Here is a 107,721-nt window from a genome sequence, read left to right on the forward strand (position 1 = left end):
GTTGTAGACCGACCTTCGACGAAGCCGTCTTGATAAGTTCCCACAAATCTATTCGCAATTGGTGATAGACGGCGGAAAATGATTTGGGACAGCACTTTATAGGCGGCATTGAGAACGGTGATCGCTCGATAGTTCTCACAGTCCAACTTGTCGCCCTTTTTATAGATCGGGCAGATAACCCCATCTTTCCACTCCTCCGGTAGCTGTTCCGTATCTCAAATTCTAACAATTAGTCGGTGTAGACAAACGGCCAGCTTTTCTGGTCCCATTTTAATAAACTCCGCTCCGATGCCATCTTTTCCAGCTGACTTGTTGTTCTTTAGCTGCATGATGGCCTCCTTAACTTCGCCTATCGTTGGGGCAGGCACCTCTTCCCCGTTTGTTGCACCGTCGAAATCGCTTTCCCCGCCGCCATGGCTCTCCGCCTGGGCGCCATTCAGGTGATCGTCGAAGTGCTGCTTCCACCTATCGGTCACCTCACGATCGTCCGTCAGAATACTGCCAGTCTTATCCCGACACATTTCGGCTCGCGGCACAAAGCCTTTGCGGGATCCGTTCAGTTTCTGGTAGAACTTTCGCGTTTCCTGAAAACGATGCGGCTGCTCCAACTCTGCATATTCCTGCTCTTCCAGGTAGCGCTTTTTCTCCCGAAAGATGTGGTTTCGCTGCATCTTCTTCTGTTTGTGTCCTTCCACGTTCTGTCGTGTGGCACTGCGCATTGTGGCCGCCCGCGCAGCGTTCTCCTCATCCATCACCCTCCTACATTCATCGTCAAACCAATCGTTCCGCTGATTTTACACCATCACGAACACCTTCATTTTTATAAAATTTAGTAACTTTTCAGAAGCAAACAGCTTTGAAATAGGTAAGTGTTTCTCAAGGTGTTTATATCAAATTTCTCCTAAAAAGTTTAATAAAGTTGATTGCTTTTATCTATCAATTTGAAGCTCTGGTACTGTTTTGCAATTCTTTCTTTGGCGTGAAACTCTTATCTCTTATAGTTACGTTGCAATTTAATATTGAACATAACATGTTAGGTGTTAAATTAGAATATGAAAACTGCTTGAATTCATACATAGCGCATAGCACACTAGATCACCGCGTGCGACGGACTCGGTTTGACACGTATGGAAAACAACAACTGCAACAACAATGTTTTCCTTAAATTGAGGGTTCGTCTTTACTAGTATGATCCTGTAAAACTCAAGCCGCTTAGGGAGCAGCTTTTGAATTTGCACTTTGGAAAGGATGCCTTTTTACCCGTTTCAGCACGTTCTGCATACAGTGTGACATGCAGTGTGACACGGAATTGTGCCGCAACTTGCTTGATGCGTGTTTTGGGATCATTTCCCGCGATCTGTAAAATTCCATGGTGAACCGGTGATGAAACTTGCTGTTGCTGCTCTCCTTGAAGCCTCGTTGAAAACAACGCTCCTTCTCGGAAGCGACGGTGCCTTCTGGTAAATGTTCCAGAATGATTTAATAACGGTTTTATTATGTAACAAAACGAACACTTCTGTACGTGTGTTTACTTCCTTGCATTGAGTAACCGAAGGTCAAAAAGTTTACAATCAAACTTCTGCTGGGCTGTCGTTGCTACACGATTAGTGAAGCAATAGCAAAGGTGACTGTCCGCAAGTTCCCGAGACCCGAGAAGTCTGTTTCGTTGTTGTTTTCCATACGCGTCAGATCGTGTCCGTCGCATGCGGTGATCTAGTATACCATGCGTGATGCATAATTTCGCGCTGTTTTCAGATACTAATTTAACACCCAACACGTTGCGTTTAAAATTGAATTGCAACGAAACTAAAAGAGATAGGCGTTTCACGTAAAAGAACGAGTTGTTCAACTGTACTAGAGCTTCAAATTGATAGATTGAAGCAATCAACTTTACCACGCCTTTTTAGGGGAAATTTGAAGAAAACGCATTGGGAAATATTTATTTTAAAGCTTTTTGCTCTGAAAAGTATATAAATTTCATGAAATAGGAGTTTAAAGGGCAATTTTCAGTGTAAAATTTTCTCAGCTTTAAATGAAATCAACAGAATTTAGGTCCCTAGCGTACTTTTTGTACTAGAGTTAATTTAATGGAAACGGAACCGAAAGCTAAAAATGTTTGATAACGTTGTAACAATTGAGATTTGACTATTTGAGAGGGATTTTTCCGTCAAATGCGGTCTTCTATCACCCGCTAAAATATTTGCACTAAGCTACCTAACACCCTGTATATTTCGCTGTGCTTTGTTCCGCGGGCGAAATTGTGAGATATAAGGATGGAGGTGTTTTGGCGGATGACCGATTATCGAAACGTGAAAACAGCACTACGATGTATAGCTAAGGCGGAAGGCCTTGATAACTAGGCGGCTCCATTGGTGCAACAAGCGACGGAGATGTTCCAATCCCACCGATAAGCGAAATTGAAAAAGCTCAAGAACAATAAAACAGCGGGAAAGAACTATAATGGTATGGAACATATCAAATTAAACCCAAACAAGTTGGTTAGGTGTTGACATCAATTGCAAAAAAACAACAACAAACTAGATTCTGAGAAATACCGACCGGACACTATCCTGCCTGAATGCCGCCCACAAAATACTGTTCCAAATTATCACCTATCGACGGATAACAGTAATCAATTGGTTCGTTGCAATTTACCACGCTGGTTTCATAGCCGGACAATCTACAATGAACCAAATCTTTGGTTTTGGCTTTGGCTGCAAAAGTGTCGCGAATTCAAAGCCGCATGTGATAGCATAAACCGATAAAAGCTACGCAAATTTTGGACGAAAACGGTTTTCCGGAGAAGCTGACTAGACTTGCCATGACTAGACTATGATGGATGGGATTCCGTACTGTGCGAGAAGTTCGGTTGATTTGTCAGCCCCAGTCAAATCCTGCTGGAGTCTTCGGCAAGGTGAGGATCTTTCCTCAAAAATTAAAGCACATAACACTCTCTTGACTTTGAACTAGTTACCAAAAAGACAGAAGTTTAATACGATTGTAAGGAATAGCGATCTTAGTTTTGTCGCCTTGGATCGCAGCATACTTGTATGAAAATATAACATGACTTCAGCTTAAAACTCAATCGACTTTATTTCACAAAAAATATACAATAGACTGTATATAAATATACAACAGTTGAATAGAATTTCAAAAAGGTATGGATTAGAACTGATAGCTAATAACAATTAAATTTCGCTTTGTATAATATAAAAATCGATTGTAGTCATCGTGAATACTGTTTCGTTGTTAGCAATACCTGACAAGAAGAAAACTATTTAACTTATGTATAGCTAGGTGAATTAATTCAATTACAACAGATTTGAAATTATAACAACTCACTTTTACTACTGGTAACGAAACACTACACACTTCTCCTGCCGGTCAGTGATAACTCTATCATTCCTACTAATTTGTGTCTCGCTCAGTGGTTAAAGTACAGCAATCAGTTTCTCGTTCCAAGCATTCAATTGTGTAGCGACTATTTCTATAACTTTGCATGTTGGCAAAACGGGGAACACTGTGCTAAGTCTAAGCTCTATATTTATTTATCTATATCAAAAACAATCTGCATTTATTTCCTATATATTATTTCATAAAAAAGGGGAACACTTTCTTTAGTTGTCTTCGATCGTTGTCCGGTTTCAACTTTCTGTTGAAACATAATAATGATGCTGTGATGCTGATGGTAAATATGTGAAAACATATTATTATAAAACCAAAAACGAGAAAAAAATAGGTAAACCATATTGCAACACAAAAAAATCGGCTGATAATAATTACACACATACATCAAAGAAGAACTGTTAAAAATCCTCTCTATGGCTGCATGAGAAAATTTTTAAAGCTGCTTTGAGTTTGTTTTAATACAAAAATTGTTCTGTAAAAATCACTTGTGGAATTGCACAGATGAGCTGAAATGCTTTCTTATGGCTGTACAGATAGAATTTCAGATCATTGGAAACCACATGCGTTAAAACAGATTTTACAGTAATACCTAATTAAAATGATTTAGTTTTGTTTTATTTTTTTATAAAATTTCATTTCAACTTTTGCTCACGGAAATTAAACACAATTTAAACCAGCAACGAAAATACTAAAGTACGATGTGAGCACTCTTGTTAAACCGATATGTTTGAAACATTTCAACGAGGTGTAGTTTATAGTTTTATATCTCCGAAACGCTCATACAGATTTTTTCCCAATAACTGCTTTACACAATAAAGTTGTTGGTGTTATGTGTTTTAGTTTATCCTGACGCTTGATGAAACATAGTTCTCACAACAATTATCCTACGCCGAACAGATTCGGAAAGATTACACAGTTAGCATTTGTTGCTTGGTTGTGGCTACGGTTAGATATTAGCTTTAACTACACGTTACGTTATGATGTTTTATATGCTCTATGTTGTATATCCTAACTTAATCACACTTCTATTACTTTCTATTATTTCTTGCCATTCTGCTGCGAATTCAATGTTCAAAATATCATCCTATTCATTATGCAGTATATTATGTTCAACATGCTTTGATAGTTACTAAATAGATTCGATTCTAGAAAGCAATTCTAATTCGGTTAACTTTAAACTGTTTACTGCAAGAGTAGCTCGTAGAAAAAGTCCAACCAAAAACATTTTCGAAAGATAACAGATTTCGAACTGTCTCACGGCGAAAGCTTCTCTATCCGGGCAAAGCTTTGTGGCTGTCAAGTTTTGTCCGGATGTAAAGCTCGCTTTCCCAGTCGACTAGTCACTATTACGCCATAAAAACTCGTGAAGAAATGCTAAAGAGCATAAAGCTAACAGTGTTGTATAGTGGTACTATTTTTGGCGCATGCGCTCCATAAGTTTAGTTGAGACACATAACGTATTATCTATGCCAATGAAGTTACACCGTATCATTTCCTACTATTTATAACTACGAATGTATCCTTCTGGCTAATCTATCATCAACGGCCATATAAAAATAGTAATCACCTCGCAGATTGCAACCTGCCAACAAAAAAGGCTTGTGATTTCTTTTTTAATTTAACGCTTCCGACAGCCATGGTATGATTTATGTACAATCCATTCACCGGTCGGGAAAGCTGCATAAATCTACATTGTTTGTCAGTATCGCTAATAAACGATTTAATTCGCTTGTTGCTGTCCCCACCTTCAAATTCTGTTCATGAAATCATTATGATCTATTATCTACACAGCATCTGAGCTTAATTCTATAAGCTATAACGAGTATCTAGCGCTTTTCCGATAGCGAATGTCCACTCCAGGAGTGGTGTTTAGACACTGATCCGTATACTCTAGTGCAAAATTCGTATATAATCTTTATAACGGTTTACAGCTATCTCTTGTCTCAACCCACACGACTCTCGAGATTTATTTATCAAAAGCAAAACCCTGCAAGTTGAAACGAACAACAATGTATAGCTTGACCTAAATCTAGACGCATTCAAACAAAGTAGATATCAAACTTTAGCGAAAATGTTTGCACTCAAACCTCCTCGCCTTCGTCTGAGTTGGTAAGCCGAACTTGCGCGGGTTCCGTCGTAACTCCATTAACGGCCAGTTGCTGGTCACGCCAGGGCGTAGTCAGTGTCTTCAGTCGCTGAGGAATAGTAGAACAGACGAATTAAGATTAACTCACCTTAGGCCCGAAAAAACGATGCATTACAAACCTGTCGGAAGGATCCCGGAGTCACAACCAACTTGTAGAACGCCATCAGCGGTATCATGATCATGGATGAACCGGCGATACACCAACCCAGCACGTTTGCCCACGGTGGATAAACGTAATCTTCGTAACTTAACGGTTCGTATCCGATCAGACCGTAGATGATGATGAACAGCAGAAATAGAGGTGCGACAAACTTCCAACAAACCCGCCAGTAGACGCCGGGAGCAAAACCAATCATGTCCCGAATGTCGTCGCAGAATCGCTGTGTCCCTGAAATGGTTAGAATGATGATAAAGCGTATCAATTTCGAATCTTAAAATGGTTTTAATAGATTTCTTGATCAATTGATGCAAAAATATTAAAATTCGATTAGGAAATCGCCAAGTTATTAGCTTAATGACTTTCCGAAACGCTTACAATTTTTAGATTTTTTGGAATATCATTCTACTTTCCCGCAAGACGTAGTCTTGCATCAAAATTAATGCCACGTTCTGCTCATCTTTACGCATTCGGCATTCCGATTATTTCTGGATGAAGTTCGGCCTCTCCCAATAGTGATATGTGACGAAATTGTTTTGAGTTTTGTTTATTATTTTCACGAATAAATCGTCCGAATAGGAGACAACACAATGTGAACAAATCGCACTGAAATCAAATATTGAAAACCGGGCTGGTACCGAATGGCCGAAACACAAATGGCCGAATCACGAATGGCCGAAATCCAAATGGCCGAATTCCAACAGCAGTCACAGAAGGCCGAATCACGAAAGGCCGAATCACGGAGGCAGCCGCCCTGCAGAAACCACTTCTATTTAGGTGCATGCATTTTCCTAGGTTTACTGACTAGTAGGGATTATCCCTTAGCTAAGTCAGAACGAGCGACTGCGAGTAAGGACAGCGTGTACCCCACGTTTTTGCAGGTTGAAAGCTGTGAATATTTTCGGCCGAATATGACGTTCGGCTTTTGGTGATTCGGGCATTAGACATATTATGCCATTTGTAATTTCGACCGTTTGTGTTTCGGCCATTCGTAGGTAATCCCGAAAACCATAGACCGTATTGACCGTATTGTGCACAAATATTAAATTATTGTAAAATTATCCAATCTACATACTTTAATGAGAAGTGTTTAGAAATACCTGCGCTAGTGCTAGAATTGTGTATTGCTTATAATTTCAAGTTTTCAATTTAACTGCAATTTTTGACATAACGGTTATAATTTGCCACTCTGCAGCGAAGATAATAGGCCGTATGAATAAAACAGTTTGCTTTGCTTTTCCCGTGTAAATCTTATGGGAGAGTTTGCTCTAACTGTTTTATTCATACGGCCTCATATCATAACAGGAAACCATAAGTAGTTGGAATATGACTAAATAAACGACTACCTTTTCTCGTAACGCAACGCCATACTCCTCCTTATAATTTGCTACTAAGAATTGACCGCATTTTTTTTCCTTCAACGTCCACGCTGCGCTGCATGGCCGTAGAGTACCAGGAGAACTAGCGTCTTATAGAGCACGAATTTCGTACGGAGTTGTAGGCTACTGGACCTTAGTTGGTATTTTACTTCACAGATCACTTCAAATGTATCTGGAAAAACTATCTAAACATTGTTATGAGGGAGAATTGTGCAAGTATCGACAAGCGCGAAATGATTTGCCTACGATCCAGAGGAAGAAAAACCACCAGTAGGAGGACAAAGACCGTGAAGACCTAGAGCAACTATTCCAGGCTAATGAGACGCTCTAGTTCTAAGAGTGGAACAGGTGGACAGGTGGAAGCAGTTCTTCGATGAGCATCTTAACGACGAAATAACAGAAGATAACAGCGTGTTTGCTCCCGATCTCGAAGAGATCCAGCGAGAAATTGGTCAGTTGAAGAATAATAGAACCCCGGAAAGGGCCGACTCGAGGCAGAACTCTACAAAAATGACCACGAATCGTTAGCAACGGCACTTCACTGGATAATTTCAAGGATTTGAGAGTAGGAGAAACTACCTGAGGAGTGGGTAGAAAGTGTAGTTTGTCCCAGCTGCAAAAAGGGCGATCGACCAGATTACTGTTATTGCCGCGTCATTACGCTGGTTAACGGCGCCTACGAGATGGTCTCCCAAATTTCGTTACATCGTCCCCACTAGCAAGGAAATCCGTAGGACAGTACAAGACGGGCTTTATAGAGGCCCGTGCTACTGTGGATTAAATTTTTACTCTCCGTCAAATCGTCCAGAAATGTCGGAAGTACAACATGTCCACGCATCATATTTTCGTGGATTTCAGGGCAGCATACGATATAGTCGAGCGGGAATAGCTATGGCAGATAATGCAGGGGTACTGGTTGCCGGACAAACTGACGCGACTACCCTGGAGCAAGTGATGTGTTACGTTCGTATTTCGGAAACATGCTCGAGTCCTATCGAATCGCACAGAGGGTTACGGCAAGAGGCTGGACTGTCCTGTATATTATTCAACATCACTATTGATGGTGTGATCCGGCAATCGGGCGTCGAAACAAGAAGGACGATCTTCAGCAAAATTAGCCAACTCATAGCCTTAGCAGACGACCTCGACATCGTTACTAGAAACCTTGGGACAGCAGAGGCAATCTACGTCAGACTAAAAACGGAGCCTAAGAGGATTGGTACAAATCGATGCATTGCAATGCGTCGAAAACCAAATTAATGGTAGGAAGAGGCTCCAGAAAAAAAACGTTTGGTTCACACGGACAGCGGCTATTAACGGTGATGAACTAGTAGTGATTGATGGGTTCGTATATTTGGGATCTCTGGTTACCGCCGCCAATGATGCGACTAAGGAGATTCAACGACGCATTCAAGCTGGAAGTCGAGCCTACTTTTCCTTCCGCAAGACGCTTCGATCAAGCAGCATACGCCGCCGCACATAGCAGACGATGTACAAAACGTACTAAGAACGATAGTTCTCTACGGACTTGAGACTGTAACTTTGCTTACGGAAGACATACGTGTAACTTGCCGCATTTGAAGGAACTATTTTTGATGGAGTACAAACAGAAACCGGAGAGTGGCGTAGTTGTATGAACCACGAGTTGCAAGCACTACTTGGAGAGATTTCCAGCGTACAACTGGCGAAAGTTGGAAGTCTACGGTGCGTCGGTTCAGTCGCAGAGATGCCGGACGACTGTGCAATGAAATCCGTTGAATCAGGTTGAAGCCGACTTGCATGTGTCGAGCCGCTCGACGAATTGGCGGTGAGTGGCCCAGGACCGACTACAGTTGAGAGGAATTCTTGATACGGCAAGAGCCACCCCGACTCTTTGCTGGTAGAAGTATAAGTGTTCAAAGGTATCGCCCAGGCCCGAAGGGTTACCACGCCTTCTACCAGCAGCAACCATATAATTCGTTTGCAGAGTTTAAAATTTCTATCCTCGCAGCTTCGTTCATAAGATCTTACACGATTATTTCACATCCTTATGGTTAACCCCGACGATATCAACGTTATCCGCAAACCCTAGAGGTATTTCAGGGCCTGAGAGGAGAGTTGGGAATGAATTCGCTTATAATTGCCGCGCATTACAGCTTGATACAATCCGCGTATCTTCCAGTATGATAAAAAGGAACGAACTACGAACCTATAAGTTTTGCTTCAGTGACCGCTTCACGGCTCCTAACATACTATAAAATACTTATATTATGTTGAAAGTACATATGTGACATGCAACAACGATGTGATCCGTGAAGTATGGCAGATTACGGTTACAAACAGAGCCTTCTATGGATTGCGTAGCCAGCTGAGGTCCCGTTGTGTGCAACTCCATTGGAAACTCGTGTGCTAGAAGACGCTAATCCTCCTGGTACTCGGTAACTCGGTACTGGTACCCGTGTAATAAGGATGCCAGAGGAGCGACCAGCAAAACTCATGTTCAGCAGAGAACACCACAAAGACCAACAATTTCGAGACAGGGCCCGTTTCCATTGGATAGGGGCTATAGGCGAGGATGCTAGAACAACACGAGTATTAGAATGGCAGCCCTAGACAGATAAACGTGGAGACGCATCCGGCACTGATTCAATAATCGGATTGTTACCGAAAAATCACAAAAAAGATAAGTAAAGGAACTAACATATCAAAAATTCAGAAAGGTATATTATTCTGATTTGAAATGTTTTTTTAAAGATACGTTTCGTGAAAATTATGTAGATGCCGCTGTAGTTCGATGCTATCTGCTGTCGAACGTATAACAAGGTAAAGTTTCAGACCGCCAACGCAGATAAGGAAAAGGCCTGATGGTATTACATAGCATTGTTAAGGAACAATGAAAATAATGATGGGCCCAGGTTACTCCCTTGTGGTACGCCCGAGCAGTTGGCAAAATTTCATGATTCATGATTTTACAGATTAGGTGTGACCAATAAGGTACGACCTGGACCATTTTACTATGGCGGGTGAAGCACAAGGAGTACGATTTTTATCGATAAAGTAGAGTAGTTCATACTATCAAATGCCGCTTTTATCCGGTATCTACGTGGGCTCTTATGTTTATGAACCTAATGCAATGCAAAGTGTACTAGGCTAGATTCGTTGTTGTAGATCTATCTGGGAAAAAATCATGTTGGTTCTTTGAGATGTTTGCTTTTTCTCCATTAATAGTACGTGGACGTATATTTCGAAAAGCTTGAAACCCGCATAAAGGGAAAGTCAAATCTAAATAAATTTAAATTCAACGGGCTTTTGAAATACTTATTACAAATGAACTGGAATATACCAATGAATATTAGTGGAATTCTTCGTCGCAGAAGAATCCAATGAATTCAATTTAGTCAAGAGAATATCGAAAATCGACCAACTACCTATATAGACCTGTATCATTATGAATCTGGGCAATCATGACGATTACGAACAGTGCTGAAATATAACTTACCATATATCCATGAAACGGCAATGGACTCAAAAAGAACCGCAATCAATATCGAGTAGCCTGCTGCATATCGATCCAGAAGTTGGAAGAAATAGAATCCTCCTTGAGTACAGCTAGCCAACCCAACAAAGAAGTATAAGGTAAACAAGCAAGCGACAAAAATCTCTCGATTTCGTCCAATTTTTGGGAACTCATCACTCAAAGCCGTGATGATCGCTTCCGATCCACCAAACTAAAATGAAAAACAGCTGTGTAGTATTTTTGTATTTTTTTATCAACTAAACTTTTTTGCCATTTTACCGAACTGTCCAATCCCAACGTTAGCAGCATCATGAAAAAGATCAACGCCCAAAAGGTACTGCCAGGCATGGTGGCAATCGCTGCTGGGTACACCACGAATACCAGTCCCGGTCCTTCAGTAGCAACAGCTTCGATGTTTTGTCCACTTGCATGTGCCATATATCCAAGCACCGAGAAAATCACGAATCCAGCAATAAAACTGGTTGCTGAATTTATGCAACTGGTTAATAGTGCATCCCTGAAACATCATGACATAGACTTAGATTACCAATCTAACGAAGAAAATCGCACTAACATACTTATAGACATTGTTGTGATATTTATTGTAGGAAGCATACGCTAGCAGCACTCCGAAACCCGGTCCCAGCGAAAAGAAAACCTGTGTTGCAGCATCAACCCACACCTCCGGTTTGTATATCACGTCGAAGTTTGGGCTCAGATAGTACTGAATACCAGTTGCCGATCCGGGCAGGGTAATGCCTCTTATCAACAGAATTAGTAGTACGGCGTATGGGAATAAGGCTGTGAACCAGACGACCTTCCCGGAAGTACTGATTCCCTTCCATAGTGAAAAGTAACAAATCAGATAGACGGCCAGCAGGCAAAGTGCCATGTCCCATTTTATGGTGCCAAGATCGTGAATTCCATCACTCTTGTCCAGCTCCAGGATGTAGCGACTGTTGAAAAAATACGAGTCAATTTAATGATTTAGATTTGAAATTCTGTTAAATAACTTACTTGAAATACTCCGAAGCAGCCGATGCAAATCTTGTTTCGTTGATAACCACGGTGGTGACGTTGGTCAGCGTACCGTTAAAGGCATCAGTTGCAGCTGCTATGGTCCGATTCGGACCACCAAATTCGAATGTTTTGCAAAATATTGTATTCCATGTGTTATCGCACAGCTTCCAGGGCAGGTGACTCGTAAAGGATGCGAAAAAGAATCGCAAGGACCAGGCAATGATGACATTATAGTAAAAGTCAACGTAGAAGGCAATAAGTACGACCGCATAGCCAATACCTGAAATGGAACGGGTAATGAAGTACGTTTAAACGTCATCGGAAAATGGTTTTTTTTCTTTGACAGCATACCTTTGAAGAGAGGAACCAGTCGACCCCAGCAAGTAATGGCACCTTTTCTGTTGAACTGACCTAATGCTAGCTCCATGTAGAATAGAGGAATTCCACCAACCAGGAGCATCACTATGTAGGGAACTAGGAAAGCGCCTGTCAAAAGAAATAAAATATAATTTTATATTTGAATCAATTGTTTCTAACGATATGGGACTTTTGAAAGCTTTCTTGTAGAAAGTTGAACTTTTGAACGGAACGGGTTGGGGTCACTAACAGGATTAGTTAAGATTTTCCATCTATGTGCCACACAGCACGCTTCGTGAGAAGCGCGGTAAAGTGGTTTCATTATTTCCTTCATCAAATGGACGCTTTTTACGCGTGTGTAATAGTGTGTGAAAAATAGAAAGCAATCACCGAAGAAGGTTACACTAATGGCAGTGCCATGAAAGTCAAAAGCAGCAAAGCAGACAGCAAAATCTCAAGGAAATGGGCTTGGTTCTGTCGCGGTAGGTACTGTCCCCTGTCTGAGAGTCACTACATGGCCCCAGCCGATGAAGCGGGAAAAGCGGATGGTTAACAATGATGGTATAAATTTTCAAAACAGCAACTTGTGAAAAGCTGAAAGTGCCGGGAATAAGAGAGCTTTGAAAATGAAATAAAAGGGTGTTGAACGAATAACGGTGGGGGGATGATAGGAACCGGGACGAATTGAATCGGTTTGCACAAGCTGAGTTGTTCTCGCTTGTTCATTTCATTTTCAACTAAGAAAATGATGATCATTGTCAATGTTGTATGAGAATCGATTTAAGATAGACTCACTGTGAAGGTGAAACACGGATAAAAATGTTGAATAGAATTTTCTCACTTATTTTCATATTGTATAGTTCAATATGTACTCCGTTGGAGTCCTTTTATGTATTTCAAGTATTTCCGTTGAAGTATTTTTTTACCACCATTTTGTTTTTATCATGGCTTTGCTCATTGGCTATTGGCTTTTGGCAAACCTTTTCTGCTCCAAAAATACCCATTTTTGATTTTACTTATATGTGAACGAATATTTTTATTAATAAGAAATCAAGATTATCTGTTTCTTACCTAAAATATTTGTTACTTTATAGATAAAAATAAAACACCATGCGTCTCCACTGCATTATCGGAACATGAAGTCGTTCACTGGTTAAGAAAATTTTAAAATTAGTGTTTGAATTGGCATTCCATCGGATATTCTCCATCTTCGTAGGTCGAGTTTTGCATAGTGGAGTCGAGTAGGAGAAATGTTTGCACTTAAACAGTGATTTCTTAAACAGTGATAATGCCCAGCTTTGTTGCAAATCAAAATAAAACTAGTTTTTGCGCAATTTTTTAAAATCAATTTGTCTACTAAAAAACAAATCCAGGTGCCTGTTCAAAATAACGAAGCATTTTTGTTCAAATAACGACATGAACCATAAATGTTCCACGTTCTTTCCTTGAGGAACACTCGAGAAGCAAGTGAAATTAGAAGAAAAGCAGGAAACAACTTGTATGCATAGGCTGTTGTTACCTAAGTATAAACTGAACTTGATGTATGCAAATCCCTGTGTATAGACCACTAGAGTTTTAGTAACAAAGTTATTTGCAAAAATATTCAATAGAGTACAGACTATGGTCGATCAAACGCTGCTTTCTAATTATTGTGAATTAAATCAATTTGCACTTGCTAAGCCTTGTGTGATATACATAGCGACGTTATATTCAAAAAACCCGAATTAATCCACCTAGCGGCGTGACCTAGCCTTTCTACTGCCACATTAATCATTATTTAATTTCTCAGGAACATCTATGTATAATTAACTTGACTATATTTTTAAATATCCGTTCCGTATTCCTCAAAATCCTTATTTGCCAGTAAAATTCCTAACGTATTGCGTAGAATAATTAAATTTTCTTTCCTTGGGTGCGTAAATACTTGTAACACCTTATTTAGTTTTATAATCGGTCGGCCTTAACTTTCGGGCTTCAGAGCCACATACGAAACTTGTTTTGAATTGACAATATGAAATATGTGTTCATAGCAGATTTTTTGATATTAATACCATACGTTCAAAAGTTAGCATCTTTGAAAAACAAGAGTTCAGACAAATTATTATTATACTTCGCATTTGAAGAAAAAGGATATCGACAACAAAATGATTAATCTCAAAATTTTACTATTAGTTTGCTTGGCTTCAATTTTGCAATATATCTGAATTAGAAAAAATAACTGAGCATTAGTATGAAAAAAAGAAATTGAACTTTTTCTTAGCTGGCGCTCCTTCAGATAATTATTTTTGCATGAAAATCAAAACTTGAGCTTCTTTTGAATGTACTTTCATGAAAAGATAGCTTGATTAGCTTGATCGCATCGTTTTTACAATGTCAGAGGGTTAGGAAAACAAGATGAGATCGAAAAATAGTACAAAAACTGCGCCATAAACATGCTTGAGAATGAGAAATATTATCGATATGATTTCCAGTGCTTGTCATTTTTGATTTATTTATTAAAACATGATATATGACATAAGACATCTGTCCTTTAAAATGTCACTAACGAAAACAAATCTTACAAAGTTACTACCGTGCAACGTTTACTTCCTATTTTTCATATAACATTTCTAAGCTCTAGTATCTATGGATTGAAAAGAGCATCTAATAATGCGCAAAATTTGTATGAAATTTGTATAAATTTATTTGGAAAAATCAACTCACTAGTATTTTGATCCTATACACCACTATACTTATATACTTAAATTAACTGCTTTTCTCCGCTTTTTGCTTTTCTTGTACAATTGTTAGTAACAGCAAGTGAAGAAAATGACAATTGAAATCTGAAATCACAGAAAAGAAAAAAATTTTCGATTGAATCCCACTATTTAACATTTATTTGCGACAGATACGTAGTTCGCCTACGACGTGCAGGCTTCATCACTGTCTTATTTCAAAGCGTATACGTATCTGTCGCGAATAAATAATAAATAGTGGAATTTAGTCGGTAAAAGTTTTTTCTTTTCTTTAATTTCAGAGTTCGTATTCCACTAAGAGGCTTCAAAAACTTCAGACAATTGACCTGTTTCTCACTTTTCTTGAATTTCAATGCAAATTTAAAAATTGCAAATAGTAATCACTTGCACACATACATACACACATACATACATACGTACATACATACATACATACATACATACATACATACATACATACATACATACATACATACATACATACATACATACATACATACACACATACATACATCACACACATTGAATACAACCAACATTTGATTGATATGATTTGATTTCACACGTTTTAACGGTTCAATATACGGTGCTTAAGTGTTAAAGTTTGAATAACTTTTGAATGAACCGTCCGATTTTAAATAACTCGGTTTCGTTTGATAGATCTCAGCAGTAATTTTCAAATAATAATAAAATGTGTGATGTTTTTCATTGAATTAATTCTTAAATGTTACAAAAATATGTTTTAAATACTATTTTTTCACATTTCTTTATGTAACTTTCAAACTACAAGTCCAATCATCATGAAATTTGGAAGTTAAGGGTTTGTAAGACTCCTCTTTCATATGCAATCAATTTTGTTCAAATCGGCTAAGGGATCTATGAGATAATGAAGTCCCATATTTTTCGTATTTTTATACATAACTTTTGAACTAAAAGTTCGATCAAAATGAAATTCAATAGCGACCAATGGGACACCTAGACCTTTCATTTGACACTAAGAACATTAAAATCGGTCCAGCCATCTCCGAGAAAAGTGAGTGAGATTAAAAGCGTTACATACACACACACACACACACACACACACACACACACACACACACACACACACACACACACACACACACACACACACACACACACACACACACACACACACACACACACACACACACACACACACACACACACACACACACACACACACACACACACACACACACACACACACACACACACACACACACACACACACACACACACACACACACACACACACACACACACACACACACACACACACACACACACACACACACACACACACACACACACACACACACACACACACACACACACACACACACACACACACACACACACACACACACACACACACACACACACACACACACACACACACACACACACACACACACACACACACACACACACACACACACACACACACACACACACACACACACACACACACACACACACACACACACACACACACACACACACACACACACACACACACACACACACACACACACACACACACACACACACACACACACACACACACACACACACACACACACACACACACACATACATACACACACACAGAAAATGCTCAGTTTTCGAAACTGAGTCGAATGGTATATAACATTCGGCCCGCAGGACCTTCTTTCCATTTCCGGTTTTCCAAGTGATTTCTATACCTTTATACTATATATTTATATAGTAGAAAGGCAAAACTTAGGTTCACAGATCGACTACCCACAAATATCCTGGCAATTCGAATTTTTTTTGTCTCTTATTGCTGGTTACCAAATTAAGCAATAATCACTAGCAGATTTTAATCACAAGCCATTTCTTACGTTACTTACTTATCTTAGTGCGGTGACTTTTAGGATTTCATCTGAATAACAATGTCCCGCCAACAAACTCGGTCCATGGCTGTTCATCTCTAATTTCTCGAATACTCCATACTTTTCAGGTCTTGCTCCACTTGGTTTAACCATCTTGCATGCTGCGCACCTCTCCTTCTAATACCAACCGAATACGAGACGAATGTCATTTTTGCGGGCTCCCACCCATTGTACCCTTCCAGCTTTAGTGACTTTCTGGATATTGGATTCACCGAACAGCTGCACCAGCTCGTGGTTCATCCTTCTTTTCTATACACAGTCCTAAGCACACGACGTTAAAAACAGCCAGTGCTTACGAGTCTCCGTCCACCATTGGTTACCTATCGTGCCCGTAAAGGACTACCGGTCTTATTAGCGTTTTATACATGATTCATTTGGTATGGGTCTGAAGCTTACCAGACCTGAGGCCCTAAGGTTGAGGGTCTTATGGAGTCCGGAAGCACGACTTCCGGCAAGAATGTGTCTACATATTACGATATACAAATTTGTCCGCCATCTCGTACTCGTCCTCGTCTACTACTACTGTTGCCTACGCGAGCTCGATAGCGTTCAGTGCCTCCTGCTAACAGGTATTTGGTATTAGATGTATTCACCACTAATTCAACCCTTGAGTGCTTCTTGTTTCAGCTTAGTATACTACTCAGCAACCGCCTAGAACGTCTTTCCGACAATATCCATGTCGTCAACGTGCAATTGTGGAACACTAATAGGACGCAGACTACAGCATGTCAAATCTGGTCAGATCTGGTTTGCATCGCCGATCAGGGTAACAAGGTTCATAATCCAAGTCATCCCTGATAAACACCTGTCTCGCTCCAGTTACTAGCCTATCACTTCCTTAATAAGTGATAGGTAAGTTTGAAGCGTACAGTAAAAAAATTGGGCATACCACAATAGTTTAAAATAATGGACGTAGTGGGTAAGAGTACCCAACTGAAGAGATGATATCGTCAACGGAACAGATAAATTGGCTAGATTTATTAAAGATCCTGCCCGTATGTCATAGGCAGCACGTTTCTTAAAATTTTCTAGCGCGCTGTTGAACAGGAGGCAGGAAATACCATCGCCTTGTCGAAGTCCTCTGCGTGCTTGATAACGCGCCCGAAATCCTCGCTGAGGCCTTCAGCACTGTACACCATCCATCGTCAATTTCCCGGGAAGGCCGTTTTCATCCATAATTTTCCATAACTCTTCACGCTCGATAGTATCGTAGGCGGCCTTGAAATCTATGAATAGGTGGTGCGTAAGGACTTGGTACTCGCGACGCTTTTGGAGAATCTGTCGCAGTATTTATTTGGACCGTTGTCGATCACTCATCCACACAACCAGCTTAATAACTTCCCACAAATCTAACCTCTAGCAGCGATAGACGGCGAAATCTGATCTGAGAAAGCACTTTATAGGCGGCGTTGAGAATGGTGATCGCTCGATAGTTCTCACATTCAAACTTGTCGCCCTTCTTGTATATTAGATATATTAGATATGTCATTCTTTAAGTTCGGGTTCAATTATGGCTAGACTCGAGCATGTAGATTTACCATTGAATCCCAGGGGGCTGCCCAATTTAACGATCTTAATCAGGTTACACTTTCCCCGGACGCTCTTCGGTTCCTAGGCCTGGATCGACGCTTGACTGGAGGGTGAGGCACGCTGACCTTAACAATTGTTCGCGCACTAGCTGTATCGTGGACGTGCGGGTTCCACTTGAGCCCGTGTACGTAAGGCACTAACACGTGGTGTATAAAACGCACTGTTCCGAATTTATGCACGGATATGCTATGATACGGACGGCAATGAAACTGACGGGGCGGGGATCCACTCGCGATACACCGATTTTTATGCTGGACTCAATCCGATCACACCGGCCTCGGCCGGAAATTCACTTTGAGACCTCCTCGATTTCGATATGCACGTCCGATAGCCCGGACACGTGCACAATTCTTAGCTAGCATTGGTTTGGGTGGAGTTTTACGGTCGCGCACTCGTTTCACGGCAAACTGATGCCCGGGTTATTACAAGACAGCCGACGGCCATGCGGATTACACACGGAAAACGGTATGGCAGATCGACCTTTAATTTGGTTCTCACTTCCAATTGGATGACCACGTGGGAGCACGGAATGGCACCGAACAGCGGAGACACGTCCGATCGCTTCGGCTCTCACACCAAAAAGCCCCCGATTTCTTTTCAATTCGCTAGTTACGCCCTCTAGCAGGCTTATCTGGAACTTTCAAGCTTTACATGACTCTTTTGCTCCCGGGCGATCTGTGCGTTCGAGCCATTGGTAACCGCGGCGTCTCGCTAGGGAATTTTATCTTAAAAACTAACAATTATTTTTCCTAACTCTTAACATTGAAAAAATACAAAATATAATTTTTTTAACGATAAGTTAATTACATTTACTGTGGGACATGGTCACATCACACATGTTACAATTCCCGCTACTGTCTTGGTATTCCGTCTCCGCGCCATTCAGGTGCTCATTGTAGTGCTGCTTCCACCTTTCGATCATCTTACGTTCATCTGACAAGCTACCTCCGTCTTTATCATGACATGTTTCGGTTCAGGGTACACAGCCTTTACGGGATACGTTGAATTTCTTGTAAAATTAACGCCTTTTCTGAGAACGATACAGCTCTTACATGTCCTCGCACTCCATTTCTTCCAGATGGCGCTTCTTGTCTCGGAAAAACTTAGTTTGTCGTCTTCGTATCCTCTAGCATTCCTCGTCGAACCAGTCGTTACGTCGACTCCTTTCAGCGAACCCAATGGCAATGGCCCTTCCGTCATTGTTGATAGCTGCTTAAATGCTATCTCAGCAGTCCTCGAGCTCGAGAGGGGCTTCGTTTAGCTCTCCCTCATCCGGTAGCACTACCACAAGACATTGCGCATTCTCAGTAGCGACTTCAGCTAGCCGAGTCGTTCCCGATTGTACCATGACGGACGAATGTTGGTAACAGCGGAAAGTATTTGGCGCGCTTTAACCATCAAAAGGTAGTGGTCAGAATCGATGTTTGCGCCACGATAGGTTCTAACGCCGATGTTACTTCTGAAGTGCCTTCCATCAATTAAAACGCAGTCAACTTGCGAATCGGTCTGTTATGGTGATCTCCAGGTGCACCGATATGGGAGGCTATCTCGGAAGTAGAAGGAAGGAAAATCCCTAGAGATTTGCGACCTTTTGCAAAAACGTGTATTTGGAGTGCTTTTATAACTGCATAGAACAATATATTCTTGTAAAATGCAGCAAAAGTTATGTATTAAAAACTAATTTTAAACGAAGACAATACTTCTGATAGAGATAGAAATGCCATTTTGTCAAATCAGAGTGCTTGCTTTTACATTTTCTACAACTTCGCTGAAGAAATCAGGTCTCTATCTCTTATCTAAAAAAAGTTGCCATTTTTATTAAGCCATGACTAACTTTTGACACTTTCAGCTTATGGGGGCGGGGACATTCATGAGAACAAAAGTTCCGAAATTCAGCAATGTCTGAAATAAATGCAAAAGACGTCACGAAAAAGGACCGCTTTCCGTCCTTTTTGCCCACAGTGCCATGATTTGAATTGCAAATGTTTTCGAATTAAGAAATAATTTTTTTAACGAATTAGAGCGCTACAGAATTTCATTGAGATGGATTTAAATTGTATTGTTGTAATGTATAGCACAAGGCAAACATACTATTTTAAAATAAAACACCTCGAAACTGCAATCATTACGGAAAGACGCATGGATAAAATCTAGAATACAGCTCCAAAAGGGGGATTGAGAGTGACGGTAAAAGAGCAGATCCATTATCACTCGTTGAAAGCCATAATAATTTATAATACCCACGAAGCTCAGGGATCAACAGAAAAAAATCCTGCTTTGATTGTCGCCTGTTGCACACCCAAGTGGAGAAACGGTTAAAGTGACTTCACACATAATCTAACACAGTATCCTTCAGAATCGGAATGATTTCTTTAAGAACCTATGGCAGAGAACTACGCAAAGCAATGGTGCCGGTGGTGGTGGTGGAGGAATCTCTGAAGACGGATTCGCGGCTGAATGAACACAGAGAATAAAGACATCAACCGGTACAGACGATGACGACGACGATGGCGGTCGGTGGCGGTGCAGCAAGTGGGAGACAATGTGTTGGGAAAACAAGCCCTCCAGCAGTCGTGTATAGCACCGGACCAGAGCCTGGAAAGGACGCTATTAGAGAGGAAAAGAGGAAATTTCCGCTTTCTTTTAGTGGCACCACTCAACTTTGGCTTTGTGCCACACCTCCGTTAGCCGATTCGAACGTACTCGCCGTACCGCAAACCGCAGCCATAGCGTTCTTGTCATACCCTTCTCCGGCAGAACTTAGCACCAAGAAATAACTGGAGGGTGCGCGACCGGGAAATGAATCTCACAAAATCTGTCACGTACAATCTCAACTCTCTTAGAGGGGGTCCTGATGCGGATATGAACTGAACTGCCGCTACAAATCATGCCGGATTGTGCAGCCGTGGTGAGAAAGCTAATGATTGTGTGGGAATGTTCCCATCAAAAGGGCAGCTAAATAAGCCACTGGCTCGGAAAGGACATAGCAACAAGTGGCAGAATGGAAGGATAGTCGTAATTTGAAGCTACCGCTGAAAAAGTAAAATATGGAGGGACGCGAATTTAAATCGAAAAACTGAGGTTCATTTTTCATTTGTACAGTGCAAGAGGTTTTGTGTGTTATTAAATGTAAGCATAGGTTATTGCCGAACAGTTACATACCGCCTCCATTTTTGTAGCAGAGATACGGAAACCTCCAGACGTTGGCCAAATCGACAGCAAACCCGATCACCGACAGTAGGAAATCCACCTTGCCGGACCATGTTTCACGTTGATCCGCATCCGCTCGGTCGATGCAACTTTTCTTGGACGCGATTTTCAGCTGACCGAGGGTGGTCATCGCCAGAGCGACGTTTTCTCCGCTGCCGGCGTCGACGCCGTTTTCACCGCCCTCTCCCGAACCGCCAGAATCTTTGGATAGCTTAAGGCCTGACCCGATGTTGCCTGGAAAAAAGAAAGAATAGTAGAGATTTAGATAAAACTGTGATACAAGTTCATTCACTTGTATATTTATGACGACTTGTACGGTTTTAAAATTCCGTAAGTTTATCAGATCAAAATGAAATCTTGTGATTTATGAACTTATCGATTAGATATTATTCTAAGATTAATTTTACGGTAAACCTACATGATAGAAATGTATAAACAAGTTTAAGATAAACTAATTCCAATCATGTACGATAGAAATACAGGGGTACTTCGATATAACGTACCCTCGTTATTACGTACCCTCGATACAACGTCAATCTATATAACGTACAAATTTTCTCGATATAACATACATATTGTCAAGTGTTGCAAATCTCTTCAGAAATTGTTTTAAAGGTTTCATTCACAATAATTTAAATATCCTGTCAATATTACAGATTCACAATGGTCATCTAGTGCCGCGGTAAAGATTCCTGTGTTGCAATCAGGGCAATTCACAGCACAGTGGTGCCTAGTTGCAAAAACGCGACCATTAGCTATTACGTAAAAAATGCGTAATTTTTCAAGAGTGATGTTTTTGGAGAAGTTTATTATTAAAATACAGCGCATCTTATTGCCCAGACTATTAGTGTGACCGTGAATCTACCTATTAGGGTGATACAAAGTTTTGTTTTTTTAAATGCATTTCATTTCTTCAGCTCTTCATCCGACCAAGGCACTGCAATGTCAGTGATGGCTACTCACTTCATCTTAAGCTTCCGGTTTATTGTGTAAAGATGATTCTAGCAGGGTCTCTGAATACCGAGCTTTAGCGCCAGACGATCAGTCGCTACCAGATCGCTGTGATGCTATCAGAATTCCAGATAATCGGTCTAGTCCACCGATCCGAATCTAATTCGTCCACCGATGAATAACGCGTGCAAAATGGTGGTTTCGAAATCTAAAAGATCGCCAACGTGGTCGTTGCAAACTTTTTTCTGGCTTTTTTTCATTCTTTCACGCTTCATAGCATCGCTGAATATACGAATATCGTGTGCATCGCAAAAGTGCGAAACAACACGTTCTGCTGCTTATAAAGCAGCTAACATTAGTTTAAACTGTTCTCATTCCATGGCGATACTATTTTGGACTCTTTCAGGTGTCGTCCGATCATCCTATACCCCCTATATCGATCACGTTCAATGTTCAATATTCAATTTTTGAACAAACTCCGATGATGCTTCACAATGATGCTATATTCGTGATGATTCGTGAACATTGCCGATGTATGCATTATTGCTGAAAAGGCCGAATAGTGTGAGTTCATAAGGGATGTTCATCGGTTCAAATAATCATTTTTTCACGAATTCTCCAACCACTGTGGGAGCGCCATCACACAGAGTTCTCCGTGGTTCTCGTAAATAAATGTTGGACTAATATTCCCAACCGCAGGTAAATTGAATCAGAAACCATGGTTAATGCGAATCCTCATGATCAAAGCTTCGGGACGATCAGTTGAAGGGCCTTGGCGCGAATGTGCGGAGTATCCGCCGCTCTCGCACGGACGACATGATGCTTGAGCTCAAAAAGAATGCCAAGAAGAATAAGAAGGGTTCTGCCTACAAAGTGCTGCTAGAAAAGGTCCTCGGCGATAGCGTACAGATCCGCGCACTAACGCCCGAGATGACTCTCCAGCTTAAAAACCTGAGATCACTGAAGCGAGCGAACTAGCACGAGCTCTCAAGGAGCAATGTAACGTAGTGGTGACTACCGAGGCAGTTCGTCTGCGTAAGGGACCGGCGGGAACCCAGGTAGCAACTATAAGACTTCCACTGGTAGGCGGAAATGCAGCCCTGAAAGTGGCTAAGTTGAAGGGTTCAGTAGCCGGAGGCCTGCTTCCGGCGTTTTGAGCGGGGGCACAACTCCTGGAGCTGTAAGGGGCAGACCGAAGCCACCTGTGTAGGAGATGTGGCGGTGCGGGCCATATAGCGAGGGACTGTACTGCGCCGCCCAAGTGCCTGATATGTACCGGCCAACGGGACGCTAAGCACACAGCAGGAGGCCCAAAGTGCCCGGCAGGCGCGCCGGCGACTAAAACACGGGCGTAGTGCAGGTAACGCAACGAAACTTGAATCACTGCTACGCGGCTCAGCAGCTATTGTATCATGCAGTTACTGAATCGTTGACGGACATTGCCATCATCTCGGACCCATACCGTATCCCTGCCGGAAACGATAACTGGGTTTCGGATAGGTCCGGGACGGCGGCTATATGGACGACGAGCAGGTTTCCGGTTCAAGAGGTTGTGTCAATTGCAGACGAGGGATTTGCGGTTGCCAAAGTGGGTGGAATGTTCTACTGCAGCTGTTATGCTCCGCCGAGTTGGTCGATCGAGCAGTTTACGCGGATGGTAGACCGAGTATCAGTTGCGCTGACTGGTCTAAGGCCGGTGGTTGTGGCGGGCGACTTTAACGCTTGGGCGGTTGAGTGGGGAAGTCGTCACACGAACCATAGGGGTCGGATTCTGCTTGAAGCTCTGGCAAAGCTCAACGTAGATCTGGCCAACGTCGGCACCACAAGTACCTTCAGTGGGAATGGTGCTGAGTCTATCATCGACGTGACATTCGGTAGTCCTGGTCTGATCGGAGACTGGAGAGTAGACAATGGCTACACTCACAGTGACCATCAGGGGGTCCGCTATGGTATCGGTCAGATAATGAGGCGGCGAGTAGAGCCGACACTCTAACCACCCGTGGATGGAAGACATCACACTTCCATCCCGAAGTATTGGTGGAAGCGATCCGAAGAGAGTGCGGCTGATCATTTGGTTGAGATACTGTCACGAGCATATGATGCTACAATGCCTAGGAAAGGTCGACCTAGGTATGGGAGGTCACCGGCTTACTGGTGGACAGGTTAAATTGCGGAACTTCGCAGAGCGTGCTTTCGTGCGAGGAGAATTATGCAAAGAGCTCGTTCGGACGAAGGCAGGGCTGAATGTCGAGTAGCACTTGTTGCTGCATATGCAGCGCTTCAGAGTGGGATAAAAGCTAGTAAACGAGCCTGCTTTGAAAGGTTATGTACTAGTGCCAATGCGAACACGTGGAGTGATGTCTACAGGGTCATAATGGCAAAGACCAAGGGCGTGATGGCGTCCGCAGAGCAATCGCCAGAGATGCTGGAGCGGATCATCGAGGACCTCTTTCCGCGCCACGAGCCGAGGCCCTGGCCCCAGGCCGCTGAGTCGTCCCACGGCCGACGTTCCAGTTTAGCAGACCATACCCATACCAAGTAGCACATTTTTGTTATTTCTGGTTGCAGCAACCTATTTATGACTGCAATTAGTTATTAATCGGTTACCACAACTAGTTTATAACAATTGTGCTAGTAGGGTAGCGTAGGATGGTCGGCCTCCATTCAAACCAAACATCCAAAGTAACGTGGGCGACGGCGGTTACGAGGTCGGGGAGGAAGTGACGGTTACAAACGAGGAACTCATTGAGATCGCTAAATCCCTGAAGGCGAGCAAGGCACCGGGGCCAGACGGAATCCCGAATATGGCCATTAAAGCGGCTATTCTAGAGGCTCCCGAATTATTCGGGACAGTAATGAGTAAATGCCTGGAAGATAGCCACTTCTCGGACAGATGGAAGCGACAGAACCTGGTCCTATTGCCGAAGCCGGAAAAACCTCCGGATGTCCTCTCGTCATATAGGCCGATCTGTCTGCTCGATACTACCGGCAAGGTGCTGAAGTGGGTTATCCTTAACAGACTCGTACAGTACACGGAGGGTAGAAACGGTCTGTCAAGGAACCAATTCAGCTTCCGAAAAGGCAAATCTACGGTGGATGCCATCTTGTTTATCACTAAGACAGCCGAGGTGGCAATCCAGCGCAAGAGGACAGGTATCCGCTATTGCGCAGTTGTCACGCTCGACGTAAGAAATGCGTTTCATAACGCTAGCTGGGACTCCATAGCCAACCCGCTTCGGAACGTCCGGTTTCGCTGTGCAGAATTCATGAAAATTATTTCCAGAATCGTGTGCTATACTACAACACAGAGGAGGGTCAGAAGTGCGTTCCAATCATCGCAGGGGTTCCGCAAGGTTCCTAACTGGGCCCGGTGTTGTGGAACGTCACATATAACGAGATGTTGAAGCTATAGTTCCCGGTAGGGGTGGTGATGGTCGGCTTTGCGGACGACATCACCTTGGAAGTCTATCAGAGAATCTATCAGAGAGGTTGAGTTGGCGGCTGCCCGCTCTGTAAGCATTGTTGAAGATTGGATGCGATCTAGGAAACTGGAGCAAGCGCATCATAAAACGGAGGTTATCGTGGGGAACAACCGCAAGTCGGTGCAGCAAGCAAATATCAGCGTCGGGGACTGCACTGTTTCGTCAACGCGGTCCTTAAAATTCCTGGGAGTCATGGTCGACGACAAGCTCAAGTTCGGGAGCCACGTCGACTATGCCTGCAAGAAGGCTTTCACAGCTATTTCGGCATTGTCTCGTAGGATGTCTAATAGCTCTGCGGTATATGGCAGCAAGTGAAGGCTATTAGCCAACATGGTCCAGTCCATACTCAGGTATGGCGGGCCGGTGTGGTCATCGGCGTTAGGTACCAAAAGTTATCTAGCCAAGCTGGAAGCACCTATCGTCTCATGTGCTTGAGAGTGGCGAGTGCGTATCGTACAGTTTCACATGATGCAATCTGTGTCTTAGCGGGTATGATGCCTATTGGCATCATCATCAGCGAGGACGCAGAGTGCTTCAACCAACGTGGAACTAGAGGCATGCGAAGTACCATAAGATCGGCCTCGATTACCACATGGCAGCGGGCATAGTATAATTCCACAAACGGCCAGTGGACACGTCGACTTATCCCGGAACTATCCGGGTGGGTTAACAGGCGCCACGACGAAGTCAACTTCCACCTGACATAGATTCTATCAGGGCATGGTTGTTTTAGACAGTATCTACACAAGTTCGGGCATGCGGAGTCCCCCGCGTGTCCCGAATGCGTGGATGTTGAGGAGACTGCAGAACATGCTTTCTTCGCCAAACTCGTGTTTTAGTCTTTGACCTTGAAATGCGGTCAGGCATTAATATTAATATTTTTTTGAAACGATGGTTCTACAATTGATGGAGGGACGGTAGGGGCAAGTAATGAAATTTTTTGGGAAAGGAGGGGAAAGGGTAATAGGTAGCTACGATTAACAAGCTGTCGTTGTGACTCCTACTTTTTGTCCAATGCTGGAAGGCGCATGGGTCGAACCAAGCTATAATCAGAGATTATAGCAAAAGGTAGGAGTCACAACGACAACTTGTTAAGCGTAGCTACCTATAACCCCCTCCCTTTCTTTCCACTTTTTTCCCTGCTTTCCCAAAAAAATGTCATTACTTTCCCCTACCGTCTCTCCATCAATCGTAGAACCATCGTTTCAAAAAAAATATTAATGCTTTCTTTATATGCCCTCGTTTCGCGGGTGCGAGAAGCAACATGATGGCAGTGAGCGGGCAGGACACTACTCCGGATAACTTAGTCCAAAGGATGTGTTCCAGCTCGGACGGCTGGGGAGCGGTCAATGCGGCTGTTACCCAGATTGTACTTGAGCTACAAAACCGCTGGAGAGCCGATCAACAGCGAGTAAACAGCCTAACTACCATAGTCCAGTAGATATCTAAGAGGGTGCGTTAAGCACAATAGCCCCTCCCTGAAGTAATACCGATAAGGTGGTGCCAAGGGCGATTGAGGCTGGAGACTCGAGTAGGGTTTTAGTGGGTCTGGATCCTCACGCCTCATTGGGGGGGTCGGGATACCTAACCCCACTCCCTGAGCTGTCTTCTCAGGTGTCTGATAGTACCGTATCTTCTAAGGTGCTGAGCAGATTTCCCTACTCGTTAAAAAAGCTTGCCCTTGAAAAAACTTTGAATTTTAACTCAATCTTTTAAAAATCGCCTGCTTTGGTTGAGTGTTCGGAATTACTTGCGTTCATGGTATATTAATTTTTGAAAAGCAATATCTGTGAATGCTTTTTTCTCGTATAGCTCTTAGTCAATTTAAAAAATGGTGGTTTTCCTTCAGTTTCAAGCGACTGTTGGAAGTCATTATAAACAGATATCAACAAAAAATAGTTTAAACGTTTTAAACGGACCTTTGGAAATACTCTTGAGAACCTTCTATACTGTGGGCCTCTCTAGTTTTATAAGATTTTTATGTCTGTTTTATCACAGTTTAGTAGAACTACAAGTTTTATGGTCGATTTTAAGGAGTAAATATTGGAAACCTTTTCAAGTGTACCTTAAAATTGAATTTGTTACTTGGGCAAGGATGTTGTAATTGTTTTTTAAAAAGCTGCTTTCCAATAAAAACAAAATCAGCCATTATTTGTGTGAGGCAAGATACTAAGTAGATTAATTGAGTAGGTAGGTATAATTGCCTCCAACTGCTTTTGGAAATTTGTTTTGCAAAGAAGCAAGCTTCCTCGGCACTTTGCTGTATTCTGATAGAAACTAGGCTATTTGTGCGGCTCCAGTAAATAATAATAAGTTATAAAATAGGACAAAACCAAAACAAACCATTCTCTATAATCTTTTGATGCTCTGAAATTTTGTTAAAAGGAAGAAAAATGGTAAATATTTAAAGAAAAAAATAGCATTAATTATGTTGATGACAGATTATTATTAACAAGATTATGAGAAAAGTTGAAGTTTCAAAAGCGAAAATTATTTTAAAACCCACGAGTGAGAATTTTAATTGCTATTACAAAAGATTTAACTTACAAATCTTATACACTGACACAAAAAACAAATTTCAAAATTTCACCAAAAGCTCATAATTAGTCCAACTACGCAAAGTTAATCAACCTTGTCAGTTCAAATTTTACATCATTAGGCAATTGTGATAAATTTATCATTATTATTAATCACATATTACGTTTCAAAGTAAGCCAATTTTTAACTAAAACCCAGATGCGTTAAATTCTACGAAAGCGATAAATATAAATCTCCCCTTAATCATTGCGCCATTTACGGCGGCGTAGGTATCAACAATTTTGGAAGCCAAAGCAGCATCGAACAAAAGCGACATTCTGCTACAAATTTGCCATGATTGAAACCAATCATTTGACCTCATAATCCTCTCGACGGATTCCCTGAGCGATTTGAAATTTCAATCGCTCTTTATAAGCTCTTCCTCCTATTCTGTCTGAACGGTTCCCCGCTTTCATTTCATCCAACTTCTTTACTGCACTGCACACAACACAGTGAGGTGCGGCAAAGGCAAATGTAGGTGCCTATAGACAACCCCGATGATATCGCCGACTGCTTGCGAGGCAGCACAGCAAATGATCATCCCTCGATTTTGTTTCCCCCACCAGCTTCGAGGAATAAATGCAACCATTCACAACAGCAGCCCACAACAGCCCTCATGAATGAATTGGCTTTTGGGAGGGGGCGGAGGACAGCTCAAAGTGGCACTGATTACGTCACCAAAAATCCTATTTAGAAAAAATTGAATCGCTGACTGGGGTAGTAAGTGCTTGTCAATTTGTTGAAATATCCTGTCTCTGCATAGGCTCAGCAGACCCATATTCGGGAAATCTGTTCGACAAACATGAATGCTAAATGTCAATTGTCTTCACCATGCTGCTGTATTGGGTGAGTGGTAGGTGAGTGAGGTTCCATAAATACTAAATCAAATTATTGAGAATATTCAGGCGTTCTTCAGAGAGTGGCACCGTTGAAGCACTTTTCCACCGGATGGATAGATGGATGGATGGATGGATGGTTGGTTGACTGGAGGGAAAATCTTTTCTTTTGTTCTGATACAAATTGTCAATGGTAGGGGTATGATGAAGCACCGCTCTTCGGTGTTTGCAATTGAATGGTTATTTTCACTACTGCTTAATGAGAGGATATTTTTACGCCATCATAAAGATAAGGTCGATGAGTATAAATATTCCGCTATTTATTACTTGCGTTATTTGTGAAACACATTCTATTTCCACAATATATCTAAGGTCGACCGTTTATGACTTTGTGTCCCTGAAGATAGATGTTTCCGAAAAATCAAGCGATTGTATCGCCGCGTGTCATCATCGATGAGCTGCCTGCCGCAGGCCGATATCATTGGCCAGGATGTTTGACACAATTTGCATTGTGCGAAAAGGCGAGTGTTACAGCAAGGACTTTCGAGCTCGTATCCATTCACCCAACCGTCCAACCGTTCGTCCGCCGTCAGTCAACCATGAATGATATCGGTGTTCATCGCGTACAACAACGGAGCAATAATAATCAAATTTCCGCTTAAAATCAATTTTCGTCGCAATTTTCTCTCACACCCCGCAGCTTTTTTTCCTCCTAGTTCTGGGTGTTTCTCCTTCTCCAGAAAATGCCGACATTTACGGTCGTTGGGGTTGCCGCTCGAGAATGACTCCCTGCTGAAGCATCACTATTGCCCGCCTCGGCAGCGATCCGCTTGTTCTCACCTTCAGGTCCTTACATGAAACCGCTTCATCGGGTATATTTCGTTCAATGTGACGGTCGCACTCTAAACTACACAGAGGATAAAACATCAAAAACATTACCAAACACTTTATCAATTTGAGGATACTGACGCTTCGATGGCACGCTCTTGGCTTCCGAACAAGGTCGGCCTACGTCGGGATGGTGCTGCAGACGGACGATACTCTATTATTAGCATCCTGTTGTACATACAACACCGACTATGTCTATGTTGTATGATAAGCGCACATATCTATAACCGGTGTTTTTACTCGCTCCGGTAAAGGCGGAGGTAAAACATGCCGGCTCTCGATATATTCGAGTCTGTCCGGTGAACAATATTCCGATGATGTATTCACACCGTGATTCGTGACGATACTGACTAGGGTAATTATTCCGGAAATTAGGGAACAGTTTGAATGAGGAAAATATTGGCTGTGCTGCAGCTTGGCTTTTGGAAGGCAAAAACAAAGAACCTGTCGAGGTGAATCGTGATTTAAAAATTAAAAGTTAAGGAGACTTGGCTTGTTTTTGAAGATTTATAGAATAAGTATTTTATTATTTCAGAGTTTTATTTAACTGATTTGACCAGGAATATGGATGAAAAATGAAAGACGAACTAAGACGAACCGAACAAGCTCGATGCGAAAAGACATCTTTCCTCTAAAATCATCTATGTATACCTTGTTTTCGGAAGTTGTATAGAAACAAATATTTTTAAGTTTATTGGTAGATGTTTGGAGAAAAATTTTAAAACTTTAAAACACCGGTTTACTTTTAATTAGACGCAAGGCGACGCAAACAGGTTACAGCTAGTTCCATATAAAAAAGTATTCCGAGCAATTCGGAGAACAGCACTGACAACCTTAACTTTTACTACAATGAAAATATTCGAAAATTTGCAAAACGATAACGAGCTACGAAAACTAATTGTTGTATTTTTTCTAAAAGGCGTGAAAGGAGTGTATTACAGGCAACCATTTTCAGGTATTTGAATTCGTTGGGGGTCAAAAAGCGATTTTGCATGTCAATGTTTTTTAATCAAAATTATCGTACAGTTTAGGCCAAAGGATATGACATTTCAGACCTGGTCAGACCTGTACAATGATTTTAAAAAACCACTAATCCAGACATTAACAACAAACCGAATGTGAAGTTCTACCAAATACGACAGTAAATAGCCTAGGTGCTACATTCCGTTATCGAAACTTAACCTTCTGTTTTTATACGAAAGACTTCGCAGCCAGCTGCAGGACAATTGCAGGGCCAGTTGCTACGATCCTATTGACTCTAACAGCCTCTCCCAGTCGTGATTCGAGCATACGACGACTGGCTCATTAGGCCAGCGTCATACCTTGAAGCCAACTGGGACGACAGCAAATATCGACAGTATATCCGACTATGCATCTAAAACTATGTTGTGCCGATCAAAAATACCTCTAAAATATTGACTAGAAAGATTTAAATCATCCATCATATTCATCAGATATCTGACTGCCATTCATTTCAAAATATTCTCACTGGAACACACTTCACTTTTGACTAACGTATAAGTTCATTCATGGCTTTGAACAGCTAAAGGGTAAAGGCTAAAGGCTTTTTTCGCGTTTGAAATCCATTTGCTTCCATCCCATTTTATTCGGTAAGTTGCTTTGGATATACTTAAACTACAGTTATTAGATAGAAATAATATTTTTTTTTAATTCTATATTAGAGAGGTTTTCAGCCTGCGGCTGGTTCGCCTCTTAGAAATAATATTTTAATATAGTCAACATCATTACACTAGGCTATGAAATGGGGAAGGCAACTAGGAAAAAGCGCCCAACATAGCTCTAGCCATCCCAAGCCCTACCTACCCAAGTAACAATTCCAAGTTTTATTACGTACGTATAGTGGTTTTCATGACCAATTTCATAAAACCGCTAATAAAACTATGAGCTCCATCAGAGCTTTCTGATGATCGCTATAAAACTGCCTCCTGACTAAGTGGCCCACTCTTCAGAAGGTTTTCTTAACTGCTATAAGAATCAGGTCACAAGCTCAAGTAGTCGTATCACGCTCTGTTGAAAGCAGCAATAAAACCGATTAAGCTTTCGCTGCTTGACAGTTATCGCCATAATTTAATAAAGCTTTTCGCCTCTGGTGAAAGCTAAATAAGTTCGCCAGCATTATCAACTTGAAAATACATGCGTGAGCAGCAAAGTTATAGTTTTGCTGTCAGATTATTCTTATCGATTTGGTGGAGGTATAGCGACCATAATAAAATCTCCCGCAGAATATTTCATAAATTTTAAGCAATTGCATTGTTTTGCAGCATGTGCGCATTAAATTTCATCGTGCATATTGATATGATCGGTGGATAAAATTAACGCGCCACTAAAATTTTCGAAAACTGATTGTTTTAACAAAATAAATATATTCAGTTATTCAATTTCAATTTCTAGCGAAATCACTTTAGTTGCTTCCTGTGGCTGGACCGATTGAAAATAACTTTCTTTCTGCAAAACACTTTGCTTTGATGAATTTTTGTTTGAAAGCTAAAACAAAATACTAGAATATGGCAATGATTTTGGTGTTGAACTGTGGTATTCTTTATAATAGCAGCAAAAAACTTGGTTTGGTCAGGGTGCTACCGGTTTAATAACTATAAAACTAACAGATTTATAGCGGTTTGACAAGCAACCGCTATAAGATCAATTTTGATTGGTGCGCCATTTTGTATTGCTACGCCAGATTTATGGTAGTTTATAAGAGACGTGGTGCAGACAACAAGTTTTAATGTGGTAATATAAGCAACCACAATTAATTTGCTTTATTAACAGTTTTATTATGGTTTTCTAGCCAGCTATAAGTGTATTTGGACTCGTATCCTCTTGGTATTGCGCAATACCACAATAAAACCAGAGGTAATAATGAATACCGCAATAAAACCTTTATAAAATTCAAGTAAAACCAAGTGGACTGAAGGATAGTTAGTCGAAACGTCCGCTGAAAGCATCATAGTTTTTATTTTCACTGAAAAAATCAACTAAAGTGATATATAAAATTCACGGTGACTAACTCTAACAAACGATAAAAACCGAGTGGCTTTAGAATTGTTACTTGGGTAGCGCCTCCACGTGGCCATACCTAGAAATACTTCAATTTGTATAATTAAGTAGCCAAGTTAGGAGGTGCGGAGTCATGCGGTTTTCAGTTCCTTACACCTTACAAATGTAGTTTTAGGCAACAATTAAACCATACGACTTTATTTTCAAGTATTATATGATTTAAACTCATTTTTTGGCCATCTAATCTATTTTCAGAGAGCGAAATAAGGCGCTATATCCTTGGCCAATTGCAGCCTGGCTTCTGGTTTAAATGCCATTAGTTCATCCCTGAGGGTCCGGAGTATCACTTAACCTTTATTAGCAAAGATACTCCCAACGACTGTAAATAAAACATTATCTATGTATATAGGGAGCGTTTGGTACGGGAGGTCCACGCTTTCTTCCTCCCCCTTGATTTCAAGGAGTTTAATGGAGTTAGGTATTTTTCTGGTTCCACTTGATTCCTTGGAATTCTCTCTGCGGTACATGCTGCGCAGTTGGCCTGGCCGTTGACAAGAAAAATGATTGATTCAAGTAATCGTCATTTTCCAGCTTAGAGCACATTATTTTTCTTGGTTGAGCTCCCGTTATCAAACCGACCATACCAAAGGGGAATTCAACCAAAAAAAACCAATGTGCTCTAAAATAAATGAGATAAGCCCTATTCGATTCTGCGGACTTTTTTACACAAAATAATTAGGTTTTTAACTTTTGTTTGCTCAAAACCTTGCTTGGACTAAGGGTGAAAAATATTAAAAATAAGGGAAAATGTGCAAAATGGGGCACTTCCCGATGATAAACAGGAAAGGGGTCGGCACCACGCGATTCTCCGCGACCAATTGAGAAATACTAGGCTATTATGAAGCAGAATCTTCTGAAACATCCTAAAGTAGCCAAAACAGTTGAAAAAATGAAGAAAGTGTGGGTAAATATGCAAACCGTGTCGATTTTGAGGTTGTGCAAGATCTCATGGATGGGTCTGAGGCCAAAATGCGGGCATTCGGATACGGAGGCGAAATTTAATAAAATAAAAACACTAAAACTAAGCTTAATTGTTTCAATTGACCCTGGCCCTGAAAGTTTGATGGCAATCGGATAAAAACTCGAGTTTTGCGAATTAATTTTGTATGTTGCAATTTTACCGTGGACACCCTTTATATACGCATTATTGCATTGTTGTCAAAGTTTTTGCATCAAACGAGGCACGAAAGCAAGAAATGTTAAATTCCCGTACAAAAAATTACTTCGTAAATTCGTCCCTATGTCCCTATTTCAACCAAAGTTGGCATAATTGTTCATTCCGACCCCACAAACAATTTCCCAAGATATTATGCCGATTGATCAATCCCCCTAGCAGTGGCGCTATTTCCTTTTTTTACAGATTTTCAAAATAAGTAATTTTTCGGGTTCAAATATCTCTGAAACAGTTTGATGTGAAGACATGCCAATATACTTTTTCTATGGATTTTTGGCCGCGCAATCTAATTATGTTATCAGTTTTTATCTAATTTATCAACATCATACATCTTTTGCAATTTAAAACGAAAAATGCGAATATCTCAATATACGCCCAATTTTATTTTCAAATAAATATGCTCAAACTGTTCGCCAGAAAATTCTACATAAGAATCACTTAACTAAAAAAAACAATATTGGTAGTTTGGGAGATATGGCGTTTTGAATATCTGGGGCATGCGTAATTTTAATTGAATTGTTAACGAAAGTATATTTAAACACGTCTACCTGAAACTTCCCGACATTTTCAAGGCTTAATAATGTATTTTAATGAAAAATGTGCATTTTCAACATAGAATCAGCATAATAAATTTTGATGTTCTGGATTCTTTTGTATATATTTAATTAAAAGTAACAGATTCGTAAAATTTTTTATAGTTTTATTATTTAAGTGTCCTTATTATTTGAGCGACATAATGCATTGTTATGTCGACTAATATGGAATTTCACTCCTGAGATTATTTGAAAGTTCGAAGTAATTTCGAAACTTGAAAATGGCTTTATTAACACTTTATTGCACTATGGGAAAAACTAGTCTAAAAACGAACGACATTCAGAAATGGTCTGCCAACTGATGAAATATAAGTGATCTTATGTAAAATTTTCCGGCGAACCTCATGGTGCTTCCTTAATTTTCATCGGAAAGTACCAATTTTTGCTGATTTTTCCCTATTCTTAACAATATTTTAACATAATGGACTTTATCAGGCAAGACTTTAAAAAAGCAGAGCCTAAGAACCCAATTATATTATACAAAGAAGTTTGTAGAATCGAGGAGGATTATTCCAAGTTTTATTTTCTCAAAATCTTGTCTGGTGTAATCCAATCAGTATAAATATTGCTATAAATAGACGAAAATTAGCAAAACTTGATACTTTCCGATGGCAATTAGGAATGAGGTAGGCATCATGGGATTCGCCGGAAAATTTTACATAAGATCACTAATATTTCAGGAGTTGGGAGACCAATTCTGAATTTCGTTCGTTTTTAAGCCAGTTTTCCCCATAGTGCAATGAAGCCATTTTCAAGTTTCGAAATTACTTCGAACTTTCGAATAATCTCAGGAGTGAAATATCATATTAATCGACATAATAATGTATTTTATATCGCTCAAATAACTAGGACACTTAAACGCCATATCTCCCAAACTACCAATATTGTTTTTTCTAGTTAAGTGATTCTTATGTAGAATTTTCTGGCGAACATTTTGAGCATATTCATTTCAAAATAAAATTGGGAGTGGTTTGAGATATTCAAAATGTAACAATTATGCCAACTTTGGTTGAAATCGCTGATGGTCGGATCCAAACCTTGTGTACGTTTGAGATGGAATGACCCATATACAACAATCACATGATGCTCATTTATCTCATTAACGTCAACATTTATTTCATCATACCTGAAAGTGAAAATCAGGCTTAGTGAAACTAATGAAACACCTCTTGTCTCTAAGTTGATAAGTATTTCCTCTTACCAACATATATATTTGGAGATATAATAGCGCATACATTAGTTTTCGCTGACAATATAGGGTATGTTGCTGCTTCGTCGTAATTGCCTATTTCCGTCCTATCGAACACAAATTATTAAAAATATCAGCATTTACATCAGCATTAGCATACAATGCAAACCTAGTTATTCCCTAATATTTTAGTTTGATGTCTATCATACGCGATCAATCAAAGTGAGCAGAGATCTATTTAAATGCTTTTTATCATTAAAGAAGTCCTACCAGCCAAATTTCCTACGTTTTTTCGTGCGACGAAGAAGAAAATGTCGACTAATCGTTTTAATTTCCGTCATTCATAAATGAAAATAACTCACGCAAGGCATTGTCGTTATTCAACAGCCAGGAAAACTTGCCTGACTTGCAGAAATTTTGCAGAATACATGCGCGTTAGCTTCGTAAACATTGTTGTGATTTTTAGCTCGGACGATGAAAAATTTTGATGGACGGATTTTAAAACGGTACGACGAATTTAAGAAATAAAGTCAGTGGCGTAAGTTCAACAATATGCTTTAATAATCGTTTTTCAGTGATTTCTAAGTTCACAGAACGGAAGGTAAGTGTGGTTTAGTCAAATCAGCCCAAGAACTTTTGGAGTCTTCATTAAATCTATCCATCAAATGATGAAAATTAGAATGGCTTTACTTACTACGACGGGAATTAGAAATAAACCCTATCTCTGTCTGATTCACGATTTTGCACTGTTTTCTGTTTATCTATTGAAACGAGAAAGTCTAAATCTATCTATTATGCGGCTACATGTGACTGGGCTTCATTTACTAATCTAAAGAGCACCTTGAGAATCATCGGAAAGTACAGTAAAAAAAAATTAACGACGCTAGCAAACACTACTCGAGCACAAGCAATTGCTAATAGGCCCCCAACCTTGTAGTTAACTTTAACTGAAGATCTCGAGCCTGTCACTTGTTCTCGATTCGTTACGGTCAACTGATGATCCACACGTGCTTGCCATTTTTAGAAGCGCGAGTCATACCGGCTATTACACCAAAGGTGAAAGAAATACTAAAACGATGTTTCCGATACATCATCATTGCATTAGAAGCAGAAAAACATACCTTTGTCCTTTGGCTTTCCCATCACGAGTTGCCGTTCCGGTCCGGGAACGCTCGTGGTGCGGTATTCGGTGCGGTTAACGTTCGGGGAATTCCACTCTGTTCTGGAACCACGCGTCTTTTGCTGCGAGAAAACCACTCACTAATCCGATTGATCAAAATTACTCACTGAACCGCATCATTACAATCAAAACCTGTTTTTGGGCACTTTCATCGCACGGGCGGCGGCGTCGCGAAAGGGAATGGGCAAACTCAAATAAAGATCATTCTTATTCAAGCTCACTTTCACATACTTCTAATTAAGATCGTTTATGTTTAAGAGAGCAGTGACGCGACTGAGACAACTGGGGAGTGAGAAAGTATGGTGGTTTAATCTTATTAACCAGCTAAGCCGAGCTGTAGCAATCAAGACCGATCTGCTCGGACTTCTAAGCTGTATAATAACAGAACAGAGCGAGTAATCACGATACAACTGTAATCAAATATTTCCTCTGACTTGATGGTGCACACAAGAATGTTTGATCCAGGCAACTGGTCAAAAATCATAAGTCGCTTTATTTGATTCAGGTCGAATGAAACATAGAAATATTTTGGAAACATGTTTAACTAAAAATAAAAAATAAGAAAACTTATCCAATTTAATTCTACTATGTGTATTTTATTCAATGACAGATACGTATTTCGCCTACGACTTGCAGGCTTCCTCAGTGTCTGTTTTCGAACTCTTCGAAAACAGACACTGAGGAAGCCTGTAAGTCGTAGGCGAAATACGTATCTGTCATTGAATAAAATACACATAGTAGAATTAAATTGGATAAGTTTTCTTATTTTTTATTTTTAGGTTTCGTATTCTACTAAGACGCTCCAAAAACTTCAGTCAATGTTTAACTACTTATGAAATCGAACTTCGACAAATCCCGTGTTAACTATAATAGTGATTTTCCTAAAATTCATAAAGAATCATAAAGTTCAAGAAATGTCTAAGTCTTCAACATTTCATACGTTACTTTCCTTATTCGATATTTTATTAATTATATTAGTGGAATTTCCCAATCAAACAATTTACTTTATTTAATCAGGTTAGTGCCCGTAAAAATATCTTTTCGGTAGCTGAATGTCATTAAAATTGCATATTTTGAAGTTTTGCCCAAGTTGCTGAGCCGAAGAGCCCCATGTGATGGCGGTACGAATCAAGCCTCTCAACTCCGGAACGAAAACTATGAATCTTCCTGAAAGTGCAGGTGGTTGGTACGATTATATTTTCCCCTTTGACTGGTTCAGAGGTAACGTAGTGAAATACCGCAACGTTTGCGGTTAAACAATTGATTCCATCAGTACCGGCGCGCGTTGACGATACTGATTGTACGCTACCATAAGTCACGCGTCAATAAACAAGCCAATATCAATAAGTACGGAATGAGATTTTTTTGCTGTTTTTATTGCCACAGATGAGTGTTCCGACGAGACCCGAGACGGTGAGATCAAATGTTCTCGAGCCACGATGGATCGTAGAAAAGTTGTTTTCGAGATGGATTAGTTGTCGGTTCTCGGAGATGAATATCTGTTTGAATAAAAATGAAGTGCCTCGTATGTTCGTATGTTACGATATAACACAGGAACGGATTGACGGAAAAATTTAATTTGATTTTTTAATATTGGATTCCGACAGGCTGATAATGTAAGGGAAATTCACTAGACAAATTTACAAAATAGCGGAGCCATAAAACAAAATATTGTTTCCATAGGATGTACAATATCACCGCATCTTAATTTTGCATCATAAAACATGCAGAATGCGGATTGTGCAATATTCAAGTAAATACTCCGTAGATAAGGTGCCGCATAATTGTTTATGATAAAACCAACAGATGCTGAGTACTCCTTTCTGGTGCAAGATTGTTATCACTCTTGCACGAGCTATTTTGAAAGGGCACCTCTATGCAGCTGCAGTAGCATATATTTTCCGCCCTTTGACATAATATAACAAACAAATCATGCTTCGAAATCAAAATTTCTAGGCTCACGAGCTAGGATTGGCATGTATCGATTTCCGATGCTGGTTCGCTGGTATTCTGGTAGACTGCTAAATGCTAAAAACAAAAAAACAATGCGTCATACATAACATGGATATTCCCAGACCGGCGATGTTGGTATTGTTGGTATACATTGTATGTTCTCGAATACCTGTTGCATTCTATGTTCTCAGCTGGAGTTAAAGATTAAAAAACTCAATGATTGAAATTTTGGTAGTAGCACCAAGAAGAGAGATATAACAGGATAAAAACACCTTCGTCATAACTATAACGTCATAACTAGTGATGTCCGAAATTTTCAATTATTCGATTACCGATTAATCGGTGAGCGTTGTCTGCAGTAATCGATTAATTCAACTATTCGTGCTAGTGATGTTCGATTAAAAATATTCGAATATTTCTTTGATTAATTCGATTAATCGAACGATTATGAACGATTAACGAGCTTTATTCTAGCGAGTATTCTTCGTGCTCACTGAACTATTCGGTTAATTCAACTACTCGTGCTGGCAGTATTCGATTAAAAATTATTCGAATATTCTTTGTGTTATTCGATTAGTTGAATAAATCGAACGATTAACGGACATCACTAGTCATAACTAGTTATCACTAGTTATTCCATACCCTGCGCGAATTCTAAACGGGTTTAATCTTGACGTTATCTATCGGTTTTCTGTTTTGATCATCATTTGTTGAAAGTCGTATTAATATTTTCTCTTGTGCTTAAGATGTAGATTGACTAACCGATCTTTGTTTAAAAACGATATATGTACCTGCATTTATGCATCTGCTGCAGAAGCTGCAAGTTGCAAGTTGCAGCCAAAGAAGCGCTTTCATTACGTTAGTCAAATTGCAGTAGAACTAAAAGGAACTCATTTCCAATTAACCTGCTCTACCCGAAAATCGAAAGAATAATCATGGTCAGATTTCGGACACGGGTTAGAAACCTTGCTGCAATCCAGCACTATATGCGTCAGCAGATGCTACCGAGCTGCAGGAAAACGAGAATTTCTACATTCAGCTGAACAGTGCGGTTGAGAAAATCTCGAAGAGGAACATTCAAATCCACTTAGGCGACTTCAACAGGCGAAGATTGGTTCAAACAACGCGGATGAACGCGTCATGGGACGCCATGGTTCAGGACAGATGAGTGGAAACGAGAACATCTTTACAAAACTTTGTGGTAATAACAACATGATCATTGGTAGATCTCTCTCTCTCTCTAACTCTCCGTATAGAGCATAGAGCATTCCCAGGTTTTCACCAGCCGAAATTGGAGAAGGAGCCTTTTTTATGTACGTAAAAAGCCCAGCGCCTATATTGCATCCGACTGTTACCTTGCTACCGCTGAGTTACACTTGTGCGTTGCACCTATCCAACGAAAGGAGAAGGAAATGTCAATACAACATCCGTCGATTGGAGAATCTTGAGGTAAAAAGGGACCTTGTCGAGCAACTAGAATCCCGAGCTTCGAAGTTGCCTGGCAGAACTGTCGAAAAACAATGGGCCAGTATTAAGGTCGCCTACATCACAAAAGCGACGAAATCCTCGGTAAAATGGGCAGCGGTTGGGGGAAGTGGATTTCGGATGAATCTTGGAGGATCATCGACGAGCGGATAGAGGGGAAAGTCTGCATTAAGCGATTGCGAACCAAAGCAGCTAAGACAGTTGTCCGTCAGCGGTACGCCGAACTGGAGGTTTGTTTTTTTTTCCTTGTTGGGGACATTGAACCACTGCGACCAGTTCTTTGATCTATTGTGGTGTACTACAGGTCTGTGAAACGAGCTTGTAAGTGGGACAAGAGAGTTTGGACTACCTCCCTAGCTGACGAAGAAGAAACTGCGACCGCCAATGTTGGTATCCGTATGTTGTAAGATATTTCTTGCTGCCTTAGTGGTGCCAGGATGAATACTAAGTTGCCGCTAAAGGACCGAGCTGATCAGTTACTGACTGATCGTACAGAACAGCTTAAGTGATAGGCTGAACATTTTGAATGACTTTTTCGAGTATTAATCGTGTCAACTCTGAGGTGCCATGATAAACCATAAAATGCAAAAAGCAATCAAAAGTATGAAATCCTACAGAGACTTTGAAAGCAGACCCATCTTTATCAGCCAAGAAGATGCATCAGCCATTATATGCATTATATGCATTATCAGCAATATATGGAAAAAGGCAACTTTTCGGTGTAAGGCGTTTTGGTCACAGTCCCTAAGGCCCCCTTTACGTACGCATATGTTGGGTTGGAAATGAACAAAATGTTGGAGGTTCATTCCGACCGAGCGCCGAGCCGAACATTTTCTTCTGCCAGTTTGGTTCGTGGCACTCACACACAAGCGAGCGTGTTGGACGAACATGAATTCACCAAATTTTTGGTCAACATTTACGTACGTGTATGGGGGCCTTAAGAAGGGAGACCCAACTGACAGCGGCAACTGGCGTGGCACCACGTTACTCTATATTAAGGGCCAAACAGAATGCTGTGTCAACGCATCCGTCAACCGCCAGCGTCAATTTGACAGTAAACCTATGGGAAAACTGTCGGAATAACGCTGTCGGACGCGCTGACGTGGCATTCTGTTTAGCCCGTTACTCTCAAAGTACTCTGTAAGTTAATCCTCAACCGGATCCAGGAGAAGGTCGACGTTACTCTCCGACGGCAGCAAGCTGGATTCTGTGCTGGCATTATATTGGAGCAGATCAACGAGTTGCAGGTGTCTTTTCTGCCGGTATTCGTTGACTATGAAAAACCGTTTGACCGACCTAACCATGAAAACATCTCGGGCGCACTTAGTCGTAGAGGAATTCCAGATATGCTAGTCCATCTCATCGAGGCTCAGTACGAAGTATCGTGCAAAGTGCACAATGGCGTCTTGTTCGACCCTATAAGGGTTACTTTAATGCGCCGCTGGATCTTCTTACTAGTGTTGTTGTCCGCGGACACCAGCGAACTCAAATACACGAACTTACTTGCCACCGTTACCGTCACCGTCAACGGTTACCGCCCGTGGAAGGCACGCGTTTGTATCCTTTGAGTCTCTTCCTTTCATGTACTTGGTTTTCGACGCATTTATTTTCCTGCCAATCCTCCTAGACTCCGCTTTCAGGCGTAGTTTGCCTCCGCCTCGGTGAAGTTGCTGGCTATGATAATAAAGTTATCTGCAAAGCCTAGGAGTTGGTTACCCTTGGTGAAAATCGTGCCACTCGTTTTGATGCCCCTTCAAGAGCGAGCATCTCGAAGGGACTTGCGAGTGTTCCCGAGATGCGCACGAAACACACCACTCGATCCAATGTAACTCTGTTCAGTTTTTCCGGAAAACCGTATTCGTGCATTATGTGCCATAACTGGCTTCGTTCGACTGTGTCGGATGCTGCTTTGAAATCAATAAAAATGTGTTGTGTGAGTTCTGTCGAATGGTATTAATCTGATCCGCAGTCGTGTGACCCCCATGAAAGTTGCCTACAAAACCCTCTGCTATCGGTGCCAGTCGGCGTAACGGAATCTGGGAGAGTACCTTGTGCACGGCGTTTACCAGCGTTATGCCACGATAGTTTCAGCAGTCGAGCCAATCACTCTTTTTGTGAATGGCACAAACCACTCCTTCCATTCATGCTTCCGATAGCTTCTGCTCCTTCCAAATATTGGAAATAACCCAGCCGTTGCCAGCGTTTCTCAGTCATGTTTATAGATTTCTGCCGGGAGACGGTTCTTACCAGCGTTTTTGTTGCTCTTCGGCAACCCGATTTTTCGTTTGACTTCTTAGATATCACGTGCTGGGACATTAGTATCTTGCATTGCTAGATTAACGTCGCACAGTGGGACGGATTAAAAAGAAGACGGACATGGATGTTTGTGACGAAACTATTAAAGGTATCACCTTAATGTCTTCTGCAAAGTTTTTTCACTTTATAAGAACTTTTTTATAGTATTGGAAGATTAGGGATTAAAGGGATAACACAACAGATAGAAAAAATAACTTTTTAGTTTCAAGCTTAACGTCTTCAATTGGTAAGAAACATTTGTAGATAATACTATTTTGAGCAACATCACTGAAGAAAGAAAGTGGTTATCTCTTAAGGGAAAAAAGTTACGGAGCGAAACTTGCGGGTACCCCCTTAATATGGGTTTTTTTCACATAGCTCTTTTATTTCAACTCCTATAAATATGAAATGTTCTGCAAAGTTGTAGACAATGATAATTTACAAATTTTTATAGAACATGTGGAAACTCTACAATAGCCGGTTTTCAAGTTGTTTAAATTTTATGCTTTTTTTATTGCAAACTTGAAGGGGATATTTTTTGAGTAGTAGCAGAATGTAGTAGCAGACTTATAATGTTTTTGGAACATCCACTCTTTATGTATAAGAATTTGTATAAATGACAGCGGGATCTCATGGGCCATATGAGTAAACTGCATTTAAGTTCATCAATTTTACAGCACAAGAGAACGTTTAAAGTCGTACAAATCTCATTTTACGTTAAATTAGTTGATTTCTTTTACTAAACATGTATTATATACACTTAAACATAAAAACAAATTTAGGCACAAATTGCCATAACCAGCGTGAAAAGTAAAATAAAGCCTTTTCGAAACTAGGCCCTTTGTTTTTTATTACGACAGACTTCACGCCCAGTTGTAAGAATTCAGGATAATTGTAGGGATAGGTTAGGTAGATATTATTTACTTTGACTCTCTAGCAGGTAACATCGAAAAAAGGTACGTTCGAGTTAATAACTTTTTTCCACGATTCCCATGTGTCCAACGCTATATCCAAATATTTTTTACATCAAATGCACTACAAAATTCAAATAAAGCGTATAAACAACTTACAAAAATGTTGAGGTCGATTAATGTATTCTAAATGATCTTTTCTCTAGAAGTAAAAATGACGAAATAATCTTTTTACAATACTCATGAATTCTTGGTTTTGAAAGATCATAACTCTCAAAGGCATGGTCAGAATGTTGTTATCTTGTTTCCAAAATGCCAAGAATTCTGTTGTAAACAAACTTTTCATATTGTTCATTCAAAACAAATTTCATATGTTGCTCTAGGGATCTATGGTTTTTCTCGTTAGAGGATTAAATTTTCAAAATTGGAAAACTTAAATGCAGTTTACTCATATGGCCCATGAGATCCCATTGTCATTTAGACAAATTCTTATACATAAAGAGTGGATGTTGCAAAAACATTATAAGTCAGCTGCTACATTGTGCTACTGCACAAGAAACACCCGCTAAAAGTTTGCACTAAAAATAGCATAAAATTTAAACAACTTGAAAACCGGCAATTGTAGAGTTTCCACATATTCTACAAAAATTTGCAAATTAGTACTGTCTATAACTTTGCAGAACATTTCATGTTTATAAAAGTTGAAATAAAAAAGCTATGTGAAAAGAACCCATATTAAGGCGGTACCCGCAAGTTTCGCTCCGTAACTTTTTTCCCTGAAGAGATAGCTACTTTCTTTGTTCAGTGATGTTGCTCAAAATAATATTACTTATAATTGTTTTTTACCAATCGAAGACGTTAAGCTTGAAACTAAAAAGTTATTTTTTCTATTTGTTCTGTTATCCCCTTAATCCCAAATTTTCCAATACTGTTAGAAATTTCTCACAAATCGAAGAAACATCGCAGAAGACAGTAAGTTGATATCTTTAGTAGTTTCGTCACAAATATCGATGTCCGTCTTCTTTTGAATCCGTCCCACTGTGCGTCGGTTCCGCCTCCTTCTGCAACTTCGCCATTGAGGTTGAACACATCAATAAGAACAGCTACTGCTCAAAATAGAACTACTATTGTATGGCTCAAATAACGAATTGATAAGCAAACAAACCCATAGTGTTTATTATAGGTATTAGATGTCTGAAGCTTTGAACAAAATTTTACAGTGCTGGTTAATTTATGTCCTTTTAGTTTTTAACAACAGTCGTAGTCCTCTTACTCTAGCTCTTCAGAACCTTGGTGGCAAGTGCTGTACGAAGAACTGGTCTTCATTGTACTCAGTCCTGGGCTACTCGTCACCACCAATTCGTTGAGCGTCTCGACACTTGCAAGTCAGCCCTTTATTCCTAGTACCGGTGGTGGAGTCAGCCCAGTTAGCTACGAGGTACGTTGCTGGTCTAACAAGCTAGTCGTTGTATGTTCGAATCTTGGCTAGGCGGTGTTGCTAGAAAGAGTCAGTAGGATCGTTGCACTGGCCCCGTAATTCTCCTGTACTCTAACAGCCGGCTGCGAATTCTGTCGATAAAGAAGGGTAATGTCTAAAGACGGTATAAACCCAAGGCTTTGCTTTCAGTGGTGGAGTCTTTGAAGAGAACAGATTTCACAAGCACATGAAATTTCAGCCTTGATCACAAGCGCGAAACTCACATATGAATTTCTCTCGTTTTTATACGCGATGTCTCTCTTTTGCTTTACGATGTGAACCAAATTCAGCTGTGAGCATTTTGCTTCATTCTTCCAAAGCTGGCATTCCATACAACGAACCAGAGAGCAAAAGAGAATCTACCGTCAAAGAAAACATCAGCAGAAAAAATGTAGCACACAATCATGAATTAAGATGGCCAAACATATTGGAGAAATTTGCATTTCTCCTTCGCGGGAATCGACATTTTCTTAACTAGAAAATAACAAACCTAATAAGAATTAGATAAACATGTAATTTAAATGTGCGTTTTAGTTTAACCTTGCGATTTATTTAGAGATTCTTTCCCTCGCGCTCACTCTCAGCAGTTGAAGCAAAGCAGAATGCATTCAAGCGGGAAGCAATATGTGTGAGTTTTGTGCTTCTTGATATGAAAACAGAAAAACTCATGCGTAATTTTTTTCTGCATAGGATCAAGCTGACGTGATTCTCAGTTGATTTTGATTTTTGATGAGTTTTGAGATTTTGAGTTTTTACCATCACTGCCTATGTGTTTGGGCGACTTTTGCCAGGCATACGATGGGAATCTCTCCAAGTAACTCCTAGTGGTGGCTCACGCCGTTCCCGTTTATACTCCTCCGAAAATATTGCGGAGCATTTTCAATTACGACAATCGCATATGGGTCATTCCACGTCAAGTGACCGAGAAAAAGTACAAGCTTGTAATCGACCGTCTCGGATTTTTCTCAAATTAAACAATGTACACAGTATGCGTATCGTAGCAACGTTTCCACTGTAGACGCATTACACATGCTTACTACAAAAATCGAAAAATCTTTAGAAGCGAAAGAAATTGCACTTACTGCATTTCTAGATATAGAGGGAGCTTTTGATAATGTATCCCACCAGTCAATGCTGAAAGCAATGAAAAAACACGGGTTCGATAAATACACATCAAATTGGATCCAAACAATGCTGAGTAGCCGTGAAATAACTGCAGTACTTGGAAATACAACACTTACCAGGAAAACAACAAAAGGATGCCCGCAAGGTGGAGTCTTATCGCCTCTGCTGTGGTCATTAGTCGTAGACGAACTGCTCAAAAACCTGACCGAACAGGGATTTGAAGTAGTCGGATTTGCCGATGATGTTGTGATTCTCTTGAGGGGAAAATTCGATAGTACAGTAGGCGAAAGAATGCAGTTTGCTCTAAACTACACAATAAAATGGTGTACACAAGAAGGATTGAACATCAACCCTTCTAAAACTACCATAATTCCCTTCACCCGCAGAAAAAGGTATTCTATTACTAGCCTAAAACTGGGTGAAACAGTTTTACAATTTTCAACTGAGACAAAACACTTAGGTGTAGTTTTGGACCACAAATTAAACTGGAACGCACACATTGAGTATGTAATTGGTAAAGCCAAAAGTGCTTTTTGAGTGTGTAGCAAAACTATCGGTAGAAAATGGGGTCTGAGGCCAAGTATGATTCACTGGTTATACCTAGCCATTATCAGACCAAGACTAACATATGCCTCACTCGTATGGTGGCCAAAGGTAAAAGAAAGGACCACTCAATTAAAATTAGGCAAACTACAAAGGCTAGCGTGTAATTTAATTACCGGTGCAGTCAAAAGCTCACCATCAAAAGCCTTAGACGCAATCTTGCACCTCTTACCCCTCCATCAGGTAATACAGTTGGAGGCGGAGAAACATGCACTAAAAATAACACGTCACAAACTAGTTAGTGATGGAGATATAAGTGGCCAGCTGTCAATCCTCAAAAACTTTCAGCTAAGCAAGCTTATAATCAACAACGAAGATTGGATGGAAACAAAGACAAACTTCGTAAAGCCTTTCAAAATAATAGAAACCGGACGGGATACTTGGGAACAAGGAGGCCCGAGTATCCGCCAGGGCTCTGTCGTTTTCTATACAGATGGGTCAAAAATGAATAGCTCTACTGGAGCTGGCATCACAGGCCCAGGTATAAATATTTCAATACCAATGGGACACTGGCCCACAGTATTCCAGGCTGAAATATATGCAATCTACGAATGTACACGTGTCTGCCTGGTTAGAAACTATAGATATGCTAACATATGTATTTTTTCTGACAGCCAAGCAGCGCTTAAAGCACTTAAAGCTTGTACTTGTAATTCAAAGCTAGTATGGGAGTGTATCCTCTCACTGATGCAACTGACGGAAAAGAATCAAGTAAACCTTTACTGGGTTCCTGGCCATTGCGGAGTGGAAGGAAATGAAAAAGCCGATACTTTAGCGAGGCAGGGTTCATCTACGGACTTTATCGGTCCAGAACCGTTCTGTGGTGTGTCTCCAAGCGCGCTTAAATCCGAACTTCGGGCATGGGAACACAAAACAATAGAGGAAAATTGGAAATCCTCTACAGGACTAAGACAGTCTAAGCGCTTTATACAGCCAGACCGTAAAAAAAGCCTATCATTGCTTAATTTGAAGAAAACCGAACTAAGCATAATAATAGGACTATTTACCGGTCACTGTCCGAGCAAACGCCATCTCAAAACGATTGGTAGGCTGGACAATGATACTTGCCAACTCTGCGAATGCGAAAGCGAAACCGCAGAACATCTGCTCTGCCAGTGCAGTGCACTAACTCTTCGCAGACTAAGAATCTTCGATAAAGGAACAATGGAGCCTTTCGAAGTCTGGTCTGCAAATCCCAATCAGGTAATAAACTTCATAAGAAGTTCAATGCCGGACTGGGAGAAGAGGTATGAATTGACAATGACAAACACTTCCATCAATAGTGTTATGTCGGCAACTAATACCTAGACAAAAGAAGAAGTATACCACAATAGATCAAAATAATGGTCGCAGTGGTCAAATCTTCCGACAAAAAAAAAATGTACACAGTATATAGTAAAATTGTTTTCAATAGTGTTGCCAAATTCCAAAATTTGAACTAAAAAGCTTTCATAAAGAGAGGGGGAGTCCAATCGGCACCAAACTTGGGATTTTTGCTTTTTGACCCAAACCGAACAATCTGTTCGAACTTGGTAAAAATCCGAGAAGGTCGATTACACAGATCTCGGACACTTGGCGTAGAATGACCTATATATCTTCTGTGAGAAAAGTCCGTAAAGGACTTCCGATCTGATTTGCGTTTCGTGCATAATCAGCTTTGTATGGCAGCGTATACTTCATAATCGCAACGTCTTGAATCTCCTTACTCATGTTATTGGTGACGAATGAAGATCCCAAGTATATGACAACACTAGCAATATTTTTTTTATAAATGCCTATATCGTTTTCAAACAATCTTTGATGTTTTGATTAAGAAATGACGCAATGTCTTTTAAATAAATTCTTAACTTCAAACGGAAAAACTTATTTTTGATCACCGCACAGGTGAATCTAAAATTAGCATAAGAAACAAGTTACAAGAATTCATTTCTGTTCCACTTGGCATCTCAATAAGGCCAACTCAACAAATGTTGTTCTACGTTAACCGGTGTAAACGCTTGCAACCATGTTGCTGTCATATATTTCCGGTCTAGACATCTCACACACAGATAAACAGCCATTGGAGATTATTTTATTAGCTAAATCGATACCTGCCTTCACAAACGATAAATCATTAAGGCTCGAAACGGCAACAAAACAAACTTAAAAGTGTTAAGTCAGCATTCTCCGTCAACGACGTGCACTGCCCCCGCAGAACCAAGGTCACTTAAAAAAGCCCCCATCCAGTTTTGAAAGTTTTCTGCTGCAAGTTCTTCAATCTCCTATATATTCTGTTTCATTGTGTTGTAAGATGCCAACCAGAATCTTGATCGAAGCTTAACAGTAGCATAATGTAAAGCCATCACAGCTTGTAGTTGAGACAGGAATCGCCCACCATACATGGATTCGGCATGTCACGCTCTGTGACTAGTCGCGATTTCGCCGATCAGTGACGCGCCGCGCCGGTGGCTGAATCACTTGACACGAAGGCTGCAATTATTCCGTCGTTTGAAGCTAATCAGTGCGCGTTGGCCGTCCGAATGAGGTTATGCGGTTGTTTCTACTGCTTGAGTGCAGAATCTTGCTTTGCTTTGAAGTAGAGCTGAGGTCCGACGACATGACCGGAGGAGGTCCGATTGGACAGGTAAATTCAGCAAATGTTAGGTGCACTTTGTTTCATTTCCTTTCATCTGCCTCTAGCGATGCTGACTGGATAGCCGTGGTTGGTACTAATCTCAATGTATTTATGCAAAACAGGCGGTAGAATGTATAAAATATGTAATAAACACATTTTTACGAAGCTGTCTTGACTAAAATATTAATGAAATTAGATTGTACATGTGCGAATCGTACAAGTGCATAATATCAATATCCCCAATTTGTCACTGACGTTTATATTATGCAAGATATTTCACATAAGGTTGTAGGACTATCTAATAAATAGTATCTATAGATTGTTGAAATGTCACTAAAAAAAGTTATCGAATTTCGATCAGCTTGGAAATCTTTCACTAAAGTGAGCCGAAGAGCAATTTAATAGAACGAGATATTATTAATATTTTTAAGTTTAAAACTTTAAACGGTCAACAAAATCGTAAATAATAGAGGCTGTATGTTATCGCCTTCCGGTAGTTCTGTTAGCAACCTAAAACTTTTTCAATTAGGTAGAGTTATAACACTAAGCGAGTGCGAGTCAACAACTAGTTTTTACACTATCCTTAACAGTGATTTTTTGCGAATTATTATGACTCTACAGAATGTGAAGAAAGAGTTTTGTTGTTGCTTATAAACTTTTTAACTGTAGTGTCATGTTCGTAACAATATCGATATTGTAAGTAATATCAAGAAAAGTTGGAAATACTTTTCGCTACAAGTGCTCAACGTACGACTTCTTTAGATTTTGTTTTTTTGGGAAAATTCATGTCAATGATCTCGAACTCCCAGTTGGCCCCAAGGCATGTGCTGGTCTAACAAGCCAGTCGCCATATGTTTGAATCTCGGCTGGAAGAAGCTATTAGAATCAATAGAATCGCAGCAATAGCTCCGCAATTAGGTTGTACTCTGGCAACTGATTGCGAAGTCTGTTGAATAAAAACAGAAAGTCAAGTTTCGAAAACGGAATTGCTTTGCTTTACGTCTCAATGAGCATTTAAAGAGCCTAAATAAACAACAAAAGCCCATTTCATACAGGTTGTTATACTGTTATATTTTCCATTTATATATTTTATGGAATCAACTCTGCCAACATATGTATGATGCAGAATAAAAAGGGTGATCAACACGAACGTTGCAACGTCCTACATACGCGGTAGTTCTCGATCCATAGGCTATTCCTTTTCTTTTCCTCGTGGCCTGAGCTTTCTGTTTTTATCAGAAAAAGGAATGATGCTTAAAAACTAAGCACACAACAGGCAAAGCACCTGGTTGAAAAACAGCTACAGAAAACACTTTTACGTATTACAATTGAGCTCTTAGTTCATGCTATCGACCTTGTAGATCAGCTGTACAATCAAATCACTTTGATAGCATTATATCGATTTAAGAACAAACATTTTTGCCCATGTGTGATGATATTAGATTGAAATTTTTGGGCAGCTTTCGAAAAATAGCCTTTCCATGAGAAAATATATAGTTTTTCATATTAATAATTATAATAACTCAAAATTTAAAAGCTAACACCACTCCAAACTCTCCACCGTCTCATCCCCAATCGTCGTTCAGTCTAACACACCTGTTTAAAATTCTTGCCACTATTTATTATCCAAAGTAATGTTGTCAATTTATAACCACACTCAACAATTTTGCGAAACTATGATCGATATGTTTTGCCACCTCTAATCACTAATCACAAATTGGCGCGAAAGAACGCAACACGCTGCATTCAGTATCGGAGACCGCGGGCGGACGGCGTGCGCTTCACAGGAACTCCGTTCAACTAAACGACCGCAATGAACGAGAATCAGAATTCGACTAGCCAGCCAGCCAGCCAGTACAGTTCGTACTCACTGATGGACGCCGCGACGTGACAGTGAGCCAGCACAACATAGCATAGCCTTGCTGGCTGAAAAAGTTTCACCGCGTAAATATAGCTGCACCTTCCGAGTAGCAGTAAGCCAGCCAGCTCTCTTCGCTGCTAAGTCAAGTTCAGATTGAAAAACTGCTCGATACGAGTGCCACTCAAGTGGCTGATTTCCGTTTAGTGAGCTATAGTTTTATTTCATGTAGGTATAATTGTCAGTCGGCTAGTAAACTGAATTATCAACTCCGTGACCAGGATTGACTGCTGTTAGCGCAAATGTGGTGTAGCGAGAGCGCTATATTATGAAATAGATTAATTAAATAATTAATTGAAATAATTTATTGCATTGAATTCAGCGGAAGCTTGTACGTTGGAACAACAGTAGGTAGCAAACTTTACAGTTGAAAGTGAATACATCTATAAAATATTTTATTTTAAAAATAGTTGAACGGAAACGTTTCATTGAGTTGGCAACACCTATTTAATCAGTAACAACAATCAGTACGACTTAGAATAATGTCGAAAAAAATTCCATAAGTTGTTTGTCTATATATTTTATAACTACTAACACTTTTCCTCATTATGCCATTTTATCGATTTTTTTATGTGTTGATGCCAATAACTAGCAAAAATATTTTTGAATCACTTCGCAGAATGATTAAGGGGGCATAGTACTTTTAACACTATATTTTTTGCCTTATTTCAAATATTTTTTTCTCGATAACGCGAAAAGCAAATCGATTCGGGTTTTTTGCATATTAAACATTGAACTTTATACTAATATTTACAATTTTGTTTGCATATGTGAACCACTTCCCCTCTCCCCTTTGGCTCCTTGAACATGATCATTCGAAAAAAACATGATTTGCGGTACCATGGATTGGCGCTAAGGGGCTTATCCGAATTAAAAAATTCCAAAACGGCATGAAAGTATATTAAATTATCTCGTGTTTGACCCATCCTTTTTTTAAAATTCGAACTCATAACAAAATGGCGGACATTCAAATATAAAAGTAAGGTTTTTAGTCGAAAAAATTGACTTTAAACATTTCTAAAAAATACAAAAATTGTAATATCGAAAAAAGGATGGGTCAAACACTAGATAATTTTATTGGCTTTGAAACAAAAAAAGAATCATGAGAATTGCTTGAGCCGTTCTTGAGATATTTATGGTACCGACTTTCAAAACCTGGTTTCGAGAAAAACGACGTTGAAGTTTTTATTCGCTGTGTAATCGCTCCAGACATGCGCGGTACAAATAGCTGTAACTTTGTCAATTTTTGGAATTCATCGAAATGACTTGAAACACATATGGTCAAAACGTTAATCTTTCGAAATAATCAATAAAAAAAATTTCGATTTTTTTAAATTGAAAAAGTACTATGCCCCCTTAAGATAACAAAGATTATGGCTAATAAAACATAAAATGTTCACGGGTAAGTCCATAAAAGCACTGAAAACGATTAAAAACAGATCTCTTTGAATTTAAATTTTAAAGGTGTAGCCATTTTTCTTTGCACCTAGTTGTTCGGTTACCGTTCCCATTCTTCTCGGTCTGTAGTGAACATAGGCTGTGAGCCATTTCATAAAAATTTTAAATTTTAGTTGAAATTTGACAGATCGGTAATTATTTCCACGAATTCTTACAATAAGTATATTTCTGGACAAAGCAAAATGTAACATCAAAGTTACAAACATTACTTAAGGAAAATGAACACATATTAAAACAATTATCAGCGCCGTAGTTAGTTCTGTGAAATTGGATATTAATAACTGTGAATTCCGAAGCCGGTTGCCTAAAATCGAACCTACTTTTCCCTCCGCAAGACGCCTCAATACAGGGGCATACGCCGCCGCACAAAGCTGACGATGTACAAAACGCTAATCAGACCGGCATTCCTCTACGGACTTGAGACAGTAACTTTACTTTCGGAATACGGACATACATGCACTTGGCGTATTTGAACGAAAAGTGCTGCGGACTATTTTTGGCGGAGTACAAACGGAAAACATAGAGTGGCGGAAGTGTATGATTCACGAGCTACAGGCACTGCTTGGAGAGATTCCCATCGTACACCTGGCGAAAGTTTGGTGACTACGGTGGGCCGGCCACGTCGCAGGATGGAGGACGATTGTGCAATGAATTCTGTTCTAACCAAGAACCTGAACCTGGAAAAGACGGGCCCAACGTGCTAAATGGCTCGACCAGGCTTAAGCCGACTTACGTGTGTCGAGACGTGCAACGAATTGGTGAATTCTTGATACGGCAAGAGCCACCCCGGCTCTCGGCGGGTAAAGTAAGTATAGATCAAGCAACGCTGCATCTTAATTCGGACTGTAATTTGTTTGAGTTCGTCACAGTTTGGAATAGTTATCAATTTACATTCCAGAGAATTATTAATTGCAATCAGCACTCTAGCACCCCGTGAATGATTGCAGGTCTATTCGTTACGGTCACAACAGAATGTAGCGTAGTCAGGTTAAATTTCATGGCTGCCGATATCAGCCCGCGTTTCCGTTAAGACCATTACATCATACTTACAACTAGATAACATTTAGCGCAGCCGAGCATTTTTAGTCCGCAAACCTCTGACGTTCTGATAATACACATCTTCATCATTAAATTTACTGTTATTTGACCTTATTTGCTGTCATTTAGGGATGTGCGATATTTTATCGATACCGGAGGTATCGATATTTTCATTCGATATATCGAGTATCCGGCATCGATATTTTACAATGCGATATTATTGGATATCGATACCTTTTCATCAGATATTATAGGTATCGAAAGCTGCAAAAAGGCCAGCTCTTCACGCATAACTTTTTGCCAAATTATCCAACTCGCGTTTTTCAGTTCTCAAGCTTCCAAACAGGCATGTCTAAAAGCTGAACCATACTGCAGGCCGCATTTGAAAAATGCTGCAAAGTTTATTTGAGGCGGTACGCTGCTGCCGTGCCTGATGAAATGAACTGCACGCTCAAAAATGCAACCGCAACCCGTTTCGGTGTTGTCTTTCAGACGCCGGTTTTTAACATTTCGGTAACACTCGGGATTGCGTGTGCTAGCTTCATAAATATGCTAGATGTGCGTCTTTTTGCAAGCGCTAGGTTTTCGTATTCCCTTATCTATTTCATTGACTCACACGGCCAACTGAAATAAATATGAAGCACCTCCATGTGTGCAAACTTGAAAATATTCTTCTATGGTGGATGCCGATATCAACGGACTGTTAGGTTAATTGTTTCCTGATGCCACTACCGAACATTGAATCGCTGCAAGCGCAGATTGATTTGCAAGAACCATTTATATTGTGAACTGTGAATCGAGCTAGGTATGATAATTTGCGTAAAACCGATCCTGCTCCTGATCAATTATTTATATTCTCAGCCTAAAAATGTGAATCTCATAATGCAGCCATGTCTTGTGTCACTCAAAATATTTCAGAAAATCGAAAAACTTTTTTATTATTTACCACCGTTTTATTAGATGTTTCTGGATATATAGGGTTTTACAGAAATTAGCTGAAAGGAGAGTTGTCAACTTGGACGACAGGACCAAACATTTCGGCTTCACTCAAATTGTATGCAGATGACAGCCTTGCCAGCGCGTTGGCCGATATCAGTTAACTCGGAAATGTGTTAACCGGATGCTGGTGCTGGAAACTATTACAAAGTATTCCAAATTCAACACCACTGATAAATTCCTAGCCACACTTCGTGTTTGTTTGCATGTATGAAAAAGAGACTCACTTGGTTGCGTCATTTTAGGAAACGGTAACGACTGTATAAGCTACGTTCGGTGTTTTGCCAATGTCTGATTCTAATTTTGAACTTTATTTCTTGAGATGTGGATTATCCTTAATATTTCCCCCCTAGAATAACACAATGTGAATAAATAATGTGAGAAGGTAAACTTATGCGAATCTAAATTACGTGTTAGATGTAATTTAGATTCGCATAAGTTTACTGATTATAGGAGGACCAATCTATTGAAAAATTGTTTGAAACTGATCATTTCTAGTCCTGGTGCTTCTAGTTTAAAAGCGCCCGCCTAACCAATAAATCTGCTGCGAACATTGTCGAGTGGAACGTATACGGTATCTTGGAGGTGCGGAGATGCCGGCGTCATAAATGAGACAGCTGGCCGCTTCGCAAGCCCATCGCCCATTGCATCGAAATTGTTCAGCAAGAGTTTGTAATTATAAGCGGTATAATTTTTTTCATTCATTTCCCCTAGTCAGATCTGTGTATAAGTGAAATAAATCGTAAAGTATAAAAGTTTTGTAGACTTGAGATTAGAAATAATAAAAAAAATTGGTTTGGAAATAATCGACGACTATGTTCTCTTAAGCAGAATGTCAATGAATTAAACGATTGACTGAAGTTTTTAGAGCGTCTTAGTGGAATACGAAACCTGAAATTGAATATTTAATTTCAGAATTAATCGATTGTATTATCCTTCAGATGGGAAATACCGATGGTTATTTCAGTCTCCAGTTATTTCCGTATAAACTAAATATTACTGCAACAAAATCTTAATAATAAAATTTATTTAAAGTGCAAATCCGTTAGCCGTATAGTGAACACGATAAGTATAAATATAACACACAACTCTCGAATAGATTGTTCGGGTATGAAATGGGGAAGCCAAATGAGGAGCGTCCAATAGAGCTCTTGCCATACCAAGCCCCTACCTAGAGCCTCCAGGTGGCCATTCCTGGTAATGCTCTATTGAGTAGCCTAGGAGGTGCGATGCTGGGTGGTCCCCGGCTGCCTGATCTCAAAACCGCGGTTTTAGGCAGACGGCGGAGCCACACGGCCTTTCTAATAGGTAAGTCTAATATAAGTTATTTTAATTATTTTTTTCGTTTTAGCTTCTGAAGCATCTCCTGCTATATAGTAAAAATTTTGGCCAAAACGAGTTTTAATACTGCACATGGATACCAGAATGACAAAATTAAATTAATTATTAGAAGCACTTATGGAACCTTCCAGGACACAACTCTATTTCATTCGAAGGACTGCTGATGAGATTGTTCTATTTTTGCCCATATATACCACATTTCACCTTAATATCATATTATTAATAGTATTATTATTGATATCATATATGTGAAAGGTTGGATGATGGAGTGGATTGCCAACCTGAATCCTTGAGGTCTGAAGCAAACATGGCAGTTCTCAATTCTCACAAACAAATCACCACGTGGGTTAAAGTTGGTACAGCGAAATTGATTATTACATGGAAGGATCCTAATGCTGAAAGACGACTCTTTTACCCCGGAATGCGCACAAGTTCCTCTGCTTGTGTGTCCGCCCAATCCCTTTTGGCCCTTCTGTAACAGCATTAGTGTGAAATTCATTTGATAATCAAATTTGGATCTACTGTAATTCTACCTATCATACATTGACAAGTCCTTGAAGTGATGGTGGCTTTCCTGTACTACTACCTACTACTACTACTACTACACAACTCTAGGATAGATTGTTCGATACTTGCAAGTTGCAAATACCACTCAATCCATCTGTATGTAACATGTGTATTTCACAACTAATTTGTGCGACTGAGACTACCTGGCTTTTGCTGTCGCGTGCTCGAGTTAACCCTCTAACGGTCAACATCGTAAAAACGATGCGATCAAGCTTATGACTATTTTATCAAGAAAGTACACTCAAAATAACCTTAAGTTCTGATTTTCATGCAAAAATAATCATCTGGATCAGCGCCAGGTTAGAAAAAGTCCAATTTCTCTTTTTCGTTTTTCATGTCTAACGCTCTACCCAGATATTTTTTCAATTCAGATATTTTACTAAATTGAAATAGAGCATGAAATTTACTTATAGAAAATTTTTAAGGTCAATCATTTTGTTCTAGATGTCTTTTTGTTCAAAAGTAAAAAAGGGAATATTCGCGCAATAAATTATTTTCGAAATTTTTCGGAATTTTTGTTTTTGAAAGAGGATAACTCTTAAATGCATAGTCAGAATGTTGTGATATTGATATCAAAATGTCAAGAAATTTGTTCTGAACACATTTTGCATATTGTCAATTCAAAACAAATTTCGTATGCAGCTCTGGAGCTCCAAAAGCGAAGGCCGTCTACAGACGGTCTTACCCGTTAGAGGGTTAAATTCAACAGTAGCCGAGAGTTTACTAATATATTTCCTATGTTCAATTCTAACAAGCGAAAACAAGAACAACAGGTTAGTGCCGATCTTTTTACCTTTGTTATACAATATAACAAAGGTTTAGGAATTGGTCGAAAAACACGAAGTCGATCTGAGGCCCGGAGGGCCGTGTCACATATACCAATCGATCAGGTTCGACGAATGAGCAATGTCTGTGTGTGTGTGTGTGTGTGTGTGTGTGTGTGTGTGTGTGTGTGTGTGTGTATGTGTGTATGTGTGTGCGCTTCAATTTTCAATCGCCTATTTCTCGGAGATGGCTGAACCGATTCGTCTGCTATAACTTGTATTTGAAAGGTATTTTTACCTAGTATATCACTATTAAATGGTTTCGAGGTCTGACTTTTAGTTTAAAAGTTATAAGCAAAAATGTGAAAATTACGTGACACGATTTTCTCCGGAACCACATAACCGATTTCATCGATCTTAGTACCAAATGAAAGCTCTTACTATTGCTAAACTTCACGCCGATTTTTATTGAAAACAAACAAGTGGTTTAAAAGTTATGCTTAAAAAACCAGTTTTGACAAGGTTCAAATGATCGCCTGTTTCTCAGAGATGGCCAAACTGATTTACGTGCTATTAGTTTCATTTGGCAGGTAATATAGCCGGATAGATCACTATTGAATGGTTTTTTGATTGGATGTTTAATTTGAAAGTTATGAGTAATTCAATACACTACACCAAAATTAACAATAATTTATAATGATTTTAACCAAGAAAAATAACCTAATTTCAATTATTTTAATATCAAACGAGAGGTTTTCACACTACGAATATATATGCAAAATTTCATAAGAATTGGTTTTACCGGTCAAAAGATATTAACCCTCGAACACTCGCGCCAGCTTTTATAACACAGTTACTCGCGCGCACAATAGCCCAAAACCAAAGAAAACGTGCGCACTAGAGTTTTTACTAGGAAAACTTGGTTTTAAGTTTATCGAACCTTTGGAAGAGTTACTTGAAATTGAAAGCTCTATCGTCTGGTGGAATTTGAATTTTGATTAATCCCCCTAAAAGTGAAATAAAAAAATTATTTTCCTTCAGTTCCATATAACCATATAACACATTGATGTGTTCTGCAAATTTTAGAGCATATTAGTACAAGAAATTTTGCTGAAGACAGTAACCTTCTATCTCTTCAACGAAGAGATCTTATTTATTGTATATGAATTTGAAAAATCAGTTTTTCTATTTTAACTCTTTTTGTACTTGTTGTATGACTTTTTCATGTATTACAAAGTTGTATAAATAATAAAAATACACAACTTTGCTGAACATAGTATACCTCTATGTTTTCTTGTTTACGAACTGTAGAACTTTGATTATAAAAAATACCCTGATTTTGACCCCGAATTACTCGACTACCAACAGACGGATACATTTTAAACATTTTACATTTGCTGGTAGTTTTGCTGCATACAGACACCATTTATCCATATGAAGAAACGAGAGAAAATTCCAGTTGGGGTCAATTGCGGTACACCTCACATGCTACTTGCTTCGTTTTTGTGATGTCGGTTTATGCTAATTTATTTTCCTAACAATTTAAAGTAATAATGCATTGAATAATTCTGACATTTTGCTCATAACAAGTTTATTGAAGAATATACGTTAGTATATACGTAATATACGATTTGTAACTATATAACAATATGGCATTCAAAAACCTACATACGGTGTACAAAATACAACAACGTGAGTAACCGAAGGTTCATAAAAATTGATGAAATTTATTCAAGAGAATTTTATTGTTGTGAATCAAATAGAATGGCGTTACAGGAAATTATGCATAGTTCAAAAACCTTTTAACTAGACCTTTACTACGCAATGTATATGTTAAAAAATAATATTTCATCTTACAACTTACTTTTACTTGCACTTACCCTCATTAGTAACAACTTACTCAGCAATTTCATGAGAAAAGAAACTATCAAAATTTATAAGTGCTTCTATTTGTTTCAAATTTTGTAAACTTATTCAATTTCCGAAAATTTCATGTAAACCAAACGTGTCGATTTCTATCTCAAATTGCAAGTAAGACGGTATAACAAAGGTTCCTTTCACCACTAGGTGGATTAAATCAGGTTTTTGTTACGAAAAACACATTCCTATTCGGTAATGTATAATAGCAGAACCATTGAAACTACCGTTGCACTTCAGTGACCGTAAGCAATTCTGCTTATTCTTACCCCAATCATTGTGCCCTTTTCTAACAAACCACAAAAGCATTGCGACCAAATCACCCATGAAGAAGAAGAAAATTAATGGCAACTTTGTTGCAGAGCCTCATATTACCCCTCCCGAAATGAAACCTGAAAGTGAAAACATAAACAACTTTTAGCCTCCTGATGTGCCCTGCCCTCTGCGGCAGTTTTAATCTGTCGAACGATGGTTGAGGAAAATAATACCTCCACATTCGGATTCTGCGGCCGCAGTTCTTGGACAAATCCGATACTCGCCTTGTGTGATGCAGTTAAACGTAGGAGGAAGCTGGTTGGTGGGGTTTCCCGGGAAACAAACTTATGAGATTATAATTCTCTCGATGTAAGGATTCGGTGCCGGGGTTTAGAATGCTGCTAAAGTTACCTGTTTTTTTGTTGTTGCTATTTTCAATCATACGTCTATGTTATGCCGCAACTAAAGCGTTTAAGCTGTCATTAACTAATGACAGTGTATTAATATATTGTTAAATGCAATAATAATTACAAAACTCGTCAAAGAATACGTGTAGATCTTCCGACCTTCAGCCCGGAACAGTTGTTGCTGAGTGTCTCACACCCAACACCAGCGGAATGCTAATATAGGCGTAGTATCTAAATAAGTAAGTAAAGCAAAAATGCCTATGCTTTGTCAAAGCATGACCGTGGCAGCACATCAATAATGCAGCCTAGTAAGGCGTCGATTGAAACCGATTGAGTCATAAGTAAATAGTGCAAGAAATAGTGATCAGTGAACCGACGAGCGAAAAGTATATTAACCCAGAGAAGTGCACCAAAGCCAAGGTAATGCCGAACTTGCCACAATTGCAAACTGTTAATAGTATATTTGTGCACTATTCTCTTATGTTTCCTCTAAATGAACACGTTAACTCATTAAGGCCAACACTTTTTTCAGCGGAGATAAAAAGCTCAAACTTTCAGGAAAGTTTTGTTTCAGGCCAACTAAGAAAAACCGCAGAAAAGTATTTTTAATTTTGTCACTATGTCCCACAACGGTACGCTGAAAAAATACAAACGTAAGGGCTTACAGGACCGGGGGGTATGGTATGCAGTTTTTACATAGCTTTGCCATTGCGGAGTGGTTAGGACATTAGATTCGAATCCAAAAATACTGTCATTGACGTTCCAGCTTTCACCGGCTTCGCCTTTTCCATCCGAAGACAAAGCTACTAGTTTGAGCCGACTGAAAATTATCAAGACCTGTTATATTTCCACGGCTGTAATTTTGTTATTTGTATCATGTAAGTTTTGAGCAAAACAGAACGATTAGATTTTTTACCAATCTTTCTTTGTTTCTTAAGGTCCAAGTTGATATCTCAAACCTAGCCTTCTCTAGAACCGAGAAATGGTGCGTTGCGTTTTCGCAATGCTGGGAGGAAATGGGTTAAACGAAATGAGAAATCACCCACATGATGCCAATGAAACCACAAATATTTTCCGTTGACTTACCAGAAAATAGGAAGGAGAACATAATGCACACGAATCATAAAATCATATAATTCTAAGAAAAGTACAGGGTGCGGCAAGAGAAAATGCGGAAACTTTAATATTGGGTTAATTTGTTGTAACTAATTATTACTTATTCCTGTTCACGACGTATTTGTTTACGTTTACTTTCAAGTGCTGCATCAGTACATCGGGATTGTTTTATTACAAATTTGTCAAAATATATGCCAAGGAAGGGATTACGAGTTAGCTGCGCGCCCGGCGTTTGGCCACAGCTCATCGCATCAAAAAGTCGCTACAGGATAATCCTAAGCAGCGGAAGCCGGGAAGTGGAGTTTTTTATAGTTTGCACGTACGCCAAACGTGATCAAATCGGTTCGTGCAAAGATTGCTCGCAACCCTTGCGTTCTTAAGGAAGCCAAAATTTCAGCCAAATCCAGCGAAAAATCAATACAGAAAACTTGCAAGCATCTTCCAGAGCAGAGCTAGAGTGAAACACCACTTGATTATGGGGAAAGTAAAGGAACCACGAGTGACTCATTGGAAAAGATTGCTTTCTTTGTTGAAAAAGGAAAAAATGATAATCTTATTCTTCGACGAAAAGTTATTTAGCATCGATGCTGTGTCCAACAGCCGCACAGACCAATTCATTCTACCGAAGAAATTTGAGAATGTTCTGTAGAAAGTAAAGTTTTAGTTCCAAAACGAACATCCGGCCCAACCAAAGCGATACTTTGCTCACTTCTGGTTGTAGCAACTTATTTACGACTGAAATTAGTCATAAGTCGATTGGAGAAACTGGTTTGTAACAACTGTATTCGAAGAGGGCTGGTGTCATGATGTTTGGCTTGGTGGTGTCCAACTCGAATCGAGCTCGAATCGGACCCAACGATGGCTGATGGCCGATGAAGTTTTGGTCGCAAAATTTGTGACCCCTAGCAATCCGGACCTTAACCCGTTGGATGGTTCGATTTGGGCGTATATTAAAATATCTCACCCCAGTGAGTGTGAAGACCCTGAAATCTGTCATATCATAATGCGCACATGGCAGTCGATGTCTGAGTACTATGTTCGAGAGGCGTATTCAAGCTTCCGATGGACAATGGACAATGGTCAAAAATGAGCTCGGGATCCCAACCAATTAGAAATTGCTAGCTTGGCATCTTACAAGATACCTTTTCCTATATAAGAAAAGGCAAGAAATCGATTGGTGATAGTCCCATTTTATGCAGACTTTGGGAAGATGTCCATTTCGCCCTTTTATCCCCAAAAATTGTGGCAAAAGCTAATTAAACAGTATAAAAATTTATTTGCCGCCCGTGAAGTGAACTCAAATAGGGTATGTTGCTGCTTCGTCGTAATTGCCTATTCCCGTCCTATCCAACACAAATTATTAAAAATATCAGCGATTTTTATGGCACACAATGCAAAATTAGTTATTTCCTAATATTTTAGTTTGTTGCCTCTAATGCGCGATCAATCAAAGTGAGTTGAGATCTATTTAAATGTTTTTTTTTTCATTAAAGAATTCCTAGCAGCCAAATTTCCAACGTTTTTTCGTACGACGAAGAAGAAAATGTCGACTAATCGTTTCAATTTCCGTCATTCATAAAATATAATAAAATTTAAAACATAAAATAAACATTTGTCATGCCGTCCTAACCAATTAAATGCGCGTTAGCTTCGTAAACATTGTTGTGATTTTTAAATCAGACGATAAAAAATTTTGATGGACGGATTTAAAACGGTACGACGCATTTAAGATCTAAAGTCGGTTGCGTAATTTCAATCAAATGCTTTATTAATCGCTTTTTAGTGGATTCAAAGGGCACAGATCGAAAGGTAAGTGTGTTTGAGTCAAATCAGCAGCAGAACTTTTGGAGTATTCATTAAATCCATCTAAGAAATGATGAAAATTAGAGTGGCTTTCCTTACTACGACGGGAATTAGAAATAAACCCTATCTCCCAAATATTGTCAAAACATCAGACGAATCAAACACCATCCATTCCAGACTGTGCGAAAAGCAAGAATAGTCTATTTTGCCCAATTCTCCCTTCAATACATTCCAAAAACCTAATGAAAGCGATTAAAACTAATTCAAAGACCGGGGAATGAACTCGAATAACACCATAATTTTTTCGAAAAATATCAGGAGAGATGGATATCATCGATTTTGTACCGTGAAGAATTCACAAACGGTCCATTTTGTCTGATTCTCTCCTAGATCCGCAAACACACGCTCAACTGCTATTGTGTAAAAATGCTTAATTTTTCAACAATGGAGTCTTTAGAGAAGTTTATCAATAAAATATAGCGCATCTTTCTATACTATTAGGCTGACCATAAATTCACCTATTAGGGTGATACAAACTTTTGTTTTTTTTTTTAATGCCCGCAATAAAATTTTTCTTCAGGAAAACTATAGAACAATAGAACTATAGAACAATATAGAATAGAAAACTAAAATAGGCAACTTTTCTAAAATTTATTTCTTACTAGTTGCGAGATATATTGATTTGTTTAAAAAGAACACTGAAAAATCAATAACAATCAATCAATCAATCTGCACAATAACTTAGCATCAAATTCATTAATTGCTTTGAACTGTTCCTCAAAGTTATTCAGTATGTTAAAATGCACATTTTTTTTGAAGGCTGGTTTTTAATAAGTAAATAGGATAAATAATTCGGAAAGGAGTTAATTATAATTTTACACAACTATTTAGGATTACAACTATTCCGCTCAACTCCATCAATGGGTATGAGTGATCCGTAAACTGTGTACAGCAAACGGGGCCTGTCACAAAAGACGATCATTAAGACTGTCGCAGTGGCCTTTTAACCCAATGGCCTTCTGGCATACAAAAAAAAAATAATTATAATTTTTCTGCACTCTAATAACCGGCTGCGAAGTCAGTCGATAAAGAAGGGTCAAGTCTTAAAGACGTTTATACCCATGGTTTTGCTTATTACCGGGTTTAGTAACGTGAGGCCGAGCGATGTCAAGCTGTAGAATCACTTTTTCGTGCCTCTGCCCATATTGTAGTCGTTTTTCAAGCGATGCTAGGTTTAATCGCGTCAATCGAATTGGATGCAGTTTTCCAGTAATGATTTTGTTCGGTTTGTACAGCTCATAATAAATACTATCAATCTGGTCCCATCAATTACACTCCATCATCACACTCCGCCGCGTGAAAGCAGATTCCATGACTTTCATCTATCCATTTTTCATTACACGTCACGATGCGATAAAGAAACTACTGCTGTGATTCAAATTTCGGACACTTCAGCTATGCTGCAACTTTATCCCAAGCAAAATGTTCGAAGGTATTAAAATTTCATCTTATTAATCAGTTCAGCACCATGAAAATTCATTTATTTCCACTGAAAAATGTTGAAAATGGGGATGAAATTGTGACTTTTATGAAATAATATTAATAAAGAGTAGGGGTATGAAATAGGGAACGTATCTAGGAAAAAGCGTCCAACATAGCTCTAGCCATCTTGAACTCCTACCTAGCGCCTCCACGTGGCCATACCTGGTAATACTTCAATTTGTATAATTAAGTAGCCAAGTTAGGAGGTGCGAGTTGTATGGTTTTCAGTTCCTAACCTCACAACTGTAGTTTTAGGCAATCATTAAACCACACGACTTTATTTTCAAGAGTTACATTATTTAAACTAATATTTTTGGTAAACTAATCTATTTTCAGAGAGCGAAATAAGGCGCCCTTGGGAGCCTGGCTTCTGATCTAAAAGTCATTATTCATCCCCAAGCGTCCGAAGTATCACCTAACCTTTTTTGTCAAAGATGCTCCCAACGACTGTAAATAAATCATTATCTATATGGCAAGCGCTTGGTACGGGAGGTCCACGCTTTCTTCCTTCCCCTTGATTTCAAGGAGTTTAATGGAATTAGGTAGGTATTATTTCCGGTTCCACTTGATTCCTTGGAATTCTCTCTGCGGTACTTGCTGCGCAGTTGACCTGGCCGTTGGCAAGAGAAATGATTGATTCAAGTAATCATCATTTGCCAGGAAGCTTTTAAGAATTAACTGCGTTAGTGTGAGATTATATTAGATTAGAATAATAATAATAAAGTGCAGTTCGGTTGTGACTCAAACTTTGGACACTTTTATGGTCTTCATTCAAACTACGAACGTTTCTGTCTCAAACTTACAACACGCGTAATATATTGATGAAACTTAACGTTTATCGTGCAACTTAACTTAATTAAGTAAGTTTATATATTTTTTACTATATTTTTTATTCTTTTCTCCTAGCAGTATGATTTGGCTTTTCGCACGTGGAAACATCTTAAATCGATACTTACATAGTTAGTTGTTAAATATTTTCAAACTACGTGACCCAGTAAGCAATTTGGTTTATATATCTTTTTATTTTGTTATATTATAGTCACTTTAATAGCTTTCATTCATGACTTCTGCGGGGTTGGTGGTTTATATATCTCGATTGCAACTGAGAAACACAAAATCATATCTGAACGAAAAAGTTATATTTCATACAACATAAGAACATATAAGTACCAAAGTGGAGGCAATATACGTGCGAAAACTTTTACAACCATTTGTAATACTATCTTACATTTTATACAGCGGATTTTAGAACACACAACTTAATACTCCTGAATATGTGCTTAAGACATAACTTAATATTACAATCATCTATACTGCTTCATAATTCACAGTCATGAGTTGTATATGAAGACACATACGACTGCAAAACAACTTATTGTTCACTTTGTTTTGAAATACTCTAATTATTATACAATTCCAAAGTAAAATTGACATGCATACGATTTAATGTGAACTTTCTATTACGATCTTGTGTTTTCTGGGGAACGGCATTTAAAGCAATGAAAAAACTTTTGCGCAAAACGCTAAGAGTAAGCTAATCAAGTGAAAATCTACACGGATAGAGATCATCCTAACGAACACGATGGTGTGTAATAAGCACTTGATTTTGTCGTATTAGCAATGTACATTATTTCATGCTAAAATGTCCGAAGTTGGAAGTAGTCCGAAATTTGAATCAATTTGAAACAAAATCAGGGCACCTTTAAATACCAATGGCCTTTTTCTTGGAATCAATAGATATGTATAAGAAGAGCTGTCTGTTGTTTTAAGACGCCGCGAGTCTGTTGTTTTAATAAAAATAAAAAAAAATATTAAGATTTTTGGAAAGCTAGCGTATCATAAGGCTGTGTGTAGGCTTGGCCTGCTCTGTTCGCTTCGATTTTGCTCATTTTGCTGTTGAAAAAAGTAATGTTTTCTGTTTTGTATTTACGACGCTATAGGGCTACAATGTCATTGGTAGCAAAATGAGCGTTTTTTTGCTACAAACGGGGTAGCAGCCATAAATAAAAAAGATATAGCAATACTTACTTCAATAATATTGCATATAATAAGTAATTTTACAAGTATTACAAGTACCCCATACATTACTTTTTCAAATTCTGCTAGGCTGTGGGGCAATAATCAAAAGAGCAAAATCGTCGCGAAAAGAGTGTCAAGAGTGACTGGTTGTGTGACAAAAACACTTAAATAATACCAGGAAAGTATATACGGTTCAGCTTCTTTTTAAAATTTTAAAATTATCAACAAATGCACGATTACCGTACTGAAAAAGGAGCCTCCATTAGTTCCTATGAAAAAGGAGACGCATAGTTGTTCTTTAATTTAAAGTGCGAGAATTGGCAAAAACTGTTTTAAAATCTTTTCAAGCGCATGGTGCCTCCACTTTATCACAACATTTCGGTCTGAAACAGTTATATGGATACCACAGCCAAGCTCAGCATGTACCAGTATCTGTGTCTCGAGCTGCACGTTCCTCACAATCGTGTTAAAGCGATTGTAATTGATTGATTGTAATGTGACTACACTTATGACACATTCCAGCGTTACGGGACACAATTAGCACTCTTTGTTACAGTGTGAATCGCCTCCTGTTTCACCAATTTTTTGGCAAATACCTTATAAAACAGTTGTTTAAAGAGTACTTCATTTTCCACTAGAATGCCAGGAATTTGATGAAACAGGAACCGATCTGGATAGTAGGGATAGTGTCCCGTAACGCTGGAATGTGTCTTATGAAAATAATTACATTTTGCGTAGATGAGAAGAACGATATATGAAAAACTGACTATAATATAAAAAGCTTTGAATTATTTCAAAACGTTATAATTCGCACTTTGGGTATAGATAACCGTGTATATCATAAATGTTTGTAGTTAAAGTATGATAAGAACTACTTCTATATCCATTTCGAAAATATTTAAACTAAAACTTGCTTAATTTCATGAACTCACTGTCGAGCTGTTGAGCTGTCGAGAGTCCGTATAAAAATTAAATTTCAGAGAGATTGGTATTGCATTCTCTCTAAAAGTTACTATAAATCGGTAACCAGATCTAGATACGATAGAACAAAATATTAGCTACTAATAAAATCAATGCAAAACAATTTCTGCATGTTGCAGTTAATACAACCTAGCCAGTTTTCCTAGCCAGCTTCATCAGAACACTATCAACTGGTTGTTTCTTAACCGATAAACCGACAGGCAATCATCGGATAACGAACAATACCGACCACAATCCTGGTGCCATTTACAACCAAGCCCAGGATTTATGTAGCCATCCACTGTTTAATACTACATTATCCAGTTATCATAATTCGCGCACAAAACCGCACCGCACCAATTGAAATAGTTTCAACGATTATTGCTGCTTCTACGATGAAAATTAATTACCGCACAATCTTATTCTATACCGGAAACTCGGCGAGGCCACCGCTAATAGGCAACGGAATTTTCCCCGAAGAGCAGTTTACCACTCACCTGGATTCTCGACCAGCTTCACTGGTGTTTCCAGTAGTCTTAGCTTTTCCCGTGGGTCATCCAGCTCGAACATAGAGCTGGTGGACGGGCTCCTGTACCAACAACAAAGATCGGCCGCGCCAACCGCCGCTGCTCACTCGCTGCGCCCGTCGTCCACCAGATAGCTACCACCTGTTGCTTGCCGGAAGTGGAGTTTGCTCTCCACTGATACAGGACAAAAACTAAAAAAATCTACCACTATATCATGAACGTGGACATTTCCTACAATCGATAAATTGATAGCTAGTGTACACCGCAACTACTAGAATAACATTTTGTTCCCTTTGATGTCGTTTCAAATTCAGTTCAGTAGTCGGTGAAACTTTGGATTTCTATTCTACACAAGAAACCATCACATAATTAGTTCGAAAGTGCCAGCAACTAAACACCACAGCCGACGGAAGTACAATTATCCACTTCACCGATGGGATGCAGTCGCTGCGACGGGCTTCAATTCTGTATCATGCCTTTTATTTGTACGTCTGAGTTACCGAGCAGAATAAACCTTGGGAAAAATAAGGGGCCGACTACCAGTAGCACTTTATTTCCGACTTCCGGAACCGAAACTGTCACACTACCCCACCGCAATTAACTACTGGGAATCAGCTCAGTCAGAAAGGAAACTACTCCCGAAACGACTACTAGTTACTTCCCGATGGTCCTGGTCCTAGATCTACACTTTACTACGTTCCAAGGAAAACTGGCAACGAATTTCCATCCAGTGTGTCCTTATATACGGTGCAAGGCTGCAGCGAGAAACAGAACAGCCCATCGGAGGTGATCCTTTGGCAGTTGTTTTACTACGCGCCTGTGTAACGCTTTTCGTGAGCCTGCTTTTGCTCCTCGCTTTCCCGCTACGAGCGAACGGACGCGCGAACGAACGAACGAACAAACCACCAGCAGCAGCAGCAGCCAGCAACCGTGTTGTTGTACGGACCACGTGCTCCATACTTTTAGGCGTAATGAGCGTAGAGCAGGAAACGGCAAGATGCTGTTGTGCGGCAGTGTGTGAGTGTTACGCTAATATTCAGTTGTTTCTGCTGTTGAATGGTAGGTACATATATTATCTAGTGCAGCGTTCTCTCAATTGGCGATATTTTTTCACAATGTACTTTCTATACTGTGAATTGATAATTGATTGTGATTAGTTGTTTAATCTAATCTGTTGTATTGTTACTTGGGCATGCCTTTGGTGTCAATTATGCGTTGTTTAATGAAGTGCGATAGTGAAGATAGTAAAGTGTAGGTATTCAAAAAACAGGTTTTAAAGGTTTTTCAATTGAAATTGAGAAGTCAGTGCTCTGTGTTGTTTACTTTTTTATATAATGTATTGTATTTTGTTATAATAATGTATTAATAGTCAGGTATTGAACGGACAATCTTTCGAATCTTTTTTAACAGCCCTCTATCGTAACGTATCTCTATCGAACGTAAGGCTTTCATTAAAAATTGCCGTCAATCGCATCAGTATAACAGCTGCCCAGGTGGAACCTTTCGCATAAGCTTCAGATGATAGCGGCTCGGAAATTGTCATGTTATAGGACCAGAATGAATACCAAAATCCCTAGCCCTAGCCCTAGCCCTAGCCCTAGCCCTCTGTATGTAAGTACTGGTTCACTTACGGCTAGACTCGAGCATGTAGACTTACCATTGAATCCCAGGGTGTTGCCTAAGTCAACGATCTTAATCGGGCTACACTTTCCCCGGACGCTCTTCGGTTTCTAGGCCTGGATCGTCGCTTGACTGGAGGGTGAGGCACGGTGACCTTAACAATTGTTTGCGCACTTGCTGTATCGTGGACGTACGGGTTCCACTTGAGCCCGTGTACGGAAGGCATTACCACGTGGTGCTCCGGATTTACGCACGGATTCATGCCTCGGCAGGAAATTCACTTCGAGACGGTATGGTGCGTTATTTACACTACTACCAATATATGTGCTGACATATCTGGTATTTGAGTGACAACTGGCGCTAGTGTATATGAACGATTCAGTGATACTCTAGTGCCAGCAGCAAGCTGTTGTCGCTGCAAAACTAATTATCTTCAATGAGCCCGGAATGTAGGCAATAGCGAGAAATTATCCATCGGTTTCCCTTTTTTTGTCTCTTTTGATATGTTTTTGAAAATCATTTAATCGCTGTGCTAGCTATTTCGGCCTGTCGGATTCATTTCATCATTTCTCGCGACTATAACTCAAATTCAGTAGCGTTGTATTAAGACCAAAATACATGCTGATATTCAGTAAATATTATTTTTTCAACCGGTATAAAAATTTTGTCTTGAATAAATATAGTTTCAACGTAGTTCCTGAATATTGTTCAGGCTACCGCTTAATGGGCTGGAAATACCCACCCGTACCCTACAAATCCAATGCATGCTATGGTTTTTTTGAGCTATGATTCGAGAAACATCAACGGAAGACTGTTTTATAGCTACTCCTTCTCCGATGGGTTTTCGATGAAACGTTTATTTTTTGCTTTGTTGAAAGGCAGAAGAAGTTAGTTCGTTTATGTGCTCTAAATAAACAAAAATTTCTTCAAAGTTTTATGGTCACAACCAGGGATGGATAGTCCCCAGCAAACGTTGGTAAATTCGTTCATAAATAAACATTGTTCTAACTTATATTTATTTTATTTTTTACATATTTATATTTTGCCCTTCAATTTCAATTCAATTCATTGAACATAAGATACTAGTGATTTTCTAGCTGCACTCTACTTACAACAACAAATCATACATAAATTTTACCAAACACTCCGATTATCTGATAAATCAAATGAAGCGATTGCATTGGCCAAAAAGAGCTACTGATAAGAATGCTCAATTTTTACTAATTTGATCTTTGATAAATTGTATATTCACATTATATTGTCGAATAAAGCTTTCTTATAATATTTCCTTCCCTACTAAATAACACGATATCGTACCTCAACTGACATCTTTGCTATGTTTGTTACTGGCACTGCCTCTGACAAATAAATATTTATTCGTACATATGGAGTACTTCGAAGTTTGTTTCTGCTCATTTCAGTATCTTCAGTCATAAATTACATTTGTTGGTATTTTTCATGTTAGATGAATACTCACAAGTTAGCTTTATTTTTGAGACTTTGAACTTCCTGCACTATTCGACCCAAATCGGCGAAACTGTCTGTATGGTAATCAGGCTTAGCGTCATCGTTTTCCAGAGTGTGTATTTCAGCCATCGATGCACCACCAGTAAAAACTAACAGCGTTTGAAAATCAGCTACCTTTCCAAAGCCCACATCTTGAGCAATCATATCGCCAACAAACAAACCCCGCTTGGGGTCACCTATCTTATATTGTTCCTTCAGTAAAGTTCCCAGTAAATAACCAGGTTTCCCTAACACCTTAGCTTTTTTACCACTAATATTTTCTAGAATATCGACATAATATCCGGGTCCAAGCATTTGGAACTCAGGCGTGACAGCCACTCTGTGGTCGGTAGCACCCGCAATCAGCATGCAGTCTGGATCGGTTTGCAAATAGATTTGCGCCCTCATAAGTTTCGTATTGTTGCAGTTGTAATCATAGTCCACTATCACCGCTTTCACGGGTTTCTTATCGTATACAACTGATATGATATGTCGTATCACCTCAGGTTGCTGTTCATCCGGCTAAAATGAGACGGTCGTTTTATTAATTTGCTTCTTTTTTTGCTCCATTATGTCAACCAACCCCTGATATTACATCGTAGCCCGCGTCACGAATTACTGTAAGAAATTCTTTTGTTCCTATAGCATAAATTAACCCACTGAAGTTTATGGACTTAAGGTATTTGACAATACTGAACACCGGAATTATAATATCCTCTTTAGCTACCTCATGGCCCAGCTTCCGAAACTGCTGATTGTAATTATCCAATGATCGAACACTGTTATTTGACACATAGACTATCTGCTTGCCGTAGTTTTTAAGCTGAGTTATTGCCTGGGCTATCCCCTCGATTGGCCCGTAAATGTTCCATATGACGCCTATAATGCCAATTAAAGTTAATTTCGATGGATAATCGACTGGAAATGGGTACCTACCATCGCAATCGGTCAGAACGTAGTCAAATGAGTCTAAAAAACGTTGCTTCTCTTCTAGACTTAAATCAACCAGACGTTTGCCGCTGGGTAAGTCACTCATGACTGAACGGCAGTTGAATATGAACTGAGTAAAATGCAAACAGGGAATATATTTTTTCTTCTTATCGCAAGCTCACTACCAGCGAACGCTATTTTATATATTGCACTAGGAAGAATGATCGACATGTATTGATGAAATGAGTTCTCTCTTAGAATAAAATAATTCATATACCAGAGCCGTCATATTGGTTGGACCCTCGTACATAAAATATTTACTGACCAAAAACATTTCGTAATGTAGTTCATTATTTTTCCAAGAAACCCAGCCAATCGCTTGGTTCGCCAAACAAGCATGTTTACTGTAAACATTCTTTATTCTTGCTTATTTTCCATCGATATCTATCCACCACAAATTGTGCCAGTCATCGACACCCGAATTGGCGACCCTTGTAACTTGTACCTTAGTCATGGTGACCACACGTCCCGATTTACCAGGATATGTCCTATTTTCACGAGCGTTATCCTGGTGTCCTGGTTTACAGCGGAGAATCCTGATTTTTAAAATGAAATCCTGCTTTACTAAATAAATTTAAGTACAAATGTTTTTAAAGTCCTGCTTTGTCAGTTCCTCTAGAAACATAGGTTATCTTATCTTCGATGCCTGATTTTACATTCTCAGTTTCGTAAATGTAGCATACTTGCAACTGTTTAAATTGCTGTAGGCCCGACGACGAGACGTGCGAGAGTTGATCTGCATGGAGCATCAAGATCGTCATCGGGGTTATGAACGCGTCTATTGTCTACACACCGACACGAACGAGAACTTTGCAGCTTTTCGAGGCATGATGATCGAAAGCACTTTTTTCCAAGCAAAGCTAACCACAAGCCCCCCTTGGGATCACCTGACCAACGGGTATTGAGCCTAATCTGTTTAATTCTCAACGATGGCCGATTTTTCTCAAATATCATCAATATGCGTTCCCTACGGGATGCGGATACACCCTGAATAGTACCAGTAACTGTGCGCTCAAACCTACCGACGGAATACAAAGTGCTCCCAGATTTTGTTGCGGCGTCTTTCTACAATAGCAAGAAATTTCGTGGGCAGTACCAGCCGAGCTTTACGAGAGACCGTGCTACTACGGGTCAAATTTTCTCACTCTGACAATTTCTCCAGAGTCAAGTCAGGAGTACAACATGCCCACGGTTAATATTGACGTGGATTCCAAGGCAGCATACGATACAGTTAAACGTGAAGAGCTATGGCAGTTAGTGCACAAGAACGGTGATCCAGACCAACTAACGCGGTTGTCTCCTTTCGAATTGTCCTTTGGACTGTTTGTTTAGCATCGTTATTGGAAGTGTGATTGATCTGACGAGCGAGCATAGGAACGAATGAGACGAACTTCAGCAAAAGTAGCCAACTCCTTGTCTTTGTAGACGAATTTGATATCATTACTACTTCATTACAATCCACGCTAGTCCAAAAACGGAGGTTAAGAGGATTGGGTAAAAAATCAATGCGCCGCAAACCAAATATTTAGGGAGTCCTAACTGGAACAAAAGTGCGACATAGTGGAGCAGGGAGCAGCTAAGCATTATTAGCGGTCTCCCTAAATATTCCCAAGCAACCAAAAGTTCGAATATTACTTGACAAGTAAACTCAAAAGTTCACAATTAGTTCAATTTCAGTTCCGTAGACCTTGCTTGCTGATTAGTAGTGTATATAAAGTGTACGTAGAACTAAATGCTTTAAAAAGTGCTGTGAGTACTTTATAGATACTTCAAAGCTATTAGCATGCTACTTGAAGTTCTGAAGTAACCTTAGTTGCTAACAAGTTCTGCTTGTATGCTTCTGGCCACGAAATGATTGTTATTATTTTTATGTTTACATTTCTGGTGATCAAACCAGCAAATATTTGTATTTCACTCCATCACTCAAAAAAATGTAATCATCGCACATTTCTAATCAGTACAAAAGAATAAATTAGAATGCAATGCTTTTCATTATTTTTCAACTATTGCGCATATCAATAACATATGCTGTAGGCTCAGGTGTAGGTAAATATCTCACTATTACTTGATTGCCTGACTCCGAACTTTACTATTCTATAATTAACTCACGCTGCATTAAGCTGCCTGAAGTTCTAAAACATACTTATACTCAAGAACAACTCATTGGCAAAATTCACATCACATGTATACGACAAATATGCCGCAATGGATCGGGATAGGATTACAACGCGGAACGCCCGGGTTCAAATCCAACAACAGGCGAATGCAACGAATATAGAAGTTAGGTAGAAGTATAAAAATAGAACATAGAAGTGCTGCTAAATATTAGCTTTTACTTAATTTTCGACAGTTTATTTCGAAGCTGCTTAGCGTTCTGTACAGCCAACTCAAGACAACTTGAAAGTTCGGTTAATTACTTAAAAGTGAAGCTGCTTAACAAGTTGTAGACCAATATACATAAAGCTGCTTAACCCTCGTTAGACACCATTGTCCGAACTTTTGGTTACTTGGGTTTGGTTTGCGATGCATTTAAGGTGCATTTAAGGTGGAATTCTGACTTTCTTTTCACTCCGCAAGATTTGTGCAGCCTTGCTTATGGAAGATAGACGTGTATTTGTTCGAAAGGTGTTGCGGATTGTTTTTGGCGGAGTACAAGTAGAAAGCAGAGAATGGCGCAGGCATATGATTCCCATCGTACACGTGGTGAAAATCGGGATGCTTCGGTGGACCAGCCATGTCGCAAAAATGCACCAGCGACTCTAGAAAACGAGGGGTCTTACGTGCTGCGTAGCTCGACCAGATGGCAGCTGACTTGCGAGTGTCGAGATGCTCAGCGTATTGGCGATGAATAGCCCAGGACGAGTACAATGGAGAAAAGCTCTTGATATAGCATGAGCAACCCCGGGTCCGTATGGTATGCCTTATTCGTTTTTGGTCTCCTATTTGATGTTTTTCTGGAGCTTGCCAGGATATCTGGGAGCCTTTCATTTGATTTTCGGTACCATTTCGACGGTAGTTAGGTTTAGCTGGCTCACTGAAACTCACCATAGCATTTATACAAGAAAGCATTTGGCTCTACAATAGAGTTTAATTTGGTTATCTGTATGGTTGGAGTGGTACATCATAACGATCATATTTGTCTAGCATTGTTGTGAGAATTGTACATCGAATCTAAATCTTCATAGGCCGACAGCGATGAGTTTGGGTAGTCGACTAATTGGTTTACCTTGGGTCATTGGTAACGGCAGACAGTGATACTTGTCGTGAGATTCGGAGGCGTATTAACAGCGGAAGTCGTGCTTACTATGGGCTTCATAAGCAATTGCAGTCTGCAACTAAGTCCCCGTACATAGACAAGACGCTTATTAGACCGGTTCTTTTAAGGGCATGAAACTTGGACAATTCTCGAGGATGACCTGCGAGTACTCTGTAACCGTCAGCTTAGTCTCTGCCCAAGGTTTAGGAGACTGTCACGCGTGCAAAATATTTTATGAATGTCCCGCAATAAATTGTCAAGAGAATAGTTGGAACTCTCTATTGCGAACAGCTTTCCCCGTTGACGTGTACGCAGCCATACGTCAACGGCTTCCACCCACCCACTACCAGGTGGCGGAAAAAGGAGCAAAGCTAACATGGATTGCGGGTGGCGACAAAGAGTCAAGAAAACGATAAGCGATAGACAGTGGAGGTTTTAGCGCGAAAAGGTCATAGATCGTTGGACAAAAGATAGCTTCAGCCATTACCCTGTCCGAAGTTAAACAGTACGGTACCGAAAAACGAAATATAGCCGCACAACTGGGACAGTGAAGACAAAACTCAGATAACACAAAATCGTAATAGAAAGTTCACATTAAATCGTTTTCATGTCAATTTCACATTGGAATTGTATAATGATTAGAGTATGTCAAATCGAAGTGAATATTAAGTTTTGCAGTCGTGCGTGTCCTCATATACAATTCATGACTGTGAATTATAAAGCAGTATAGATATATATATATATATATATATATATATATATATATATATATATATATAATTGCAATATTTGATTATATCTTAATCATATATTCAGGACTATTTAGTTGCGTGTTATAAAACCTGCGCAAAATAGAATTACAAATAGTTATCAAAATTTTCGCACGTATATCGCCTCCACTTTGGTACATATATGTTCTTATATGGCGTGAAACATAACTTTTTCGTTCAGATATGATTTCGTATATCTCAGTTGCAATCGAGATATACAAACCAAATGGTTTACTGGGAACTAAAATGAAAGTCTGCAAAGCAAACAACAGATATAGCTATCAGAAAATTCTTACGGCATATTCCCGACCATGACCGCTCCAAAACTCGACGCTAAACAAACCATCTCGCTCTTAGGACCCCTGAGTTTCCTGCGTTTATCTGACGTTTACCAACCGAATTTGGTCCTCACATCCGCCGTTACCACCACATCGGTCAATCTTGAAGCTGAAGGAGCGTCCCTGCCAACGACGCCATCACAGTTACGCCGCGTCGTCGCCATAGCGCTTATTCAGAGCCACAAGTGCGCCCGCAGCCGGAAAGCCGGGAGTAGACCATCAAGCTCCGTGCCAAAAGTTATCGACCTGACCGCAAACGGATCCCGGTCAGTAACTCCGCCGGAAGTGAAACCCCTAAATGTCAAACGGTAGGAGTTACCGAGGGAAAGCCGTTAATAAAGGGAACAGTTTAAGCAGAAGGTTTTCAGGTGTTTTCTTGACAATAAGTCGCGAACTTTTGCAGCTCCTGAGGTGTCAAAAAATGTCCTGATTTTTAGTTGGATCGATATGGTCACCCTATACCTTAGTCATGGTGACCACACGTCCCGATTTACCAGGATATGTCCTGTTTTCGCATGCGTTGTCCTGTTGTCCTGATTTACAGTGAAAAGTTCTGATTTTCTAAATGAAATTTTGTTTTGCAATGAAATTTTGCACACCGACACGACCGATAACTTAGAGCTTCGCAAGGCCTGGTGATCAGATTCACTTTCGTTTCTTGCAAAGTTATCCACAAGGCCACCTGCTGATCACCTGACCAACGAACATTGAACCAAATCTATCAAATACACATCGCCGGGTTTTCTATCAAAAAACGATTCCTACGGATACGGATATCGGCCTGTATCAGGTGAGCAGAGTCACCTAGGTGACGCTCAGAATCGTAAATTGTGCTCTCATCCAAAAAATTTTGGTGGGTAACTGTGAGAATAGGGCCCGCGTTAAAGAGGAGAAAAATAACTTAGAAAAGCTAGGGAGAATTTGGCCAAGTATCGAAGAGCGCGAAGTGAGTTCCATGACCATGAAAAAAGCGTAAATAACTAGAACACCTATTCGAAGTTCGAACTAACGAGACCCGCAAGTTCTATGAGAAAGTGAACCAATCTTGTAAAGGATACATGCCGAAATCTGACATGAGTGGAGACGAGGAGGGAAGCCTGATCACAAACAAGTGCTGGGTGGTCGCAGTCAATCTGCAGGAGGAGTAGATGGAAAGTACGGTTTGTCCAGTCCACAAAAAGAACGATCGGCTCGATTGCCGTAATTACCACGAAATTACGGCGCCTACATGGTCTGCCGTCATATGCAAAATTGACGTAAACGCCAATTGATTAAAAATGGTTTTATTTCACCAAATGTTGCTTCACACAGTGCTTTAGCTTGTGCTATTGAGAACTCATTGCATTTTAATCGAAAACAATATAAAAAATTTAAAAAACAAAGTGAAGTAACCGCCATTTCGCTGCAAAAGTGACGTTACAGTGTTAATCGTGATCTAAGTCATTTTGCTACACATTATTTCAATATTATAAGTGTGATATCTGATGTTTTCATTTAAGTAATGACTTAATTCACCTAAAAGTGTAATCTTGCTTTTCTCATATTTAGAAAATATGTTCAATGTTTACCCTGGTTTACCCAAATCCGAAACACATCCAAATTGTTCAAATAAAGCCAGTAAATCATGCGATGAATGCCAGTAAGTAAGCTAAAACAGTAAATTTGATACCCCGCATAATAGGGTTTAGTTAGGCCGACCAGACGTCCCGGATTTGGATGGCGTGTCCTGGATTACTAAGCGTCCCGGAAAGTGGCCCGCATTGATTAATTTTTTAATCAAAACAGTTTCTAAGGATGAAACATGGCAAATTATCCCAACAAACATTTTTGTTGAATAACAGCTTATCAAGCGCTTGTTTACTGGATAATAGCTGTATAATGGTTGAATAAACTGCTCTACAAGTAAAATGTTTGTTGGGATGTTACATTGCATGGCAAAACCTACTGCAGACTCCGCTCGCCAGTCGGCAGTCATGGCCCCGGCCAGCCGGCATCTCCAACTCCTCATCTGACCAATATCGCTGGTGTTCTCTTCATCTTCAGCTCTCGCTTCATTATCGCCCAGTATTTCAATAGTGGGTAAACCTGGGAACAATTTGGTGCACTCAGCTCTTTTGAGATGAATTGAAGCCCATGGTCCATTGTAGCATGCATGCTGAAACTGTGGCAGGCTATGATGGGACTTAATGAAGGGCAAAATCAGCCTGGTGAGGCACCTACCCCTGTGTACCTCCGAAGTCTTATCCGTCACAAAATAGAGGTTTTCAAACGAATACCACTGAAACCGATCCCTTGCCAAGTCATGACCTTTTATCACGAACCCAAAACCCAAAACCAATCTCGAATCTGCTACGAACCCTACCGCGAGTCTGATCACCCCTGGGTTTGGCTGAAATCGGCCTTCTTTGAAGCTTATACATCATCGAGCCAGACGCCAGACACATGCAACAGTAGAATCAATATATATAGAATGCCAGTGTCGCTGTTTTTCTACAGGACTCATTGTGGTAAACATGATGCTAACAATCTGTATCAATCTTGTAGAACCATCGTTTAAAAAAAAAATCTGTATCAAGTCTGTAAATCGGGAACTTCATTGTCAAAGTTGCTTATTGTTATTTATCTGATCTTTATCTGTGCGCTGGTTGGTGCTGTCATCAGTGCGCTCATCGCTGTGTTTTCATGCCAGTGAAATGATTTTAAACGCTCATTTTCTTTTCGTCCGGATGAATTGTTAGTTGAAAAGTTTGAAAAGTTACCATTTTTCAAAAACAAAAATTCCGAAAAATTCCGAAAATAATTAATGCGCGAATATTCCCTTTTTTACTTTTGAAGGAAAAGGACATCTAGAACAAAATGATTGACCTAAACAATTTTTCCATGAGTAAATCTCATGCATTATTTTAATTTTGTAATATATCTGAATTGAAAAAATATCTGGACAGAGTGTTAGACATGAAAAAAGAAAAGGAGAAATTGGACTTTTTCTTACCTGGCGCTCCTCCAGATAATTATTTTTGCATGAAAATCAGAACGTAAGGTTTTTTTGTGTGTACTTTCATGATAAAATATTCATTAGCTTGATCGCATCGTTTTTACGGTGTTGCCCGTTAGAGGGTTAAGCCTAATCTGTTTGCGGGTTTCCAGGCGGCGTTCGACCCAATGCCTGAGATATGCTGTTCCCCTGTGATGTGATCATTTTCAATCTGAACACTTGAAATTTGAATGAGATCAGCAAGAATTTGAATGAGTAATCAAATATTATGCACAGTTTAAAAATTTAAAATAAATGTGCAGCTCTCCAGAGACAGTCCTGCATTATTTTGAATATATGGTACTGGTACGGTAATGATGTACGAATAGTTTAATAAATCGACAAAAATCAAAAATTTCACGGAATGAAACAAAATTCGCGCATAAGCAAAACACCAGCGTAGGAAATATTAAAAATAATCAAGAGCAAATTCATAAATTAACCTGGCTCAGGTCGATTAGCACTCAGTTTTAATCAAAGTGCTGTCAAAGCGTTCATAAATTCTGGCATTAGTTTTCAAAAGATCGCATAATGCACGCAAGAGTTGATTATGCAACCTTCTGAAAACTAAAGCCAGAATTAACTGATAGCGAATTCATAAATTAACCTAGCTCAGATCGATTAGCACTAGGGCTGTCTAACCGGTAGTACCGGTAGTACCGAAACCGGTAATACCGGCCAATTTTTGGATACCGAAATACCGGTTTTGGAAAGGCAAAAAACCGGTATTTCCGGTATTTTCTAATCTGAACTAAATGTGATAGAAGATTATAAAAATCTTTGAAAAACAGCTTGGTGTTAATGCAGACGAGATTCTTCGACCACTAACAATGAAGAGAATGAAATGGTGGGTCAAATAATTATAGCTCTTGAACCCGTTTAAGGCACAAGAGAGCATCTTTGCTGTAAAAATGTTTCATTGTATGACCCAGACGTCGCGTTTCAATTCATTTTTGAACAACTTGATATTTAAAAGCCACAAAATTATTCGAAGTTCTCAAATAACGAATTTAGGAAACAAGATCAGGGCCCAGAAACGTCACTTACAATAGTAAATTGTTATTCAACTATGAAGTAATGAAGCTTCAGTTGCAACTGAAGCAGCGCCGCTTCGTTTCAAAATTGGCTTCAATTAGCGTCATTGAAACGATTTTTACTACATCATGACGACCGGTTTTAAAGTTACATTTGTATTTCTCTGTCAAATATTCAGAAGAAGGCCAGCAACTTTGAATGCAGTTGAATTGATTTTGAGTAACATTTCCTACCATTTAAAGCATATCATGATTAACCTACTCAACATCGACAAATCGCACTTGACTGTCAATTGTCGGTATTTGACACAGTCACTAGCTTCAGCTGAAGTTTGCTTGAAACGTTCTGTTCAACAAATGAAACAAGTCGCTTCATGTGTGAAGCGAAGGTGAGAGAAAATCAGTTTCATTTATTTGTTTCGACAATGCCGAGCCCTGACGGGGATCTTTGCACTTTTTGAGCATTCTTGCCATCAAAGAATCTGCCAGGAAAGAATTTGGAATATTTTTCAAGTCTTTCGAGTGATACATTGATTAAACAAGGAGATGAAATTTGCATCCCACTATCTTTGAGTAGTGGAAATGATAACAGAGAAGAGAAGATATCTGTGAAGGATTATGAAGAGGATGACGCTATGCAAGAGTTCCGGTTTGGGGATGGAGGAAAAATTCGTGAAGAGGACCTGGACCTGGAAGAGGACTGTAGGAGACCGGGCCATTAATTATGCTGTAAACTACAATAAAAGATATTTGTAAATAATTAAAACCGGGTTTCCCTACTTTAAATTTGAAGAAATGAAAGGAAAATTTTTGATGTGCTTAGAGCCGTTCGTCAGACATCGATGAAAGCAAAAGTTTTTTCAATCGTTCGAAGCGATGGTAATAAAATTCGTTCTAGTAAGACAAATAAATCTATTACAGTATTATATCTGCTTAAATTCTACTTTGATAAGCAACAATACTGAAGCTAAAGTTTGAAAATAAAAAGATTTACTGAAAAACATCAACAATTCTATTGATTTCGAATAATCTGCCAATACCGGTATTTTACCGGTACTACCGGTATTTTCTACGCCAATACCGAAATACCGGTTTTCACCAAAAGCGCCCAATACCGACAGCCCTAATTAGCACTCAGTTTTAATCGAAGTGCTGTCAAAGCGTTCATAAATTAACCGAGATTGCATCTCGGTTAAACTGACAGCATTCAGTTTGAAGCTCAGGTTAAAACTGTCTAGCATTACGGTTTACGGGTCGATCTGTCAAACTGCCCGTATCGTTCATAAATTTCAGGTTCGAATTAGCACGAACCCAGGTTAATTTATGAATTCACTAATAGTTATAGCGAATTCATAAATTAACCTGGTTCAGGTCGATTAGCACTCAGTTTTAATCGAAGTGCTGTCAAAGCGTTCATAAATTAACCGAGATTGCATCTCGGTTAAACTGACAGCATTCAGTTTGAAGCGCAGGTTAAAACTGTCTAGCATTACGGTTTACGGGTCGATCTGTCAAATTGCCCATATCGTTCATAAATTTCTGGTTCGAGTTAGCACGAACCCAGGTTAATTTATGAATTCGCTATTAATAATCAAGTCTCTCACAGAGCTGCAACATTTTGCTCTGAAGCGCAGCATAAATACTGGCGGTTTTTGTGCACTGCTGCCAAATCATTGGTTTTGGAGGTAGCGTCTCTCTTTTACTCTGAGGATTTCTAGTGTTCCCCTTCTCCGTTGATGAGTTTACGTCATTTTTTTCTTGCTGTGTGTCAGTTCGATTGGTGCAAATGCGAGTGGTGAGGTGATTGTTGGCAAAAATTCTTGTGATCCGCGACCACAAAATCAGTATTATTCATAGGAAAATAATCTTTGTTTCGTCTTGCCAACCTCGAGAAGTGCCGAACGCGCAAACGGAAGCTCCGACGACATCGGTGAGGTATGTAAACAAGAACCTAGTTGACGTGCGACTAATATGGGTGTAGTAAATTTTACTATATAACGCAGTATTTTCAATATATTCGGTCACGGATGCCTTTGTTGTCCATGGACCAGTTTGGTTTTGATCTCTATCCATATCGTACACGTTTTAATCTTACTTTCACTATAAGCAACAAAACAGTTCGTATGGCCCTAAATCGTCTGTTGCTCCATAAGTTATTTCAGTAGAATGAAAATATTTTGATTAGAGCGCGACCTGCTTGAAGGCTGGCTAACTGGCCCAACTTGTGAGCTTATGGCTTTCAGTAGTGTAGTGGCATTACGGTACATTCGCTTTCTCTGCTTTCTACGCTAAAGACCAAAGTGACATAACAAAGAGTTAGCAGAGTGCTTATCGTTTAATATTCTACGGAATTAATCGAAATATTGCTTGTCGCTTATCAGTAGTGCTTTCAAGGAGAATTGTTCACAACTGTATACTTGTGTAGAATTGTATGGGAATTAAAAAACCCTATACTCACAACAGCTGTAGAGAGGTAGAAATTTACTTTGCGAATACTAGAGAAACACGTAAGTGTTTACACTGCTGTTTCTAGGTTTTATCAGCAGTCGCAGACGCTCTGTTTCCAGTAGTTGTGGCCAACTGGATAGATACATAGGGTTATTATTGAAAAGCCGACAAGTGCGCTTATAGTTCGGTAATTCTTTCGATAAAAACGAATGTACGATTTTTCCAAATACATAGATGAAAAGTTCTTAGTCGTATTTTGCGTATGAATATGCGTCTCGTTTGAAAATGTACAGAAGCATAATATAAATACGTCGCTGCGATAGACTAATTTCGCATTGGAAGAAATAAGCAAAGAAACTATTTGGCGCACAAGACACAACTTACGCACTGTTTTACGCAGTCTACTCAGAATAAAAATGAGAACAACCTACGCTTTGAAAAGAAGATAAAAAACATACGTTACGCTCAGATATTTAGGTCTACTGAAATATCATCGACGTGGCTACTATCATCTGAAGAATTTTTTTCAAGTTCTATCTGTAGTATACTAGTTAATATATGCAATTTCTTTTTTATTAGTTGTCCAAAGTTTTAGAAATTGCCAATGTAACAAAAAAATAATAAACCGCATATGTATTTGGAGAAACGTTACTTATTTTTAATACACCTGAAAAACAATGTTTCTTAAAATGTAAAATCTGTTTCCTCATTTCACAGGAATATTAAGTACTCTGAATAAAAGATATTTTAAATTGTACAAGCATTAGCACAATGAGTGACGAATTTGATGGGTGCGAGTGCATCTGGAGCCATGAGTTGGCAATGCGTCGGTTACTATCACTGGTAAATATGCGCTATATGTAAAATCAGAAGAAAAAAACATTTTAATCTTATAATACTTACTTTCAGCTCCGCAATGGCCAATCGTACTGCACGGAAAACGAATGCATTGATTGTAAGTGGATACACAAGATGGATTTTTTTATTAAAAATAAACTATTTACTCTTTTTGTAGTACCTAACATGCCAAACCAAGGTGTTAGCGATAATTTTTTCATGATGATGTTATTCATGATTTTTGCTGTGATATTGTACATGATACGGCCGGCTTCGCTGCGCAGGCGAAACGATCTAAACAAGGCTCTTCCACCACCTTCCAATGATGTAAAACATAAGATTGCTTGATTCACTACTATAATTTTCACAAATGCCTTCGTCATTCTTTCAGGGTCCCAATAATGACGGTGCTCCACCGGCTGTCAACTGATGAGAAGCACTGCGTTCTGTTTGCTTATCTCACAGTTTCAAAAAAGAAATCGCACATTATGGCAAACGCAGGTTGCAAGCTGCCTTGCCGGAACCTAAACTAAAATTTAAATACGTGTTGCAGGTGCAATGGAAATGCCGATGAATCTTTGATATAGCGAAAAGTAATTCTTTATTGTAGTAGAAATCAAAAAAATCAGATTTACAATTATGGTTATCTTTATTGGAATGTTTTCTTTTTGCCCTGCATACCCATGTGCTAGAGCCATCTGAAACCTATTTTTCGCAACCAACAATGATCGTTACAATTAACAACCTAATTGCTGTTTCTCATTTGAACTTTCATATGTCAACAGACAACTTACAGTGATAATTATTTGAAGTATTTCAGCACTTTTAGATGGTGACAGGTTCAAGCACGTTATTTTTTTATTTTTATTATACAACAGCGATTGCTAATTATTTTATTTCTAAAGAATATCAACTAAAACATAATTATTTAACCGTTATCTTTATATAATTTTATTCTATGGCAATATATTAAAACATCACCAACGCAAAATAGTAATCCACTTGAAAAAGACAATTTAAAACAGACGATCTTGAAAAAAATTACATATGTCGCTTTCGAGGTAATATACCTACCCCTGAAAACGCAATTCGCACGGGAAAGTTTGTTTTGGTGCTTTTCTTTTTATAGTTTCTAGATCTATACATATATGTATTGTGCCGATATCAAAGTGATGAAATAAATCGAAAATATCTTGCGTCGAAATTCGACTTACTTTCTCTTTTTCTTAAATTAACAGATCGGTCGGTTAGACATAGATATTTCAGCCAGTAACCTCTAAGGGCACCTAAAGCTTTTAATTATGAAAACGTCGTGACTAACAACTTATTCAGCCATAACTAGGGTAACCAACCTATTTTGGACCCCATCAGCAGCTGTACATAATTGCTAAATTGTCCAAAACACGTTTATTACCCTACACAGCAAACTGTTCAAAGTTAACTATTTTCTCTTGAAAATTTTGAATTTAAATCAGTCGATAGCTATTACCAGCCTAAATTCAGTTGAAATTTCACAGATATTCGAAATTTACTGGAAATCTCTTTATTTTTCAGAACTCTTAAAAATATTTTCTATTTTAATAATTCTAACAACTTGTACCCATAGATTACACATTTGAATATGGCGTTATCATACTGTGATGGCAAGACGTGGAACCTTAACAAATCTACTTAAGATTTTATTTATTTTTTAAGAACTGTCAAATATTCCAAGAAAACTGTCGATTACGCTAATACACAGAGAACAGACATTCATCTTGGTCTCAGGACGTGTGTAAAAGCTCTGCCGCCATTTTGTAAGTAAGTGGTAATGCTCCCGCTACGTGGCGCTCGCATCACTGACAGAATGGGCTTTGATTGTTAATGACTGTCAACGCATCTCAAAGCTTTCGTCAAATTTTCACTAAAGCATTTCGCAGTTGCTACAGCAACTAACGTATTGTTTACCCAATGTATCAAACTTAAAATTAAGTAAACATTTATCATAAATAATAATGATTGAATGATTCCGAGAATCTGTGTTTCTGTTTCAGAAACGAACGTACCAGCGGAATTCCAGTTTCCGGTGATTCTGATTCACATGCCATTGGCATACAGGCCGAGAATAAGCCATGATTTAGCGGCCGACACCTCCGAGATCATTGAAACAATGCCAAACACTGCACCATCGACGGACGTCGATGAAGTGGTAGGTTTCCCGATGCTCAAAGTTGAAAGGTTTCTGCTAGTCCCGCCGTTGTGGAGTCATGCTGCGTAAAACGATGGAATGGCACGATCCAATGTGGAAAACTTTAAATCTAACACCAATTTGCTATACTTATGAAAATAAAAGAAAAAATTGAAATGCTGTTCAATTTTTCCATTTTCAACCACATTCAACAAATAACATAAACAAAATCGAGCAACAACCGTTGCTACAGTTACTGCCGTTAGAGTAGCCAGTATTTCGAATATATAGATAATGACAAGAATATATAATAAATATGGCAACAAGGATATTGAATAACTGGTGCACCGTAAGAGAGATGTCGCTAGTGTCTTGTTCAAAAGTTTACACACCATTTGCATGATATTTTATATGAGCATAAATGTCTGTTCTCTGTGGCTAATAGTCACTGCACAAAAAATAATGAAACTCTACTTTTCAATTCTTTGACATATCTTCCGACCTACAAGACCAATCAGTGTCTATTGCGAACTTACAACTTCTTTTGGCATACCAGAAGAGCACTGATGGGTTCAAAAAGCCACTGCGATAGGCTTAGAACAAAGTAGGTGGCCCGGCTGCTGTAAACAGTTGACGAATTGCTCAAACCCGTTGCTCGGGTTAAATTGGACTGTTGTAAGACTGTGGCCCCAATTAGGTACTATATGATTAATAAAACCTATGAATGGCCTATGATCGTACGCTGGCAAGAAAGGGAGACTATTTCAAACATCTGCCTTTCGTGTTAGGAGCGGCTCAAAACGGCGTCTGTACAGTGTACACCATGTGTTGACGAGCCCCTCGTCATGGTGAAAAAGTGAACAACTTACCTTTCTTCACGAGCGAATACATTGACGGAATGACAGTCGCTTGTAAATAAACCGAACATCGATATCGCTAGTTGCAGAATCAGTTGTAAATAAAGTTGCAGTAAAATATATAGTTTAGTCAACAGTTGAAAGCAGTAGCAGTAGCAGTAATAAGTAATTAGTTCACCTAGTACAGTAAAAGTCGGAAATAAATACAGTTTATTCCAGTCAAGGTAGGTTGAATAAAAGAAATTACTTACCGTCGCGTTACTAGTCCGTAACCTGAAAGTACATACTTGTATACTTACCTGTAGTTGTAGATTGCCCGTGTTTCCGAATCCAGTAGATAAAGAACCTGTAAATAGAGAAAAAACACTGAAAATGTAAGTTAAAATTAAATACTTACCTGATAAACACAATTGTAATTGAAATTATAATATATTCCAGCTTTGTAGCTGCTAAGTATAAGCAACTAACAAAACGGTGTTTAACTATCCGCAACATTCTACAAAGATTTTCATCCGAAGTTGGATGATTTGTTGGAGTTTACCAACCTGCAAATAGGACGTCATTGCCGGAGCAACGGGTTTCATCTGCAGCGTTGAGTGCGGACCGGAGTTGAACTATAACAAATAGTCAGTATCATTTAATTCTGCCCAGCCGTTGTAAGCTGCTAGTTGTAAAAATAGTCTTAAGTACCGTTAGAGTTAATCAGCTGTTAGGCAAGCTAGGTCGCGTCTCGAAATGTCGGACGGGAACAATAATACGACCGCCGCGAGCAATACGCAATTTTGCAAAAAGTGCGACCGTACCGATGTGCAGAAAGGCATGGTGTGTTGTGACGGGTGTGATACGTGGGTACATTTTTGCTGCGCGGGCGTGACTGATTCAATTGCAGAGCCAGATAGAAGCTGGAAGTGCAGTGATTGCATGGCAAATTGGGATGTTGCATCGAAGTCAGGTGTATCATTCAACGAGTCGTCGGTCAGCAAGAGTAGCCGAGTGTCGCAGAAATTGCAGCTCAGTCTGCAACTTCTAGAGGAGCAACGGAAATTGAAAAAGAAGCGTGCCGAAGAGGAACTACGTATGCGGAAGCTGGAAGAAGAGGCCAAGTTGAAGGAGATAGACGAGGAGCAGGAGTACCTGAAGCAAAGACACGAGTTGATGGTGCAGATAGAGGACGAAAAGGAGTCGTGTAGTAGGAAAAGTGAAGTCAGCGTGAAAAGTAAACGCGATCGGAGGAAGGAGTGGTCCGCCAAGGAAGCTCAGAGGGACGAAATTGGACATTCCAAGCCATCTATACCGGTACAGAAAGATACCCTACCAGTTGCAACCGTCAGTAAGGTGAATTCAGTAACCACTGCGCCACCACCAACCACGACCGTAGGAACCTCTTCCCAGATGATTACACTGAATCAGGGTATGCTGTATTCGGATCCAACTATCCCCGTTCCCGGTAGTACCGTCACTTCGTTAACGAAGTCATACGAAGCTTTAGCTGTTACACCGATACCTGGAAGTATTTCAACATGTGTATCCACCATATCGACGAATCCAGTGACGGTAGTGGCAACAGTTAGTGAAAATAGGGTTACGTCCGTAGTTGCTACCCCAATTGTTTCTTCGACGATTGTTTCGTGTGCTCCGACGATTCCAAGGATTCCTATTTCTATGGGCAGCGGGATCCACAATCTCCCCAGTAGTCTCGGTAAAACACCGGTTTATTCTGAAATGATTGCGAGTTCAGCTGGGTTAATTCCGGTAATTTCGTACGGGTCAAGTGCCATTTACGGAACAAATGTTCCGAGAGCAGCTGGCTTGAACCCGTATGATGTGAGTGGAGGTTATGTACATCAACAAGGATCGTCACAAGTACCGATTCCAGTTTCTCTTCATCCTGCGCCTGCGGTGTATGTAGATCCCATGGCGTTCTCCACGGTAGGTTCGTTCGGGTTACCAACAACTTTCATTGGGCCACCGTCAGGTTATCCTCCCTTGTATACTCAATCTAGTATGGCGTTTCCCGCGAATTCAGTGTCATATCCGTATCCAGAAACAACAGTTCCGTTCCCAGTAACGAGATCTGGAGTAGGACCTTCTACGATACCAGCTGTAGGAGTCAGCGAAGCTGTGATAAGTCCATCGATCAGTATAATAGGACCAACCAGCGCCCAGTTGGCGGCTAGGCAAGTCATGCCGCGGGAGTTACCGAGGTTTAGCGGGGATCCCGAAGAGTGGCCAATTTTCTTGAGTTCGTTCAAGAACACGACGGAAGTCTGCGGATACACGGATGCCGAGAACTTAGCTCGACTGCAGCGTAGTTTAGTGGGTGCGGCATTGGAAGCAGTTAAAAGCCGTCTGCTCTTGCCCGCATCCGTTCCATACGTAATGGCAACGTTGCAGAAGCTCTTCGGAAGGCCCGAGATACTCATCAGCTCGTTGCTGAAGAAGGTCAGGAATGCTCCTCCGCCGAAGTCGGAAAACCTAACCAGCATAGTTGCTTACGGCTTAGTGATTCAGAATCTCGTTGATCATATTGTCTTGACCGATCAGCAAGCTCACTTGTCCAACCCCATGCTGCTTCAGGAGTTGATTGAGAAGTTACCAACCCCGTTGAAAATGCAGTGGGCATCCTTCAAACAAGGATTCATGTGCGTGAACCTGGCGACGTTCAACACCTTCATGTCTAAGCTAGTAAATCTGGCTTCTGAGCTGTGCGTTGGGAGCGATTTCGTGCAAAATTACACCGAGCAATCAAGCACGGACAGTCCGCACAAGGAAAGGCTGTTCGTTCACAGGAGTGAGTCACCGACCACGTCGTACACGGACAATGCAGTCGGCGGTTTGGCATCGAACGCTTGTTCGTACTGCGAGAGGGACAGTCATCAGATCGTGAATTGCTGCAATTTCAAGTCCCTGGATATTGGAGCCCGCTGGAAGGCAATGCGGCAGAAGAATTTTTGCCGATTGTGCTTGATTCCGCATCGGAAATGGCCGTGTCGTTCACAGAGAGAGTGCGGAATAGATGAGTGCCGCTTACGTCATCATACGCTGTTACACACTAGTCGGTGTGACGCAGCTGATGGCACGAATTATTCTGCAGAGAATTTTAGGAATACTTGGGCAGGTGCGCCTCAGTTCAAACAGCTAGAGTAGTGTTCGATAAAACAGCGTGAAATTGAGAAGTGCTAAATATGTTGGGCAATAAGGATGTGGATGTAGTCGCTTCGGAAACGGTAGTGGTTCACGGGTCGGGGTATGTTGACGAGCCCCTCGTCATGGTGAAAAAGTGAACAACTTACCTTTCTTCACGAGCGAATACATTGACGGAATGACAGTCGCTTGTAAATAAACCGAACATCGATATCGCTAGTTGCAGAATCAGTTGTAAATAAAGTTGCAGTAAAATATATAGTTTAGTCAACAGTTGAAAGCAGTAGCAGTAGCAGTAATAAGTAATTAGTTCACCTAGTACAGTAAAAGTCGGAAATAAATACAGTTTATTCCAGTCAAGGTAGGTTGAATAAAAGAAATTACTTACCGTCGCGTTACTAGTCCGTAACCTGAAAGTACATACTTGTATACTTACCTGTAGTTGTAGATTGCCCGTGTTTCCGAATCCAGTAGATAAAGAACCTGTAAATAGAGAAAAAACACTGAAAATGTAAGTTAAAATTAAATACTTACCTGATAAACACAATTGTAATTGAAATTATAATATATTCCAGCTTTGTAGCTGCTAAGTATAAGCAACTAACAAACCCGAATTAATCCACCTAGCGGCGTGACCTAGCCTTTCTACTGCCACTATTTAATTTCTCAGGAACATCTATAATTAACTTGACTATATTTTTAAATATGCGTTCCGTATTCCTCAAAATCCTTATTTGCCAGTAAAATTCACAACGTATTGCGTAGAATAATTATATTTCTTTCCTTGGGTGCGTAAATACTTGTAAGCGTCATTTATGTTACTTGATGAACACCTTATTTAGTTATATAATATTTACGTGATTTGTCGAGAAATAATGTAAACACAAAAGATAATTTTTACAGACTTGAATGAATATATATATAAAATTAGAAATTAACCTTCTAACGGGTCTACGGACGGCCTTAACTTTCGGGCTTCAGAGCCATATACGAAACTTGAATTTTTTTGAATTGACAATATGAAACATGTGTTCATAGCAAATTTTTTGATATTTTGATATTAACACCATGCGTTCAAAAGTTAGCATCTTTGAAAAACAAGTGTTCAGAAAAATTATTATTATACTTCGCTTTTGAAGAAAAAGGATATCGACAACAAAATGATTAATCTCAAAATTTGACTATAAGTTTGCTTGGCCTCAATTTTGCAATATATCTGAATTAGAAAAAATAACTAAATAGAGCATTAGATATAAAAAAGAGAAATTGAACTTTTTCTTAGCTGGCGCTCTTTCACATAATTATTTTTGCATGAAAATCAAAACTTAAGCTTCTTTTGAATGCACCTTTATGAAAAGATAGTCATTAGCAAGACCGCATCGTTTTTACAATGTTAGATGGTTAGGAAAACAAAATGAGGTCGAAAAATAGTGCAAAAGCTGCTCCATTAACATGCTTGAGAATGGGAAATATGATCGATATGATTTCCAGTGCTTGTCATTTTTGATTTATTTATTAAAACATGATACATGACATACGTATCTGTCGCGAATAAATATTAAATAGTGGAATTTAGTCGGTAAAAGTTTTTTCTTTTCTTTAATATTAGAGTTCGTATTCCACTAAGAGGCTTCAAAAACTTCAGACAATTGACATGATTCTCACTTTTCTTGAATTTCATTGCAAATTTTAAAATTGCAAATTGTCATCACATAATACACACATACATACACATACATACATACATACATACATACATACATACATACATACATACATACATACATACATACATACATACATACATACATACATACATACATACATACATACATACATACATACATACATACATACATACATACATACATACATACATACATACATACATACATACATACATACACACATACATCACACATATCTCATACATTGAATACAATCAACATTTGATTGATATGTTTTGATTTCACACGTTTTAACGGTTTAATATACGGTGCTTAAGTGTTAAAGTTTGAATAACTTTTGAATGAAGCATCCGATTTTAAATAACTCGGTTTCATTTGATAGATCTCAGCAGTAATTTTCAAATAATAATAAAATGTGTGATGTTTTTCATTAAATTAATGCTTATATGTTACATAAACATGTTTTAAATACTATTTTTTCACATTTCTTTATGTAACTTTCAAACTACAAGTCCAATCGTCATGAAATTTGGAAGTTAAGGGTTTGCAAGGCTCCTCTTTCATATGCAATCAATTTTGTTCAATTCGGTAAAGAGACCTATAAGATAATGAAGTCCCATATTTTTCGTATTTTTATACATAACTTTTGAACTAAAAGTCCGATCAGTATGAAATTCAATAGCGACCAATGGGACACCTAGACCTTTCATTTGACACTAAGAACATTAAAATCGATCCAGCCATCTCCGAGAAAAGTGAGTGAGATTGAAAAGCGTTACATACACACACACACACACACACACACACATACATACACACACACAGAAAATGCTCAGTTTTCGAAACTGAGTCGAATGGTATATAACATTCGGCCCGCAGGACCTTCTTTCCATTTCCGGTTTTCCAAGTGATTTCTATACCTTTATACTATATACTTATATAGTAGAAAGGCAAAACGGTGTTTAACTATCCGCAACACCATGTTTGAGTGAGGTGGCCAATCGTCGTCCTCGTACCCACATGAGACACTCTATAAGCCCGAAAACTCTATAACAAAAGAGGAAGTTGGAAAGGCTCAACGACCCGCCCTGTGAAAACAAAAAGTTACAAATAACAAAAAATTACGGATCTACGCAACAAAATAAGGGCTTACCATATGGCATATGGTATATAGAGCAGTAAATCGCTCTACTTTGTGGGTTCGAAGTTGTGATGCAGAAATTTAGCTGAACAAACTAAACGGTTGCCCACAAAATCACTTTTATCATCTTATCAGCGCACCATAGAGGAAATAAAATCGCCCACGTTCTACTTTAATGGAACATTCTTCCTTGACATCATCAATGTTGGTACGTATCGCAGTGCAAATATATATTCCACCCATAAATTGTCCTGTACTCTAACAGCTGGCTGCGAAGTCTGTCGTATAAAAACAGAAGGTCAAGTTTCGATAGCGGAATGTAGCACCTAGGCTTTGCTTTGCTTTGAATATTCATGCAGGAAGTGATTTACCCCGCGGCTAAAACTTGGTTAAAACTGTTAAAAATAGTCTTAAAGTGTACCAACTCTGAGTAGTTTATTAACTAAAAAGTTGGTAAGAGGAAAACGAAACTGTGTTATTAGTCCAATAATTCAATTATTGGCAGCAAGTTTACAAAATTGATTGAATTTTTTACTTAAAATCTGAGTTTGTACCAGTTTGGGGACATTTTGCGTAGTTTCAATCAAGTTTAGGCTAAATCCAACAAATTTACAGGTAAACTCATATAAGAGTATACTTCACGTAACTGCTTTCTGCGTGCTGCAACCCTGCAACCTGATTCGGCCCTGCCCTTTTCAGCTGTTGCTGTTGTCCTGTTGTAGCAACCGTTAAACGTGCGAACCGAACGAGTCGGCAGCCGAGCCGAATTTAAATACAAAGCGCGGCGACCCGAGAAATGATCGGCTAACGGTTTGCACGAAAAGCCTTCTGTGGTAGCCGTTGTCCATCTGATCCTTTCAGCTTTCACTTTATCATTACCAAGCAAACTATCGACATCACAGTGAACTGCTCTTAGAGCCACGTGACTTTAAATTTATCAACTGTCATTGCAAATTTCATTGGTTGCAAACCGTGCATAATAAGCTGATCGAACAGCTCGCGAAAATCAGAACTGATTTGTTAGCTACTTGTGCATAAAAGTTATAATTTGGTAAGTTGATTTGTCCTATTTTCTACTTCAATAAAAATTTAATTATTGTTCATGCAAAATGGCGACTTTCAATAGCAACCTCAATAGACAAAATGGTGACCGGAGGAATAGACGAAAGTAGGCTGGAATATGAAAACGACCAGCAGCTTGAAGAGAGCGAAACGGAGGATTGCGAAGCATGCCCTGCCGGAACCCTCTCATCAAAGTTTGATCGAACGGATACATCGATAAACACTAATCCGCTTCCGAATGGGAAATATACACTTATCGGCATCGACATCGATACGACTGGTCGTAGGTTAATCGATGAGATTGTTCAGATTTCCGCTTACACACCGGAGCATCAGTACTCCCAGTACATAATGCCACTTATGAATCTAAATCCGGCCGCTCGTCAGCGTCACCAGGTTCGTGTTATAACGGTTGGATTTTTCCGCATGCTAAAGAGCATGCAGACCTATCGAGTGGTCAAAACAAAAACCGAAGTTTCAGCTTTGAATGAGTTCATTCTCTGGCTGGAGGAACGTCGCTCACAGGATCCGGGATCGGACGGCGTGGTGCTAATCTATCATGAACAGCGCAAGTTTGTACCGTACATGGTAATCGAGGCATTGAAGAAATACAACCTGTTGGACCGGTTCGCTGCAACGGTTAAATCTTTTGCTAACGGGTTCAAGCTGGCCGAAGAAAAGTGTAGCAAGACTATCAAGTACTTCTCGATTCGTCAGTTGGCCAATCTGGTACTCGATGCAGATGAAGCAAAGGATGGCTTCGAAGGGAATGCTGCCTATCGAGCTCGACTGGCTTACCAGCTTACGCGACGTCTATCTAAAGGTATGTTAACGCCATTTTGTTACGGTTGCTTTGTTCCATGGGGTTATAATTCATTGTTTTATTACAATAGACGACAGCAAGGTTCCAGCTGAAGATGTATGTCATGCGATGATTTCGACAGAACAGTCTGAAGGACCCAAAGCAGTGAACGATGCCGAACAGGATGGTGAATGCGCTGATGCCGATGCTACTGGAATTATTAAACGTGACGGAAGCGCTTCCAGTGAAGCGGACGGCAACCACAGTACGGAAGATGAGAATTTGCTCAACTCGACCGACGTGGATGCTGTTACTGGACATTTGATAACCGTACCGGAGCCACAGCCCCGTTCACGTCCTACTACCGAGGCCGAAAGGGAACATATGTGTACTGTTTTATGTGAACTTGCATCGCCGATCACGTGCGAGATATCTGAACTAGATGAACAGGAGAAAATTTTGTTACGTCAGAATTCGCTTCGACCAGTGTTTCTCCAGTATTTCAAGACAACTATCTACCATAGGTTAGTGATAATCCAAAATCATCAAAAAGAGATACACTAAATGAGCTGTTTTGATTTGCAGAGTAAAAGCAGTCACATATCGGCGTGTGTTAGCTGAATATGGACACGATTTCGCATCGTTGATGCAGATGTGGACCGACCAGAAACGTGAAGGTTTAGAGGAGGTAATTTCTAAGATCACGGAGCTGAAGGAAGATGAGCGCAACGAGCTGATAGAATTGCTCGATTGCCATTTCGATCCAGAAAAGCAACAACTGAAGCCAGTTGTAAAGCGTGTTCGCCATCGGTCATCCCGAGGTGGTAAGTATGACAAAATTCATGATATTTACAAGATTTTATCCTTCAGCGAAGGATTAAGTTCATTGCTTCAATATAGCATAACCAACTGACGTATATAATCCCCGCAGGCCGTTTGTTCTTCGCCAACAAGGATGGCAATGCAGCGAACACAAGTGGTGGAAATTTCACCAACAATAATACCATTAATAAGGAAAACCGTAAACCGATGGCTAGGCGCAATAGCAACAACAATATTTCTAACAATGTAAATAGCAACGTTAACGACAATAACAATTCTAATAATAAGAACATGGCCCAAGTGCCCAATTCACCAAACGGAGGCAAAAAGCAACGCCAACAAAGGCGCCGGCGGAACAATCCAAACAAACAGAACGGTCAAAACTTCAATGAATCGTCCATGATTCAGACCGGCGCCTAGGAATACAAACGCAGCGCGGTTGTTTCAATTTCATGGCACAAAGCACCGTTTATTAATTTTAGTCAGAGTAAGGATTCATCTGAATTAGTTAACGTCCTGAAGTAAGAACCGAATTTTCTATCGCAAATGCGAGTTATCAGATATAAACATTGCTAGGATAGTCAGCGCAATCGAAGCCATCAAAGATCAGAAGTTTCCGTTTCCTTCTTTTAGTTTAGTTTTCTGCCAACATAGACACTAATTAGGGGTGATATTAGTTGTAAACTAATCTTTTTAAAAATGTCTTTATTTTACCTTACAAATCATTACAGTATTGTAATCGCAACCTTTTTATTTACAATTATTAGAGCCTTTTAAAGGATTTTCCAAAGCTGCTCTTGATATTGCTTTTGAAGATTTTTTGTAATATGACAGGAAGGCATCTGTACTCGCTCGGCTCTTTGTTAGCGAAACTTTCTGGAACCGGTAGGAAGAAAGCGCGCACTTTTTGCCGGTTTACATTGTCCTGATTTTTCAGAAAGATCAGCCAATAATGTAGCCATTTAGAGTGGTTCAGTTTCTTTTTTGATCCAGCTATTACGGCGTAAAGTTTAGTAGATACAGAAGAAAGAAAACGTAATAAGAAGATTGTAAACCTTGAAATGTCACCGGAAAGTGTGCGTGAATCCTGATCAGGAAAATAGTTTTGAGCAATCGGTTGCAAACTTCACGCTCCACTATTCACCAAAAATATGAATTTTTGATTTATACTAAAGAAGAATGATTGTCAGATGATATAAACTTGTTGATCTAGAAAATGCAAGATCTCGTCGTCTGTGACGTTTCGAGATTTTGTTTGTTTCAAAATACAGCGAAAGCAGAAAATCTTCGTTTAAAGTTTGTTATCCGAAATGCAATAAACCGTGTTCTGTTAAAACTTTCCATGTAAAGCTTTCTGTTTGGTGCTTTTCCACTTTTGGAAAATAATTAATTTATTTCGAGAATCTAAATCGATGTATGTACTGTAAACAAAAGCGCCAAGACTTAAATATGTAGATAAAAAAAGTTTATGAAATTTTATCATTTATTGCATCCTAAAACATTGCTATAAAATATACCGTTTTGTTCCAGTACTTATAGGTAGAGGTTGCTTTGAAAAGCTCCCTTGTCGCATCACAACGACCAGCAAATTTGCTTTAATTTGGAGCCCTATTGCAATAGCGCAGTCGAGTAAATTCAAGTTACTTAACTAGAGTAGTGTAACAAAGCCCTTAGTTCCAGCTACGAGAGCACACACAAACACCGCCCAGATGACTTAATCCTCCTCTTTGATGCAATTCTCGACCAATTGCCTTAAATTTGGATTTTCCATTGCAGCCGCTATTCGTTCTTTATCGTTGATCTGCTTGTTAACTGTTATGAATAGAGTACAATGAGAGTCCATTATGACTAGGAAAATTATCATCTTTTTAGCTCACCGCAACATCTGCTGTGGTAATAGCATGACAATCATAACACCACCAAAGAAGATAAGAACTTACTTTCGTCTTCCGTCGAGTGTGCGCCTTTCTTGATGTAGATGTCCAGCTTCAGATTATGATTTAGACTCCGTTGTACCTTAATCCTGATGCACAATCCAATGAGCGTAGCCAGTGAGCAGTGTGGCACGGTTGGATTGAATTCGATTCGAACTACATAAACATTACCTTCGGTCGGACCTTGCACGAAGATACCATCCTCGTACACCACTTTTAAATCCTCCAGGGTATTGGGCTTTTCGGGATCCCGTATAGTTCGCAGAAAATCTAATCAACAATCAATGTTATAATCAATAGCACAGAATCACATTTCACGAATCAACCCACCATAAATGGTTTCCTTTAGGTCGTTAGCATCGCGGTAACCAAGCTGCGATAACGAAGGAGATTGTGCGACTTCCCGATTGAGGCTTTCGGTGCGTGAGCTTGAAGCTTCGCTCACGTCGTCTGCTTTCTTACGAAAAAAGGACAACATATTACGAGTGCGTCTGGAGAACCACTAAATATGGTAAATTTAAGCATTCAATAATGAAAACTTTGCTTATTGCAAGTAACATAAAATTATATTCTTTACGAGTGCGTTGTTTTGATCTTACACAACGATGACTGACTGTTTCCCGTTTCCTTATTTCGCACTTTATTTACTACTATTTATTTACTATATATACCAGAGATGCCAGATATCATAAAACAGCAGAATATTTTTTTAATATTTAAAACGGTAGCATCACTTTAAGTGAAGTCCTCGACCTCACTTGTATACTGTTCCAAATTGGACAAGATTTAACATAATATTTGTGTAAAATGAGTATTTCTGAAAAGCTACGTATAATATGATATTATTATTTTATTGAAAATAATCAAAATTCTCAAATTAAAATTGCACATCGTCAACTGAAAAGGTTCACTGGCTAATCTGAAATCTGGCATTACTGGCTGTTATGTCAAAAGAGCAGCCGCTGCAGATTTCAGCCGCCCAACAAACAAACTATTAAAGCTAAAGGTGTCTCCTCCCGGGAAAATAAAATACTGCTAAGTAGCACCACAGAGAACAGACATCCATTCAGGAACAAATTTTTCGGAAATTCTTGGATGAAATTTCAAATTGAAATCACCTAATAAGCTAGTGTCACCACCACTATAGTTTCCCAACTAAATGATTCTTTTGATTTGCACACTGACAACCTTTGGCTCCTCTGACGCTCGTATATATGGACTGTAAGCGTTATGCTAGCGCCAGAAGCTAGCTGTTATGAGTTTAGTGTAGAATTTTATGCGCCTTTAGCGACATCATCACTATAGTTTCCCAACTAATTTGACATAAGTTTTATCCAAGTGGAGACCTTTCGCTTGGATGTCTGTTCTCTGTAGTAGCGCTGTTTACAATTTTCAATAATTATTTTTCGATCGGTAACAATAGTTGAGCATTGACTTCACTAATTGATTAACTTAAATGTTTCTGCTGTAATATCTATTCCTCGGAGCATTGTTTCGCAAACCAACCTACTATGTTTGTCCTTTTTCCGAACGCAATCATCATTTAAATTTTATCATTTTCGGTTAACGTAAGACCACGAACTAGTTTGTGCGTATAGTCTCAAAAAACGATGGAACAACGAAAGTGACATATTCCCACTTATTTGTATCTGATTATTACGAGAGTTACGAAAAATGTTTATAAAGTTTATTGATGATCAAGATCAAGCCATACTAGATCGCACAGTGTACAGCGTAATTTAGCAAAATTAGTCACATCTGATCCATGATTTTTGATCTTGTACAACTTATACTAGCACTTCTTCCGTTGGTATGTGGTCAAAGGCGTTCTTTGTCGCTTGATCGTATCTTCATCAATGGATGCAATTGTTTCTCTGCTAAAGGGACTCAAGGCATAAGAGGTATGCAGTAATAAATGGATACAATTCCTTGATGCAGCTTGCTTTAGACTAGAGACCTTTGAAAAAAAAACCAACCTTTGAAACATTTTCACTTGGAATCTTACGCATTTTATACTAATTCTAATTATTTACGAACTCTACGGAAACAACCAACTTTCAAGTAATACTGATCTCCGTTTCCGGGTTAGTTTGTGGCAATACCGTGTACGTTTCCGGGTATAAACCAGGCCAGACTGCACTAAATTTAGATGGTCTTTAACTGAATATGCCCCAGGTTCGTCTCGACACTAGTGACAACGGATTCACGGATTTTAACGCACAGGAAAACATGCTTAATTTGGCAAGGTATAGTGTTTTTATTTTGCATGGTAACCAATAACGCTTGTTTAACGTTACTATGTTATTTACCTGTTGAATAATGAATTGCATAGTGAGACAAATGAGTGTTTGTGAAGGGACCGCGAGTGACTTGCTCACGTTCCTTCTGATACCTGGAAAAATCGTTCACGTATTGTCTGTATAGTTTGTGGTGTAACTATGTTGTTTGTAAGTCTGTACGTAATAGAACAAAACAAATGTTATCTAAACAAAGAATAAGAGCATAGACATAGAAAACTTGCACTGTTAATAATACATGATTTACCTTTGCGCACAACTACCGTGGACCCCCGTTCGTTTGACCATTTTTAATCTGAACACTTTTTAATTTGAACCCCGTTGGTTTGCACGACGTGCAAATTAAAAATGGTTCAAATGTCATTCTCAACATGACATCATTTGTTCGATTCGTTTGTACTGACCTAGCGTGCTTAATCGGTTTCACATTTCGTTTTCCTAACGATTAAGAGAGAAATCCGATCGGAAAATGCAATATTCGCACTTGCAACTGCCAACTAAAACAAACCACCAAAACAATAACAAAGATTAGGGCGGCCAGTTCACACAGGTTTCAGCATATTTCGGGTTACCAGTTGTTCAAATTAAAAAGTAACCCCGTTAGTTTGCATGAGGAATCGTTCAAACGAACGGGGGTCCACTGTATATGTGTAGCTGAAAAACAAAATGTTCTCTCGGGAAACACAATACCGTGTACCCCCCCCCCCCCCCCCCGCCGTTGGTATGACCTTCTTTAATCTGAACATTTTTAATCTGTACCCCGGTGGTATGAATGCGTTCATGTTAAAAACCGATCAAGCGTCATACACAATTGACGTTAAAGTTGACCGGGTAAATTGAAAAAAATAAAAAAAACTTAATTCGTTTCCTCTTGCTCAAGAGCTTTGGCAATATATAGCTCATATGGAACTTACCTCTCTCCAGCACTCAAAATAAACCATTTTAGTCGAAACTGCCGAGCCTTCTACAAACCTCTTCTACAAACCGGACGTTTAGAATTCACGCATGTTTGAAAAGTTTTCAAAATGTTTGTTTTCGTCAAATCAAAACAATAAGTTCATAGAGTGCGCGTCTTGCGCGTATGTGAAAATGAATAGAGTTACCAAATATTCAGATTAAAAATGAACTCGCCCAATCTGAACAAGGTGTTTTTCATATTAGCGGGGGTTGAGTGTATTTAATATTTACATACCAAACTTGTTTTAATATTCGTGCATTTGGCATTTCTCACTTTTCTTTACTTTTTCCCGGGAACAAATTTCTGCTGAGCATCCAACCAAACCCACCGCGGTCGCCGATCTGGCTTGACAGTTTGTTGCAAAACAAAAATATGTCAGTTTCGGTTTTGATTTTGATTGTTTTTGATGTACAATTTCGTACTATTTTGGTTCTTTTACGTGTGCGATACGGTGTTTGTGATATTTTCCTTTTTGCATCGCAGTCGCATTTTCCGAGCAGCAGTTTTCCATTGCGAACACTTTGCTCGATAAACGATCGTGCCGCGCACAGTTGATTCTGTGCAGCCTGCGAACGTACGACGGTGTACTGCTGCGTGGGTGTTCTTATTTAGCTCATTTTGTGCGAGAAACGAACGGCTGAAAACGCGCAACAAATTTGCACGATCGACTCAGTGAGTGATCAACCAGCGAAAGTGCAAGAGAGGAATACCAAGTGGAAATTCGTCGTGGTTCGACTTGCGTCGCGTAGTCGGAAAATTCCTCGCACGCGCTTTAAAGCAGTAGCAATTGCTTTGTGAAAAACTTACGCTCATTTCATAACATTGGCAGTGAAAAAAACGCAAAACTTCCCAGTTTCCGAAATTGGAAAATTTAGCTAGCACGGCGAATACCATTTTCAGTGGCCGAATGGATGAAGATTCGGTTGAGGAAGTATATCGTCCCCGCGGTCGGGAGTTCAGTAAGCTGTCCCTCGTGCACCGTGTCTACTTCGCCTGCAAGGATGGGTTTCCAAAGCTTTTGCTAGCCACCCTTAAGGATATTAGCTGTGAGCACGATCGCCGGGCTATCGTTGAGCAGGTTAGTTCAGTGATGTTCGGCCTAAGTAAGGTTTTAATCCGATATCTCTCGGCATCTCCCCAGTGAAGGGATATTTCGATTTAACGAGCTCTAAATGGGCATCTCTGGTTAGCATCCTTTCGCACGGCATTTCGTTCGTTCGTTCGTTCGTTCGTTTGATCTATATATATTTTTATATACGTGATTCATTATCTGCAACATCAGTTAATGAACTGTGAAGCATTGTACAGCTGAAAATGGTATAGGATTTATATTTTACTCTTAATGTGGCATTATTTTGCAAGGCCTATAATAGGTATTTGCTTCATAAAATCAAAATAAATTATGTGATGCATGCATTGTTGATATTATTTGTACACCTTAAGTTCACTAGTAAAACTGACGTGACTGGGAACATTACTTGTGCAAAAAACTAATTTTATACTCAACGTTTTTTTATGAGTTTTTTTAGACTCAAGATAATCTACGAATTGATAAATCTAAATCAGATCTGATTTCACAAATAAATGTAGCTAATGGAAGAAAAGCCTGCAGCTCTATTACCCTTTTGTAAATTTTGATTTGAGAGGCATCAAATAGATGATCTGAGAAAAAATACTACTTCTTTCAAACTTAGATTCAAATACACCAGTAATGACAGAGGTTGCCAATCTACTAATCCAAGCTTCCAAAGAGATATAAGCTGAGAGTGACTAAATCAAGCTCGGAGCACACAAACGAAGTCAAGCATGTTTTACCTGGAAGTGCATCAAACGTGCTGGTTGAAATATTTATAAATCGTTTAGTTAACTTGAACCGTGATTTATTATTGGTGACTCAGCTTTTTATGCGTGCTGAGTGAAGAAAGAAATGCTTCTTAGTTTGCACAAACAAAGAAGTATCTTCTTTTGTGCTTTGCTCCTTATCTTGGTACATTGGATACTGCGCATCAAAAATTCGTAGTGCGTCCTAATTTTTTGCTAACTGGATATTTTTCGCAATTAATCTTATTTTTAGGTCAATTTTTGATTCACCAGATTAGTCACAGCACTGCGCAGAATTTGACGAGGTGAAACAAACAGTTGGATTTCATCCGGATCGGATAGGATGATTTTGAAAATGCGCAAACATAAATACGCACAATGAGAGCCGAGACACGTTAGGAAAATGCTGATGCTATGTAAACACAGAAGAAAACTTACATATGGTCTGCGAGATTCCTCTAATGATGTCAATGCCCTTACCGGTTTCACTTTGTAAAGTGATTGTACAAAGTAAACCTTTGTTCTCTATTCTTTTATCTTCGATTTTCTATAAGAATAATCTTCTTTTTCTTTTCGGGATCGGAGCCAAAAAGCGTCTTTTTAGACTGTCCTTGAAACAGTTATAATTCTTAATCAGGTATGAAAAAAGAACGTTTCAACGTTGAAGCGATCAGATTCAGATTCATTGACATAACTACAAGTCAGTGACAAATACTTTGTTCAGTTCAGACAAATAGTCTGTACAAATTATGACAAACCTCATGTTCATTGCTTGATTGCCTTTGAGAAATATAACAGATGCAGACGATTGATTGTGTGCAGTGTATGAATCTCAAAACAAACACAAGAGTAACCTTTTTTCTTCGAGCAGCTAGGTAATATTTAACACTGTGACCGACTGCTGAGCATTCTTAAGGGAACAAAATTTTGTGATTAAACAAACATTCATTATTTGTCGTGAACTGTACAAATCATGATCTGTGTGTGTGGCTCACAGATTTGAATTACTGATTTTGCATCCCTGCTTAATTACTTAGTTAGATAAAAAAAGTTGTTCTAAAGATATGTGTAGTAGATTCATTAAACTAAAAGCAAAATAGACGTGTTATAAAATATAAAGAACATAAAAATAAGCGCTTCTTAATACTCTTAAATGATCTAAATTACCACTGCATAAGTTGTATTCTGTGACCTTAAAATGATTGAATTCTGGAATCCTCATATGTCGTAACTATAATTCCTCGATTATTCGCAGCATTAATCGGCTTATCGGGAGCTTGGTGAACGGGATGCTGTCTTGAATTAGGTAGGAGTTACTCTAACTAAGTGGATGACCGCAAAAAAGAGATCTTTTATTGCATCGTTATGGCCTTTGCCAGCCAGCTGTCGAAATGAGACTTCACATTGGTAAAAAACGACAGCACTAAGATCGCGTTCTTGGGGAGGCGGAGAATGGTTTTGAGTTGGTTTTAGAGCAGTGCGAATTCCTGTTATGTACAATGAGAAAAAGGGGAATCTGATTGCTAAATAGAGCCGTTGACAGAAACAGAATAATGTTGTAGGATAATGGACAAGTTGTGGATTCACCAGCTTTGGATGAAGTGAAAAAAACAGTAAGAGAGGTGAAAAGTGGTAAAAGGGAAAGGACGATTTTTCCGCTGAACTTCTAAAAGTCTGGATCAAATAGCTATATTGAGCAATCAAACTGGTCAAATTAAAAGTATAATTTGACGATGAAATGCCAGCGGACTAGTGCGACGAGCTCATAGGGTCATCGATTCGAGTGTCGGGTCATAATTCTCAACTCTATATGACGAACAACATTTCAAAAGGTCCAATGTGCAAATGATAGATTGTCTTTACGCCTGCTCTCTCACGCTTATCACGGCGTATATTATACACAAATCTTCCCCCCATCTTTTTCCATAGACTGAGGCCGTTCGAACAGTATTTTGTTGGCGAATTTCAATATGATTCTCTAGAGGGACTTGCCACAACGGACCAATCGTTTACCTTGCGATAGATCCTTGAGAAATTTCGAGAATTATAACATGCGGGTCCATAATTTTTTATCGCTACTGGCCTGCAACAAATTTGCAACGTACGTCACTCGAAAATGGTAGACTTCTAGACTGGGTCTTTATAAGCAACAGCAGTGAGGCTCAGTTGTTCGAAGAGCCATCCACAATTTTAACGTTTGACCATCACCATAATAGACTAATCTCAAGTTTTTAGTCTTGACCTTGAAATGCGGTCATACATATATATTAATATTTTTTGAAACGATGGTTCTACAATTGATGAAGGGACGGTAGGGGAAAGAAATGAAAATTTTTTGTAAAGGAGGGGAAGAGCGGAAAGGAAGGGGGGAGGGGGGTATTGGTAACTACGCTTGACAAGTAGTCATTTTGACTCCTACCTTTTGTCCAATGCTGGAAGGTGCATGAGTCGAACCAAGCTATAATCTGAGATTATAACCGGATTCGAACCCACAACACCCGCCAGGGCATATGTCTCGCTGGTACTTGTACCTTTGAACCATAGAGGCGCTGAACAAAAGGAGACTGCAAAATCCATGCGACACAATATGTCGTCTTTGCTTAGCGCCTAATAAAAGAGCAACTACGGTAACAAAAATTTTGCTGCTCAATTTGTGAGCATTTACACATTTTGACTAGATTTTTCCATTTATTTCTCTCCGCGAATTTGGAACATCCCCCTGAAGAACTTCATTGTAAGGTGCGAGACCTATATATCGTGTAAGTAGCAAATGTTTCGTAGATGATTCAGAGCGAGACGTGCTCCGGTGACCCGCCGTCGGAAGCGCCGGCCCCCGCAGAAACAACTTCTATTTAGGTACATGCATTTTCCTAGATTTACTGACTAGTAGGGATTATTCCTTAGTTAAGTTCGAACGAGCGGCAGCGAGTAAGAGCAGCATGTACCCAACGTTTGTGCAAGTTGAAGGCCGTGAATATTTGTGCCGCAAGTTGTGCAAGTTGAAGGCCGTTAAAACCAAAGACGACTGATCTGGTGTTAGAGGGTGTTGAATCTGCTCAAGCATCAGCCGAAGTTTTTGATTCATGATATAGCGAAGACAGCGGATGTTTCCATCAAAGCAAAGCAAAGCCTTGGTGCTACATTCCGTTATCGAAACTTGACCTTCTGTTTTTATACGACAGACTTCGCAGCCAGCTGTTAGAGTATAGGACAATTGCAGGGCCAGTTGGTGGTACGATCCTATTAACTCTAACAGCCTCTCCCAGTCGAGATTCGAACATACGACGACTGGCTTATTTGGCCACCGGCATACCTCGAAGCCAACAGGGAGGCAAATCCATGTTTCCATCAGGTTTGTTAAAAAACTATGAAATGTGCTAGCATGCATGCCATCAAGTTCATCAGCATCCATGCACTGAAATGGGACGACAGGCAAAACACAGTAACACTTTCACTAAGCAAATCTACCGGGAAGAGTACATCCAGGAGGGTCTGCTGCCCTTCTTATGGTCTTACGGAGGCTAAACACATGGTGTTTTGGTCTGATTTGACATCCTGTCATGCGCGACCAGTGTTAGCCTGGTACAGAGCCTGGTTTTTAGTACGAAAAGACGTCACCCCAATGAACCCGCTGGAACTTGATAGGTTTTTGGGCCATCATTACCGCCACATTTCGTAAACTCGTACTCCTTAAAATGCTAATTCATTCAGTGGTAGTCTACGGCCAGGCGTAGGCGCTGAAGAAAAGCAACCGATTAGCTCTGATTGTTTTTGAGCGTTATCCTGCGATCAATTCTTGGCGGCCCATTGCGCTGCTTGCGGCGAAAAAGGGCTGCGCATTTAAACGAATGTGAGCGAAGTTGCGTCGTGCCGTAGTAGCGTTTACTCTGGCGTCACTCTAAGATGCAGACGCTTGCAGTACACGAGGTATACCAGGTATATGAAGATGTAGATAATATCATAATAGCTGAAGGTTCAAACACGAATGATTGATTTTTGGAATTTCAAAAGTTTTTATACTCAAGATAAAGGTTATTTTAACGAAAATGTGGTTATTGTGTTCTGACAGACAAAAAGAATGAAGTGAAAATAGTTTTCTGAACAGAATTTTCAATTTGGACGTAATTCCAAAATTTTTTCAATGCATATGGTCGGTGTTAAATCAGGCCGGACCAAGTCGCAAAATCCAAAAAAATAAATTAATGACAGTAAACGATTAAGAATTTTCTATGCTACATTTTACTCTAATCAGATTACATAAATGTTGCACACAACCAGAGATATGAAATGATTTCGAATAATTGATAGCTTTAAATTACACAGCAGCAGCAAATTTTGAACGCATTTTTTTCGAAATCAGAGTTTTGTCACTTAGTTCCGTCTGACTTAACACCGACGTGTGTGAACCTTAACCCATTATGTCCTAGTGTATGAAATTTCATACGCAAAAACACCCCAACTTTGCAAAAAGGTCGGCAAAATGTAAACTAACCGAGTGAGGGGTTTTCCCTATGCCTTCTAGTAGAAAATAACTCTCACTATGTTTGTTTACGTTTTGCAGATCGGCAGATCGAAAAGTTGGTGCCGATTTACTGCTGAATTTCAATAGTTAACATCATTAGTATATCAATACTAAGGCCGTTCCCAACGCTGTTGTATTTTGTATGGGCTGGTTTATTTTACAACTAGAACTAAAACTGGTCATTCGCAATGCTGAGTTG

General features: G+C 39.5%; 6 protein-coding genes across 9 annotated transcripts in view; 3 read left to right on the plus strand and 3 right to left on the minus strand.

Moving 5' to 3' along the window:
• Positions 1 to 5,458: 5,458 nt before the first annotated feature.
• On the minus strand, positions 5,459 to 68,517 carry LOC128738625 (sodium-dependent dopamine transporter). The gene is made up of 9 exons (XM_053833912.1): positions 68,445 to 68,517; positions 21,388 to 21,669; positions 11,958 to 12,092; positions 11,604 to 11,886; positions 11,165 to 11,542; positions 10,866 to 11,103; positions 10,569 to 10,797; positions 5,674 to 5,942; positions 5,459 to 5,603 (listed from the first exon to the last, which is right to left on the minus strand). The coding sequence occupies exons 1-9, from the start codon at positions 68,515 to 68,517 to the stop codon at positions 5,490 to 5,492; spliced, it is 2,001 nt and encodes a 666-aa protein (XP_053689887.1). The 3' UTR covers positions 5,459 to 5,489.
• A 2,727-nt stretch (positions 68,518 to 71,244) lies between these two features.
• Positions 71,245 to 72,641, minus strand: LOC128738626 (uncharacterized). The gene is made up of 3 exons (XM_053833914.1): positions 72,537 to 72,641; positions 72,184 to 72,479; positions 71,245 to 72,122 (listed from the first exon to the last, which is right to left on the minus strand). Exons 1-3 carry the CDS (start codon positions 72,634 to 72,636, stop codon positions 71,568 to 71,570), a joined length of 951 nt encoding a protein of 316 aa, XP_053689889.1. The 5' UTR covers positions 72,637 to 72,641; the 3' UTR covers positions 71,245 to 71,567.
• A 10,155-nt stretch (positions 72,642 to 82,796) lies between these two features.
• On the plus strand, positions 82,797 to 85,516 carry LOC128738636 (small integral membrane protein 14). 4 transcript variants are annotated; one of them, XM_053833927.1, is made up of 6 exons: positions 83,117 to 83,495; positions 83,556 to 83,657; positions 84,188 to 84,313; positions 84,380 to 84,425; positions 84,486 to 84,634; positions 84,699 to 85,516. In XM_053833927.1, the coding sequence occupies exons 3-6, from the start codon at positions 84,242 to 84,244 to the stop codon at positions 84,735 to 84,737; spliced, it is 306 nt and encodes a 101-aa protein (XP_053689902.1). In that variant the 5' UTR covers positions 83,117 to 83,495; positions 83,556 to 83,657; positions 84,188 to 84,241; the 3' UTR covers positions 84,738 to 85,516. The 4 variants fall into 4 exon arrangements, with proteins under 4 accessions (XP_053689903.1, XP_053689902.1, XP_053689901.1 ...); XM_053833928.1 differs by lacking the exons at positions 83,117 to 83,495; positions 83,556 to 83,657 and adding an exon at positions 82,797 to 82,957; XM_053833926.1 differs by having other exon boundaries at positions 83,117 to 83,657.
• Positions 85,517 to 94,447: 8,931 nt separating this feature from the next.
• Positions 94,448 to 96,410, plus strand: LOC128736397 (maternal protein exuperantia). The gene is made up of 4 exons (XM_053830878.1): positions 94,448 to 95,189; positions 95,260 to 95,692; positions 95,754 to 95,989; positions 96,100 to 96,410. The coding sequence occupies exons 1-4, from the start codon at positions 94,448 to 94,450 to the stop codon at positions 96,408 to 96,410; spliced, it is 1,722 nt and encodes a 573-aa protein (XP_053686853.1).
• A 938-nt stretch (positions 96,411 to 97,348) lies between these two features.
• LOC128738632 (MIP18 family protein galla-1) lies at positions 97,349 to 98,528 on the minus strand. The gene is made up of 3 exons (XM_053833921.1): positions 98,255 to 98,528; positions 97,931 to 98,194; positions 97,349 to 97,802 (listed from the first exon to the last, which is right to left on the minus strand). The coding sequence occupies exons 1-3, from the start codon at positions 98,400 to 98,402 to the stop codon at positions 97,705 to 97,707; spliced, it is 510 nt and encodes a 169-aa protein (XP_053689896.1). The 5' UTR covers positions 98,403 to 98,528; the 3' UTR covers positions 97,349 to 97,704.
• A 3,185-nt stretch (positions 98,529 to 101,713) lies between these two features.
• LOC128738624 (protein fem-1 homolog B) overlaps positions 101,714 to 107,721 on the plus strand; it is a 22,010-nt gene continuing 16,002 nt past the window's right edge. Inside the window, exon 1 of the mRNA XM_053833911.1 lies at positions 101,714 to 102,257. Coding sequence (XP_053689886.1) covers positions 102,087 to 102,257 — 171 coding nt within the window. The 5' untranslated portion in view covers positions 101,714 to 102,086. The remainder of the gene's footprint in view (positions 102,258 to 107,721) is intronic.

The sequence above is a fragment of the Sabethes cyaneus genome, chromosome 2, assembly GCF_943734655.1.
Source record: "Sabethes cyaneus chromosome 2, idSabCyanKW18_F2, whole genome shotgun sequence".
NCBI classification, from domain to species: domain Eukaryota; kingdom Metazoa; phylum Arthropoda; class Insecta; order Diptera; family Culicidae; genus Sabethes; species Sabethes cyaneus.

Coding starts and splice junctions, on each gene's coding strand:
- LOC128738625 (XM_053833912.1), bottom strand. CDS start 68,517: ATGTTCGAGCTGGATGACCCACGGGAAAAGCTAAGACTACTGGAAACA. Junction 11,104..11,164: donor TATCACAACAATGTCTATAA/GTATGTTAGTGC, acceptor ATGATGTTTCAG/GGATGCACTATTAACCAGTT. Junction 10,798..10,865: donor CGTTGGGATTGGACAGTTCG/GTAAAATGGCAA, acceptor TTTTCATTTTAG/TTTGGTGGATCGGAAGCGAT.
- LOC128738626 (XM_053833914.1), bottom strand. CDS start 72,636: ATGAGTGACTTACCCAGCGGCAAACGTCTGGTTGATTTAAGTCTAGAA. Junction 72,480..72,536: donor CGTTCTGACCGATTGCGATG/GTAGGTACCCAT, acceptor TTGGCATTATAG/GCGTCATATGGAACATTTAC. Junction 72,123..72,183: donor GCTACGATGTAATATCAGGG/GTTGGTTGACAT, acceptor GTCTCATTTTAG/CCGGATGAACAGCAACCTGA.
- LOC128738636 (XM_053833928.1), top strand. CDS start 84,242: ATGAGTGACGAATTTGATGGGTGCGAGTGCATCTGGAGCCATGAGTTG. Junction 84,314..84,379: donor TGCGTCGGTTACTATCACTG/GTAAATATGCGC, acceptor ACTTACTTTCAG/CTCCGCAATGGCCAATCGTA. Junction 84,426..84,485: donor GGAAAACGAATGCATTGATT/GTAAGTGGATAC, acceptor CTCTTTTTGTAG/TACCTAACATGCCAAACCAA.
- LOC128736397 (XM_053830878.1), top strand. CDS start 94,448: ATGGTGACCGGAGGAATAGACGAAAGTAGGCTGGAATATGAAAACGAC. Junction 95,693..95,753: donor AAGACAACTATCTACCATAG/GTTAGTGATAAT, acceptor TTTGATTTGCAG/AGTAAAAGCAGTCACATATC. Junction 95,990..96,099: donor TCGCCATCGGTCATCCCGAG/GTGGTAAGTATG, acceptor TAATCCCCGCAG/GCCGTTTGTTCTTCGCCAAC.
- LOC128738632 (XM_053833921.1), bottom strand. CDS start 98,402: ATGTTGTCCTTTTTTCGTAAGAAAGCAGACGACGTGAGCGAAGCTTCA. Junction 98,195..98,254: donor CCTAAAGGAAACCATTTATG/GTGGGTTGATTC, acceptor ATTGTTGATTAG/ATTTTCTGCGAACTATACGG. Junction 97,803..97,930: donor ACACTCGACGGAAGACGAAA/GTAAGTTCTTAT, acceptor TATTCATAACAG/TTAACAAGCAGATCAACGAT.